This window comes from Brassica napus, chromosome A6 (assembly GCF_020379485.1).
Source record: "Brassica napus cultivar Da-Ae chromosome A6, Da-Ae, whole genome shotgun sequence".
NCBI lineage: Eukaryota > Viridiplantae > Streptophyta > Magnoliopsida > Brassicales > Brassicaceae > Brassica > Brassica napus.
This window is the reverse complement of record NC_063439.1, coordinates 814,355-948,290: the sequence shown is the minus strand read 5'-3', so window position 1 is coordinate 948,290 and position 133,936 is coordinate 814,355. Positions and strand designations below refer to the sequence as shown.

Here is a 133,936-nt window from a genome sequence, read left to right as displayed (position 1 = left end):
AATTTTGTTTTTATTTATTTAACCGCTATAGACTAACCTTAACCATTTTACCTTTTTAGGATAGTTTAAATGGATTTGAACCATTTAAATCGGATTAAAAAAATTGGTTTGGTTATTACCGATTTGCTGTCTAGGCGACCAACTTATATAGAAACATTGATTTTATTATATAGCCATATTTGTTTGAAACAGGTTCCATGAGCTCCTAGAGTTTGATGAAGCTAAAAGAAGTTGCCGGAAGCGCTTAGCTGGACACAACGAGAGGCGGAGGAAGAGCTCCGGTGAAAGTATTATTGGAGAAGGGTCAGGTGGTCGAAGAGGAATAACAGCTCAGATGATCCAGATTAATCAAGAAAGATCAAGGGTAGAGATGACACTTCCTATGTCAAACACATCATTCAAGCGACCACAGATTAGATAGAGAAGCTGTCTGCTCTCTCTCTTCTGTCATTATAAATTTCTCTTAGAATCTGAAATTGTGGTATCCAACAATGTCAAAAAAGAAACAACTGAGTCATGGTATTGACTCCTCCTGGTATAGATAAATAACTAATAAATACCACTCTTCTATCTATGTATTGTTGTGGTGTTACCTATCTCCAAATGCTAAGACTTTGGCTTAACCTTGAGTCGAAATAAGTCTACTGTGTCATGTATGTTTTCGAAGATGTATGATATGTTATGCTAATTGGTAAAAGGTTTTCAATACAGATTCGAGTAAGGAGTGTGACTTATCCAAAAGCACAGGAGAATAATCGAAAGCCACCACCACGGTTACTGAAGTTTCAGAGCCACGAATGAGATATCCATCTTAGGTTTTTCTTGGCTTGACATAAAAGACTACAAGTATATTACAAGATTTGAATAAACCAACGACCATTGTCAGTTAAATCGTTGAGAGTAGATTATGATACAAGCAAACCTTCTGGACTCCTAATTGCTGTTGGACCAAAACGATGTTGGGCTTAACTCATTCATAATAAAATAAATATCATATTAAACCAATTAAAAATTTCTTCATTTCTTTATCTTTTAGCTACGGTTATTACACAACTCTTTGAGCATCTTGGACAGGACAGGCGTTAACCACACAAAGTTAATTTTCTCCCAATTACAGAATCATTAATAAGCCTGGGGGTTCATTAAACGTTAAGCAACGTCGAAGAGTCCAAAAATAAAGACAAGTAAATGATTATTAAGCATGGTTTTGTTAATCATATAAAATGTGGTCCGTAGCTAATCCCCTATAGAATGGGCCAACGATGTGTCCTAAAAGAAGACCCCAAAGAGAGACAAAAGCCACATAATGAGATCTTTGTCTTGAATTTTGCTTGAGTTTATTGCACTTTATTTTTCTTTATACGGAATGTGTATGTTTCCCTGAATAATATCATTTATCTTGTGCAAGCAAATTAGTTATTGGCTGGCACAAAAATTACAGATCTGAATATAAGTAAATGTAGTTAGTGTATTTTTAGTTTATGTGTTGAAATGGGTCAAGATTCTGGGTCGCTATCAACCAAGACTTCCAGGGTGTCTTGTGGTTTGTTCTAGGTTCTTGCCTTTAATCTCTTGAGTCGTTTGTTTGTGTTTCCTCTCGTCTCTGGAAGATGGTGTTTAGTTCTTGCCAGCTATAGTCTCCGGGAGTAATGGTTACTCGCCGGCTTAGGGTAACAAACTTGTTGTTCCTCCATGTTTTCAATCAACGACGCTTTAGGGTTAAAAAATGATTATATGAGTTATTCAATTGATTTCTATATCTTTTTACTAAATCCAAGTTAAAACAAATATAATTATTTTTAACACATAATTATTGTTATTATTTTTATTATTATTACAATACTATCATGTTTGATCAAAAAAAAAATATACAATACTATCATCATCCATAAACACTAATAAGTTTTTGTAGAAAATGTTAATAGATTAATAGATTCAAGAGGTTGAATTGAAATATTCTAAATAAAAATAAACTGATAGATTATTCTAAATATTAAACAACACTAAATTAACAAGTAGACCATGTCTCAGTCTAGAGTCTAAACCACAAAATATAAATTTTAATTAATATATGAACTAAAGATTCCATTTGCATATGATACCAGTTAGATTACGAATAGAGATTTGTTTTCTCTTCTTCTTTTGGTTGTCTTTGTATATTTTTATATAAGCTTTTGCATAAAGCCATTGCTGCTTTCTGCTGATAACTAATATTTTCGCAGACCGTGTGAGAACCTTCAGAGTTGCTTCAGAGTTCAAAGAGAGAATGTGTCTCTGACCTTTACAATTCTAAAAAAAGTCATCAAACACCATTACTTTAAACAAAAAACAAAGTTACTACGAAACAGATTACCAAAAAAGAAAAAAGTTATACTACGAAACAGGGAGAGATAGATAATGCCTCGTGACTAAAAATCTAAAAGAGAGGAACATGTGGGATCGTTTAGGGATCCAAAACACTTTAAAGAGTTTAGACAATATCATGACACGAACACTACATCACTTGGATCACATTCTTTGGTTTGTCCCCACAAGAAGTCAAACACTGAGCTGGCAAGTCTCTGACTGCCGTACCCATGTCGCCACGTGCCCCGCTTCAAACTCCTTATATAAACACAAGTTAAAACTAATTAAACACATTCACTCACACACAAGTACACCGTCTTGCATATGGAGGACGACCGGAGAACTACCCCAAAGTCCGGCGAAAGAAGCCCGGATACATCGCCGGAGATGTCATCATCTGACTTTGAATTTGGATCGTTGACTCCTTCTTCCCCTTCCCATTCTGAACATTCTCCCGCCGATCACCTTTTTCTCAACGGCCGTCTATTACCACACACTTTTCCGATAACCCGTTCGGCGTCACGTACGACCAGCGAAAACACATTCCGGAGCGACAGCACGAGCAGCCGGAGTAGTGTTAGCAGCTGCAGCCCGACATCTTTTACTCCAAGAACAAGCACTTGCAGTGTCTTCAAAGAAGAGACTAACGTGACTTGTTTTGGTTCTCGGTCTGAGAAGACTAGGAGCGTAAGGTCAGGGACTTGCGGCATGAGAAACATGCCATCCTCAATATTGGATTTAAAGAAGCCACCATCCAACAATGGTAAAAGAGTCAATACTACAGCGACGAATAGGCATTCATATATCCCCACGCAATGCAAGAGAAAGAAGGCGACGGAGATAGTGACGGCGCAGCTTTACGGGTCGTATACGAGGAGGTGGCAGCATATAACTCCGGTGTTTAAGAGAGAAGGGTCGGTGAAAAGTAACGGAGGAGGGATTAAGGTTGGTGGAAGGAAGAAAAAGACGGTAAGGGGGAAGAAGAAGAAGAAGGCGGAGGAGAGAAGAGGAAGTAAGTTAATGAAGTGGTGGAAGAGGGTTTTAAAGGCGGTGATGTTGGCTTGCAGGGAGTGTCATGCAATGGAGCCTCAACGAGTTGTTAATTATGATGCTGATGTGAAAGAGAAGATAACTAAATGTTCATGAACAATTGCATTGTGTGTGTTTTGTTTTTACCTATTTGCTTAATTTTTTTTTCCCAATAAGAACAAATTAAGCGTAATTTCAAAAATTATATCTACTGGGTGTGACCCGCACAGTTTCAATGGAATGTGCTGACTAATATATATATATATATATATCCTACCAATTTGGAGATTGCCTCGGAAGATGACGCTCCAATTGACCTCATGTACTGATATATGATAATGGTCAAAAGAGGTTGGAACATTTGTTATTTCCATTTGTCTAAAGAATAACGATTTTATAATGGTTAGTCCACTAATTTATAGAATATATAAAATTTTACTAAACTAAATTATAAAAAATATTGAATGATGCTCATGCACCATGAAGAAGAGTTAAACATACATTAATACAAAGGTAGAATGTGGTTAGAAATTTTATAACAACACTAAATATTATAGGCCTCAGATATAAACCATTAGTTGCATCATACACTAATATATGATGATGTTGAAAGAGGTTTAGAGCTTTTGTTGTCTCCGTTTTTCAAGAAAATAGCGATTTTGTAGTGGTTATTCCACCGATTTAGTGAATATTATGAAGTTTTATAAATTAATTGATAAAAAATTATAACGATTCTCATATACCACGAAAGAGAATTTAACATACATTAATACAAATGTAGAATGTGGTTAGAAATTTTAAAACAACACTAAAGATTATAGGGTTCAGTATATAAAACATTTACCAAAGACTATAGGGAATATATGAAATATTATTAAATTAATTTATTAAAAATTTAACGATGCTCATGTACCATTTGTCTAGAGAATAGCGATTTTATAGTGGCCAGTCCACTAATTTATAGAGTATATGAAGTTTTACTAAATTAACTTATAAAAATATTAAACGATGCTCATGCACCATGAAAGAGAGTTTATCGTACATTAATACAAATGCAGAATGTGGTTAGAAATGTTAAAACAATACTAAAGATTATATGGTTAAATATATAAAGCATTTTGAGAAAATTTCAAAAAATATGAAAATATTAATGCATAGTTGCATTCTACACTAATATGATGATTTTGAAAGAGGTTTATAGTCTTTGTTGTTTCCGTTTTTCAAGAAAATAGCGATTTTGTAGTGGTTATTCCACCGATTTAGGGAGTATTATGAAGTTTTACTAAATTAATTGATAAAAATATATAACGATTTCCATATACCATGAAAGAGAGTTTAACATACATTAATACGAATGTAGAATGTGGTTAAAATTTTTAATACAACACTAAAAAGTTTAGGCTTCAGTATATAGAGCGTTTAACGTAAAACTCAATATTTTCGTAGGGGGTTAACACATAGAATTTGAGAAAACTTAAAACATATAACAATATTGCTTTAATGCATATCTGCCTCCTGTACTAATATATGGTGATGGTCAAGGAGGTTTAGAACCTTTTTGGTCTTCATTTCTTAAGAGAATTGCTATTTGATAATGGTTAGTCCACTAACTTAGGGAGTATAAGAAATTTTACTAAATTATTTTATAAAAATCTTTAACGATGCTCATGTATCATGAAAGAGAGTTTAGAATACATTAATACAAATATAGAATGTGGTTAAAAATTTTAAAACAATACTAAAGATTATATGGTTGAGTATGTAAAGCTTTTACCAAAATTCAATATTTTTGTAGGGGTTAACACATAGATTTCGAGAAAATTTCAAAAAATATGGTAATATTGTTTTAATGCATAGTTGCATCCTGCACTAACATATGTTGATGTTGAAAGAGGTTTGAAACCTTTGTTTTCTCCGATTTCAAGAAAATTGCCATTTTATAGTGGTTATTCCACCGATTTTGGAAGTATTAAGAAGTTTTACTAAATTAATTAATAAAGCATTATAACGATTCTCATATACCATGAAAGTTAGTTTACAATACAGTAATACAAATGTAGAATATGGTTAGAAATTTTAAAACAACACTAAAAAGTTTAGGCTTCAGTATATAGAGCGTTTAACGTAAAACTTAATATTTTCGTAGGGTCACACATAGATTTTAAGAAAAATTCACAAATATAACAATATTGCTTTAATGCATAGTTGAATCATGTACTAATATATGGTGATGGTCAAAGAGGGTTGGAACCTTTGTTGTCTTTATTTCTCTAGAGAATAGCGATATTATAATGGTTAGTCTACTAATTTAGGGAATATATGAAATTTTACTAAATTAATTTATAAAAAAAATAAACGATACTCATGTACGATGAATAGAGTTTAGCATAAATTAATACAAATGTAGAATGTGGTTAGAAATTTTTAAAAAATACTAAAGAGTATATGGTTCAATATACAAAGAATTTACCAAAATTCTATATTTTTGTAGGGGTTACATATTAATTTTGAGAAAATATCAAAAAATATAAAAATATTATTTTAATGCATAGTTGCATCATCTACTAACATATTATGAAGGGTGCCTCTATTATCTCTGTTTTTCAAGAAAATAACGATTTTATAATGGTTATTCTACCGATTTAGGGAATATTATGAAGTTTTACTAAATAAATTGATAAACAAATTATAACGATACCTATGTACTATGAAAGAGAGTTTACATACCTTAATACAAATTTAAAATTTGGTTAGAAATTAAAAACAACATTAAAAATTTTAGGCTTCAGTATATAGAGCGTTTAACGTAAAACTCAACATTTTTGTAGGAGGTTAACACATAAATTTTGAGAAAATTTCAGAAAATATAAAATATTGCGTAATACATAGTTTCTTCCTGTACTAATATATGGTGATGGTCAAAGATGTTTGAAACCGTTGTTGTCTTCATTTCTCTAGAGAATAGAGATTTTATAATGGTTAGTCCATTAATTTAGGGAGTATATGAAATTTTACTAAATTAATTTATAAAAAAATTAAACGATGTTCATGTACCATGAAAGAGAGTTTAGCATATATTAATACAAATGTAGAATGTGGTTATAAATTTTAAAACAACACTAAAGATTATAGGGTTCAGTATATAAAGCATTTACCAAAATTCATTATTTTTATAGGGGTTAACACATAGATTTTGAGAAAATTTCAAAATATATGACAATATTGTTTTAATGCATAGTTGCATCCTGCACTAACATATTATGATGTTGAAAGAGGTTTTGAGCCTCTGTTGTCTCTGTTTTGCAAGAAAATAGTTATTTTATAGTGGTTATTCCACTCATTTTTGGAGTATTATGAAGTTTACTAAATTAATTAATAAAAAAAATGATAATGATTCCCATATACCATGAAAGAAAGATTAAAATAAATTATCACATATGTAGAATATGGTTAGAAATTTTAAAACAACACTAAAAATTTAAGGCTTCAGTATATAGAGCGTTTAACATAAAACTCAATATTTTCGTAAGGGTTACCACATAGATTTTGAGAAAAATTCAAAAAATATAACAATATTGTTTCAATGTATAGTTGCCTTCTGTACTAATATATGATTATATTCAAAGAGGTTTGGAACCTTAATTGTCTCCATTTCCCTAGAAAATAACGATTTTATAATGGTTAGTCTATTGATTTAGGGAGTATATGAAATTTTACTAAATTAATTTATAAAAAAATTAAACGATGCTCATATACCATGAAAAAGAGTTTAGCATACATTAATACAAATGTGGAATGTGACTAGAAATTTTAAAACAATACTAAAGATTATAGGGTTCAGTATATAAAACATTTACCAAAATTCATTATTTTTGTAGGGGTTAACACATAGATTTTGAGAAAAAATAAAAAAATATAACAATATTGGTTTAATGCATAGTTGCCTCCTATACTTAAATAGGATGATGGTCAAAGAGGTTTGAAACCTTTGTTATCTCTATTTCTCTAGAGAATAGTAATTTTATAATGGTTAGTTTACTAATTTAGGAAGTATATGAAGTTTTACTAAATTAACTTATAAAAAATATTGAACGATCGTCATGCACCATTAAAGAGAGTTTAACATACATTAATACAAATATAAAATGTGGTTAGAAATTTTAAAACAGCATTAAAGATTATATGGTTCAGTATATAAAGCATTTACCAAAATTAATTATTTTTGTAGGGGTTGGTTAACACATAGATTTTGAGAAAACTTAAAAAAATATGACAATATTGTTTTAATGCATAGTTGCATCCTGCACTAACATATTATGATGTTGAAAGAGATTTTGATCCTCTGCTGTCTTCGTTTTTCAAGAAAATAGTTATTTTATAGTGGTTATTCTACCGATTTTTTGAGTATTATGAAGTTTTACTAAATTAATTAATAAAAAATTATAAAGATTCTCATATACTATGAAAGAGAGTTTAGAATACGTTAATACAAATGTAGAATATCGTTAGAAATTTTAAAACAACACTAAAATTTTTAGGCTTCAGGATATAGAGCGTTTAACATAAAACTCATTATTTTCGTAGGGGTTACCACATAGATATTGAAAAAAAAATCAAAAAATATAAAATATTTCTTTAATGCATAGTTGCCTTTCTGTACTAATATATGATGATGGTCAAAGAGGTTTGGAACCTTTATTGTCTTCATTTCTTTTGAAAATAGCGATTTTATAATAGTTATTCCAGTAATTTAGGGAGTATAATAAATTTTACTAAATTAATTATAAAAAAAATTAAAAAATGCTCATGTACCATGAAAGAGAGTTTAACATACATTAACACAAATGTAGAATGTGGCTAGAAATTTTAAAACCAACACTAAAGATTATAGAGTTCAATATATAAAGCATTTACTGAAATTTATTATTTTTGTAGGTGTTAACACATAGATTTTGAGAATATTTCAAAAAATATGACAATATTGTTATAATGCACATTTGCCTCATCCACTAACATATGATGATGTTGAAAGAGGTTTAGAGCCTCTGTTGTCGTCGTTTTTCAAGAAAATAAAGATTTTATAGTGGTTATTCTATCGATTATGGAGTATTATGAAGTTTACCTAAATTAATTAATAAAAAATTATAACGATTCCAATATACCATGAAAGTGAATTTAAAATACAGTACTACAAATATAGAATAAGGTTAGAAAATATAAAACAAAGTAAAACGTTTAGGCTTAGTTTATAGAGTGTTTAACGTAAAACTCAATATTTTCGTAGGGGTTACCACATAGATTTTCAGAAAAATTCGAAAAATATAACAATATTGTTTTAATGCATAGTTGTCTTATGTACTAATATATGATGATGTTCAAAGAAGTTTGGAACCTTTATTGTCTTCATTTCTGTAGAAAATAGCAATTTTATAATGCTTAGTCCACTAATTTAGGTAGTACATGAAATTTTTCTAAATTAATTTATAAAAAATTAAACGATGCACATGTAACATGAAAAAGAGTTTAGCATACATAATACAAATGTAGAATGTGGCTAGAAATTTTAATACAACACTAAAGATTATAGGGTTCAATATATAAAGCATTTATCAAAATTCATTATTTTTGTAGGGGTTATAACATATAAATTTTGAGAAAATTTCAAAAATATGACAATATTGTTTTAATGCATAGTTGCATCATGCACTAACATATTATGATCTTGAAAGAGGTTTGGAGCCTCTGTTGTCTCTGTTTTTCAAGAAAACAGCTATTTTATAGTGGTTATTCCAACGATTTTTGGAGTATTATGAAGTTTTACTAAATTAATTAATAAACAAATTATAACGATTCATATATACCATGAAAGAGAGTTTAACATACATTAATACAAATGTAGAATATGGTTAGAAATTTTAAAACAACACTAAAATGTTTAGGCTTCCGTATATAGAGCGTTTAACGTAAAACTCAATATTTTCGTAGGGGTTACCACATAGATTTTGAGAAAAATTCAAAAAATATAACAAGATTGTTTTAATGCATAGTTGCCTCTTGTACTAATATATGATGATGGTCAAAGAAGTTTGAAACCTTTATTGTCTTCATTTCTCTAGAAAATAACGATTTAATAAAGGTTAGTCCACTAATTTAGGGAGCATATGAAATTTTACTAAATTAATTAAAAAAAAAATTAAACGATGCTCATGTACCATAAAAGAGAGTTTAGCATATATTAATACAAATGTGGTATGTGGATAGAAATTTTAAAACAACACTAAATATTATAGGGTTCAGTATATAAAACATTTACCAAAATTTATTATTTTTGTAGGGGTTAACACATAACTTTTGAGAAAAATTCAAAAAATATATCAAAATCGATTTAATGCATAATTTCCTCATGTACTAATATATGATGATGGTCAAATAGGTTTGGAACCATTGTTATCTCCATTTTTTAGAGAATAGCGATTTTATAATAGTTAGTCCACTAATTTAGGAAGTATATGAAATTTTTTTAATAAATTAATTTATAAAAAAAATTAAACGATGCTCATGTACCATGAAAAAAAGTTTAGCATACATAATAAAAATGTAGAATGTGGCTAGAAATTTTAAAACAACACTTAAGAATATAGGGTTCAATATATAAAGTATTTACCAAAATACATTATTTTTGTAGAGGTTAAAACATAGATTTTGAGAAAATTTCAGAAAATATGACAATATTGTTTTAATGCATAGTTGCATCATGCCCTAACATATTATGATGTTAAAAGAGGTTTGGAGCCTCTCTTGTCGCTGTTTTTCAAGAAAACAACTATTTTATAGTGGTTATTCCACCTATTTTTTGAGTATTATTAAGTTTTATTAAATTAATTAATAAAAAAATTATAACGATTCTCATATACCATGAAAAAGAGTTTAACATACATTAATAAAAATGTAGAATATGGTTAGAAAATTTAAAACAATACTAAAATGTTTAGGCTTCAGTATATAGAGCGTTTAACGTAAAACTCAATATTTTCGTAGGGGTTACCACATAGATTTCGAGAAAAATTCAAAAAATATAACAAAAATTTTTTAATGCATAGTTGCCTCCTGTACTAATATATGATGATGGTCAAAGAGGTTTGAAACCTTTATTGTCTTCATTTATCTAGAAAATAGCGATTTTATAAAGGTTAGTCTACTAATTTAGGGAGCATATGAAATTTTACTAAATTAATTAAAAATAAATTAAACGATGCTCATGTACCATGAAAGAGAGTCTAGCATATATTAATACAAATGTGGAATATGGATAGAAATTTAAAAACAACACTAAAAATTATGGAGTTCAGTATATAAAGCATTTACCAAAATTTCTTATTTTTGTAGGGATTAACATATAACTTTTGGGAAAAATTCAAAAAATATATCAATATCGATTTAATGCATACTTTCCTCATGTACTAATATATGATGATTGTCAAAGAGGTTTGGAACTTTGTTATCTCTATTTTTCTAGAGAATTGCGATTTTTTAATGGTTAGTCCACTAATTTATGAAGTATATGAAGTTTTACTAAATTAACTTATAACAAAATATTGAACGATCGTCATGCACCATTAAAGAGAGTTTAGCAAACGTTGTTACAAATGTAAAATGTGGTTAGAAATTTTAATACAACACTAGAGATTATATGGTTCAGTATATAAAGCATTTACCAAAATTCAATATTTTTGTAAGGGTTAACACATAGATTTTGAGAAAATTTCAAAAAATATGACAATATTATTTTAATGCATAGTTGCATCATGCACTAACTTATGATGATGTCGAGAGAGGTTTGGAGCCTCTGTTGTCGCCGTTTTTCAAGAAAATAACGATTTTATAATGGTTATTCCACCGATTTTGGGGTATTAAGAAGTTTTACTAAATTAATTAATAAAAAATTATACCGATTCCCATATACCATGAAAGTGAGTTTAAAATCGGTAATACAAATATAGAATATGGTTAGAAATTTTAAAACAACAGTAAAAAGTTTAGGTTTCCGTATATAGAGAGTTTAACGTAAAACTCAATATTTTCGTAGGGGTCCACATAGGTTTTGAGAAACATTTAAAAAATATAACAATATTTCTTTAATGCATAGTTGCTTTTTATACTAATATATGATGATGATCAAAAAGGTTTGGAACCTTTATTATCTTTATTTCTCTAGAAAATAGCGATTTTATGGTTAGTCCACTAATTTAGAGATCTATGAAGTTTTACTAAATTAATTTATAAAAAACATTTAAACGATGCTCATGTACCATGAAAGATATATTAGCATACTTTAATACAAATGTAGAATGTGGCTAGACATTTTAAAACAACGTTGAAGATTATAGGGTTCAGTATATAAAGCATTTGCCAAAATTCATTATTTTTGTAGGGGTTAACACATAGATTTTGAGAAAATTTCAAAAAATATGACAATATTTTTTTAATGCATAGTTACATCATGCACTAACATATTATGATGTTGAAAGAGGTTTGGAGCCTCTGTTGTCTCCGTTTCCAAAAAAATAGCTACTTTATAGTGGTAATTCCACCCATTTTTGGAGTATTATGAAGTTTTACTAAATTAATTAATAAATAAATTATAACGATTTCCATATACCATGAAAGAGAGTTTAACACACATTAATACAAATGTAGAACTTACAAATTTTAAAATAACACTAAAATGTTTAGGCTTCAGTAAATAGAGCGTTTAACATAAAACTCAATATTTTCGTAGGGGTTACCACATAGATTTAAAAAAAAATTAAAAGAATATAAAAAGATTGCTTTAATGCATAGTTGCCTTCTGTACTAATATATAATAATTGTCAAAGAGGTTTAAAATCTTTATTGTTTTCATTTCTTTAGAAAATAGCAATTTTGTAATGGTTAGTCTACTAGTTTAGGGAGTATATGAAATTTTACTAAATCAATTTATAAAAACATTAAACGATGCTCATGTACCATGAAAAAAGAATTTATCATATATTAATATAAATGTATAATGTGGCTAGAAATTTTAAAACAACACTAAAGATTATATGGTTCAGTATATAAAGCATTTACCAAAATTCATTATTTTTGTAGGGGTTAACACATAGATTTTGAGAAAAATTCAAAAAATATAACAATATTGCTTAAATGCATAGTTGCCTCATGTACTAATATATGATGATGGTCAAAGAGTTTTGGAACCTTTGTTATCTCCATTTCTCTTGAGAACAACAATTTTTTAAAGGTTAGTCCAATAATTTAGGCAGTATATGAAGTTTTACTAAATTAACTTATAAAAAATATTGAACGATGGTCATGCACCATTAAGTAGAATTTAACATACATTAATACAAATAGAGAATGTGGTTAGAATTTTAAAACAATACTAAAGATTTTCAGTATATAAAGCATTTACCAAAATTCAATATTTTTGTAGGGGTTAACACATAGATTTTGAGAAAAATTCAAAAAATATGACAATATTGTTTTAATGCATAGTTTCATCATGCAATAACTTATGATGATGTTGAAATAGATTTGGAGGCTCTGTTGTCGCCGTTTTTCAAGAAAATAACGATTTTATAATGGTTATTCCACCGATTTTGGGGTATTATGAAGTTTTACTAAATTAATTAATAAAAAATTATACCGATTCCCATATATCATGAAAGTGAGTTTAAAATCGGTAATACAAATATAGAATATGGTTAGAAATTTTAAAACAACAGTAAAAAGTTTAGGTTTCCGTATATAGAGCGTTTAACGTAAAACTCAATATTTTCGTAAGGGTTATCACATAGATTTTGAAAAAAATTCAAAAAATATAACAATATTGCTTTAATGTATATTTTCCTCATGTACTAATATATGATGATGGTCAAAGAGGTTTGAAACCTTTGTTGTCTCCATTTCTCTAAAGAATAGTAATTTTATAATGGTTATTCCACTAATTTAGGGAATATATGAAGTTTTACTAAATTAAGTTATAAAAAATATTGAACTATGATCATGCACCATGAAAGAGAGTTTAGCATACATTAACACAAATGTAGAATGTGGCTAGAAATTTTAAAACAACACTAAAGATTATAGGGTTCAGTATATAATGCATTTACCAAAATTCATTATTTTGTAGGGGTTAACACATAGATTTTGAAAAAAATTCAAAAAATACAACAATATTGTTTAATGCATAGTTTCCTCATGTACTAATATATTATGATGGTCAAAGAGGTTTGGGACCATTGTTATCTGCATTTCTCTAGAGAATAACGATTTTTTAATGGTTAGTCCACTAATTTAGGAAGTATATGAAGTTTTACTAAATTAACTTGTAAAAACTATTGAACGATGATCATGCACCATTAAATAGAGTTTAGCATACATCAATACAAATTTAGAATATGGTTAGAATTTTAAAACACCACTAAAGATTATATGGTTCAGTATATAAAACATTTACAAAAATTAATTATTTTTGTAGGGGTTAACACATAGATTTTGAAAAAATTCAAAAAATTTAACAATATTGCTTTAATGCATAGTTACCTTCTGTACTAATATATGATGATGGCCAAAGGGGTTTGAAACTTTTATTGTCTTCATTTCTCTAGAAAATAGCGATTTTATAATGGTTAATCCACTAATTTAGGGAGTCTATGAAATTTTACTAAATTAATATATAAAAAAATTAAATGATACTCACATACCATGAAAGAAAGTTTAGCATACATTACTACAAATTTAGAATGTGGCTAGAAATTTTAAAAGAACACTAAAGATTATAGGTTCAATATATAAAGCATTTAGCAAAATTTATTATTTTTGTAGGGGTTAACACATATATTTTGGAAAAAAATCAAAAAAATATAACATTATTGCTTTAATGCATAGTTGCCTCTGGTACTAATATATGATGATTGTGAAAGAAGTTTGTAACATTTGTTATTTTCATTTCTCTAGAGAATAGCGATTTTATAATGGTTATTCCATTTATTTAGGAAGTATATGAAGTTTTACTAAATTAACTTATAAAAAATATTGAACGCTGGTCACACACCATTAAAGATAGTTTAGCATACATTAATACAAATGGAGAATGTGGTAAGAATTTAAAACAATACTAAAAATTATATGGTTCAGTATATAAAGCATTTACGAAAATTCAATATTTTTGTAAGGGTTAACACATAGATTTTGAGAAAATTTCAAAAAATATGAAATTATTTTTAAATGCATAGTTGCATCCAGCACTAACTTATGATGATGTTTGAAGAGGTTTGGAGCCTCTGTTGTCGCCGTTTTACAAGAAAATAACGATTTTATACTGGTTATTCCACTGATTTTGGAGTATTATGAAGTTTTACTAAATTAATTAATAAAAAAATATAACGATTCACATATACCATGAAAGTGAGTTTAAAATACAGTAATACAAACATAGAATATGGTTTGAAATTATAAAACAACAGTAAAAAGTTTAGGATTCAGTATATAGAGCGTTTAACGCAAAACTCAATATTTTCGTAGGGGTTACCACATAGATTTTGAGAAAAATTCAAAAAATATAAAAATATTGCTGTAATGCATAGTTAGCTTTTGTACTAATATATGATGATGGTCAAAGAAGTTTGGAACCTTTATTGTCTTCATTTCTCTAGAAAATAGCAATTTTATAATGGTTAGTCCATTAATTTAGAGATATATGAAATTTTACTAAATTAATTTATAAAAAAAATAAATGATGCTCATGTACCATGAAAGAAAGTTTAGTATACATTAATACAAATGTAGAATGTGGCTAGAAATTTTAAAACAACGCTAAAGATTATAGGGTTCAATATATAAACATTTACCAAAATTCATTATTCTTATTGGGGTTAACACATTTATTTTGAGAAAATTTCAAAAAATATGACAATATTGTATTAATGCATAGTTGCATCCTTCACTAACATATTATGATGTTGAAAGAGGTTTGGAGCCTCTGTTGTCTCCGTTTTTCAAGAAAATAGCTATTTTATTGTGGTTATTCCACCCATTTTTGGAGTTTTATGAAGTTTTACTAAATTAATTAATTAAACAAATTGTAATGATTCTCATATACCATGAAAGATAGTTTAACATACATTAATACAAATGTAGAAAATGGTTAGAAATTTTAAAACAACACTAAAATGTTTAGGCTTCAATATATAGAGCGTTTAACGTAAAACTCAATATATTCGTAGGGGTTACCACATAGATTTTGAGAAAAACTAAAAAGACATAAAATATTGCTGTAATGCATAGTTAGCTTTTGTACTAATATATGATGATGGTCGAACAGGTTTGGAACCTTTATTGTCTTCATTTCTCTAGAAAATAGCGATTTTATAATGGTTAGTCCACTAATTTAGGGTATATTTGAAATTTTACTAAATTAATTTATAAAAAAAATAAATGATGCTCATGTACCATGAAAGAGAATTTATCATATATTAATACAAATGTAAAATGTGATTAGAAATTTTAAAACAACACTAAAGATTATAGGGTTCAGTATATAAAGCATTTACAAAAAAAAAAATTTTTTAAGGGTTAACACATAGATTTTGAAAAATATTCAAAAAATATGACAATATTGTTTTAATGTATAGTTGCATCCTGTAATAACATATTATGATGTTGAAAGAGGTTTGGAGCCTTTGTTGTCTCTGATTTTCAAGAAAATATCTATTTTATAGTAGTTATTCCAGTGATTTTTGGATTATTATGAAGTTTTAGTAAATTAATTGATAAAAAATTATAATGATTCCCATATACCATGAAAGAGAGTTTAACATACATTAATACAAATGTTGAATGTGGATAGAAATTTTAAAACAACAGTAAAAAGTTTAGGCTTCAGTATATAGAGTGTTTAACGTAGTATACGTTTAAAGTTTAACGAAAAACTCAATAATTTTTGAGAAAAATTAAAAGATATAATAATATTGCTTTAATGCATAGTTGCCTCCTGTACTAATATATGATGATGGTCAAAGAGGTTTGAAACCTTTGTTATCTCCATTTCTCTAAAGAATAGTGATTTTATAATGGTTAATTAGTCCACTTATTTGGGGAATATATGAAGTTTTACTAAATTAAGTTATAAAAAATATTGAACGATGATCATGCACCATGAAAGAGAGTTTAGCATACATTAACACAAATGTAGAATGTGGCTAGAAATTTTAAAGCAACACTAAAGATTATATGGTTCAGTATATAATGCATTTACCAAAATTCATTATTTTTGTAGGGGTCAACACATAGATTTTGAGAAAATTCAAAAAATACAACAATATTTCTTTAATGCATAGTTGTCTCATGTACTAATATATGATGATGGTCAAAGAGGTTTGGAACCTTTGTTATCTCTATTTCTCTAAAGAATAGCGATTTTTTAATGGTTATTCAACTAATTTAAGATGTATATGAAGTTTTACTAAATTAACTTATAAAAAATATTGAACGATGGTAATGCACCATTAAAGAGAGTTTAGCATACATTAATACAAATGGAGAATGTGGTTAAAATTTTAAAACAATACTAAAGATTATATAGTTCAGAATATAAAGCATTTACCAAAATTCAATATTTTTGTAGGGGGGGTTAACACATAGATTTTGAGAAAATTTCAAAAAATATGATAATATTGTTTTAATGCATAGTTGCATCATGCACTAACTTATGATGATGTTAAAAGAGGTTTGCAGCCTCTGTTATCGCCTTTTTCAAGAAAATAACGATTTTATAAAGGTTATTCCACCGATTTTGGGGTATTATGAAGTTTTACTAAATTAATTAATAAAAAATTATACCGATTCCCATATACCATGAAAGTTAGTTTAAAATACAGTAATATAAACATATAATATGGTTAGAAATTTTAAAACAACAGTAAAAAGTTTATGCTTCAGTATATAGAGCGTTTAACGTAAAACTCAATATTTTCGTAGGGGTTACCACATAGATTTTGAGAAAAATTCAAAAAATATAACAATATTGCTTTAATGCATATTTGTCTCCTGTACTAATATAGGATGATGGTCAAAGAGGTTTGGAACCTTTGTTATCTCCATTTCTCTAAAGAATAGTGATTTTATAATGGTTAATCCACTAATTTAGGGAATATATGAAATTTTACTAAATTAACTTATAAAAAATATTGAACGATGATCATGCACCATGAAAGAGAATTTAGCATACATTAATGCAAAAATGTGGCTAGAAAATTTAAAACAACACTAAAGATAATAGGGTTAAGTATATAATGCATTTACCAAAATTCATTATTTTGTAGGGGTTAACACATAAATTTTAATAAAAATTCAAAAATTACAACAATATTGCTTTAATGCATAATTATCTTATGTACTAATATATAATGATGGTCAAATAGGTTTGGAACCGTTGTTAGTATATGAAGTTTTACTAAATCGTAAGTATCTGTGCCTTTGATATGATTTTCTAGCTATCGAATAATGTAGTCTTGACTTACACTTTTGGATATCATTTTGTTTGCTGTCTAATAAAATTGAATATTGGTATGAGCTACTTTTTTGCTATTCTAAAGGCATTAATGAAATAGTCTGTAAAAAAGCTATAGTTTTCAGCCCTATTATCCTTCTCTCAAGTATACGACAATGATCATTGCCCTTATTCTAACTAGACCTTCTACTTCATATCTGACAGAGAAGACGAGATCGAAGATATCTCCTGGATTAACGTAAATGTTTTGGCAGTTATTAGCAATGCAAGACTGTCGTGTTCACTTTATATTTGTTACAATGCCGTTGTATCACCGAATAACTATGGTTCTTACTTCCATCAGACCAAGTTATGGATGGAATGTATGGCTGGTGACTCAGTTGCTGACCTTTCCACACGCCCGGGAAAATAGAGTTTCTTCTTTCCCTCTGGCACTTTCCTCCACAAGTGCAATATAAGACAACATATAAGGTAATAAATCACCAGTTTCAGATGATTGAAAATTTCATGTAATTCTCTTTGTCGGTCTACTTACAATATCTTGCGCAGCAAGCTAGCAACATTTTCACTTGCTTCTCCCAAACCCGCTTAAACTCTTTGTCTCAATGGCATAAAGACTATGCAGCTCCTGATTCCTCCAACATAAAATTTAATACTTGAAGCCTTGAAGGTGATGAGTGATTAGAGAAACGAGGCTGAGGCTGTTGATATCTCTATACTACCCACTACTCTATCCATATGCTACCCATGATCGCCCGCTCAGCACAGAGAATATGACAGTCAGGATCATCAACCTTTATTGGACAAAATAATAAGTAAATTCATTAGCCAGACAAGTGGACATCCGTCCATTGCAAGTCGGTTGCATTCATTAACTCGGTCGTGTTTGGTATCACCAACTTATGGTGTTGAGCATTTGGTTTCCCGAATACATGTTTTAGTAAGATATCTATAATTAATGATTAACACGTCATATGTGGAATTATACAATGTATATACACGAAAATACGTAGATGAGTAAGTGGTCCCTTGATGGTCGGAGAAATTGTCAAAAGTATCAGTAGACGAAAGGACCAAGTCACATAGACTATTTTATTTTATTAAAATCATATAGTCACAGTCAGAGTCACAGTCACAGAGTTAAGAAAAACAGAGTTTTGTATATACGCCGTTATCATCTACGTGGATCAAAACACCGTGACCGCGCCTATACATTAATAGGATCCAGTTATCTAAGCTGACGTGCCTAGACGGACTGTCTGTCACCTTCCACATCTGATCAACACATGTCGTTACACGTGACGATGTCACATTGGGTGTTATTGCATATAAGAAATTTGTTATTTGTGTGTGCACCTTTATTCTCTTAATAACTTACTACTTATATCCCCTGTTCGAAAACGCGCCGCCTAGGTCCGTAAAGTCGCCGGAAAAACGTTATACAGCCATCAAACGTGGCGATTTTGAGTAATTCGGTGAAAAAAATCGGATCTTCGAAAAACCTTAAATTTTTGCTTGTTTCGGCCTAGAAATCGACTAATATACATAAGATTTATTGAATTGGCATAAAAACAGCAATAAAAACGAGTTTACTTGCTCTAAAATTCGTCAAAGTTGCTCAGCCGTCGAGCTTCAAAACGCAGAAACCCTAATAATGCAATGAGGAAGACGACGCGGAAATGACAAAAGTGCCCTTCATTTAAGTTAAAGATAAAAAAAAAGCAAAAACGCCTCTAACAGCCTTCGAACCCGGGTTATTCGATAACAAAGGGAAGCTTTAACCGCTACGCAAAGCTATCTTTCTTGTATCTTTATACAAATATATAGTATATAAGGAAACTAAATCGCCGATTAATCCCCACAAAATCTCCGATTTTTTCGTTCGGCGCTAGGCGTTGGCCGAACGTACGAGGAACGCCTAGCGAGTTTCTGAACAGGGCTTATATCAAGCGAACCGCTCTGTTTCCGATTGTGATACGGGAACCTCCGACAATATTTCAAATGGTTCAGAGTGCAATCTTGAAGAAAAAGATCTATTTTATAGTTCTTATAATTTGTGTAAATTCATACAAAATTTATTTTGGTATATATATATATGCAAGATTAAGTAGTCTTCACCGTCGCCCTAGCACCCGAGTGACATGACATATCATAGTTTATACTATCTTTAATACGGTTCTGAATGGTGAGGTGCATGACAACTGTGGGACAAATATAGTGCGATTGTAATAGTAACAAAAATATATAGATACATAGGTATACTTAGAAATTTTTGTTACTATTTACAGTGGTGCGGTGTAAGGCGGTTCGTCATCATTCGAAGCCTATATTTTTCATCTTTTCTATATTACAGAAATTTTATAATATAAATGAAATTTATTTTAATGTATTAATCTAAAATAGAATATCCATAAATATATGTTTGTCGATATTCCTGTAAATATCATTTTTGTAAATATAAAGTAAAAATAAATGGATATATTTTTTACATGAAAATTGCATTTTCCATTAATAAGAAGAAATAGAAATGAATTGGAATATAATTAACTTTAAATAATATGCTATGTTTAAAAAAAAATGCTATGTTGAATGGAATTTGGTTGAGGGGTATGTCTATGGGGCTAAATGTCGTTACTAATAAGATAAGGGTTAATCCAAACTATTTAATTTTTAGAGACCCCAGCATAAACCTCGTCAACACGGAATTTTTATGTTGCACTTCTCACGTTTCTGATCCTTAGCCGCACAAATCATAACAAAGCTGAATATGGTGTTCATAACTTTTTTATTCACGTAGTTCAAATAATGTTTAGGGTGTCTCCAATAATAACATCGAATGTTTTAACCAGTAATATTATATATAATTCAATTTTTCAGTTTTAATAATTTTTCTTATTTTTAATTGATAAATAATTATTTTATCACGTTAAATAGTATTTTGTCAAATATTTGTAGTTTTATAGTTTATAAAAAATACAATATGACGTAAATGATAATACTTATTTAGTGATTTATTAATTGAAAAATATATAAAATTTTAATTATGTAAAAATAATTAGAAAATACAAATACTACAATATATTTATGTTTGATTGAAAATTTAAACTAGTTAACAATAATAATTGAACTATGTCATAAAATATAATATAATATAATATAATATGTTTTTTGAAATTTTGGTATGATGAAAAGTGTTAACGCTAAATTTACATCAAACTAAATTTGTTAAAATTATGTCAATTTTGGTGTTTTGTTGCAAATGAAATTACACTAAGTTTTGCGTTTTGTTGGAGATAGCCTTAAACCAGAATTTGAACCGACGTAGTACTGTATTGTAGTTTGATAGCTATCTATGCTTTAACAGAGTTCAAGATTCCAGAAAATGTTAACAATTTATTTCAAATGTTTTTCTACCGGTCGTCATGGCTTCTAAAACCTAAAATAAGCAGAATACGTGAAAGAGATAAGTGGACCCAATTCAATCTTCTTAATTCCCAAAAAAAACAGTAGCAGAAAAAAGGAAGCAACTACCACGTCTACCCATGTGGAAAATTATAGTTTAATTCTAGCCGTTGGATATGAGAGATAGTGCTTAACTGCTTATACGTTTTGATAGCAAAGCTGGCGACAAGAATCCTATCAGATCTCACCTTCCTTGTCTCTCATTATGAAGCCACCTTATCCATCTCAACATCCGTAAAACGTCATCGTTTTACCGTTTCAAACTTGTTAACAATAACATGCATGACTAATTCTTCATGTTCATAGATGTTCTGCAAACTCATCAGTAAGTCAAGAGATTGTCCAAACTGTGAAGGTAGTAGGGCCCATGAAGATGACGTAAAGCTGTAAAGAAGTATTCTTCTAACATACGCCGCAGCCAAAGATGGGGTCCTCCCATGACTTGTGCTTGTGTGCATGACACTTGGTCCATTGTTTTCAAGCGACGACAATACTACAACTATTTTATTTATTTATCTCTAACAAAATATACAGCTATAGTTATCATTATTAAAATATAATTTCTAACACGACCCGAAAAGCGCTATAATAATTATCCTTTAATCGTCTACCTTTGAAATAGACGACAACGACATATCTTTTCCAGAATTTGTTTGGCTATTAACTTATCATTTATAGTATATACTAAAACCTTTGAAAATGTAGTAACATCGTTTACATGTACGACTTTGAGAAACCAGTAGCAAATAAAAAAGAAAGATCATAACAAAAGTTCATATCTTATGTTATACGTTGATAAAAATATATACATAACGACTTTTCCATGTCAGTTTATTTAACTACTATCTCGATTTTCTTAGATAGAAAAAGATACTAGGAGGACCTTACGGCCTATTCCGCCGGAGGAGCTAAGGTAAGATCCAGATTCAACGGCTGAGGTTTCTTCTCACCTCCACAGGTACCAGCCGGTGAAAACGCTTTCATGTTATTATAGAAGTAAAGAGGACGCGCAACGGGAACATGATCATAACACGCACCACCGCCACTGCCACCACCTCCTAAGCTGAGCTCGAGCTGCGGAAGTGCTGCTAGTCTTCTCCCTGTAGGAGAGACGGAGTCGACGGTGCTACTCTGACTAGGACTACGAGCGAAACGGCCTTCTTTATTCGCGTTAAGCTCAAGAACCGTCGGAGGAAAGTTCGTCTTGGCCTTTGGGCCGCGAAAGTCTCGCGCTGCAGCGTCGTAGGCACGCGCCGCGTTCTCAGCCGTGTCGAATGTGCCGAGCCAGACCCGAGTTCTCTTAACCGGGTCTCGGATCTCGGCTGCGAATCTTCCCCATGGGCGTTTCCTCACGCCTCGGTAACGAACCTCTTTCTCATTTCTCTCGACCGGGTTCGGGTCGGGTTTCAAACCCGTTTTCATTTTGAGAAGATCGGTGAAAGAGTCTTGTGGTAATGAGAAAACAAGTGTCTTTTTATAGGGAGAGTAAAGCGAACGCTCCTTTTAAGGGAGCTTTCTTGTGAATAGTCACTTACATGGTTTATTACAGTGAACCGGTTTTCTTGGGTTTCCTTTTGTATCCTCCACTTATATATAGCCATGTGTTTACTGCTTTCCTGCAATTCTTTTTACAGTAAGAATTTTATTTTCTTAACTTGAAGTTTATCTTCAAACATAGACTGCACAGATCATAATACAACATGACTAAATCCTCCTTTACATGACTACGAATCCGATGGATTGGCACATCAGTCACTAGCAAAAGCGGTAAAATCCATAGGCTATATTTTTTTTTCATATAGATAAAACACGGACAAATATAGGAAATCTTCAAAAAATCAACTCATCTAACCAAAACTTGTTTTAGTTAAATGGATAGTTGATAAAAAAATATCATAATACGACATGGGACGATTAAAATGAACTAAAGATTACTTACTATCAAGGGTTTATAATGCAATTTGGTAGGAGACGATTTTGAGACTATGTTTCATTCATCCATATTAAATCTATAAAAAGTAAAAACATCACTTACATATATATATATATATATATATATATATATATATATATATATATATATATCATTCCCGGTAGATGATCTGATTTGGATGTCCACATGTTTAGAAACATAAAAGTGAAGAAACATATTTATCATTGCCTGCCTATTTGGTAAAAAGTTAATACTAAAGCTATAATATAGAACATTCAACAAATATCGAAAAAGATTTTTTTGAACATCTGGTTAATTATATTATTTAAGCGATGAGAAATACTAGACGATTTTACTGTTGGTATTTCTACCAGTTTATGAGAATACACGTCTGACTGTGCCACTCTAAACTGTCATACGAGATCTATGTCAATGGTGCACTCTAAACCATTTTGAAGCTCTCTTATAACATTTTTCTCCGTAATCTGTATAATTTGCATTTTCTGGAGTTTGAACACCATACATCTTCGTGTAGAAGCATAATGAACTCTTAATCAAACCATTAGACTAAATGGACTTTCACAATATCAAATAAGATTAATAAATAGAAAGACAAAATATTACATTATACAAAGTTTTAAATAAGATAAAATCCAAAATATTTGTATCAAAAAATTGAAAATTAACACAACCACATTTACCAAACAAAATAAAAACATATATAAATTTTTTTTATTACACTGAAAAATTATCAGCTCTAACAATAATTACTTTTTAATATGTTTAAATAAAACATAAAGACACAATTACAAAGATTATCTATTGTATTAAATAAAATCGTTAAATACATCGATGAATAAAATTTGTTATGTTAAGAAATAGATGATTAAAATAATATAAAATGATATCAAAACTATCAAAAAAGATAAAATCTATTAGCTATAAATTGTATTGAAAGTATTCAAAAAAATATAAAGATAAAATCTATTAGTTATATCGAATAAAATTTTCAGATACTATGACAAAAAATTTGTCAAATACGATGATTAAATAAAAATGATCATAACAAACAACATTATGGCTAATGATGCAAAAGTGTTATATCAAATAAAAATGTCGGATAAAACGACAAAATTAGCCGATAAAATATCAACAATATCAAAGATATTCATCGGATTCATCAACAAAAATAAACTATATCGAATAAAATTGTCGGATACGATGATTAAATAAAATTTATTATAACAACATTGACAACTATAACAGCGCAAGATTACTATATCAGACAAATTGTCGGATACGAAGAAAAAAAGAAGAAAGAGATCGAACATGTTTGTCGGATTCGTCAACGGAAAAATTAGCGTGTCAAATAAATTGTCGGATCAATGATTAAATTAGAATTATTATAACAAATAACATTGACGGATAAGGCAACACAAAATTATTAAATCAAATAAAACTGTCATGTACAAATTGAAAAAGGAAAATAAATCAAACATATTTATCAAAATCATCAACAAGAATAACTATTTTGAACATAATTATTGGATTTTATTGTTTAGTGAATTGTTATAGATGTTTATATATTACTATTTAGATCTGATCTTATTTGTAGTGAAAATATAGTTGGAATACGCATCAAACAAACAACATATATTCGGTGAAATATACTTTATAAAGCATCTTTTCAAGTATCTTTTCAATTTATCCTCGGCAATAATTTATATTTGAAGAGATATATTTACGGTTAAAATAGTGTTTTTAATATAAAAATAAAATGTATTTATAGTATTCAAGATGTATATTCAGTAAGAAAATAAAGGTTAAGAAATAATTTATGCTTAAAACCCTAAAGATTACCAAAATCATAAATTGAATATTTTATCTATGTTTATTTTGTATCCCTACTCGTATATCTTTTTCTCAAGTTTGTTTTTCTAGTTTTCATTGTTTAGATTTTGCCTATAAAACTTAATAACACAATTCCTGGTTAACTAAAACTTAAATATTTTATCTTCTTTCATAATTTTTTAATCATTCTCACACAAATTAAATAATGTATATTTATTTACCCTTTCCGTTTCATAATTTAGATGTCTTACTATTTTAAGATACTTATAATTTTAATGTAAATTGATTGACCAATAATATTTTATTGTACTATTTTCAATTAGTTAAAAAATTTAAAAAAATTATAATGTTTAGAATATTTATTTCAAAATTAAATTTCTTAATGCTATTGAGTATATTTTTTTTACTGACAAACTGAAGAAGATTTTCTGGTAATTTAATAAGTTATGATAATTGGATAGAACTGACATTAATTTTAATAGCATCAACCAATAGTGGTTCTCGGTTTTTTGGTCAATCAACCTTTATAATTTATCAAAAATGTAATTATATTTTGTCATGATCATAAACAGATAACTACATGAGATATGATGGAAAAATATCAGACATATTCATTGAAACTGAATTTGGATATGTAAAATGTTGCCTTGAAAAGTGAATCTGTGGTATTTTTTTTTTGTCATCCTATGGTATTTTAATTAAGATCATAAGAACTAAGACATGTATTATCAAAATGTATATAATATCTCGTTAGTTATCAAAATATCTAATATAACTGGTCACATATTTTAAATAAACTAATATTAGTTTAAAATATGAAAATAGTGTGTATTTCAACTAAACGCATAAGAACAAGAATATTTATTTTTTGAAATATATTTAAAATAACTCAGTTAGTTTTCAAAATATAAAATAAGTGGTTGGATATTTTATAGATTAAATTGAAGTATCACATATTTTATATTTTAAAATATTAAATATCCCTTATATATTAATTGAGGAACATTTGAAAAGATGTAACCTCAATTTTGTATTAATTAAAAGAGGCCCCAATGCATAGGTGGCAATCAATTAGGTAGTCAATTACATTCAATTGAAAAATAAGTAGGTCCACATTCGATTTTTATATGTTGTTAGATACATAAGTTGGTCAAACTATATGATATAATGATATGATATGATATTTTCTTTCCTTAAATAAAACCTACGGAATTACCATAAATGACTAATATATATATGACAATTAATGAGTTTAATAATAAGGATTTGATAACAAAGTATATCTCCTCCATCATTTTTTGTTTAATTTTATATTATTAAAATAAATTAAACAATCAAATTAGCTATAAAAATAAAATTTAGATTTTTTCGTATATGTTATATTTTGAATTTTTAAAAACGACAATAAATGACTAAAACTATTAAAATTATTATGTTAAAAATTAATGATCAATGGTTTAACATTTTTATTATAAGAAGATACACATGATTTTAAAACCATATGAGTAAAAAATATCATTTAATAATAAAATAAATATATATATATATATATTAAACACTATATACCATAAGATTACATAAATATTTTAATATTAAAATTTTCAATGAATTTTCAAGAACATTTATAAATTATAAACTTATTAAAGATTTCAGATTGAAAATTTTGTTATCGATGATTTAAATATTTTGTTATAAAACGATATGAACGATCATAGAACCGTATGATTATAAATTCTTATTTAATAAATAACTATACAAAATATACTATTCCTAGAAAAATATGTTGGTCCATCTTAACTTATATTACACTTTTTATTAAACTAACTATCAAATTGATAAATAACGTACCAAAAAATGTTTTGCACTTTCCTTAAATAAAAGCTACGAAATTACCTAATATGATTAACGTATATGTGAAAATTAACTATAATGAATAATAAATATTTGATAACAATTTTTGTATCTTAGTTCTTTTTTAATTTTATATTATTAAAATATATTTAAAAATCACATTAAATATATAATAAAAACATTTAAAATTTTTCTTATATGTTATATTTTGAATTTTTCAAAACGTCTATATATTATTAGAAATTTGAAGATCCCCACTCTGAAAATTTTGTGATCAATAGATTTTTTTTTTGTCATAATAAGTTACAAATGATCATAAAATTGTATTAATATGAACTTTTATTTAATATTATAAGAAGATACACATTATTTTAAAACCATATGAGTAAAAAATATCATTTAATAATAAAACATATATATTTATATATATATAGATTATACTATATACCATAAGATTACATAAATATTTTAATATTAAAACTTTCAATGAATTTTCAAAAACATTTATAAATTATAAACTTATTAAAGATTTCACATTGAAAATTTTGTTATCGATGATTTAAATATTCAGTTATAAAATGATATGAATGATCATAGAACTGTATGATTATAAATTCTCATTTAATAAATGACTATTTAAAATATACTATTCTTAGAAAAATAGGTTGGTCCATCTTGACTTACATTATATTTTTTATTAAACTAACTATCGAATTGATAAATAATCTACCAAAATTTTTTTGCACTTTCCTTAATTAGAAGCTACGAAATAACCTAATATGATTAACGTATATATGAAAATTAATTATTATGAATAATAAATATTTGATAACAATTTTGGTATCTTAGTTCTTTTTTTTAATTTTATATTATTGAAAGATATTAAAAAATCACATTAGGTCAAAACGTCTATATATTATTAGAAATTTGAATATTCTCACTCTGAAAATTTTGTGATCAATAGATTATTTTTTGTTATAATAAGTTACAAATGATCATAAAATATAACACATATAAATTTTTATTTAATAAATATTCAAACTAAATAATATATATATATAAACACTAATGATTTAAAGCAACAAAATTGGATGATCAATTTAGTCGTCCAGTTGAAATCTTTCAAAAGTATGTGAAAGACTAAAGTCAAAGTAAAGATGGATTTAGAATAGTAGTTATATTTTACTAACCAAATACTGAAAAAAATCGAACCGAACCGAAACCAACCCGATATCCGGATTGAACACCCATAATCCAAATGAAGCCAAACTATTGTTTCATTCTCCAAAATATAATAAAAATAATAACTTAATTCCGCGCAAGGCGCGGATCTTATCCTAGTTTAGTTTGTAACGGATGAAGTATTATAAAAATAAATTGGTACGGCAATTACGACGAATGAGACATTAAAAGCTAATAAAAAGAACAGATTTTGGCATTAGAATCTGGAAATTCGGACAACGAGTTTTAAATTAAACAAATACTACTACAAATTGAGCACCGGCGGATCAAAAGCTGAGGAAAATCAGGAGACGTGGCACAATCACGAGGACGCGCGGCTCAGGAACCGCGTTTTAATGAAGACCCGTGAGGTTCACGTCTAAGGGTCCCACCACCGTCACTCGGAGCCGTTACAAAGGAATCGCTTGAAAGAGCGTTATGAAGCGCTTGACTCATTTTATGACATAAGCCAAAGTAGCCGCCCTTCCCCTAAAACTTAAACATTGGGTCCCACTTCAGATTTCTAAACGTGAGTTATCTTCTTTTCTAGATCTCCTTACGCCACGTGGAATAAAAACACATGGCTCACGATTAAGGTAGGAGGCAGAGAGAGAGAACGATGGTGGGCCCACCGACAGTACATTCACCCTTTTCTATTTTTTTTTAATTTTCGGAAAGACATAATTAAATTTGACGGCAGGAGGAGACCGTGAGGTTCTGAATATTTTAGTTTAGTTAATTAGTTTAATTATCGTGTGTTGTTTTTTCGTTAACGGCTGGGTCAACAGTTGACACTTCACACCTACTTTATGTCTTCACGTACTTGATTAATACAGTAAATGTATTGGGTTATCTCTTGTTTTGCCCACAGATTAAATTATACTCCAAAAAAAGAATCTAAGAATTTAAATAAACATCATCATCATCACTAAACTGTATTTAATTGTTTAGTTACGACCATATAACGTTGAATCCAAAATGCTCTTTTACACCGGATATTAGATTAACCAAAAGAATGAAAAAGTTCCAAAAAGCTTACACTAGGCTGGACTATATATCATATTATAACCGGGTTAATCCCTTAATAATCCAAAGTGTTAAACATTTGGGAGGTTTTAGGATCATGCAGCTTCTCTTGCAGATACAAAATGATTTATATTAAATAAATAATCGAAGCAAACATCAGAATTACGTGTCTTTCTTTCTGAATCTACGCAAAAGATTAAACATGTCAAGTTGTAATGCAACCACAAGTTCGATAAAACCAATATGTCTAATAAGAGAGATTTTGCCTTGTTGAAAATAACGATAATGGACTTTTTCACTTGATCGATAAACATAGCAGAAGTTTTTTTTTTTTTTTTTTTGCTAACCAAGTATTTCCAAAGCGTTTCACATTCTCCATAATCATCTAATCATATATAAAACAGTTTAATTACATGTTAAGATGTTCTAAGCAGCCACAACTACTGCTCGTCAAACTCCTCATCAGTTATCATCCTCACGTATCCTCGTCGGCTCGTTGGTGGAGTACAAGCTGGCGAATGGCGATAATGGATGGAGAGTACTCTCGTCTTTTTACAACACCAACCACTTTGCATGCAAACTTTTAATATTTTCCATTAGTCCTAGCATATCAAATAATGAAACAACGTATAAGTGCACATTGATAAAATGGCAAAATCACAAAAAAAACTTGCATGTCATATAGATAAATTAAGTAGTTAATATTTTCACGTCTCTGGAAACGTGATTGCATATTTGCATGCGTTATATATTGACCGGGGCGGAGTTACGTAGGCGGCAATGGGGTGATCGAGGCAGAGCCATCCCTTCTGTAAAAGCATTTTAAACCCTGTTTTATATTTTTCTCTAAATCTATTTTAAAAATATGCTTTGCTGTAACGTATGCTTTTATACTGGAGTTCTAATTTTTAGGAAAAAAAATATAAACGAACTCTATTGTAGAAACCTACATTGGAGCAAAACCTATTTCTATAATATATTTTTTTCTGTTTTATAAGAAAATTCAAAAATGGGTTGAAAGATGGTAGAAAATAAACACAAAACATATCAAGTTAGAGGTTTCAGCCACATTATTTGCAAACTTTTAGGCCACCTTTCCAAAAGAAATGTGTAGTTGAGTGTCTAGAATATCAACATTTTAAATTCCATCAGAGCAGTTTTTGCATATAGGCCCACAATACTCTTTTGTCAAGCCCACCGTGGATCTTTCCGCGTTTTAACTTTTTGATGCTAGTCAAGTTTCCGCGCTCATAATTTGTCTATCTTCTATGAATCGAATATTTTTAGGATTATGGAATACATTTATGAAGAAAAATAATTACGCGTTGTTGTATGTATTGTGCAATAAACTACGTATTTGGTGAAGCTGTTATTTTGTTTGTTATAGGTTTGGACCTGGTCAAGCTGTTATGTTAATTATTGTTATTAAACAAACTAGATCATTTCTCCGCGCTACGCGCGGATAGTATATTTAAATTTGTTACATTTATCATTTTTATTTATATGTGAATTTATGTATATTAAATTATATATAACTAATTTTTAAATTAGATTTTTTATATTTTTATTTTTAAGTAAGTATTTCTATTATATAACACAATTAACTAATAAAATATGAAGAATCAAGTCTGAGATTTTAGAGTTACGTAAAAAATTATAATTATGTATAGAACATAAATTATCTTAGTTTAAAAGATCGGAATCTCATCTCGAATAAATTTACGAAAGAAAAAATACTCCAGTAACCTACTTGAAATATAAAACCTCATTTTCAAGAAAAAAAACGTACTTAATAATATTTTTTACGTGTAATAGTTGAAAATTGACAATTGAATATCGATCTAGAATATTATTTTAATATATCTAATGGTAAAATAATAATTGTAATAAAAAAATTTTGAATTTTTTAATATTACATGAATTAGAAGTTTTTAAAATCTAAAATCTATTTTATTAACATAATATATTTTTATTCATTTATAATTTTGATGTTACAAAATATCCTATTTGGATGATATTTTATAGTGGAAAACAATAAATCGAAATATCCTACGATGGTATTTGAAACTTTTTTAAAACTAAAAAAAATTTCTTCACATTTTTAAATCAAATTATTTGGAATGAAAAAATATTAAAAAATATTTGAAAAACGATTTTATAAGACTTTAATAAATTTTTTATATATTTCATAAAACGATTAAAATATCCAATTATAGTAATTTAAAAATATATTAATTAATGAATATTTAAATTTTAAAAGATTTTTCCAAAGACTAAAATTTCTTTAAAAAACCTTAAAACTTGTATTAAAGTTTTCTAGGATTTACTCAAATCTCGAATTTTATTGGATTTACTCAAATCTCGAAAAAAATTGATTCAATAAGCCCCACTAAGATTATTTTAATGTATTTCAAAAGACTTATGTATGTTTTGTGTACTTTCTTTTATAAACGCACTGGAAACCAAACTCAAGGGTCCTGATTCACATAAGGTCATTGATAGAAGATAATAACCTAACACCATAGTTTGTTTTGACACATTTTCGACAATTTAGATAGAGGCTCGCAAACAAAAAAAAAGTCTATTTAGTTAAAAGCTCTAAACAAAAAGTCAACAAATTAGTGTACTGAAAAAGTAATTAATACATGGTAATAAGAAACTAACTCTAACTTAGCATTTCTCATTCTCTTTTTGGGGACATTTCTGAGTTCCAAACAAACATTCTCAGCTTTCTCAAACCATGTCCCGTCTTTCCCCACCATTAAGGAATGGTGGACCAGAACCATTGACATGAAATTTCAATATGATTAAATTCTGAGTACACACTATCAGGGAATATGTAGGGAAAAGAAAAGGAAAGCACTGGAAATGATACCATTATTTTAACAAAAGTTGTAGTGGAGTTATATGGAAAACGTGCCTTCTTGGGTGCATGATCCGGTGTTGGGACGATGGGGTCGTTCCCAATGCTGCCGCATACAGTAGCCTAGACAGATGCATGTTAGTTCCACCAGACGTTGTTGATCGCTGACAGCTTTCTCGATTACATGTGGTTCCCCTGCACTGTGTTTGTCTCCATTAAATTTCTTGGAGAAAAGAGAGATTATGATCCACACATATTGTCTCCAGAGCCACCGTTACCTGTTAGCTGGAGGAAAGAGAGATTATGATCATGTTAACACGGAAGTAACTAAGTTGAACTCTCATATAGAAAAACATGAGGTCAATTATGCAAATGATGTGTCAAAAATCTGTCAAAAATGTTGGTTTTAGAAGACGTTGACGTCATTCAGAGATGCAAGAGATCGTGCATCACTGATGCTTTGACTTTAAATTATACCTGATAGCTTGAGCTGAAAAGTGTAGGTTCTACCACCAATGTCTCTGCGGGGAATCAGTATCGGGTTTGTTTTGGACCCTGGACCATGCATCGCAATAGCCTCCTTTTAGATAACAATTACAGCCACTAAGTGGTGCTGTGTGAAACAAACCATGAGATGTCCAGCCTGTATAACAAACGTTGGGAGATAATTTTATCATCGTAAACTTATATATGCTACCAAAATAAAGTGTCTGATACTTCAAAATAAGTGCTCGGCAATTACATGTTACTGTAAATTCCTCAACCACATCATGTATTCATTTTTAGCTGTTTTTAAAGTTGCCAGATTCAGTGTCAAAGGACACATCGGTACCAAGAGCCAAGACACTGGTTCCAATCACACCGGAGAAATTGACAACAGGGTTGGTTGTCAATCCAACGCTGGTGCAAATACCAGCATGTGGGTGCAGATACTGGAGCTCCACCTGAGAACAAAACACGCAAACCATGTTTGTTAAACATATTCCCTACATAACAAAACTATAAATGAAAGTTATTGATTTACTTTAGCAGATTTCTGATCAGGCACCTTGGCGCTAACGATTGCCTTCAATCCAGGGGTAGCCTCGTCATAGGTAAAAATGGTAAGGATCTGAAATAAAAGCAGAAAGTAACATGTCAAAAGAAAAAGGTTATATTGAATATCTAAAGACAAGTTATGTGATGATGGTCTTATGTATTATTGCTTACAGAAGAATCATAAGCAACTTTGATATCAACAGTGAAATTCTTGTTCTTCACTTGGGTAGCTACATCACCCACAAACCAATTTCCCTTGTTTGTTCCACTTGTAGTGATTGCCTACAAAATAAAAACATCAACTTCATCACATGAAAAAAAACCTCGAGTTTAAAGTTTATGACTTCTAATAAGAAAGCTTATAACAAAGACTAATCATCACATAAAGCGCAAAGCTTTATTCCAACATTAACATACAGAGACTTACAACACCGGTTGAAGAGTAAGTGGTGATAGTGAGCTTCTGGTCTCCTTGGTAATCCTTGTACAAAAGATCTACAATCCAAAGGCAACAAATTCAAAAACTCATTCTACCATCAAAAAAATGAACCAATAAGACACCAAAAGTTCACGTAATGCAACAACTCAAAATACTATGTTAATGCCTTCAAACGCGAACTCATATAAAAAAATCACCTTTATCTCCCGTAGTGTCTATAACAGATCATAACAACATTTGTAACTTGTAAGAGGTAAAGAAAGGGAGCTTACGTGTTCAAAATGGTCAGGATTTCCTTGATAGCTTTGACTTTCACCCCTTCGGTGGCTGAAAACATTAAAATCAATCGATATTATTATTCCCACAAAAATCTAAACTTTCGGGATCTTTTTGTTTTTCTATGAAGTTCAAAAACATAAGACATAATCGGAAAGAATATTTCCCAAAGTTTCTAAATTGTCGTCTGAATATATATATATATATATATGAGATAAAATCTAGAGGATGAACACACTGACAGAGTGACAGATGAAGAAACCATGCGATGCCACACCCAAAGGTCTTAAGCAAGCATCGGAGATTTGAATAGGTCTTATCATCAACCTTAATCTGAAGCCTCCTAAAGACTCTTTCATTGTTAAGTTTTGTATCCACCTTCATTTCCGACTTGTCCCTGATCCTCACTGGTTCAGATCAATTTAAAATTAGAACAGATTTCGTTACTAAAAAAACAGAACGGAATAAAAATTCTATAATACCTATATCAAAACCGAAAGCTATGGATTTCTTCGGAGATACAAATGAAGGTGAGAAGCCAAAATAAGAGATTGTAGAGGATTTGGAAGAGGTTAATAAAGATCGTGCGTAGAGTCATAAAGATAGTAACAAAAATGATATGCCGGAAGAGGAAGCGTCCTCAAACGAAGGATCGCGAAGAAGACGACGGCTGACCTACATAAACCAGAAAAAAAGTCAGCCCATGAAGACATAAACCAGAAATCATTAATATGATCGATAGCCCATAGCCCACTCGTTTTAAGAAAAAAATAGTGTGGGTCCCACAACAGCTTTAGGAGAGGCAAAAGTGCCTCATTGAGAGAGCATCGTGTTTATCCGTTTCGGGGGTTTTTTTCTTTCTAATTGTACCGGTGACGAAGCCCATTAAAACCACATTGAAGCCCATTCAAAAACAACAGCTTAGGAAATCCTACGTGTATTATTGAAATGTTTTGATTGGTTGAATAAATTTGTTGATGTGGACACTCTGAAATCACTTTATATCAGGCTTTTAGTATAGGATAGATATTTCACTTATTTGTAAGAAGCAGTTTTTCTACCATTTCGTAGTATTAATTTATGTGTATCACGTTTTAAGTATTTACGCTTCTTTTAAAAGGCGGTTTCACTTTTATTTCTTAACATCTTGCAATATTATTTTGTCTAAAAAGTTAAGTTTTTTATATGTTTTGAACGGGTTCTACCGATTGTTTCATCAAATTTTAAGCATGCATAGCCAATTCCATAACTGTACTCTATATAAAAACATATTATTATTTCTTCTAACAAAAGTTGAATCGAAGTGATGATGTGTCGACGGCGTCAGTACATATACTACATGTCATTGAATAATTGTCCTTACTAATGCAAAATCCAATTCTTATAGTATTTTGTGTTGTTTTTTTTATTTTGACTAAATATTGTGTTGTTTTTTCTTTTAACCAATTCCCAGAAAAGTTTTATTTCTGTACTATAAAACAAAATTTGAATGGTATCTGCATGAAAGATAATATCACCACTTACAGTAATAGCAACGCATTTGAGTTTTATAAGTTCTTGGACAAGATGTGGTTGTATATTAGTTTAGATTATTCACAAATCAACTAGTGTAAGCCATAAATTGTAAATTAATGTTTGGGGCATAATTAGCTGGTTCAACAAAGAAAAGCACATGGAGACACTTCCCAAAAGCTTTGTGTTTAGAGAAACCAAACAATTAAATAACTTGGCTCAAAATCTATCCAACGCAGACAGATAATACTAGTATATATTTCTTACAAACTATAATTAACACGTCACCAGAAAAGCAATTTATTTATTTTGATGGGAGTAAGTAATCATATAATTAAGGATCATTTTATGGGAACAAAATCATGTATATTAATTAAACTTGACTAATAAATGAATTTTAATTCATGCTCGGCATGCTTCAGCAAATAAACTCTAGTGAAGACTTTAAAAAACTGATTGTTAAGATTACAAATGTCTACTAATTAAAAGGTCAGTAATAAATAACTATTAATATGATATTACCAAAAAATATTATCATTTATGCAAGACTATCATCGGCTACTTAATTACATATACGGCGACGTTTAGGTCTTTTAATTAGGGAGCTTCCTAATTTTTTTTAATTAGAATTAAAAAAACAAGCTGCAAAAATGAGAAACCAATAAAAAAGGAAGGAAAAAAAGAGAAACCAATGAAAAAATAGAAGAGAAAAATGGGAAAAAGATAAAATGCGAAATAAAAACCTTTCAATCGTCACAGTGCGGAGAAGAAGTTTAGAATCAAAGAAGAAACCGACCTCCCTCTTCCTCTCTCTCTCTCTCTCTCTCTCTCTCTCTCTCTCTCTCTCTCTCTCTCTCTCTCTCTCTTTCTCACCTCCTCTTTGGATCTCTCTCTCTCTCTGTCTCTCTCTCTCCCTGATTTAACATAATCAGGTAATTATCATCTTTAATCATCACGATGATCGGCTTCTGAAGCTTTTTGTTTTCGTAATTCAAATCATTATTTATCTTGGTGGGTTTTTTTAATTTTATTTTATGTTTTGTTGCTCGATAAATTGCATTGTTCTGGGTTTTGTGATTTTAATCTGTTTTGATGATCATCTAAGAAGATTGTTTGATTATCTCTAACCCTTTGTTACATGTTTTGCAGGGAGTTTTCGGTTTCGGATTATTACAAGTCTTCTTGTCTTGTCTTAGCTCTGTTGCAGCCCCCTTTGATATCTCCGAAGCTTTATCCTTTTTATCTTTCAAGGTCTGGTTTTTTTTTCCCCCTCTCTTTAATATTGCATTAAAATGATTGTTCTGATTTTTTGTTAGGCATGGTGTTGGTGGGTTGTTTCATTTTTTTTTTCTTATTATTTTGTGAAAGCTTCAATTTTTTTTTAATTTTTTTTGGAATTTGAAGAATTTATTCTTAGTTTCTGAACTTGGTTTTTATTTTATGCAGCTAAAAGTGTTGTTTTATTTTCATGAGCATGATCTTGGCTTTACTACCCTGAGTTTGAGAATGCACAATGCAATCTTCCCTGAACATGTGCTTTGCATGTTTTAGTTCCCCTTGACATATACAGCTTACAAAGATGTTATATAGCTTAGTTTTTAAGTATCAGCTTCAAAGAAGGTGTAATAATGTTGCATTAATTGGTTCTATTGATATAAAAAGCTGAATTTCTTTCCTAGAAGTGCAATTGATGTAATATAGCTTAGTTTTAAGTATCAACTCCAGAGAAGGAGTAATATGTTGCATTTATTGATACAATGAGGCTTAGTTTCTTACTCAGTTTATACTTTGTTGTGTCTTCATTATGTGAAAGCTCAGTTTCTTAATTTTTTTTAAAAAAAATTGTGTGAAAGCTTCAATTTTTTGTTATGGCATTTGAAGAAATTGTTCTTAGTTTCTGAACTTGGTTTTATTTCTGCAGCTAAAAGTTTTATTTAATTTTCATGAACATGATCTTGGTTTTTACCCTGAGTTTGAGAATGCACAATGCAATCTTCCCTGAACATGTGCTCTGTATGTTTTAATTCCCATATCGGAAGTTGACATATACAGCTTACTAAGTTTTTAAGCATGACCTTCATAGAAGGTGTAACAATATTGCATTTATTGATGCTTAAAAAAAAGACTCAGTTTCTTACTCAATTTATACTTTGTTGTGCTCATTATGGTTGCTGATGTTTCCTTTTTATGTAACTCAAAAAACCTATCAGAGGGCTTATGCAGCAAGCGAAATGGGACAAAGAAATAGATCAGTCGATTTAGAAATGGAGCAGCAGCAGCACCACCAAACTCAGGCCTCTCTCCAACCAGGACCTTGTCTCCTCTTAGGCAGCTTTCCACCACCTGCCATGGTTGCAAACGTTCCTAATTCTCTTCAAGACAACTCGGCAATGTTCTATGGTCTTCCTCAGTACCATCATCATCATCAGCCTCCTCCCACCAACTACTATGCTCCCTATGTGGCATTTCAGGCTCCCCCAAGTCAGTTACCATCTTCTAGCAGTCATGAGATGAATGCTCACTTTATGGATCACACACCAGGGGCTTATAAAAGAAAGAACGCTGAAGGAATACCTGTAAATCCTCATTTAGCAGCACCATTCAATAATGCACCTGAGACAGTAGCTCCATTTGGAGGCGCAAGGAGCAGACCAGGAGCTCTTACAATGAACCCTGTTCTTCCTCCTCCTCCTCCTCATGCTCCAAACGTCTTCATTCAAGGGAACTATGCTGGCCATCATCCATTCCCACCTCCTGGCTCAATATGGTATGATCAACACCTTGGCAGACCTGATGGTTCACCTTCCTTTTGGCCACACTCACCTTACATGCAAGGTACATACCAACCAACCAACCCATGATCTCTTTTAAAAGTTTTTGAACTTTGTAATCTTATACATCTATCTTTGAATGTTGTTTTTAGGTAGTAACATTGTCGCTGGTTCCTTAGAGTCTAGTAGTAGAAACCCTGCACCATTCATTTTTCCTTCTCCATTAAACCCAAGGGACCATTACTATAGTCATCATCATCTCCCTGCACCTCCTCCTGTTCAAGGAGTGAGAGGTCAGAGCGCCACATTATACCCTCCCATGGCTTCTTCACCCTCGTACAGGGTCCCTTTTGGGAACTTTGCTCCTCAGAACACAAGCAATCTCGGTCCAGAGATGGGTCCAGTTCAACCAACAGGGTTTCGGATATACCAGCATCCTCCACCTTTAGCAGCTCTTAGACAACACCGTGGAGGAGTACCTCGGCTTAGAGTGATGCCTGATGATGTATAAACTTCTTGCCTCATTTGTTCTTTCCCCATCTTATTCACTCTCGTTGTTGCTCAAGATTTTGTGTCTTTTGGTTCTCTCAATGTGTGTAGGAAGCTGCTATATTGGAGTTTGGAGACTTCCTTGGTGGTTCTGGAAATAACCATGTTGATCATCATCGAGATATGCGTTTAGACATCGAGGAAATGTCTTATGAGGTGAGTCAATCGTTAGCAATGTTCAAGAATAGGCAACAATTAGGCGTTTTATAGGGACTATCGATTAGGCAGGTGACTAAACCGATTTTTTAAAAGATTAGGTGCAGCCTAGGCCGATTTTTAGAACAATGATCATTAGTCTTTAGTTTTTACTGGTGTTACTGTCAGAGTTATGCATTTAGCCGCATGTCTTTTTATACTCTCTCTTTGAGAAGTGGCTTTAGCATGACTTTGAGAAGCCACAGTGAAGTTTTCTGTGATCACAGTTATGTTTTTGTTGAATCCTGATTTGATAACCCGTTTGTCTGAACAGGAGCTTCTTGCCTTGAGTGAGAGGATTGGGACTGTGAACACTGGTTTGCCAGAGGAAGATGTTAAGAACCATCTAAAAACAAGAACGTGTTCTGTAATCAACGTTACAGAAGGGTCATCATCCTCGTCTCCACAAACAAAAGATAGAGAAACTGAGCCTTGCACCATATGTCAGGTAACAAATATATAGCTAGCCAAAGATCAAAGAAGCTTTTAAAGACTGCTTGCACGTGCTTTGGGTTTTAACAGTTCTCTTGATTTGTTTTTTGTTTACAGGAAAGCTTCAAGAACGAAGAAAAGATTGCTACTTTGGATTGTGGGCACGAGTATCATGCGGAATGCTTGGAGAAATGGTTGATTGTGAAGAACGTTTGCCCAATCTGTAAATCAGAAGCATTGGTCATGGAGAAGAGAAAAGTATAATAGGAAGAAGAAGAATGACTTCTTTTAATCTAATGGGTTTATTATTATAAATATTTATATAAAAAAGGAAACTACATGAAGAGACTGAGTTTGGTTTTATTTTTCAGCTCCATAAGGATTCTGTAAATTTGTACATTCTTTTGTTTGTGCACATATGACAATATGTGAATGGTCAAAAACTTTCTCCTTATTTGGTTTCTTGGCTAAGTGATAGTGAAAATGTACATGCTAATTTGTTTTTCTAGGTTGTTTCATTCTTTTATGTTTTCTTGTTACAAATGTATAGGGTGTTATATTATGTGTTAACCTAAGACCATTTTTAATAATTTTTCTATAAAATAGAAAAATTCTATAAAACATGTGAAGTCTACTATAATTTATGTATCTTAAGTACTAAAGTAGTATTTTTTAATTTTTAATTTTTAATTTTTTTGTCGCCAAATCATACATTATGAAGCTCAAATGGGCATTACAAAAGTGTTTAATCAACCCTAATTCCTCACACTTTGAATAAGTTAAACCCAACTTAATCTAATGAAGAGATAAGATTGAGTTGCTACACATGAAAGCTATTTATTCACCCGAATATATAAATATAGAAGAAAAATAGCAATTTCTATTTTACATGAAGAAATAGAACTGGTGTTGAATAGAGTTTCCTCTATTATACCATAATACCATTTGAAGTTAAAAATACCAATTGCTTAGGCTTTTTATTATCTGTGTTGACCTAAAGCTAAAGTAACTTGCCTTTTAAGTAAAACATGTTTAATGGTTACATATGGCTTTAGCTTTGGTAATGGTTTGAACAAGTTGTGAATTTGTAATAGAAGAGGATGACGAAGTAACGATGACTCCAGATAATCAAGGAGATAAAAAAGCAACAGTAGATTCAAATGGCTACAAAAATATAATTAAACTTGTGTAAACATGTTTTTCTTGGGTGGTACTACTTCTCACGTATCTTATGAAACCTCAAATTTTTTGCAGATGCCAGTATAATGCTACATCAAAATAAATCTTACAATAATACAAAATTACAGTGAAAAATTATTAAAACAAAAAATGTAACGTGTAAAAACTATTCTAAATTGTATATCCTGTTCCAATTGTGTCTGTGTCTTTGCAAAAAGTTGAATAACTCTAAACTATTGCTATATTTCACTAACCTACTACCTATGTTGTTACTACCATTCTCCACCAGCATACAAATGTTGTTCCTATTATTCTCCAGCAGACCATAAACTTTAGTCACATAACTAAACTCTGGTCCGTAGATACGACAAGCACATGCCGCTTTGTAACTCATCAATCTCATCATCTCCAAATATCCTGTACCGTTTCTCATTTCTGCCTCGAGTATCTCAGGGGAGAAATGGCGGTTTAGCCACCACTTAGCTCGAAGTGTCCATGATGATGTCTCAGTGAACATTCTAGGTGTCGAGTTGTATCTAACAGAGTATGTTTGCTGACTCCCTTCTTCTCCAGATCCGTCTAGGCACACCGACATTCTGTCTTCATCAGCATTCTCAAAGAAGAGAATCAAGATCTCAGCAAACTCTTTCCAGATTATAGGCTCGGGAAAAGAAGCTTCTACATGCAATGCTATCATTTCGATCAAAGACTCTCTACTATATCCAACTGCAAGTAAGTTGGAAGAAAAACAAATGGTATTAGAGTCTACTTAGGAGGGATTAAAATGGATGGATCGTTATTGACATTACAATAAGCTTCTTCAGGGTGGTTACACAACTAGGATCAATCTTCAAGATATCTTCGTAGCATTTTGCTAGCAAGTCGTTGTGATGATGAAACTTCTCCATCATAGCTGCCTTAATCCTATAATTGAGCAAAACCACACTTGAGATACTCTCTAACTTCCCAAGGCAGACGCAGGTACTAAGATAACTTTACCTGAAAGGTTTGATGTCATGTACTTTGTTGCACATCTCCTCAACCACTTTCATGGCTTCATCTACAAGACCTCCAATTAAGAGAAGCTACAAGGAAAAAAATAAACATCTAATCAGTGTGAGACAGTCAAGCTAAAAGGAGACAAATGGTTAGTGTTGTACTTGTACAAGTGGATGTAATGCAGCTAAAGATACATAGCGAGGAGACTGCATAGTAAGCCGCATATATTCTACTGCGTCCTTATAATAAGAGTCATTGACTATCTTTCTATGACAATCATGATCTTCTGGCGGTTTCAACGGAAGCAACCATGGATCCATGTCCCCTTAACAAAACAGAGAAGCCATGAGGTCAGGTCAACAGAACTGGTTGTGAGCCATACTCTAAAGTACTACTAACCAAGAATCTTAGTAAGAGCGGGATCAAATGCAACTCCATCTTTCAAAACACGAACCAGGCAGAACCTCGTATTTGAGCCGATTAATGGTCGGAGAACCATCTCTCACTGTCCCTTGCATCAGAACGCTAAGCACACCGCTCTCTTCTCTCCAGTTTCTCTGGCGAAGCAGCTCGCGGAGGATCTTCGGCAAGCGTTTGAGATAGTTACTTCGGGTACTACTTCGCTCGAGGAGAGTTAGAAGGTAAGATGGTTTCGCCACGCAAAGGAGAGTCTGCAGATTATTATAAACGCATAAGTTAGTTGGGCCATTCCAATGGGGTTTATTATCCAATGCAACCTAAATTAGGCCCGATCTAACTAGAGATATACTCTTAAATTACATTAAAAATATCTTTTGTGACAAGATATAACATAAAATATTTAAAATTAACATTTATTAAAAATTAAGACAATAAATGTGCCCCTATGAATAATTTACGTGTTTAGTTTTTAAAACTATTTTTTTAAATTGTAAATATTGAACTATGAATTTAATGTTAAAAGTTTAAATCTACCTATGAGATTTGTACATTTAATTAAGCTCAGGAAAATCACAAAAGTAACCGAATAGTATGAAATTAACCTAATTTTAACCTGACCAAGCTCAACTTAAGAAAAATATTCACTTTGTTTCGTAATGTAAAATGTTATGTCTAAAGACACAAGATTAAGACATTTAGTTTTCTGTAAAAACATTACTAATACATAAATTAAAAATAATTTGACCAATCATGAAAAGAATTGTAAGATGTAATTGGTTGATCATTTTTTGATAAAACTAAAGTTAATATAAAATGATCAAAATATTTTATATTTTGAAACAATAAACTTTTTTAAACACCATATATTATAAATCAGAAAGAATATAAATCCTTAAACCAAAACTATATTTTGGTTCGTAAACATGAAAATCATATCATTTCTATAGTTCCATCGATAATATATAATATATATTCAAAATATAATAAATAAAATAAAAATATGGTTTTCAATATGTATGATTTTTAAATTAATTCCTCTTTCTAATGAATCAATACTATTAAATTAGGATCATGACCCATTGATATATGTTGTGTCCAACTTAATAATATTACTGCATCTAAAATTTGGGTATAAGTTTATAACCGTATTCCTTTTATTTTTCATAAAAATTCTAATAGTGGTGGGACCCAGGTTCTATCACCTACGTATATTAACCGACTTCTGACGGTTTAGATTTATATGATAAGATGCATCTCTTTTTTGTTTTTAAAAACTTTCGATAACAATCTCATAAATTATTTGAAGCATTTGATAGGTCATTATTATACAGGTTTAGATTCATCTCCAATGCAGATACTTAAATCATTTTAAGAATATTTTAATATATTAGGACTGTTTTAATACTAATAATTTTTAAAAATATTATACACAAACATTTTTTTTAACATATAAAAAATGTTACATATTTACAAAAAATAAAGAAATTATAAAGTAACATTATACGTGCGGGTAAAAATCTAGAATAAATAAATATGATTACAAAAAAAAGGTATACATACATATGATTATAAAGAAAATAGAGTATGCCGGGTCAATTTTTAAGTTACTATTATTTTATATAATATTTTTTGATTAAAATTTATGCACAAATATGATTATAAAGAATAACATAAATATGATGACAAAAAAAATATAAAAATTAAATTTCTTTTAAAAAATGAAAACAAAAAGTATACCCGCCCTTCGAAAGGGCGGGTCAGAATCTAGTACACTATTAAATTACTTCTTTTTTTTAAATATGTAGGATTCTTAAAGAATTTTTGTTATTTCACAATAAAAATTTCTTATATATTCTCTTTGTTTTAAAATGTAAGTAGTTTTAGCTAAAGCCACTATATTAAAAAAAAATTGTTACCTTTATAAAAGTAGCATTTCATATATATGTTCAACAAATTATAAAACATAAATAATTTAACTGATTAAACAATACTCTATAAATAAAAATTGTATTTAGATGTTAAAACTACTTATATTGTGAAATATAAAAAATATTAAAGTAACTTGAATTTTATAAAAAAGTTATCTAATTAATTATATTTTATTATTTCCATTTACAATTAAATAAATTAATTTAGATTATATTATATGTATTGATGTAAAACATTATACAATATAAAACAGAGAAAAATATTAGTTTTGTTTATTATATTTTGAGAAGTTTTATCAGATACAAATATACAATGTATGTACGGGAGGTGCTTTTAGTGAGTTTGAATATTTAGTTCTCATTACTTAAAAAAAAGGAATTATTTAGTTCTCATTGGGAGAGAAGATGATAAAGGAACAATGGTTTCTCGTCTGCCATTTGTAGCTATCAGAAACAATATTTTTTTTAACTTTCGTCTTGCCATCACTCTCAGAAATAGATGATCTGTTATACATAATTTTTTTTTTTTAACAAGTATGATTTTGATTTGATATTTTTTATGGTATATACGATGTCGGCAAGTATTGACTAATTTATGATTATGATCTTGGGATCGGTTTAATATTACACGTGTGGCCGCGTAATCAGATCTGGTAATAATGAGTAACGAACGATTTTAAGTTAAACTAGATTCTGACCCGCCCTTCTGAAGGGCGGGTATACTTTTTTTTTAATTTTTTTAAGAAATTTAATTTTGGTATTTATGTTTTTTGTAAAACCGTTAGAAAAAATATTTATGTTTTTTTGTAATCATAATTTAATTTAATATAATTTTTGATAACTATATTAAATATATCAAGTTCCATAATTATACACTTATGTCATATACATTTTAGAAATTATTTTTTAATTTTATTCCAAAAATTTGCAAAATATTATATTTTCTTAATAGTTACCTATCATAATTAGTTAAGAATATTCGTATAAAAAGAACCGATTCGAAATCATCCCGGAAATTAAAGTCTCATAATCTAATAGCATATATACTCAAACAGTTTTTAAAATATTATATCCGAAAACCAATATCAAACCCAACCTACACCGAAAACGGAAAAATGTTTGAAAATTAATTTTTTATATATTTTGTTACAAAAAAATATATGTATATATATATATATATGTATATCTTGATGCAAAAGTCAATGAACCATTGTGGTATAGTGGTAGAAGACACGGCTATTATCAAAGATTATATGGGTTCGCAGCATGATCTGTTTTTTTAGATTTTTATTTCTTTTTTTCTCGCTAATGGCAAATATGTAAATACTTTATCTTCTCCATTTATCAAGGCTTCTATCTTTCTGCAATTTTTTTCCACCGCCGCAAACATAATCGATCTAATTTTTTGATGTTTCCTTTTCATTTATGCATCAAAATTGAAGATTTGTTAATTATCATCCAGTTTTAAACATCTTAACACACAAAAACTTGAATGATTTTGATAAACTTGATTTCACTGCCTAGCACTCAATGTTTTTGAACGATATATGTAAATAGGTTAATCAATAATCCAACTATTGCAGTTGAAGAGAAGCACAATTTCTTGCCAATAGGAAACTTAGACTCATAGTTTACAAATAACTGCATGAATAATTTCTGAGAACATGACTGTTTTTTTTTGCTGAATTTCTGCAACTCTATTAAATCATGAAAAATTGATTGTTAGACTTTTGCAGGAAGAAGCATAACTGGTTTCGTTATAGAACTTTATATAAAGAGAACGTGGTTAGTTTTTAAGTTAAAGTAAATACAGTTATAGAATATTTTTAAGTTAATGTAAATACAGTTATCAATAGATGTAATATTGATATTAAAAATAATTGTTGGACTAAACTAATATCAACTGGACATGTTCCAGCTTTAATAGTATTGATCTGCAATTCCTAAATTATCCCTAATCCTGAAAATAGAAATAAATGATTGTAGACTTTAAGGAAAACCATTAAATGTAGGTAAATAGTTATCCAAGACTTTTGTTTTGTCGGCAAATTCTTTATTAACTTTTTACATTTTGAGATGGACAATTTATAAAATATGCTTTACTACATCAACAAATATATATGTTTTCCTAAATTATTACATAATTTATCCTTTCTCCTAAATCATGTAAATATAGAAGTAAATCAATAGTATTCTATTTGTTTAAAAAAATATCAGTTTATCATTTTCACACACATTAAAAAATAATTAAAATGTATTCATGTTTTTATTATTCATATACATTTAACTAATAATATTTTCGATAAATAAATTATTTATAAATCAATGTTTTTTATAATTAACATCAAGTTTAAAATAAATTAGATTCTATTGAAAATTTTAAATGATATTTTACGTGACAAAAAAAAAAGTGAAAACAGAGAAAATATTATATAAAAAAGTAGTTAACGATAGGGGCTAAAAAGGTAAAAAGACTGCTCTCTTCATCTTCTTTTTCTTTAGCGTCTTCGTCACCTACCCAAGAAAACTGCCCCACACGACCTACACACATATCAGACACAAAACTTATCTTTCTGCAATAATTTTAAAAGCTCCAACTATATATATATGTAAGTGTATCTGTTACATACTCTCTCGTCCACAAAAGAGTTGAGCTTTTGTTGTCTTTCGAATCAATCATGAGACTCAGATCTCTCATCTCTCTCCTCTTCCTCCTCTTCCTCACTTCATCAGCCTACGCTCGACTCGTCGCCGTACGTCCATCTTCCACTGATCTCATCATCTCCGATGGAATCAACGGTGCTTCCGGATCGGTTATCAAGACGTTGGTCTCGGCTGAAGAGAAAGAGGAAGCTTGTGAACAGACCTACGGGTTCATGCCGTGTACTAAGACAGCTCTTGGGAACGTGTTTCTGATCTTGGTTTATGGGTTTCTCATGTTCACGGCGGCGACGTATCTCTCCGCCGGAAGTGAGCTTTTGCTCGAGATCTTGGGACCTGGCATCGTCGGTGGTTTGTTTCTTCCCATGCTCGGAGCACTCCCTGACGCTATGCTTATTATGGGTAGGTGAAAAGGTTGATTCTTTGTCATAAAAAGTGAATCTTTGTTAGGTTCTGTGAATCATATAGTGAGTGGCGATGATGATACTTTGATTCGATAAGTTCTGTTATCGGCCCTACAGGTAGTTTGGGTAGTTCTGTTCGGTAATTTGGAATTTGGGTAGTTCGGTATTGGGATAGGTATTTAATTATTTTTTATTTTTACTGAAATTACCCAAAATTTACGGAATTATACCAAAAAATTTAACGAAAATATATCTGAAACCAAAAATTTGGCTAGTTTGGTTCCAAATTTTGGTTAGTTATGTTTGAAATTTAACTAAATACTTCCTCCGTTTTTAATAGATGTATTGGTGTTTTCACACATATTAAGAAAACAAATTAATCATGTATCATTTTTAAAAAAATTATCAAATTATAATGCTTTTTAATCAATAGTATTTCAAGAAATCCAATTATTTTTATTGAAATTTGCAAATTTTGTATTGAAAACATAAAAAAATCTATCTTTGTGAAACTAACAGAAAACCAAAGTTTTTTGTAAGTTTGACTTGGTTAGTTATGTTTGAACCGAACTCGTAACTGAATTAAACAAAAAAAAATTAGTTTGGTTCGGGTCAAAACCGCAGGCTTAGTTTGAGACATAAAAAGTAAATCTTTCTTTAGTCAATCTTTGTCTTTTCTTTGTTTCAATATAATTTCTTTTTTCCTGTGAAGTATTGATCTTTTACTCTTTTTGTCTTGATGGGTCTTGAATCTTATTTATGTGTTGGTGTTTTGTTTCAGTGTCTGGACTCTCTGGAGACGCGGCAACTGCACAAACCCAAGTCTCTGTGGGAATGGGTTTGCTCGCTGGCTCCACCGTTATGCTCCTCACTGTAATCTGGGGAACTTGCACTGTTGTCGGCAAGTGTGACCTTCGTGACAACATTGCTGTTAACAACCAAGACACTAAAGGCTTCCATCTCAAAGGTAACAAGAAAATGTCTTACGTCTTATGGATTTGATTGGATCATTGATGCTATTGCTAATATTTGTTTCTTGCTTTATTGTCTGTAGATTCTGGTGTAACTGTTGATGTTTGGACCAGCTACGCTGCAAGAATAATGGCTATTTCGGTTATCCCGTTCATCATTGTCCAGCTTCCTCAGATGCTGGACTCAACTTCTGGTAGACACTTGGCTGTGTTGGTTGCTCTAATCCTCTCTGTTGTAATGTTGATCTCTTACTGTGTGTATCAGGTATAAGTAGCCACTAGACTCTGGTGTGGTCTCTTTGTTTTTTACTTTCTCAATCTCGTTTATGAGATTATTATTCTTCCTTACCTAATAGGTCTTCCAACCATGGATCCAAAGGAGACGGCTCGCTTTCGCCAAGCACAAGCATGTTATATCAGGAATCTTAAAGCACTTGAAGCAACATGCTTTGGGAAGGCTTCTTGATGATGAAGGCCAGCCTGATGAACATGTCATCCGAAAGTAAGTAGAGCAAAATTATCTTAAGGACTCTCTACTTGGTGTCACCATGTGCTTACAGTTTTATCATTTTTATTAGGTTGTTTGAGACGATTGATGCAAACAAGGATGGACACTTGTCAGCAGCTGAGCTTAAGGCTCTTATCATTGGGATCAGCTTTGAGGATATAGATTTTGATAAAGATGATGCTGTGGGGAAAGTTTTACAAGATTTCGACAAGACTCTTGATGAGCAAGTTGATCAAGAAGAGTTTGTCCGCGGGATTAAGCATTGGCTTATTCAGGCAATGGGAGCTGCTGGTCCTTCTGGTCCTGACGCCGGTCCCCGGACAATGAAGTTCCTTGACCATTTCCATGTGCAAACAAAGAGAGAGCATGCTTTGTTGGGAGATAATGAGAATGGTGAGAATGATGAGGAGTCTGGTGAAGTTGCAGACCCGAAATGGATAACCATTAAAGCAGCTTTACTGCTACTGTTGGGAGCAGCCATTGCAGCTGCGTTTGCTGATCCTTTGGTGGACACAGTTAACAACTTCTCTGCAGCTACAGGGATCCCATCTTTCTTCATCTCCTTCATCGCTTTGCCTTTAGCAACCAACTCAAGTGAAGCAGTCTCTGCCATCATCTTCGCCTCCAGGAAAAAGATCAGAACAGCCTCCTTAACTTTCTCTGAGCTATGTGGTGGAGTGACAATGAACAACATTCTGTGTCTCTCGGTGTTCTTAGCGATCGTCTACCTTAGAGGATTGACATGGAACTTCTCATCAGAAGTGTTGGTGATTCTCATTGTTTGTTTGGTGATGGGAGGTTTCGCTAGCTTCCGCACAACGTATCCGCTCTGGACATGTTTCATTGCGTACTTGCTTTACCCATTCTCTTTGGGTCTGGTCTATATTCTCGACTACTGGTTTGGCTGGTCATAGGTCAAAGGGTTTGTTTGTTCACATGAGTGAGCTTGTTCGTGCGTGTTCCTTTTCTTTTCCCTCTTTATGTTATGTATGTAAGAGTGTAGAAACTTGAAGTCAAAAGTTCTGAGATTGTTAGTGATGATGTGTTTGAAACACTCTTGTTAAAGCTAATAAATACCTGTCTTGTTTCTTTGGTATGCTTAGAGGCTTAGATTTACTAATTTTCAAGAAAGAAATCAAAAAGAAAGATAGAGATTAAACAACTGAAGGTTTGGCTATTGATGTATACAAAAAAAATCTTGAATTTATCTTCGTTATCTTCTCCAAAATCCAATTACAAAGTTGGTGTATTGTCACATTTACAAACACTCCAAACATTACGGTTCATTTTGTTTTAAAACATAAACTGAATGTGAAGCTCCCGTAGCTCAGTTGGTTAGAGCGTTGGTCTTATGAGCCGAAGGTCGCGGGTTCGAGCCCCGCCGGGAGCAAAGTGAGACTTTATTTTTTTTACAAAAAAAAATAGTTCATGAGACCAAAGTAACTGTGATAATATTGAGCTTAGGGAATCAGTTGGCCTGAGTATTTTTATTTTGTCTCGTACACTATGGGAGTCCTAAATACTTTTCAAAGCCTCTTGATCTTTGTATCCCCCATTATTGAACTAAGATGCTTTCTGTTAATCCTATTTCAAACACAGTGGAAGATTTTGAAAGTTAGTTATATGACCTGATAGTCCTACATAGTTTCTTAGAGTATCCATGAGTATCTTGCATTCATCTTGCTTAGTTTTTTAGAAGAGAACCGAATCATATGCAAAAAGCAAGCTAAAAATAGGTTGATTTTCTGAAATAACACAATGAAGACAAGGCTTTACAAACGATCTTCTAAGACTTTATAGATGAGCTTATATGCAATATTAGTTAACTGATTGTCCTATAGTTGGATTTTCGATGTTTAGATCATAAAGGTGTATGAGTGTGGTTAATTTTAAGGTCTAACTCATCCTGTTCAAAAACATCAAGGGGAAATTTAAGCACAACTAGGCTAATAGTGTTCATAGAAGAATGTATTTAACCCATATGGTCCTGGAATTTATCTTTTATTCCATCTGCTGCATGGCTTTATATAGCTCTTCTTTAGTTGCTTGAATTAAGGATGCATGTGCTACAAAATGTCGTTGACATTACCACTGAAATGTGATGCAAAACATCATTAGAATAAGTTCACAATTACTCGTTGATCATCTTTGGTTGATGACCAGGCTTTTCCATTATCATCCATCATTCCTTTGGCTATAGCTTATCTTTTGTTTTGCACTTACATGGAATACATGGTATTCTATCTCCAGCATAGGGCCATTGTACTGTGCTCTTTGTCATTTAATATTCCTCTTCTAACATGTATTATAATAGATTTAAGAGCATTAGTATAATTGTAATCAAAACATGAAGGAGTTCATATGCCTTAGCAACATGTATTTATTGATCTACATTTGTTGTCTAGTTGTTGATGTGGTTTCAACCCAAAAACACCTGGCACTTGCTGATTTTGTTTGGCCCATAACGATTTAGCGAGAAAGACCTGTAGTATAAGTCTTCTTTTCTTTTACTATATGATATGAAATCATATTTTTTTTTAAGAAAACTGCAGAATCAGTAGAAGGTGACAAGGATGCAAAAATAAGAAGAATCAAGCAGACTTTTGATGTGATGATTATGACAGAAAAAAACATTGTTATATAAGAAAGAAACCTTACATGTTACAGTTTTTTTTATCTCTGTGCTTTGGGAAAGAACCCAAAAAGCCTCAACACATGAATTTTATTGATGCAACCCAATGAAGGGCGATAATATAACCGGAAAATTGGAAAAATAACCCGACTCAAATCGATTTAACTCATTGGTTTGCAAACTTAACACCCTTCTCGATGGAAGACTTGAGTTCTGGCTTCAGTGCTTCCAACCCTTGTTTCTCAAAGTCTGAGAGTGGCCCCAAATCAAGAACCTCCTCCACACCGTTCTTCCCCAACCTCACCTGAATCAATTAATCACCAAAACCATCACATCCATCATCTCGAGTCATGAGACACTGTGTGTTCGATTGATGCTAAGTTTAGAGGATTACCTTTGAGGCAAAGAAAGGAAGCTCAGTGATGGTGGACTGCACGTATGAACATTCCACAACGTCTGGAACTCCGTTGAGTCCTTTCAAGCATGCATCAGCAAATAGTGCTCCAGCATAGCTGTGACAATGATTAAGTTACTAAATTTAAGAACCGAAGAATAATAACGAAAAGGGTAGCACAGTACTTACGCCATTGACAATGTAGCTGAACCTTTTCCTGCTTTAGCCTCCACGACTTCGGTACCTCCATCTTGGGTACGCTTGGTGAGAGCGGTGAGTACATCATTAGACAAGTTGGCCTGAGGAGTGGCCTATATTGTTTACAAACAGATTAACTAACTTTGAGTAAACAGCGCAAGACATTTCAACTACAGTTTGAGCATGAGAGGTAACCTGAGAGAAGAGTGGGAGAATTGTAACCCCAGCATGACCACCAATCACCGGAACATTAACTTCTGCAGACACAACAAGAATATTTGAGAACTCAGACAACATACTTAAGGAAAACTCATGACTAAAAAAAGTGGAAAACGAACCAGCAACAGGGACATTAGCCTTTCCAGCGTAGAAAGTCTTGGCCCTAACAACGTCAAGAGTGGTGACACCAAACAACTTCTTCTCATCGTACATACCAGCCTTCTTGAATATCTCAGCTGCAATTGGAACAGTGGAGTTCACTGGGTTGCTGATCATGTTAACAAGTGCCTGATTCAACGCAAACAAAAGAGTAAAAAGCCACAAAAAGGAGACATCTTTTACACGTAACAAAGCAAGAATAATGCTATTGGCTTACATGAGGGCAGTACTTGGCGATGGCAGAGCAAAGGTTCTTGACAATACCAGCGTTGATGTTGAAAAGATCATCACGAGTCATGCCAGGCTTCCTGGGGACACCAGCAGGGATGATAACGAGGTCAGCTCCTGCAAGAGCTTTCGCCAATTCATCATCTCCCATGTATCCAACCACCTATATATACAAATCTCACATCAATTATCCAATCTCAGAGATTCCAAATCTAGGAATTGATCGTGGTAGTGTTATGTGTATACCTCAGATCTGGTGTTGATGTGACCGACATCAGCGGCGACTCCAGGGGTGTTTGCGATATCGAAGAGGGAGAGGCTTGAGACGAGGGGGTTGAGCTTCATGAGGAGAGCGAGAGGCTGCCCGATTCCACCGGCGGCCCCGAGGATGGCGACTTTGCGCTCGGGGACGGAGGAGGAGAAGCTGCGGTGGAGAAGCGATTGCTTCGCCGATGAAGAGGAACGGACGAGCACGGATCTGAACATTTTGGAGATGGGATCTAGGGTTTACGCTCGAGAAGGAAGCAAGAGCTAAGAGGAGATGCTCTTTTAGTTTTATGTGGTGAAAGCTCACTCGATGATACTAGTTGATGATATATATGACACATACACACTCTCTCTCTCCTTTAATGCCTCCACGACTTTTTTGTTTTGTTTTGTTGTGTTAATCTTTTGTTTAATTTTTGTAAAAAATATTATTAAATGGTTTAAATTTCATTTCAAAGGATATTTAACTAACAGATCCGTCTCATAATACTGCATCATCTTTAATTTTACCAAGAACTAAAATTTATGTCGAAACCTAAAATGTTCTTTTTCAAAAAAGTTTCAATCCATTAAAAAAACTCTAATTAAATTATACCCAAATTGGTTGATTAAACACACTTTCTTTGGCGTGACTGGCGATATTATTAGAAAGTGAATAATGTTTAGTAACGTACAAGGATTTTACATACACATCTCATTATACATGTTACACGTTATATATAAAAGAAGCGATTTCGCCATCGGTCTTCCCATATTTGCCGCAGCTCCTTGGTCGAACCGTTACATCGCCCAATGAAAAAAAAGGAAGAAACGAAAAAAAGAACGGGGAAACAAAAGACCCAAGTGGTCACAGGTTAGTGTGTGCTGTGGACAAATGAATCCTATAACAATGACACACAAGACTATAGTCTCTTTGTGGACAAGAAGTGAGACATCAGATCACAAGTTTTTGTCTTCACAAGAATATTTTAACAAACTTCTCGTAAAATGTGACCACAAAATAAAAGAAAATAATCGTCGAATATCACAAGATACCAGATTAAAACACTCCAAAAAGAGCCACATATCAACACGAGAAAAGACAAATCTCAGAAATAAAACCTCAAAACGTTCTTTAGGTAAAGTAACATATCACGAGGAATCAAATTAGACTTTCTTTTATCATTTGAAGCAGAGTTTCTCTGTCATATATAAGACTTCTATCATGTCTGGTTTGCAAACAGGAAAGGGCAGAGTACAATTCTCAGAATATCAAGCGGCTAAAGCAACACATGTTCAGAACTTTTGAGTTTAACCTATGAATCAATCAATCAGAAGTGATTCATAAAGAAAACCTTCTAGTGCCACTTTATTGATCACAGACAAGTAGAGCCTTGTTGTCAATGTTACAGAACAGTAAAGAAAGAGCAAACAGCAAACTAGATAGCGAGACAAATAACACCAATATTATTGAAAAGTTGACTAATCTGACAAACAAAACCAAATCTGCCAACTATGTCTATGAAAGAAATAAAATACAGGAAGACATCCTAGTCTAATCAAATTCATAGAAAGTAACTAGGCATACAGAGGCCAAGGCACATTCAATTCAAGTGCAGAGAGAGAGAGAGACAGATGACAAAGCAGCAATACATTCATCAATCCAGAGATTTTTTAAAGATGCTGCAATCACGTAATCACCACTAAGCACAAAAAGCATCTTCGCCCTGTCAACAAACCTGAATCAAACATCCAATTCACAATTTAACTTGGTCATTAGCATTAACAAACAAATTAAACTCCAAGAGGAAAATCAACAAGTCCCAAGCAAAGTGTGGAGCAAATGGACACAGTACTGCACAACTAAACAATTGAACTTAGTTTACCCCAAAAAGTAAATACAAGAATCAATATTAACAATATAGTGATGATACACACCTATTCAACAAGTAGCATATATCACTGAATGCAAGCAAATAGCTACAAGTGGACACAATAAAGAAAAGAAAAATCAGAGATTTTCTAGCAAACAAGGTACATGAGAAAACCCATAGAAGAATACGACGCATGCACACAATAACACTAGCAAGATCAAGCAGTTAGAATAACTCAATTTACGGAAGAACCATCTTACCATTCAGTAATGTGGTGGACCGTTGGGGTACATTCCTCCAGGAGGAACTCTCGGAGCTGCGGAGGAACCAACAGGCTGATGCTGTCCAGGATACGCTGAAGCTGATGAATGCCCATAGTGCCCGCTCTCAGGATAACCACCACTACCACCCATCGAACTCGGTGGCATTCTATACGGACCACTTCCAGCACCAGGGCCTGTACCAAGACCATAACCCCCAGATCCTGGACCACCGTATCCACCATAATGACCAGCATATGCACCTCCATACGCACCTGCATATCCACCTGGTCCACCGCCCATAGATGATGGTGTGTGATTCATCTGATGCGGTGGCGGTCCTCCTGAGTACCCATTGTAACCACCCATCCCACCAGGTCCACCAACAGCTGGCCCATAAGGTCCAGGAGGAGGAGCCACACCCATTCCATTACCATGACCATGACCATTCCCAGGCCCAGCAGCAACATCTTTACCCGGACCACCACCTGGTGGCTTCCCCTTCTTACCATCAATAGCCAACTTACACTGCAAATGCTTCCCATCAATCACCTTAGTAGGATCAGCAAGCGCCGACTGAGCACCTTCAGGACTCTTATACACAAACAAAGCAAACCCTCTAGACTTCCCAGTAACCTTATCAAACCCCAAAGGACCTTCCTCAATCTCCCCATACGCCACAAACAGATTCAACAACCTATCCGCAGGCATATCAACCGGCACATTCGCCACATAAATCTTCCTCATCGACACATCCGAACCATTCGCCGCCGCCGCAGTACCACCCCCACCTTGATTCCCAGCCGCCGCGAGCTGCGTCACCGTCACGCGCCCGTCAATCTTCTTCGACGGATCCTTCAACGCGAGAAGCGCCCCGTCGACGTGCCTAAACGTCACGAACCCGTACCCCTTCGACTTCGCCGTCACCTTGTCGAGAATCACGATCGCCTTCTCGAGGTCTCCGTAGGTGGAGAAAAGCGATCGGAGACCTTCCGTCGTGGTCTCCGCCGCGAGGCCGCGGATAAAGAGCTTCCTCTGAGTGATGTCCGCGTCGGCGGTTGATCTGACGAGCTCGAGGACGTCGGGGTGCCGAGCGACGGCGTTTTGTAGGATGTCGAGGAGCTGATCGGTGGAGAATCGCTCGATGAGCTTCCTCGCGTCGTGCGGCGTCAATCGGGTAATGTGCGCGTCGTTGAGGATACCGTTGCCGTTCTCGTCGAGCCTTCGCTTCTTCAACATGTCCATGATCGATTGAAGATTTTTGTGGAGAAGATGAGTTTCGCCTCAAGTCCTTAACCCTAATCGAAGGCGGAGACGAAAAGAAAATCAATCGAAGAATCAAAAAAGTCGGCGAGTGGATTGAGGTAGAAGGTTAGTTATTTATAACACCTAGCCCAATAAATTTGCTATTTAGGGTATGATCTAGGCCCATTTAAAGGCCCAGTTAAGTGCCATCTACCTAAATTGGGCGACTTAGCTGACTTAATAGTAAGGGATGAATGAAAATGAACAGGCCCATTAGTGGCCCATTATCGCTCCGCTATCTACCTTATCTGTTTCTCCCGCCGTCTCTGTACACTCTTCTTCATCAATGGGGTCTCGCCGGAGAAGTACCTTAGCGTGTGGGACAACGATATAGCTGAGCGGAGTAATTTCTTAGATAATATGTTTTCATTTTCTTCCCCGCTGCATCTCCGTGCCAGAGTGTGAGTGCTTAACTGTTATCTGCTACGTACCTATTCAATATTATATATCGTGTTTTGATTTGCAAGTACTGTTTTTTTTTTGTGCAGAGGGTTATCGATGGAGATGAAATACCCATTTCAATCTAGAACTCGAAGTGTTCGGTGTTTCCCAACTGCAGTTTACTGGAATCTCAAAGAACCCATCATGTTCAGGATTTCAAACTCACTTTCTTCTTTGAATTCTATCAGAGAATTGGAATTTAAATCTTCTGCTACTGTACGCTCAATGTACAATGTAGTTGAGAATCACAGCAGAGAAGACAAGCAACGTATTTTAAAGATGCAGGCTATGGAGAAAGAGACTGAAGCTGCTGATATCAAGATGAAGGAAGAGGAAAGGAGAAGGAAGATTGGGTTAGCAAATAAAGGAAAGGTGCCATGGAACAAAGGAAGGAAACACACTGAAGGTTAGAGATTGTTAATTTTTTTTTTTTTTTTTTTTTTCATTTCTCCTTCGGCTTCGTGAAAGTGAGTTTGATCAACCTTTTAACAGACACTCGAAGACGAATCAAGCAGAGAACAATTGAAGCTTTGAGAAATCCCAAGGTGACGTCAAGTAAGACTCATTCAAATCTGTTTCTACTCGTTTAGATGACAAAACCCACATTGCAAAGTTGAACGAACTCTTTGCCATCTTTTCAGGTTCGGGATAAGATGACTGAGCATCAACAACCACACAGGTAGTTTCTTTGTTGTTTACATGTAAGTAACTGTTTAAGTGTAGATACACACCACAATGAGGCTAGAAAGTTTGTCTCTTCCAGTGATGAAACCAAGGAGAAGATAAGAGCTTCAGTGAAACAAGTTTGGGTTGAAAGATCAAGATCAAAGCGATTAAAGGAGAAGTTCATCTCAGTGTGGTCAGAGAACATTGCAGAAGCTGCAAGGAAAGGAGGAAGTGGTGAAGCGGAGCTCAATTGGGACAGCTACGAAAAATCAAAACGAGTGATGTCATCTGAGCAGCTTCAGTTGTCTGAAGAGAAAGCAAGAACAAGGGAACATACCAAGATGAGAAGAGAAGAAGCCAAGACAGAGAAGATGAGGAGAGTTGTGGAAAGGAAGAAAGAACGCCAAGAGAGAGACCAAAGAGAAGTAAAGACTAGAAAACCAAAGCAGAACAAGGAGAATGCAACCGTTACCTCACGTTCTAAACTGAAGAAGAAACTCACAAAGGTAAAGAAAAAAAAACTATTCCTTGGACGCTTCAGACAGAACAAGAAACTAACTTATGATTCTTTGGTTTTTTGCATGTCTTGTCAGATTCACAAGAAGAAAACAAGTCTTGCTAAAGTCGCTATTGTAAAGGATAGTGTAGTTTCAGTTGCAGCCAAGCTGGAGAATCTGGACTTGGAACTGATAAAGAAAGAGAGAACAAGAGGAGAAATCTCTCTTGCTGATCAGATCCAAGCAGCTAAAAGCCTACGAGGAAATGATATTTTGTCAAGGGTTGGTCTTTTTGCCATGAAATCAATGGACTTCGATTAGTGAATAGTTTATAGAGCTGCTGCCCCCTTTACTTCCTGTTCCACTATATACTGAAGTAAGACTTGAAAGATATAATTAATAAACCAATTATTAACAGACATGTGCTACTTTAACTCATGCAGATTTCATTAAACTAATTCTCAGTCTCTTATACAAACTAGAGTGACAACTGACAGAACACTGAAGCAAAAGAAACTTCTGATAAAAACTGAGTAACCTCCTCTTTTTATTTATAAGACATGATTAAGCATCACACTCAGCGCAAAGCACATTACAATAAAGGTCAACACATCGATAGCTTCATACTAAAACATTTTTTCTTATTAAAGACACTCTTATCTTAGATACTTACTTCACTGAGTTTACACAAGAGTTGCCTTTGCGAGCTGAAGTCCTTTCTCGCGACCATAAAACTTCTCCACGATTGCAAGTGCAAACTCCAACGAGGTTCCAGGTCCCCTGCTCGTTATGAGATTACCGTCCACCAATACTCTATGCTCGATGTGACTCTGGTCCGACAATTTGTTGCACATTGCTGGATAAGCTGTCGCCTTCTTACCCTAAACAAACATTCATAAAAATGTTATGAAGGTGAAAACAGTAGAAAGGTTACCAAACATTTCATATGATCACTCTCTACTATTAGTTACCAATGTGTATTTCTCTCTCGCTTTCTCTGTACCTTGAGTAAACCGTGTGGCTCGAAGACCAGAGCAGGAGATGCACAAATAGCCCCATATGGTTTGTTTGATTCCGCCTGCTTCTTTAACATATTCACTAGCTTATCTGAAGTTGCAAATGCTTCAGCGCCACCGAGACCACCCTGTGAATTAAAGAAATTTATCATGTTGATTTAATTCAACTACTTGACATTATATATTCATCTGTCGTTTGAAGAAGTTAGCACTCACAGGCAACACAATCAGATCGTATGAATTCTTTTCAGCCTCATCGAGAAGCACATCTGCCACTAGCTTGACTTTACGAGATGCTACCACTTCCAAACTGTTACCAAGAGCAGCAACGACAACATTTGCTTTTGCCCGTCTCAGAACATCAATGATCGCAACAGCTTCCATTTCCTCAGAGCCATCTGCAATGGGCACAAGAATCTGAAAAGGAAAACCAAATGACTCTCAGTGAACAGAAAAATGTTAAAACAAAACATATACATAAGCAAAAGTGTGCGCTGTTTTGCCAGTCAACTTTTTCGTTTAGATACTCATCATATAACCACCTGAAGTAGCAGAAGCTACCAAATTATCTCACATTACAACTCAAATTAACCATCAAAATAGAACTCTTGCAAGGCAATAGTAGTAAGTTACCTGTGGGGTATTCTCATACGACCACTTTATTTGGTTAAGCTCAGTAATAGTGTACTCATCACCAGGGTTGGGACGCATCACCTGATGTCAAAAGGGAAGAAGAGAGTGTAAGGGGATACCACGGAACAACGAATATGCTACCAAAGAATCGTTTTTTCCTTGTGGAAATATGAAGTTCATGTATCCTATAGCTTTCAATTATATGTAATCTCTCAAAACCAGCCAACGGGAACAAATGCTGGAAATTTCAGCCTTTTACAGACCTCAGATTCAAGGCAATCCCATTAATAATGAGGTAGAAAAAAGGTTACTCCCTTATATCAAGTTGCAGCCCTAACATTAGTAACATGTCATTACAGAGCATCACATTATAAACAGCTACATAAACTAACAGTACCCTTCTTTGCCAAGGACTACATTTCCCAATATGTGGATTTGATGTGAGGTTTGATAGAAGAAGACATACCAATGGAGCAGAGACTTCAGCAGCTTTCTCTTTCCCAAAAAGTTGCTCCACAAGCTTGACAGAGAACTCCATAGTAGTTCCAGGCCCTCTACTGGTCACTATCCTCCCATCAATTTCCACTCTCGACTCAACAGCTATTGCACAGGTTGCTCCAAGCTTCTCCATAAAAACTGGGTAACATGTTGCCTACAAGTAACAAATATGATTCATACACCCAAAATACAAACTCCAAACAAATAATTTCTTGGATACAAATCACTGCATACATACTTTTTTACCCTCTAGCAGACCCCAAGTACCAAGCGCCAACGCCGGAGCACAACAGATAGCAGCGTTAACCCGTCCATCTGCGTCTTGTTTCTTGACCATATTCTCCAGAGGTTTACAGTTCTTAAGAGTCTCTCCCCCAGGTAGTCCTCCCTTCCACCAAACAATATCACACAAAAAAACAAAATTAGCTACTAAATTCTTAAATGTTTCATAATTAAAATATGAAACTGATACAAGTAAAGCTATGATCTAGCATTAAAAATATGAAACATTATCATTTGCCCCCAAAATTTTAAATGGTTAGCATGTATAGATTACTCAGCCCTAAATTAATTGAAGAAAAAATATATGTATTGATCATTTATCCATAGTCTGTAGCTCCATAAGCTTGCCTTCACAAAGGCATAACAACGATTCTATTCAATCGAATCCTTAATTGCGCAATAACAACGTGTTCACTAGATGGATCCAGAGAATCAGCGACGTACAGGGAGCATGATAAGGTCGAAAACGGAGTCGGTGATATCAGAGAGAAGAGTATCCGCCACCATCTTGATCCCATGGCACGCATCGACGCCAACCTGATTCTCCACGGAGGCCACCGTTACATCCGCGCCGCCTCGCCGCAGCACATCGATCATCACCACCGCTTCGAACGGCTCCGTACCATGCGCAACGGGAATCAAAACCTAGAGCACGAACAAAAAAAACAATCATCAGGAGAAAAGTACAGGATCGATTATAAAGGAAATGAAGAAAGCGATCTTCGTACCTTCTTAGTAGGTGAAGAAGCCATAGTCGCGGAGACGGAGAAGGATCGTCGATTCACGAGAAGAGAAGTTCGTCTCGGAGATGAGAAATGGAGTGACACTAAAGTAGCTGTGACACCACGACGACGACGCCATTGACGAGTAAACACGTGTTTTGGTCGATGGAAGACGGCATGTAGTTTGTTGGTTAAGAGGGAGAACAACGTCCCGGTTCTTAGTTTTATTAATGCACTTGTTGTCGTTTTCCGTGCTTTGGTAAATAATACAACACCTCCCCTAAAGAGAAATTGTTAGTTTGATAAAATCATTTTATATTTTCTAATTTTACCAAAATATAAACCCCAGTTGTGTTTTGCACCTATTTTTATTTTGAAATGAGTTCAAAAAGACTGCTTTTTTTTTTCCGTCAATAGTTTTTTAATTTAAAGAAACGGGCCAAGCCCAGATACAAATTACAACAAAAGCCCACTAAACCTGACGGGCTAAAAATCGTTACACAATTGGGCCCATATCCAGCGGCCCACCTTGAGAAACCCTAGACACCAAGCGGGAGTGAAGCGCGGCCGCCTCGCAAATCCAACAATTCATCGCGTGGACACTTGTCAACATCCTCAACGACGAGGGTCACGTGTCGCGAGATCGTCACGTCTCATCCGCTTCTCTTCCTCACCGGAAATCGAAACTATCGGAACAACCGGCCGCACCGGAACTCCGAAGATTCGAACCTCTTCACCGTCAAGCGCTAATGGGACTCTATTGCCGGAGAGAATCAATCGCCGAGGCGAGATCTCATCCACCCCCGTTCACCGCAACCGCCCAAAGCATGCAACCTGACACAAACCGACGGAGATCTACATCTCCACCGACGCGACCAGAAAAAAAACTCAAAACCGCAACTAGACGCCGAACTAAAAAGAAACAACGGAAAAATCTAAACCCTAAAAGACTAGGGAACGGAAGCCGACGACGTAAAGCTGTGATAGCCTTTACCCCCCGGAAGCTGGATCCGACGACGGCGGAACTAAAGAAGCTTCCCCGCCGCGGAGACAAAGGACCGGCGGCGACGGATCTGTGAGAGCCTCCGTCTCCCGGAGCTAGACCTCGAAACTAAAGACACCCCCCTCCTACCCGCAAGCCACGCCGCGACTTCCGTACCAGAACCACACCGGTTGGTTGCTGATCTGAACTCCGCAAAACGGCAAACGAATAAGAAGAAGAGCGACATGACCGGAAGATTTTACCGAAGGGAAAAGGGCTCCGGCGACGGCACGGACGCTCACGCGCCGGCCGACCGCCGGATCCCCCTTGCAAAGACTTTTCTCTCTCTAACTTTTCTCTCTCGATTGGCTCAGACGTTGTGTTTAGCAAACGTTGTTGTTCAAAAAGACTGCTTTTGCATCATGTGAAAATCATACAAATTTAAATATTTATACATTGTACAATTAATACTGTGTGTACTGTTATACTGTGGTTTGATAAACAGTCGACTGTTTAATTGTGGATTTTGAGATTGCAAATAGTTGAAAGAAAGTCAAATTGATTTTCTTTTCTTTTTTGATAAAGTCGGTTTGATATGGATTTGGATTAGCAAATCTTATATAATACGCTATATATATAGACTAAAGTGAAGACAATAAAAACGGCCAGTCACAATTTTGACATGGAATTTTCGTAGCATAATGAAAAAGCAAATACAGTTTTGCAACAAAACGAGAAACAGGGCAAAATGTGTAAAAAACATGGCAAATTACTACAAAATTGCTACGGTAGCCACGATCTTACCGTGAAAATATCATGGTAAATTTGCAACAAAGGTAAAACGTAGCAGTTCGTGTGAAAGTTTGCTATGTGCTACGTCTTAACCGTAGCAACAAATCTTTGCAATAGAATATTATTGAAGTATTTAAAAATTATCATTTAAATTGACAACATTTTAACTCCCACACAAAACTTTGACAACAACAATATATAGTTAGTTACATTTATTTGACTATATTTTTGACTTAAGAACCCTTTTTGCATCAACAAATAATTTGAACAGCTTTCATCAAGGCAATGGTGTCTAGGCGGCTCCAAGCTGATGGTGATCATTTAGATGAACAACATTTGAATCAAACCACACCCGTCTTATCATTTCCTGGGTGGCTTACTGTCGCTCGCCAATTGCTGTCCGACCAGCGGTTCTACCCCTGCCTCTGCTGCAGACCCTAAAAAAAACATAGGACAATCCCAAAATATATAATATCAATCAAAGAGTTGAGATTAAAAATGTGTTTATATAGATTATTTGCATCAGGATATTAGCGGTACCTGTCGACGTGGCTGGTTCCGTGTTGGATTGGGACTTAGCATTTTGACTCCTCTTACAGAAAATAGCCAAAAACACTGATGAGATAGCTGCAAAGGCAGAGGCCAACGAAGCGCTAAGAATGACTCGTAACTTGGGCTTGGGTTTCCCCTGCTGTGTTGCTGTTGCAGCTTGCTTCGCTGCCTCAAATTTTAAACGAGCGTCTAGCAAAGGAGCAAATGGTTTAGGTTACATTTATAATCATCATATGTTACTTTAATAGAATAAGAAATGAAAATTATTATACTTATATAAATTATTAATACTCAGTTTGTATATCTGATTAATTATAGAAATGAATTAGCTAAAAGTAACTACAGAACAGAAATGGATACAAATTGCAAGTACAAACCTTCGTTTGGTTTTGGTTTCTTTTTTTCGCGACCTGAAATAATAACCATGATTAATAACAAAATAAAAAAGGATAGCTTTCAAATGGTACATTTACATCTAATTATCATCACTCTATACATTCTACAATTATAAGAGTCCGAAGATTTTTTTTTGGTAAAACAATTTTTTTATTTGATAAAACGCCGGAACATATTTTTTTTTAACTGAAAAAAAAAGATGTCATGTTTAAGGTTTTTTGGTTATTTTTTAAAAAACAATATGTGTATAAATAAATCTTTAATTACAAAAACAACCTTTGTTACGATCATCATCAGGGTCGTCACCGCTTTGTCCTCCTCCTCCGTAATCACCACCGACACCCTTACTTATCGAATATAGCTCCATAGCGTTGACGATTGGAGGCAACATCGAGTCGCTGGTAGATCGAAAGATCACCTTAGACTGCCAAGTGGCTACGATGTCTCTTACGACCAACTCTGTAACTTTCCCGAAAACCGGTACGATGGGAGCTGAATTTAGTTGCTTGTCGTCCAGAAAAACATTGAACGACCGTTTCATGGTCCGACCTAGACTTTTGGGCTCAGAGAAGTATAGAGCCAAGTAAATCTGCCTGCCAGCTAAGGGTAAGGTTTTGGTAGTGAATGTTATGGTATCTTGCGACAAAGCCTAACATTTGCGGGGGGTTTATTGGGGACCCCGGTGATGTCAATCGATGGGGCTAAGGTTTTTAACTCGGTGTATCCTGTGTCGTTGGGCTCTAACGGGAACCATAACCTACCGAATGTGTCCCTAAAATAAATTGAAACAAACCAACAAAAGGAACAAAAACAAAAGTTAATTCGGCTGGTGTACAATGAACCTAATAACCTGACAGAATAATCAGCCAAAGAGACTAAGAGCATTTTCAATGGAAAGTTTTTTTATGGAGTTCTCAAAATACATATATGATAGTGATTATTTGCCAAATAGCCAAAAATAAAAATTAGATTTGTAGAGAGATATGAAGAGAAGCTGAGATTTTGGTTAGTTAGTGAATTTATGTTTTTTTATGGTTAATAAAATATAATTTCCCTTCATGTTATGTATTTTGACAACTCTACGGAGAGAACTCTCCATTAGGGATTGTTCTAATAAGCCAACGAAAGTGTGATTTTTTTTATTAAGAACTCATACTGCAAGATGTAAATTCAGACAGTCCACCAAAATACACAAAAGAGAAAGAAAAAGAAATGTTAGTCCATCTGAAAGATTAAAAAAACGACATTTATAAGACCATTTATAATATTCAGGCACTTAAATAGAATTGTCAAATATAAATTGAGTGCTAACTCGTACCTTTTAACGTTTTTGAAACCATACAGATCTAGATTTCTGCGGAGGAGACCTTCGTCAGGTCCAACACCGTCGTACATGTCAGCATCCAAACCGTAAACTTCAATGGAAGATATAAAAGGAACATCTGACTTAGACGTACGGATGAGGCAAACGCTGATATCCTCACTGGCCGGAAAATATATCACCTCCGATATAAAAATCGCCCTATTATTGAGCTGCGACACATTAGTAAATACAACATTGTCACGGTGTTTCCCGTCGTAAACAACGTCGAAAGAGGGCGCCGAGGAACGATCGTCGTAGTTCCCGTAGAAAAACAATGTTCTAACGAGTGTTTTACGGCTTTTTGTCACCGGAATGTTGCTGTAGCAATTTTTATTACCTGAGGGGAAGAACCGGAGGGTGTTGAGCGGATTCTTTAGACTATTTCCGAATGACTTACCGGTGGTGGTGAAGCCTTTGTCTCCGGCCCATAATTTTACTTTGTCGGAGTCCAAGTAGGATTCTGATGCTCCACAGTCGATGTTTATAGCTAATGATAAGTATGAAAAAAAAAGATTAGAGATAAGATTTAATTGAATAGATCAACTTTAAGATAAAATAAGATTAATATGTATGAAATATAAGGAATTTTATTTGTTAATACATTTTGAGAGGGAAAGGATTGGGGAGGAGAGAGACAGGAGAGTGAGAAGAAGAAGCACTGCCATGATCAACATTCAACAAGTTACTTAGTTTACATGCACTCATACGCACGTAATATATATATGGTTTACTTGACTTATAATAATATTATGGGTCTCGCGGTATGTTAGTTGATTATTGACTTTGTCGACTACGAATGATCCTTCTAACTATTATTGAACGTAAGTTTAGACTATTCTTCAGTGTGGTGTAATTTTTTATTTTCTTGACTCATAGAATGTACATTTTATAAGTCAGCGGCTTTTGTATGGTTGCCGTCCATTACATTTATTTCTTTTTTGGTACTAAATTTTAATAAAAATAAAACGAATTGGGCCCACTACTTGGAAAGAAACAGCCATGTTCATCCAAATTTAATTTATACATAAATTCCTGCATATATATGATGGTATAAGTGTGGATAGATCTTGTGTTCAGATATTTAGATTGTTCAAGATAAGAACTGATTGGTTCTGAGTAGATATATTTAAAAATTGAAAGACTTCCACTGTTCTTTTGGTCCATTTCGTGCTGTTCCCAGTTTTGTTTATAAATATCTAAAAAGTTGGTATGATTTAGGGACTCTATGATTTAATATGTATATTTATTACTTGAAATATCTGAATTTTAAAATTATTTAAGCATTTGAAATACATTCGAAATATGAAAAGATTAAAATTATTAGAAATAGCAAAATATACTAAAATATAAAATAAAGTGAATAATACTAAAATATACTTGTAATATCAAATATGATTGTTATTAAGATTTTTACTTGTTGTGATTTGAATCCTCCACAAAAAAAAAATCTAATAAGATTTCTGAGTGTGTATATGTTAAAGTGAGGTTTAGAGAAAAATATACTATATATTATTTTGGACAATACTACTAACAGTGATAGTTGGGAAAATATTGAAAATGATTGGTTCTGGTTTTGTTGTGTGATTACAAGTTTTCTGCATGAGAGATGTTATGTTTATCTCTCTCTATGACTCTGTATATACTCTATACTACGGAGTAGGTCTGAGCATTCGGATCTTCGGATCGGATTCGGATTGGATCATTGCGGATCCGAATTTTTCGGATCTAAGAGTTTAGTATCCGATAGGGTAATTTAAAATTCTCGGTACGGGGTCGGTTCGGATTTTTCGGGTCCGGATCGGATCTTAGATAGTTGGACCCAATAGGGTAATTAGAGTTTGTCGATTCGGATTCGGTTCAGTTACGGATCGGGTTCTGTTCGGGTCTAACCCAAAAAATACCTAAAATACATAGAAAATACTTGAATATATTTAAATACTCGAAAATATGATAAATTTTATCTAAAATCTGATCCAAAGACATAAAAATATCCAAAATTTTATCCGATTATCCTAATTATATTTTTGAAAATCTAGTTTTTTATCCGAAACCCAAAACTATACCCAAAAATAAAAATTTGAAACTTAAAAAAATACCTATAATACCAAAAATAAACTGAAACACCCATATATATATAATATTAGAAGTTTCGGATTTTCGGGTAACCCACTCGGGTTTTGGGTTCGGGTCGGGTCGGGTTCAAGATCCGCGGGTCCTTTATAAAAGACCCAATAGGATAATAAGATCGGGTCGGTTTCGGATCAGATCGAGATTTTTTGGATCGGTTTCGGATCGGTTCCTCGGGTCCGGATAAAATGCCCAAGCCAACTACGGCTTGGACAAGTGAATAGGCTGTAAAATCTTTTAAAGCCCAGTGAAGGCCTGGTCCAGTCCACTCAAATGGTTTCTTTTTTTTTTTTACCTTGATAAATAAGTCATTACACATTAAGTGTAAATACGACCGTTACAAAAAAACTTGTTACCGTTGTGAATAATTTAATTTTTTTTCTTTTACAGCATTAAAAGTTACACTGCCCAATGTAGCGCTCTCATTTAAAATTGGTGCCGTCTACAATTAAGACTGGTTTAAGCACACCAACCCAGTGAAAAATACGGAGGTTTAACCTCTTTTTCTCTCTATCTTCTTCTCTACCTTTGCTCTTCATCTTTCGTAACAGCAAGATGAGTTCAATTATCACCCAGCTGACTCTCTGGTGCGAACTGCCTCACTGCTTCTTCTCCCTCGAAAACCAATCTCGTGTGGAATACTGGGTGAGTAAACGACAATTCTTGATTCCGAACCATCTCAAGAAAATGATCCTTAGGTGTCCCATTATTATTTTTACAAGTAGCTTTGATTTTGTCTGATGAAAGCTTTTTTTTTTAATAAAAACAGACAATGTTGATAACTTCAAAAGGAAATTTTCGGACAGGAGTTCAAATGCCATCGAAAAGAAGATGCAAAAGGGGGCTCCAAGGCCAGAACTGTTCGTTCCTGTATCGTTGCGGTATTGTCACTATGCTTTTAGTTTATTTGACTTTTTAGGTTTCCACTAATTTTCTTTGTCAAAGACTACTTTTCATTTATCAGCAGCTATTGTTTTTTTTTTTGTATTCATCAGGTAAATAAGGAAGAAAAAGCACATTAAACGTTCTGTAATTAAAAGTGTGGTTGGGACAACATCTGTTTGTGAGTTGATTACTTTTTTTTTTCTTTGGTATTTTATATGAAATGTTTACTTACACAGAGCTTTGATTGAGGTTGATGATTGTTGAAATTAGGTTGCTCAGGAACAGTGCAAGTTTAGGAGGAAGCGTCAAGGAACAAAACAAGGTGAAGATTGTGATCCATCCTATGTTCCGTTTTGACTGGTGAGTCTCCCTCAATTTCTTTATACAATAAATTGTTGTTTATTCACTCTCGAGCAAAGCTCTGCGGAATATCTTACAGAGAGAAACCAGTCACTAACACTCTTTCCTTCATCTCAGAGCCTATCGAAAGATGTCGCATCTCTCTTCGAGATATCTCTACTTCCTCGACACAAGTCTTGGCCCAAGAAGATATGGGCTTTGAACAAGGTCTTTTTCTTGAAAACTCATTTTTTTCACAATTTTTTGGATTTTAAAGCTAATTTAAAATATTTTCCAAATAAATGTATTATCATATAAAATATTTTCAGATTTAAGATTAATTTTTAATTATTTCAATAAATAAAAATATTAACAATACAAAATATTTTAAGCTTACACATTGTAGATTATACTAAAATTACTGTTATTGACTAAACAATGTATTTTCATTTTGGAAAAAGTTCGTTAGAGGCGAGTGTTTAACATGTTTTTTTCGTATTGTGAATGAATTTCAATATGTTGAAAACAAACCAAGCTATTGCACCCGGTCTTTTCCGTTGGCGGTGTGGATGTTTAACATGTTTTCTTCGTATTGTGAATGAATTTCAATATGTTAAAAAACAAACCTAACTATTGCATCTAGTCTTTTTTCCAAAATGAAAATGTATTGTTTAGTTAATAATAACACTTTAAGTAAAATTTAAAATTTGTGAAAATATTTAGATTACACTAAAACTATTATTATTAACTAAACTTAAAATATTAAATTTAAAATAGTTTCCCAATAAAATATTTTCAGATTTAAGATTAATTTTTAATTATTTCAATAAATAAAAATATTAACAACACAAAATATTTTAAGCTTACACATTTTAGATTATACTAAAACTATTGTTATTGACTAAACAATATATTTTCATTTTGGAAAAAGTTTGTTAGAAGCGAGTGTTTAACATGTTTTTTCGTATTGTGAATGAATTTCAATATGTTGAAAACAGACCAAGCTATTGCACCCGGTCTTTTCCGTTGGCGGTGTGGATGTTTAACATGTTTTCTTCGTATTGTGAATGAATTTCAATATGTTAAAAAACAAACTTAACTATTGCATCTAGTCTTTTTTCAAAATAAAAATATATAGTTTAGTTAATAATAACACTTTTAGTAAAATTTAAAATTTGTGAAAATATTTAGATTACACTAAAACTATTATTATTAACTAAACTTTAAATATTAAATTTAAAATATTTTCCCAATAAATGTATTACCATATAAAATATTTTCAGATTTAAGATTATTTTTTAATTATTTAAATAAATAAAAAATTTAACAATAGAAAATATTTTAAGCTTACACATTTTAGATTATACTAAAATTATTACTATTGACTAAACAATTTATTTTCATTTTGGAAAAAGTTCGTTAGAGGCGAGTGTTTAACATGTTTTTTTCGTATTGTGAATGAATTTCAGTATGTTGAAAACAAACCAAGCTATTGCATCCGGTCTTTTCCGTTGGCGATGTGGATGTTTAACATGTTTTCTTCGTATTGTGAATGAATTTCAATATGTTAAAAAACAAACCTAACTATTGCATCTAGTCTTTTTCCAAAATGAAAATATATTGTTTAGTTAATAATAACACTTTTAGTAAAATTTAAAATTTGTGAAAATATTTAGATTACACTAAAACTATTATAATTAACTAAACTTAAAATATTAAATTTAAAATAGTTTCCCAATAAAATATTTTCAGATTTAAGATTAATTTTTAATTATTTCAATAAATAAAAATATTAACAATACAAAATATTTTAAGCTTACACATTTTAGATTATACTAAAACTATTGTTATTGACTAAACAATGTATTTTCATTTTGGAAAAAGTTCGTTACAAGCGAGTGTTTAACATGTTTTTTCGTATTGTGAATGAATTTCAATATGTTGAAAACAGACCAAGCTATTGCACCCGGTCTTTTCCGTTGGCGGTGTGGATGTTTAACATGTTTTCTTCGTATTGTGAATGAATTTCAATATGTTAAAAAACAAACCTAACTATTGCATCTAGTCTTTTTTTCAAAATAAAAATATATAGTTTAGTTAATAATAACACTTTTAGTAAAATTTAAAATTTGTGAAAATATTTAGATTACAATAAAACTATTATTATTAACTAAACTTTAAATATTAAATTTAAAATATTTTCCCAATAAATGTATTACCATATAAAATATTTTCAGATTTAAGATTATTTTTTAATTATTTAAATAAATTAAAAATTTAACAATACAAAATATTTTAAGCTTACACATTTTAGATTATACTAAAATTATTGCTATTGACTAAACAATTTATTTTCATTTTGGAAAAAGTTCGTTAGAGGCGAGTGTTTAACATGTTTTTCGTATTGTGAATGAATTTCAGTATGTTGAAAACAAACCAAGCTATTGCATCCGGTCTTTTCCGTTGGCGATGTGGATGTTTAACATGTTTTCTTCGTATTGTGAATGAATTTCAATATGTTAAAAAACAAACCTAACTATTGCATCTAGTCTTTTTCCAAAATGAAAATATATTGTTTAGTTAATAATAACACTTTTAGTAAAGTTTAAAATTTGTGAAAATATTTAGATTACACTAAAACTATTATTATTAACTAAACTTAAAATATTAAATTTAAAATAGTTTCCCAATAAAATATTTTCAGATTTAAGATTAATTTTTAATTATTTCAATAAATAAAAATATTAACAATACAAAATATTTTAAGCTTACACATTTTAGATTATACTAAAACTATTGTTATTGACTAAACAATGTATTTTCATTTTGGAAAAAGTTCGTTAGAAGCGAGTGTTTAACATGTTTTTTCGTATTGTGAATGAATTTCAATATGTTGAAAACAGACCAAGCTATTGCACCCGGTCTTTTCCGTTGGCGGTGTGGATGTTTAACATGTTTTCTTCGTATTGTGAATGAATTTCAATATGTTAAAAAACAAACCTAACTATTGCATCTAGTCTTTTTTCAAAATAAAAATATATAGTTTAGTTAATAATAACACTTTTAGTAAAATTTAAAATTTGTGAAAATATTTAGATTACACTAAAACTATTATTATTAACTAAACTTTAAATATTAAATTTAAAATATTTTCCCAATAAATGTATTACCATATAAAATATTTCCAGATTTAAGATTATTTTTTAATTATTTAAATAAATAAAAAATTTAACAATACAAAATATTTTAAGCTTACACATTTTAGATTATACTAAAATTATTGCTATTGACTAAACAATTTATTTTCATTTTGGAAAAAGTTCGTTAGAGGCGAGTGTTTAACATGTTTTTTTCGTATTGTAAATGAATTTCAGTATGTTGAAAACAAACCAAGCTATTGCATCCGGTCTTTTCCGTTGGCGATGTGGATGTTTAACATGTTTTCTTCGTATTGTGAATGAATTTCAATATGTTAAAAAACAAACCTAACTATTGCATCTAGTCTTTTTCCAAAATAAAAATATATTGTTTAGTTAATAATAACACTTTTAGTAAAATTTAAAATTTGTGAAAATATTTAGATTACACTAAAACTATTATTATTAACTAAACTTAAAATATTAAATTTAAAATAGTTTCCCAATAAAATATTTTCAAATTTAAGATTAATTTTTAATTATTTCAATAAATAAAAATATTAACAATACAAAATATTTTAAGCTTACACATTTTAGATTATACTAAAACTATTGTTATTGACTAAACAATGTATTTTCATTTTGGGAAAAGTTCGTTAGAAGCGAGTGTTTAACATGTTTTTTCGTATTGTGAATGAATTTCAATATGTTGAAAACAGACCAAGCTATTGCACCCGGTCTTTTCCGTTGGCGGTGTGGATGTTTAACATGTTTTCTTCGTATTGTGAATGAATTTCAATATGTTAAAAAACAAACCTAACTATTGCATCTAGTCTTTTTTCAAAATAAAAATATATAGTTTAGTTAATAATAACACTTTTAGTAAAATTTAAAATTTGTGAAAATATTTAGATTACACAACTATTATTATCAACTAAACTTTAAATATTAAATTTAAAATATTTTCCCAATAAATGTATTACCATATAAAATATTTTCAGATTTAAGATTATTTTTTAATTATTTAAATAAATAAAAAAATTAACAATACAAAATATTTTAAGCTTACACATTTTAGATTATACTAAAATTATTGCTATTGACTAAACAATTTATTTTCATTTTGGAAAAAATTCGTTAGAGGCGAGTGTTTAACATGTTTTTTTCGTATTGTGAATGAATTTCAGTATGTTGAAAACAAACCAAGCTATTGCATCTGGTCTTTTCCGTTGGCGATGTGGATGTTTAACATGTTTTCTTCGTATTGTGAATGAATTTCAATATGTTAAAAAACAAACCTAACTATTGCATCTAGTCTTTTTCCAAAATGAAAATATATTGTTTAGTTAATAATAACACTTTTAGTAAAATTTAAAATTTGTGAAAATATTTAGATTACACTAAAACTATTATTATTATCTAAACTTAAAATATTAAATTTAAAATATTTTCCCAGTAAAATATTTTTTAATTTAAGATTAATTTTTAATTATTTCAATAAATAAAAATATTAACAATACAAAATCTTTTAAGCTTACATATTTTAGATTATACTAAAATTATTGTTATTGACTAAACAATGTATTTTTATTTTGGAAAAAGTTCGTTAGAGGTGAGTATTTAACATATTTTTTCGTATTGCGAATGAATTTTATTATGTTGAAAACAAACCAAACTATTGCACCCGATCTTTTCCGTTGGCGGTATGGATGTTTAACATGTTATCTTCGTATTGTGAATAAATTTCAATATGTTAAAAAAAACTTAACTATTGCATCTAGTCTTTTTCCAAAATAAAAATATATTGTTTAGTTAATAATAACACTTTTAGTAAAATTTAAAATTTGTGAAAATATTTAGATTACACTAAAACTATTATTATTAACTAAATTTAAAATATTTTCCCAATAAATGTATTACCATAAGAGCTGATATACATTATTATAAATGTAAAATTTCTCAATTTTTTATAATTATAGTTGCTAAATAAGTAAATATTAAATGCTAGTAAGCAAGCACCCACCAAAGCGTTAAAAGTTAAAGTAAAAGAGGATTTAGAGACAAACCATGAAACCAGTTTGCAAGATTTGCTCAATCGATTTTTCGATTCTTGGCACTGAGGAATCTTTCTCATTAATCTCGAAACTGACTAAAGTTAAAAAGAAACTATATAATAAACGAATATCAAATACCAATACCTATAAAATTGTGGAACATATAATAACAATTATTCTTTCGATGAATTTTGATAGCACCGCCTTTGTGGTATTCCACAAAATATTGACGCGTTTGTTCAATTTATAAGCTTCGTCGATTTATTCTATTAAAAGGGAAACAGTCTTAAAAATTTTACTTATACAACGTTATTTGAACTATTTTCTAAGAGTTAATAATTTATGGTCCTACTTAAATTTCTCCTAACAATATATTTTCATAAATTTCTCTTATTTTCTTTAGATATTATAAGTGTGCTATTCCTATATTTATGGTAACTACTATATTACCTTTTATAAATCTCACCCCTTGATTATAAATTTTTCCATTTAGTTATTGATATCTTATATACGATTTACTAACCAACATTTTTTTTGATGCAATAATATATAAACTCGTGGGTCCATAAACTAATCTATTATGTATGTGACCATATATATATTATATAATATTTATTTTAATTTTTAAATTCATATCTATATAAAACGAATTGTATTGTGCATATCACCATTAAATAATATATGTCATTTGAATTAAAATAGTCTGGTAAGTAATACATGTATTTAAAAAATATGAGTTAATGAAGTATGATAAATAATTATCACAAAATCATGTTTTACTATAGAACCGATCAAACTTAGTAGTATATTATATTATTTCCAGTTCATAAAAAACGATATTAACATATAAGTACTGAACAAATTTGAAAAAATGCATATGAAGTTAGTTAAAAATTATCCTCGGGCCAACTTATTTAATTGAGTTTTTACTATAATTAGGATACAACCACTTAAACTATATTATGGAAAATTAAAAAATACAAATAATTTAGAAAATATTGCTCCATATTCTCTCATTTTTTTATAAAAAAAATAAGTTGACTTGATTTTTACTTATGAATCACAATTACTAAAATCCAAAATAATGATTAGTATTTTTTTTGGGCAACAAATAATGTTTAGTATAAAAGATGCTCAAATACAAGTCCACTTCTGTAATTCAATTTAAATAACAAAATAAATTTACATATATTATTTGAGTTTCAAGCTTGCAGGTTTCCGCGGGTTATTCAATCATATATTATATACTAAACACATTGAGATTGATATAAACTCTTCACTATACCTAAGTTAAACAAAAAAATTCTCTTTTGAAAAAGTATTAATCCCGTGCTTCAAAGTTTGATTCAAAAGTTTGAATTGAGTTTTGAAAAAAATATCATCCAATTTATATAGGATTTTATCAGGTCAACCAATATTAGATAGCGGGTTAATGATAGTTTTTACGTTTTTACCGACTTTTATCAGATTTTTATATATAAGGTTTTAACAAAATTCAGACCAGATTTATATGAATCACCTGATTTACTTTTGGGACTGTAGGTTTGGTTCAGGTATGAAAAAACTGCTAAAACTATTAAAAATTCTACAATATATATAATATTAGATTAGCCCAAAATCTGCCAAGTAAATTTTTTGTCTCATCAACTCAACAAATATAAATCTTATAAAATACACACAAAATGCAACGATAACGTTGTAACATAAGAATACACATATAAAATCTAAAATAAACTATTTGATAAATTATATAATTTTAAACTAAATGTTTTTTTACTTTTTCGATATAATAACACTTTATAACTTAATAATATACTTCAAAACATCAAAACCAAAATAATAATTCATATCAAACAATATTCTTAATCGGAAAAAACTCGCATTTTTGAACCGCGGATCAAAATCTAGTATTTAATTACTGGTCGAAATATCTTATCTAAACCTATTAAAAACGTACGATCAAATGACCCAAAAAAAATCTTTGAACAACGCGTTACGCGTCAATGTTTCCGTCGTGATAAACAAGGATCGTTTCACACACTTAGCTAGTTAATTTCTCTGATAATTTTTTTTTGCTAGAATTTCTATGATAACTAGTCAGCAGAAATACCTTAAATAACTATTTAACCTAAAATTGTACAAAACTCCCAAAGATCTTAGCAGATAAACAAGGATCGTTTCACACACTGTATAGAAAAGTTGGTGGTCGATGCATGTGAGCGTAGAAGACAGGGAGACATAATGCTGGATCGTTCATAGACCAGCAATACATTAAAAAACGATGCTTATGCCAATGTAGTTATTATATTATATAAATAAAAATCTGTATGTAGCAAACAAATCAAATATTAATGCAATTCCATCTTTTGGACAACTAGAATATTTCACTATATCACAAATTCAACATTCCAATATTACGTTGTCATCATTATTAGTAGACTAAACAATGCATATTGTAAACCATAAAATATTAACATATTTTGTTCAAAAAAAAATAAACATATTATATATAAAAAGCTAAACAATACTTATATAAATAATAAAATATTTACATATTATATAGAAAAGTAGATAAATATTCAATGGACAACAGCTAAGAGATACCTCTGTGTTTCTCTGAACTAATATCGACAAAAACTCAAAAGACACAGAAAACATTACAACAACACCACACTACTTCGCTACTTCAACCAAAAGGCCCACAACTTTTCCTATCTTCCAAATTAACCCCATAACTTTCCGAAATTATCAAATCACCCTTGAGGACCACCACCGTCCGAGAGATAGACCTCACATTGTATCGAAGTTTTACCAATCTTAAACCCTGGAACCACCGTGAACGCAACACGTGGCTCTGCCTCCTCCAACCCTTCCTCTGCAACACTTCTCATATACACTTCAGAGAATCTACAACCTTTGGGCACTCGAAAGATCTCAGCTTCACGCTCAAAAGAGAAAGCCAAGCAATGCAGAAGCCAAACCCTTTTCGCCATTTCAAGAAACCCAGAGCACAAGCTCGTCTCAGGGAACTCACCAGCAGAGACCTGGTTCCTCAAATGCAGATGTCCGAAGAGAGCTTCCTCCATCTTGGGATGTATGAGCTGCAAGAACTTGATCCTGCAGAACCTAGCGAATCTTGATTTAGGCCTTGCTTTCAAGTAATCTTTAGCTTTCATCGACTTGAGCTCTGTAAACCTCTCAAAAAACACTTCCCTCTCCTCTGTTCTGCTCTGTTTCTCCTCTGTTTTGCTCTGTTTCTCCATCTTCTTGAAGCTTCTTGCGGTTGAGAAGTATGGTAGATGGAAAGCTTCGAACATTACGTTGGACACAAAGTGTTCGAAAGCGAAACACTTGTGGTCTTGCTTGTAATAAAACACACCGGGCTGGATTGAGTTCACAGCCATTGAGATATCCCATTTAGCGAGCTTCATCTGTTCTATCATAAGCCTGACGAATCCTCTCGTGGATTTGACTGTGTGTTGCAGATAAGCAACGAAGTGCGTTGGATTCAGCGCAGAGAGGTGAAGATTCTCTAAAGGATTGCAAAGTTGTCCGCTTTGGTCAAGTCTCTTCTCTGTCAACTTGTTCTGTTTCGTCAGATCCTCAAGCTTCTCTCTCAGAAACAGAGTTTCAGAGTCTTTGAGCTTGTACTGAGACTCAAGCTTCTTCCCCATTATCTCATACGTCTTCAGTAAACTCCTCAGCTCTTGAATCTCAGCCAGAACTAGAGTCCTTTCTGGATTCGGATCGATTTGTTTCTTTAAGAAACATTGTTTTAGCTCAGACAAAGTCTTCAGCTCGGAGACCACCAAGTTGTCTGCTTTCTGAATCCCAATTGCGTCATATGGAGACTGAGAATGCTGTAGCTGCGCGTAACCAGCTTTGATGGAAGAGACCGTAGCAAAAAGCTTAGCAAGAAGAGCTTCTAATGTCAGAGTTCTCTCATACTCTTCCTCAAGCTTGTAGAAAGACTCAGACAACTTAACATTGTTTGTCTTCTTCATTTCCTCTTCTGGAGCAACACCTGTTAGCTTATGGATGTTGAGAACTTTAGCAAACGTGCGTCTGAATTTACCCTTGGGAGCAACAATCACTGGCCTCACAGTCTCCATCTGTGGATCAATCACAGAGAAAAGCTTAGCAAAGAGACAATAGTGTCAAGAACACAGTAACAACAATCAAGACAAGAAAACACCACAAAAGGGAATTAAAAAGAACTTGTAATGATGAATGTTTTGATGCATAAAAGAAAAAGAGAAACAAGCTTTAATACTTGGATCAAGGACCGTTAATGGAGGGCCACAAGCTTCTTTATGAAATATTCTCCAAATAGGACTTGCTTTATGTGAAGAAACTATATTGAAAAAAACTCAAAGTAAAAGGATGTTTCCCTCATAAAATATCTATTTAACAAAAGAGAGATCTATAACATATACATGCATATAGTAATACAATGGATCCTGCATTAAAATATTCAGCAAGAGTTGTGAAGACTTCATGGTTCATGCTCAGAAAATGGAAAATGCTATATTTTAATCTGTGGGACTTTTTAGTCAAAATGTGCTGCTACAGGGAAAAATATATATATATATATATAATAAAAGATTGCACCCACATAATCTCTGCAAAAAACACATGACTAATGCAGAATAAAAATCCATCTCTCTGAAAAGAAACATTGAAATAACCAAACAAATCTGTATTTACCAGTACAATTATATATTATACACACACTATAGTGAAACCTTAAAAGCAAATGCATGGGTAAAAAATTTGATTTTTAACCATTTTGAAACAACAGGACAACCTTAAAGCCTTAGAAAACCCCACCAAACACATTTAATACAAATCAGAGACAAGACCCACAAAACCTATCTCTTTATTGTGGTTTCAGACTCAAAACGCACTAGCAACAGGCTATGTCCCTAACCAAACAGACCCTTAAGTCATTTCTCATCTACAAACCCTTAAGCAGAGTGTTAATGAGAGCTGAAGATTTGAACACAACCAGTGTGGTTCAGATTTTACAATCAAAGTTTGAAAATTATCCAGAAGCAAAGTTTCATCACACAGACAAACATATAAATAAAGTCAAAGGCTGTACCTTGCCAAAGTTCAAAGCTTCTCTTCTTCTACTTTCTCTTTCTCACTTCAACATAAGAGTAAATCTGAAGAAAAGAAACTTGAGAATCAGACCAAACTCAACCTCTGCTTAAAACCGTGCAGACTAAACTAAATTACAAAGCAAACTCAAGAACAAGGAAAGAACATACAACTCAAATGAGAAAATCAAAACTTTTTTCTTGTTTTTTGCTGAAAAGAAGTAAGTACTTAAACCCTTTTTGAGAATGTATATATATATATGAACAGAAAAACAATAAAAAAAATAGAAATTATTGTTATTAGCTAACAACAATGGTGTGATTAGGCCCACTGCAAGCGGCATGAAGCTTACATTGTAATAATAATAAATTTACAGAAAAGAAAATAAGAACTTAATAATAGAAACGAATCATCCACCAGAAACCCACATGAGAGTTACCAACAACACTTTGATTGGAGAGAAAATAATGATAATAATAATAAAGACACTCACCAAAACTAGATCTGTCTGTTTATTGTACCAACTATACTGTCTCTCTGGGTCAAAGGCTCGAGAGGAGAGAGAGAGAGAGTAAGCGTTCGATGAGGAAGAGACAGTGAGAGAGGCGAGGAAGGAGAGTACAAGTTGTAGAGAGTGTATGATAATGTGAAATGGCGGAAAAGGGTAATGACAGAGAGAAAACAGAGCATTGGGAGTTTCAAACTTGTTTTCCGGAAATACCCTTGAGAGCACATGGTATTTACACCGGCCGTTGTGACGAGATCTCGAGATGCGCGAAGGGTGTTTTTGGTCTTTGTCTACAAAATATTCGTAGCCATATGCTACTAGACTGTTAGATTTGGTTGGGCCTGTTATTGGGCTCGTAAATGAGCTCACTAAGAGATCAGCTAAAACTTAGCGTTTTTAATTGGGCTTAATTGTTTCCAACCTGACTATAAAATTTTCAGTTTTCATATGTAGTTATATCATCATCTATATTTATAAAAAATGTAAATAAATAATAGATTTCTACAATGTAATTTATCCAACAAAAAGAATATTTTGACTTATTTTAAAGATTTTGAAAGTTTTTAAAGGTAAATAATTGTTTAAGGTTGCCAAAATTGCATTTCAACTAAAAGTTTTCAGTCAACAAAATAGGTTTTAATGTTCAAAACAACTTGTGTATCTTTGTTATATTCTGTCATTAAATTTGGTCCCCCAAATTTTTTTAAAATGATGTGACCGGTTGATTGTAACATATATGAGTTTGCAATCTGTCATAAATTTCTCATGGACATATAACCAATTTTTTTTCCTTTCTATTGGTCGTTTAGGATTCCACAAAAATCCATAGTTTATAATTTTTTTGTCCCGAGTCAGTTACAGGTTGTGTCACAAATTTGTAAATTGTAAGTGACAAGGAAATTTCTGTCAAAACCCAAGATTGATTTCAGATAAATTGAGGCACAAATAAAACTGGTCAATACAAGTAGTGTAAGAAACTGTCAAATTACAATTTAAAAGATAACTTTGTTCTCAGGTAACAATTAAAATTGAAACTAAAAGTCCTTTAGAACAGTTTCGTAAACTCAATCTGAAAGCGACAAGACCCATATAAACTACTACCGATAAGAGATGCTAAACACATGTTTGAATTAGTTCCATGTAAACAAATGTAATAATAAAATTGTTGAAAAACGCTTTATTTTAGTGTTTGTTGAAAAAACTGACCACCCAGTTGGTGTAAATTCTATATTTACTAAATTTGAAAAGGTCCATAGTGAACGCTGTATTTATATACAACTGATGAAAGTTTTTTTCTTATAGTTTAGATTAGGACTTGGACCTTCATATGATTGGAAAATTGCGTTAAATATTCTATTTTTTTCCATCTCAGGTTGTTTTACATAAAATTTCTTATATATTTTTTGAACAAAAAAAAAAAAAATCTTAGATATTTAATACTCTATACGTCGAAAACATTGCGTTTTAGAATCTTTTTTTTTAATATATCTTTTATTTTTAATGTATTATTTAATGATAAATTGTATTTTTTTTTTAAAAAAATCTGTGTTTTCAAAATTTTATTGGTTAAATTATGAGAAATAGTTAATTGCAAAACAATATATTAATAATTAAAATTTAATATATATATATATATATATGTGTTTTATAACAATATGTTTTTTATATCTATGAAAATTATGATTTAGGTTTGAAAGGAATATGTATATCTGACAATAAAGATAAAGAAAAAAAAAGCGAAATTATAGGGATTTTCGTAATCACTTATGCAACAGTAAAACAATTTTATACGGGAAGGGTAAGCTAGATAGCTACCAAAGAATTGCCAAACCATAAATGTATTTTCCTATTTGGTTATCATTATACTTACAGAAACTTTGGCTAAAATTTAGAAATAAAATAAATATTTTCCTAAAACGAAACCATTAAAGATTAGTAATCTTTACTTATTTTGTTAACTGTAATTATAACTCACAAATATCCTTTGTCCTAACGAATCATTAAACCCCACTATCTTCCTTCCTTCCTTCTTCTTCTCCTTCTCGTCCAGAGTCAATGATGGCAGATTAACTCACAAATATCTCCATAGCTTTTCTAACATTACTATAAAAGAACCAATCAAATTCATTTTTTGATTCCTCAGCTCTCCCATTTCATGAACTTCATTGCCTTATCAAGTAAGTTTTTTTTTTTAAATTCGTTGATCCTCGTCTCATTCTTTTATCAACTTTGAGCTCTGTCATCTGAAGAACAAAATTAAATAACTTGCAATGAAGAACATAAAAAATAAACTTTTTTTTTTTTTGAGTTTCTGGGTTTTCAAGTTCTTGAATTTAGATTGAGTTAATTATCTAAATTAAACCCAAGATCAAGATTAACAATTTGTTTAAAAAATAATTAAGATGGAGCCGTTTCATACATTGTTCTTCACGTTAAAAGATTTGAAAAAGGCTCTCTCTTTTTGAGAAATGAAGCTACTTTCTTTTTGTTTTGCTAATCTCTCTCATTCTTTGAAGGTTATTGAATTTCAAGATGAGTGTAAACCGGCTGAAACATGGATCTAATCTCAGATTGGTGTTGTTAGTTCTTTGGTTGGTCTGTTATGTCAGTTATGGTCAGTTTGAGGACACAAATGACTTCAACAATCCGGCTGTTCTTCCCCTGGTCACACAGATGGTTTACCGTAGTCTCTCCAATAGCACTGCTGCACTTAATCAAGAACTCGCCACTAGAGCCAAGTTTTGCGTCAAAGACCCGTATGCATTTGCTTGCTTTGTATCATTATTGCTATCAAAATTGTCTAAAGAAGTCAACTTTGTATCTTCTCAAGTATACTTGATGTTTGATATAGTGACATGTTTTTGTTTTAGTTAACTAAGTGTCTTGAGATTATCCTTCAGGGATGCTGATTGGAACAAAGCTTTTAATTTCTCCACCAATTTGGACTTCCTCTCTTCTTGCATTCAGAAAACCAAAGGTAACCAACTTATCACGTTTCTTATGGTTCTTGGAGCTTATCTGCTGACATAAGTTTCACATCTTTGTGACTTTTTGTTTTGTGTTTTTTTGGAAACAGGTGATATTGGTAGGCGTATGTGCACAGCAGCAGAGATGAAGTTCTATCTAAACGCTTTCTTCTCTAAAACGAATAACCCTGGGTACTTGCAACCAAATGGGAACTGCAACTTGACATCATGGGTCTCTGGTTGTGAGCCTGGCTGGGCCTGCAGCGTTGATCCAAACGAACAGGTTGATCTGCAAAACTCTAAAGATTTTCCAGAAAGAACAAGAAACTGTATGTCTTGCTGTGAAGGCTTCTTCTGCCCCAGGGGACTCACTTGCATGATACGTAAGCAAATCCAAAACTCTCTTCTCTAAGCTTCTTTCATATAGCATATGGTCTAAGTTTGTGTTCTGTTTTGAAAATAGCTTGCCCTCTTGGTGCTCATTGCCCCTTAGCTACCCTTAACAAGACCACAAGCTTATGCCAACCGTGAGTTTTGCTTCTTCCTTTTTTCTTTATCAAACATTTGATGATGTGATTGTCGGATAAGATCAGTGTTCTAAAAATCGGTCTAGTTGGCAATTCGGACTTAAATGAAACGATTTTTTGAGAGCGAATTATAAAAAATCGGTTCAAAAAGTCGGTCTACCGCCCGCCTAATCAATAATCTCATATAAAGCGCTTAACTTAGCAATTTTTTTAACATTGGATAAGATGATGAAGTTGAAATCTATGTAGGTATACTTATCAACTACCACCAGGACAACCAAACCACACATGTGGAGGTGCAAATGTATGGGCTGATATCAGAAGCAGCGGCGAGGTATTCTGCTCCGCTGGATCATATTGTCCAACCACCACTCGGAAAGTACCTTGTGATAGTGGGTATTCAACTTTTCCCCCCTTCAAACTCTACTCTATTGTGACTTATAATCATCAAAGTTGTGTTATTGTTACCAATGCTCTATCTTTCAAATCAAAGTAACTATTCTCTTATGTATGATTCAGGCACTACTGTCGTATGGGGTCTACATCTGAGAAACGTAAGTTATGTTTACCAATTGAACAGCCTTTGTCTCTTATTGTTTCTTAACTACTTGTTGTCTTGCAGCTTGCTTTAAGTTAACTTCTTGCAACCCCAACACTGCAAATCAGAACATGCATGCACTTGGGGTTATGGTTATTGTAAGTTTTTTCTTCAGTTATATTATTATTTTGATGCATTATAAAAATTAGATATACAAAAAAAGAGATAGATTTTATGGATTGGCACTAACATTGTTGACTGATAAAACATATTTAGATAGATTTAGACCAATTTTAACCGTTTTAGAACGGTTTAAACTGATTTTAATCACATAAAAAAACCATCTCGGCTTTTTAACCGATTGTTGCCTAGACCAATTTTTAGAACATTGGTTATGTTACTAGTCGATGATGAAAGATTTTGACAAAGAGAGTGGCTCTCAATGTGTTGTGCAGTGTGGTGTGGTTACTATTCTGCTCATTATATACAACTGTTCTGATCAAATCCTCACAACAAGGGAGAGGAGGCAGGCGAAGTCCAGGGAAGCAGCGGTGAAGAAAGCTAAGGCCAACCAGAGATGGAAAGTTGCTAGAACTGCTGCTACGAAGCATGTAACTGAGATCCGTGCACAAATAACTCGAACGTTCTCTGGTAAAAAGCCCAATAACGATGGAGAAACTCACAAGATGTTGGCTCGTGGGTACTCTTCTGAGGTGGAAGACTTGCCCAAATATTCTTCAAGTCCTGCTAGTTCATCTGCTGTTCAACCTACCTTTGAGATTGAGGATGATGCAACTGCAGGAAGTATAGAAAGACCAAGTGCCACTACAACAGGTGGAAAGAGAGGTAAAGGACACAGAATCAAGAAATCACAGAGCCAGATCTTGAGGTACGCTTATAATCAGATCGAGAAGGAGAAAGCCAGGGAGGTAGAGAATAGAAACCTTACCTTTTCAGGAATAGTTAACATGGCTACTTACTCTGAGATGAAGAAGAGGACTCTCATGGAGCTTTCTTTCAAAGACTTAACACTTACTTTGAAGTCCAACGGTAAGCATCTGTTGAGATGTGTGACGGGAAGCATGAAGCCAGGTCGTATCACAGCTGTGATGGGTCCATCAGGAGCAGGAAAGACAAGTCTTCTTTCTGCTTTAGCTGGTAAAGCCGTTGGATGCAAGTTAAGCGGTTTGATTCTTATAAACGGGAAGGAGTTATCAATCCACTCATATAAGAAGATTATTGGCTTTGTGCCACAAGATGACATTGTCCATGGAAACTTGACTGTTGAGGAGAACATTTGGTTCCATGCTAATTGCAGATTACCAGCAGGACAATCAAAAGCTGATAAAGTTCTTGTGGTTGAGAGAGTCATTGACTCTTTGGGGCTACAAGCTGTGAGAAGTTCACTAGTTGGTACGGTAGAGAAGAGGGGAATCTCAGGAGGGCAGAGGAAACGAGTGAATGTTGGTTTGGAAATGGCAATGGAGCCTTCTATTTTGTTCTTGGACGAACCTACTTCTGGCTTGGACAGTGCCTCATCACAGCTTCTTCTTAAAGCACTTAAGCATGAGGCCCTTGAGGGTGTCAATATCTGCATGGTTGTTCACCAGCCAAGGTAATTAATCATACATAGGTCTGCGGGTTCTGGTAGTTTGGTTCGGTTAGTTTGGTTCATCATAAATCTTACCGAATTAACCCGAAAAGTTTGGTTTGGTGTTGGTTTTTAAAAACTGAAGGTTTTGATTTCGGTTATATTTGGTTTAAGTTTGTTAAAATTTCAGATAAGTTCGGTTAAATTCTGTTAGTTCGATTTGAAATTTGGTTAGTTCAGTTCGTTTTTTTGGAAATGTTTAGGTTATAGTTTCTTTTTTTAAAAGCCGAAGTAACCCATTACCGAACCGAACTTTCTTAAGAAACCTACCGAATCGAACTAATCGATTTTTGGTTAGTTCGGTTTGGTTCAACATCCCAGCCCTGATCATACATGTCTAGAGGAAATGTCTTTTTAAGTGTCCTGATTCCTGAAGCTTTCTAAACTCATAATGTTTATGTATTGCAGTTATTCTCTGTTCCAAACGTTCAATGATCTAGTACTTCTAGCAAAAGGTGGCCTTACTGTTTACCACGGACCAGTCAAGGACGTAGAGACATACTTCTCCGGTCTTGGAATCATTGTACCAGAACGCATCAACCCTCCTGACTATTACATAGACGTTCTGGAAGGGATTGTAACCAACCTGAACTCTGATGTCAGCTACAAGGAGCTTCCTCAAAGATGGATGCTTCACAAAGGGTACTCGGTTCCATTAGATATGCGGAACAACAACAGTGCTGCCGCAGGACTTGAAATGAATCCAGACGTTAGAGATAGTACTATTAATACAGAACAGACATTTGTCAGAGAGCTGTGGGGTGATGTGAAGAGTAACTTCAGGTTGCGCCGCGATAAAATAAGACATAACTTCTTGAAGACAAGAGATTTGTCCTACAGAACAACCCCTTCTATGTGGCTGCAATACAAGTACTTCCTTGGAAGGTATATATATATATAAACACTTTCTTGCACTATCTGAAGAGAGAGCTAAAGTGTTATTGATTTTACAGGATAGCTAAGCAGAGAATGAGAGAAGCTAAGTTACAAGCCACAGACTATTTGATCTTATTGCTAGCTGGAGCTTGTTTAGGATCCTTGATCAAAGCAAGTGATGAGAGCTTTGGAGCACCTGGTTATACCTACACTATCATAGCCGTTTGTAAGTTGGTTTCCTTCTAATACAAGTTTTCTTCTTCATTTTTTCTTTTCTTATTGGTCTTTTTCTTTTTCTTGTGTCAGCTCTTCTGTGCAAAATAGCAGCATTGAGATCATTCTCACTAGACAAGTTACATTACTGGAGAGAAAGTGCTTCAGGGATGAGTAGCTTGGCTTGTTTCCTTGCCAAAGACACAATGGACTGTTTCAACACACTTGTCAAGCCATTGGTTTATCTCTCCATGTTCTACTTCTTCACTAACCCGAGATCGACGTTTTTCGATAACTATATCGTCTTGGTGTGTCTTGTATATTGTGTGACTGGTATAGCATATGCGTTGGCTATCTTCCTCCAACCTGGCTCTGCTCAGCTGGTGAGTTTTTTCATTTTGGTTTTAAGAGAAAGAATCTTATTGGTCTAAATTGACAAAAACATGTTGGTGTCGTTTCCAGTTTTCTGTTCTTCTTCCAGTGGTTTTAACTCTTGTTGCAACTCAACCAAAGGATAGTGAAGCTATGAAGATCATAGCTGATTTGTGTTATCCAAAGTGGGCTTTGCAAGCCTTTGTTATTGGAAATGCTCAAAAGTAAGGCCATCCAAAACATTATGGAGTATGGTTTGATTTTGTATATCAGATGTTTTTTTTTGTTTTTGGGGTTTCAGGTACTATGGAGTATGGATGATCACACGATGTGGATCACTAATGAAGAGTGGATACGACATTAATGAATGGAATCTGTGTATAATGATATTGATTCTCATTGGTGGGGTCACTCGTATGATTGCCTTTGTGGGGATGATTATACTTCAAAAGAGGTGAAAGACAAAAGGTTTTGTTTTCATTACGGTTTTAGTTCTCGCAGGGCTATGAAGCTTGGAGGTAGGAGGAGAGAAGAGTTTCATGGTTCTGCGAGTTTTTGGTTATATTCAACCAAGAAGACTATAGTGTTGTGTTCGTCTTAGTTCATTGTCTTGTTAGAAGGGTTTGTTACAGGTCTTTTGTGATATTAATTTGTTGGTGTTTAATTAGCTGATATATAAGCTCTTTTAAATGCTTGACTTGTTTCTTAGCTGGGAACAAGCTTTCTTTCTTCTTCTTTGTATTGGACAAACACGACTTATGGTAAAGTAACAATCCTTGCTCCATTGCTAACAAAAGTTGAGCAGTTTCTTCCATCAGTAATCAGAAGATAAGTAACATCTCCTTTTTAAAGTGATGCTCTTGTGTTTCACAAACTGAGATATGATTTAACTTGACCAATCATTCATTCATGATCAATATCAAAGAATAATAACGATGACGTGGCAAAAAGTGATTGGTGGCTGGAATTGGATTTAGAACCCTTTGAAGGTGTGAAGCCAAAACCCTTTCCCTTTTTATTTATCAAAACAAACAATGTCTCAATCATTAACACCACCGAGATTCATCATCTTCAACTCGGTCTCCTTCTTCTTCTCCTTTGTCTCAAGATTCCAAAAAAATCTCATTTTTGAAAGGAAAGTTTACGACTTTGATTTGGCTTCGGTGAAGGGTTTTGTCGGAATCATTGTTGTCTGTTTCCGAGAGAGACTTTTGTTACTTGAGCGACAGAAAGAAGCAAGAACATACAAATGGGTTGTGCTGGATCCACGCAGTCACAAGCAGAAGGTGAGAGATCACACTAACCATCTCTCGAATCTCTTTTAGTTTATCTCTTTCATTAGCTGGGTTGGGCGGAAAAAGGAATCATTTTTAATGTTTCGTTAGAGAAGATAAAAGATGCAGACTTTCTATTTTTAGATAGGAGAAACCCTTGATTTATATGTTGAAATGTTCAGTCTTTCAACCCTAAGAGGTAGAAATAGAACCATACATAGTGTTCAGATGTAGTCTCTGTGTATATATTTGCTTGCATCACCTGGCAATGCGAGAGATCTTACAACACATATAACATTTTGTTGACTCGGCTTCATCTGGAAGCTTTTAACTTAATAGTAAGTATCATCCCTCATTATGACTGGCATCCCTCTTATGGACTGCTGAATCTAAGGCTAGTTTCTGCGAATTAATTTCCCTTCTGGAATCCTTAATTGAGCACAAGTATGATGAGTGGTGCACATACACTGTCTTTGTTTTGTAAGAGTTTTATATGGCAGCAGATGGAGGTTGTCTTTGTTTTTGATAACTCGTTGTTTTGTTAACAGTGGCAGTGAAGAGAATTAGGAAGCCGGAACCGTGGAAGCATACTCAACCGATCAGTAAAGCTGAGCTTGTGAAAATGAGAGAAGAGTTTTGGGACACTGCTCCTCACTATGGCGGTACCAAAGGTAAAATTTGAATACTTGTTTCTTTGGCTTGCCTGAGTGATGTGTTTTCATTTTATTCAAAATAAACTAAGGATTTGTTGAAAAGGGGTAGGGGGGAGAAAGTTAAAAACAGAGATTTATAAGGGCTCTACAGGGTTCGAACCAGAGACCTATTGATCTGCAGTCAATTGCTCTACCACTGAGCTAAGAACCCTTCTGTTACACAGTGATCAGTGAGATATAAAGATTATGGTATAGGCATTGATTGAATGACTTGTAAAAAGGAATGATATTAGTCTTAGATGTTGTAAAGTAGTGAAAAAGTTAGATTTATAAGGGCTCTACAGGGTTCGAACCAGAGACCTATTGATCTGCAGTCAATTGCTCTACCACTGAGCTAAGGACCCTTGTGGTATTCCTCATCAGTGTTACATGAGCTTGATAAATTTCATTTTTTGAACCATTCTCAACTGAGCTAAGGAACTTCATTAGATTTTTGTCAGTATCATCAGTGAGGAATAAGAGAAACCATAGAAGTCTTGTCTTTCTGTGTTTCTTTTTGGATGTTTACTTCTGGTCTTGATACCCACATGTTTGGATCTTACACTTGGTTAATCGCAGATTTATGGGATGCACTTCGTGCTGCAGCTGAAGCTGACATATCTCTTGCGCAAGCAATCGTGGACAGTGCAGGAGTCATTGTTCAGAACAATGATCTCACTACCTGCTATGATGAGAGAGGTTAAACATTCAAATCTTTTTCACTTCCCTCAGTGATTTTTCTGTGTTCCTATTTGTTACATACTCCTAACTAGTACCTACTCTTACTCCACAGGTGCTAAGTATGAGCTGCCTAAGTATGTTCTAAGCGAGCCTACCAACTTGGTGGAAGAAAGTTGATTATGGATCAATACCATTTCGAAAAGACCAAAACAGTTTCAAATTCTATCCTGTAAGGAAAATTCTATTTAATCTTCTAAACATTTAAATTTATGGGACCAGTTGATTTTAACATATACAACAACTCGCAGTCTGTAGGGGGCTTATTCAATTAGGGGTTTTATAAAATTTAATATTTATTAGTTTTTCCACACTTCGTTTTCTATTGAAATGAGAAAATGATATTGAACATTAATTGTGAAATTGCACAGGAAGCCTCCTAGTATGTCCTTAAGTTCTTTGTCCTAATGAACCATTAAACCCCACTACCTTTCTTCTTATTGGTCTTCTTGTCTAGACGTGAGGAGACTCCAGAGTCAATGTTGGCAGATTAACTCACAAATATCTCAATAGCTTGCTACATTTCTCTATAAAGAACCGTCTCCAAGAAGCAAGCATTTTCATGGATTCCTTAGCTCTCATTTCATGAAACTTCATTGCCTTATTAAGTAAGTTTCTTTCTTATACTCTGTTGATTATGAGTTCTGTAGAACAAAGTTAAAGTACTTGAAATGAAAAGAAGCGGTTTTTGAGTTTCTGGGTCTTCAAGTTCTTGAATTTAGATAAAAAAGATTGTTTAGATTGTTTTAATAAACCCAAGATCAAGATTAGTTAATTTGGTTTAGTTAATAATCTCTCTCTCTCGCATGTGTCTTTCTTTTAAGGTTATTGATTCTCAAGATGAGTGTAAACCGGCGAAACTGGCTCAAACACGGATATAATCTCAGATTGGTGGTGTTAGTTCTTTGGTTGGTTTGTTATGTTGGTTATGGTCAGTTTGAGGACACAAATGACTTCAACAATCCAGCTTTTACACAGATGGTTTACCATAGTCTCTACAATATCACTGCTGCTCTAAATCAAGAGCTCGCTACTAAAGCAAAGTTTTGCGTCAAAGACCTGTAAGCTTTCATTGCTTTGGTTTCTAGTTTTGGATACTTGTATCATTTGTTGCAATCAAATGTCTCGTTTTCTACAAAACTTGAGCTTTTGTGTGTTGTTTGAATACTAAGATATGTACTACATAAAGAGGTCAACTTGATGCTTTGACATAGTGAAATGTATTGTTTCAGTTAACAAATGTCTTGAGATAATCCTTCACTGTTGTCAGGACTGCTGATTGGGACAAAGCTTTTAATTTCTCCGCCAACTTGGATTTCCTGCGTTCTTGCTTTAACAAAACCGAAGGTAACCAACTTCTTCTTGCTTAGTTATTATTGCTTGTTGGTTGATAGAAGATGTAAAGAGCGACGATTTGATGATTAGATTGTATAATCTTGTTTCTTATGGTTTCACATTTGTTTGACTTTGTTTTGGTGTTTGGAAACAGGTGATTTTGTTAGCCGTATCTGCACAGCAGCAGAGATGAAGTTCTATTCAGATGAGTTCCTGTTGAAAACGGATAACCCTGGGTACTTGAAACCGAAACCGAATCGGAATTGCAACTTGACATCATGGGTCCCTGGTTGTGAGCCTGGCTGGGCCTGCAGCCGGGATCATCTAACCGAACAAGATGACCTTCCAGAAAGAACAAGTAACTGTATGCCTTGCTGCGAGGGCTTCTTCTGCCCCAACGGACTCACTTGTATGATACGTAAGCAAATCCAAAACTCTCTTTATTTTTTTCCATTGATATCTCTAACCTTCTTTCAATATCGTCTAAATTTTCTCTTCTGTTTTGAAAATAGCTTGCCCTCGTGGTTCTTATTGCCCCTTAGCTACCCTTAATGAGACAACAGGCTTATGCGACCCGTGAGTTTTTACTTTCTTTTTTTTAAGTAGACATGTTATGCTATTGTGGGATAAGATGTTGAAATATTGCAATTTATATAGGTATGCTTATCAACTACCACCAGGACAACTAAACCACACTTGTGGAGGTGCAAATGTATGGGCCGATCACAGTAGAAGCGACGAATTATTCTGTTCCGCGGGATATTATTGTCCAACGACCACTCTAAAATTACCTTGTGGTAGTGGGTAATTCAACCTTTGTCCCCTTAAAACTCCATTCTATTGTGACAAATAATAATCAAAGTTGTGTTATTATTACCAATGCTCTCTATCTATTAAAGTAACTAACTATACTCTTATTATGTATGTATGATCCAGGCACTACTGTCGTATGGGTTCTACATCTAAGAAACGTAAGTCTTTCAGAATTATCATAGTGAAGTTTTTATTTTAAATCTGTCTTAGTCTCTCTATTCATGTACTTATTGTCTTCCAGCTTGCTTTAAGTTGACTTCTTGCAATTCCAACTCCGCAAATCTGCATGCATTTGGGATTTTGGTTATTGTAAGTCTTTTTTTAATTCAGTTATATTATTAGTCATCCAAAAGATTATTGACAAAAAGAGTGGCTTTCAATGTGTTTGTGCAGTGTGGTGTGGTCACTATTCTACTCATTATATACAACTGTTCTGATCAAATCCTAACAACAAGGGAGAGGAGGCAGGCGAAGTCAAGGGAAGCAGCTGTGAAGAAAGCTAAAGCCAACCAGAGATGGAAAGTTGCTAGAACTGCTGCTAAGAAGCATGTAACTGAGATAAGTGAGCAAATAAGTCAGACGCTCTCGGGTAAAAGAACCAAAAAAGATGGAGAAACTCACAAGATGTTGGATCGTGTGGACTCGTCTTCAAGTCCTGCGAGTTCCTCCTCAGCTGTGCAACCTAGCTTTGAGATAGAGGATGATGCAGCTGGCGGAAGTAACAAAAGACCAAGTGGAAAGAGAGGTAAAGGTCCCAGAATCAAGAATTCACAGAGCCAAATCTTAAAGTATGCGTATAATCAGATCGAGAAGGAGAAAGCCATGGAGCTAGAGAATAGCGATCTTACCTTTTCAGGAATAGTTAACATGGCTACTTACTCTGAGATGAAGAGGAGGACCCTCTTGGAGCTTTCTTTCCAAGATTTAACTCTTACCTTGAAATCCAATGGTAAGCATCTGTTGAGATGTGTGACAGGAACCATGAAACCAGGTCGGATCACAGCTGTGATGGGTCCATCAGGAGCAGGAAAGACAAGTCTTCTTTCTGCTTTGGCTGGGAAAGCTGTTGGGTGCAATCTGAGTGGTTTGTTGCTTATAAACGGGAAGCAATTATCAATCCACTCATTTAAGAAGATTATTGGGTTTGTGCCACAAGATGACATTGTCCATGGAAACTTGACTGTTGAGGAAAACATCTGGTTCCATGCTAGATGCAGATTACCTGCAGGACAATCAAAAGCCGAAAAAGTGCTTGTGGTCGAGAGAGTCATCGACTCTTTGGGGCTACAAGGTGTGAGAAGCTCACTAGTTGGTACGGTAGAGAAACGTGGAATCTCAGGAGGGCAGAGGAAACGAGTGAACGTTGGTTTGGAGATGGCAATGGAGCCTTCTATTTTGTTCTTGGATGAACCTACTTCTGGTTTGGACAGTGCCTCATCACAGCTTCTTCTTAAAGCACTTAAGCATGAGGCCCTTGAGGGAGTCAATATCTGCATGGTTGTTCACCAACCGAGGTAAATCAAATCATAAATGTCTTTTTAATTGTCATGAAGCTTTCTAAGTTCATAATCTTTCTGTATTGCAGTTATACATTGTTCAAAACGTTCAATGATCTAGTACTTCTAGCGAAAGGTGGCCTTACTGTTTACCACGGACCAGTAGAGAACGTCGAGGAATACTTCTCTGGTCTTGGAATCATTGTACCAGAACGTATCAACCCTCCTGACTACTACATAGACGTTCTGGAAGGGATTGTAACCAACCTGAACTCTGATGTTAGCATCAAAGAGCTTCCTCAGAGGTGGATGCTTCACGAAGGTTTCTCGGTTCCATTAGATATGCGGAAAAACGACAACTACAGTGCAGAACCGACATTTGTCAGAGAGCTGTTGGGAGATGTAACGAGTAATTTCAGGTTGCGTGGTGATAAAATAAGACACAACTTCTTAAAGACCAGAGATTTATCCTACAGAAGAACCCCTTCTATGTGGCTGCAATACAAATATTTCCTTGGAAGGTACTTATTTTCTTAATCTCCACGACACTATCTTAAGATAGAGCTAAAGTGTTTCTGATTTTACAGGATAGCTAAGCAGAGAATGAGAGAAGCTAAGTTACAAGCCACAGACTACTTGATCTTATTGCTAGCTGGAGCTTGTTTAGGATCACTGATCAAACAAAGTGATGAGAACTTTGGAACACCTGGTTATACCTACACTATCATCGCCGTTTGTAAGTTGGTTTCCTTCTAATACTTAACTTTCTTCATATTCTTTTCTTATTAGTCTTTTTTTCCCCTTCATATGTCAGCTCTTCTGTGCAAAATAGCAGCTCTAAGATCATTCTCACTAGACAAGGTACATTACTGGAGAGAAAGTGCGGCTGGGATGAGTAGCTTAGCTAGTTTCCTTGCCAAAGATACAATAGACTGTTTCAATACACTTGTCAAGCCATTGGTTTACCTCTCCATGTTCTACTTCTTCACGAACCCGAGATCCACGTTTTTGGATCACTATATAGTCTTGGTATGCCTCGTGTATTGTGTGACTGGTATAGCTTATGCGTTGGCTATCTTCCTTCAGCCTGGCTCTGCTCAGCTGGTGAGTCAAGAGAAAGAACCATCCTCTCTGTCTTAATTGGTCTAAGTTGACAAAAACGTGTTGGTGTCTTTTGCAGTTTTCTGTACTTCTTCCGGTTGTTTTAACACTTGTTGCAACTCAATCGAACGATAGTAAAGCTATGAAGACCATAGCTGATTTATGTTATCCAAAGTGGGCTTTGCAAGCATTTGTTATTAGAAATGCGGAAAAGTAAGGCAATACTCTTCTTTCTGTCTGAAAAATCTCGGTTTGATTCATATAGCATCTGGTTTTATTTTTCTGCTTTGGGGTTGCAGGTACTCTGGAGTATGGATGATCACTCGGTGTGGAGCACTTATGAAGGGTGGCTACGACATTAATGAGTGGAACCTGTGTATAATGATATTGCTTCTCATTGGTGTGGCCACTCGTATGATCGCCTTTGTTGGGATGGTTATACTGCAAAAGAGGTGAAGACAAAAGTGTCTTTCCATCACGGTTTTAGTTCTCGCAGGACTCTGAAGCTTGGAGGTAAGGAGGAGAGAAAGACTTTCATGGTTCTGCGTTTGGTTTATATTCGACCAAGAAGACTATATATAGCTTTCTTTGTGTTGTATCCTTTGTTCATCTTAGTTCATTGTCAAATAGCAAACTCTGTTCAGGTCTTTTGTGATTTTAATGTTGGTTTTAAACTTTTAATACAAAAGTTAAGCGTGCTGGCAGGTTTAAATAGATGATCTATAAGCTCTTTTAAATACTTGCTTGTTTTCATGAATTTTATGCTCAAGAGAGAGAGAGAGAGAGAGAGACTATGTCTCCGAATTTAGAGGTCTCCATCTCCAAAGGTTGGGTATTTTCTTAATGTTGGTGTTTTAATTAGCTGATCTGAGAGCAATCATCATAAGAAAGAAGATCACTTTTGTTTGTTGTCTTGAAGTGTAAAGTAGATCACTTTTCTTCCATCTGAGACTAAATTATCATCATATAAGAAAGAAGATATAACTCCAACCACACTTCTTCCAGGGAATAATAATATGCACAAAATAAGTAACAAGGTGCTTCATTAAATATAGCAGCCACTTTTTAAAGTGATGATTAAGCTAGAAAAATTGTGTTATTTATGAGTTAACGCCCCATGATCGCTATCAAAGAATAATTACGATGACGTGGCTAGAAGTGATTGGTGACTCTTATTAGATTTAGAACCCTTTGAAGGTGTGTGCCTCTTTAATTGACAAGACAGCGAAGCCAAAACAAAACCACCACTTTTTTCCTTTATTATTTATCGAACAAACATCACAAAAACAATGTCTCAATCATTAACACCACCGAGATTCATCATCATCGTCATCTTCAACTCGGTCTTCTTCGTCTCAAGATTCCAAAAAAATCTCATTTTTGAAAGGAAAGTTTACGACTTTGATTTGGCTTTCGACCAAGGGTTTTGTCTGAATCATCGTTGTCTGTCTGTTTCCGACAGACTTTTGTTATTTGACGGTTGAAGCAGCAAGAACATACAAATGGGTTGTGCCGGATCGACACAGTCGCAAGCAGAAGGTGAGATCTTTCTTAGCTTTATAGCTTTCATTAGCTGGATTGGGCGGAAAAGGAATCATCTTTATGTTTTGTTAGAGAAGATAAAGATGCAGACTTTCTATTTTTAGATTGTGTTTTTCTCGCTCCCATCGATAAGAGGAACCCTAGATTTATAAACCCTAGATTCTTCTGTCAAGTTTTGATTCCAATGAAGGATTTTCAGACAAAGCTAGTAGTGTTGAGATGTATGTTTGTGTTCATGTCTATGTGCATAGCCTGATCTTAGAATACATAACATTGTTGACTCGGCTTCATCTGGATGCTTTTAAATTAATAGAATCATCCCTCATTATGTTTGGCTTCCTCTTATGGAAAGAAACTAGTTTATGTGAATTGAATTGATTTACCTTTTGATCCTTAATTAAGCAAAAGTATGATGGGTGGATATGGAGATTGTCTTTGTTTTGTAAGAGTTTTATTATGGTAGCAGAATGGTTAGATAACTGGTTGTTTGTTGACAGGGCCAGTGAAGAAAATTAGGAAGCCAAAACCATGGAAGCATACTCAACCGATCAGTAAAGCTGAGCTTGTGAAAATGAGAGAAGAGTTCTGGGACACTGCTCCTCACTATGGCGGTACCAAAGGTACAATTGATTACTTACTTATCTCTATAGCTTGCCTTTGTTTGTGTTTTTTGAGTGGTGTGGTTTCATTTTATACAAAAGAAAATGGAAGTGTTTGTTAGGATTAGTATTATTAGCCTTTGTTGAAAAAGAAAAAAAAAATTGAAGGGTCTGTAGAAAAGAGGTAGTACTAGTGATTAGAAGGGATGAGAAGTAAAAGAAAAGGAGTTTAATAAAGGCTCTACCGGATTCGAACCGGTGGCCTATTGATCTGCAGTCAATTGCTCTACCACTGAGCTAAGAACCCTTTTGTTTTCTAGTGATGAGTTGCACATAGAGATGATTATGGTAATGATGTAATGCTGGTTTAGTTAAAGGATTTTGTAAAAAGGGATGTGAGGGAGGAGAAAAAGAAAGATTTTGAGGGCCCTACCGGGTTCGAACCGGTGACCTATTGATCTGCAGTCAATTGCTCTACCACTGAGCTAAGGACCCTTTAGTTGATTAGTGATAAGTTATACAAAAACAGGATTATGTATTATGGAATAGGAGTAGAGTTGGAAAAAGATGTTGTTATATGTTGGAAAGGAATGTAAAACTTAGTTTTTAAAGGGCCCTACCGGATTCGAACCGGTGACCTATTGATCTGCAGTCAATTGCTCTACCACTGAGCTAAGGACCCTTGTGTTGTTTCTTCTTTACATAAGGTTGAGAGTTGTCACTTTTTGAACCATTCTCAGCTCAGCTAAGGAACTTCAGTTAGATTGTGTCATTATAATCACTGACAAATCAGAGAAACCATAGATGTTTTGATCTGCTTTGTGTTGTCTCTTTGGCTATTTGCTTCTGATCCTAATATCAACATGTTTGTATCTTAAACTCTCTAATCGCAGAGATATGGGACGCACTACGAGCTGCAGCTGAAGCTGACATATCTCTTGCGCAAACAATCGTGGATAGCGCAGGAGTCATTGTTCAGAACAATGATCTCACTACCTGCTATGACGAGAGAGGTCAAACATTCACTCGCCTCAGTGATTTTTCTTCGTGTTTTTTATTTGTTGCATACTCCTAACTAGTTAGTACCTATTCTTTTATCCTACAGGTGCTAAGTATGACCTACCTAAGTATGTTCTAAGCGAGCCTACCAACTTGGTGGAAGAAAGTTGATGAAGGATCAATACCATTTCGAAAAGACCAAAAGAAAGTGAGAAGCCAAAGCAAAAAAAAAAATGTAAATCTTGTGTGTAAGTAGTTACATTAGGATCCTCTGCTTTTGTCTATGTAACACTTTGAAAAACATTCCCACTTGTCTCTCTCTGACATGTACCTAAGAACTCAGATTGTTACTGAAACTCTAAAGACAGCCTTTTGGGGTTTCATCTTGATATTAATGCTTTGACGAGGTAGTTTGATCAGTCAAGGTCATGGTCATGGTCATGCTAGTCTCGCTCCCTATCATTTCGTAATACTTCTTCATAGTGTTCATGTTCTCAAGCCTCTTCGTCTCTTTGTAAACTGAAGCTTCTTCAAGCCTCTCCAACTCCACCATCTTCTTACCTTCCAGCATCTTCACCACTTCAGACATCAATGGTCTATCACTCGGATCAGGAATTGTACACAGTATCACCACTTGAAGCATGGTCATTGCTTCTTCTCTGTTGTAATCTGATCCTAGCCTCGGATCCACCAGCTCCAACAGATTGTTCTGCTCCCTCAAGATTGTCACCCAGTCAATAACGTAGGGAGTGTTGTAAATGGATGCAGATTGGTTTATCTTGTTGCTTCTTCCATGAACAATCTCTAGAGCTACAATACCAAAGCTGTATACATCAACTTTATCCGTCAAGTGGCCTCTCATCGCGTACTCTGGAGCCATGTAACCACTGCAATAATGATTGTGTTGTGTTATAACATTGGTTATGGATATGTTCTTCTATCATTGGTTTGACTTACAATGTTCCAGCAACTCGAGTGCTAATGTGAGTGTTGTCATCTTCATTAAGCTTGGCAAGACCAAAGTCTGATATCTTCGAGTTCATTTCCTTGTCTAACAACACATTGGTAGCTTTGATGTCTCTGTGCACAATCTTTATCCTCGATTCCTCGTGGAGATACGCTAGTCCTCTCGCTACACCGATGCAGATCTTCCTCCTTGTTGGCCAATCCAATCTCAGCTGAGTTTCTTGAGGACCTTGAAAAACAAAAATATTAATCTATATGGATTTTCTGAACATTGTATTCTTAGGAGCTAGTAGTGTTTTTGGATCTCTCACCAAACAATGCTCGAGCAAGGCAGTTGTTTTCCACATACTCATAGACTAGCAAAAGCTGGTCTCCTTCAACACAACATCCATATAGTTTGACTAGGTTTGGGTGATGCAGAGCTGTGATCATACCAATCTCGTTCAAGAACTCGCGGTTCCCTTGTTTTGATCCCGTAGAAAGCTGTTTCACCGCGATTATTGTTCCATCAGGCAACTTTCCCTATAGTCATAATGCAAACAAAACTCTTTTATAACATCTTTTTGTAGTTGTAAATCTTTCTTTTGGTTTCTTTACCTTGTGTACAGGACCAAAGCCACCTTCTCCAATTCTGTTTGCAGTATCAAAGTTGTTTGTAGCTGCTTTGATTTGCCTCAGCGAGAAAGAGTTAATCATAGGATCTAAACTCTTGAATTCTGAAAGAAAACCATTATTTTGAAACACACAAGTCAATCACTGTTATAGATATAACTATAAGCTTATATAGTTACGTCTTTGTGACTTGTGAGTACCTCCTTCCACGTGAGTCTTGGATCTCAAGCTACGTCTTTTGCAGACAATATAAATTAGAATAAATATGAGAACTATCATAATTATGTAAACCATAACTGCAGCTCCGTGGACAGCAGCATTCTCAATTGTGCAAACCATAACCTGCAGTTCCGTTGTACCTTCTAGGGTGGACAATGTTGCAGATGATGCACAACCAGAGAAGAAGAAACGAAAGAGTCAGGAGAAATCTGCTTCTTTTACATTAGAAGTAGGATTGTTTTGCTTCATGTTATGAATCAGAAATGAAGTGAGGAAATAGACTAAATCAGATATTCATGTATCGAAAGTATCATGCAATAAGTATATCAATATTTAAAGAAGAGTAACGTATTTAAGAAACATAATGATTATTGACCTATATGAGTAACTAATAATTATATCTTAATTAACAAAAAGATTTGCTATTTTTAACTATCTTTGCATTGTATAGTTCTAATATTTTTCTTAAAGATGTGTAACATATTATTAAATGTTAAATAGTTCTTGTTTTGCCGAGATCAATATCTACAAAATATATAAAGGATAAGTAACAAAATCAACATTAATTTTGGAGATTATTTACTGAATAAGCACATTTTAATCATTAAATTGTGATGAAATAGCAGATCTTATATAACAAATTAACAAGTTGGCAAAGAAAGAAATATCACATTAGTTCATCATTTGAAATTATTTTCTTTAATTGTGTGATTTTTTTTTAATCACAAGTTCACAACCAATGGATATAAAATTAGATTTGCAATGTGTCAAAACTTAACGCATATTTTTTTGTAAATCATAATACCCATGTATAAATTATATAAACGTGTAATTTTGAACCAGTTATCAAAGAAGAGAGATATATTTGAATACTTTCTATAAATAAAACACGAGATTCAGAGTAAAACAGAGGTAACAGGGGAAACAAATTGGACTTATAATCTCGGATTACATTGGTTCCATGAGTAAGCTAAAAACAATGCAAAGTCAAAACTCTCTTGCTAAGCTTTTTGGTCAAAGGCTAATACTTTTGATCAAGAACTCACATTAAAGTATGTGTGCAGAGATTAGGGAACACAAAATATCTTAACAAGCTTTGATCAAGTTTTGGTTTAATTTACAACTTCAACATTCACCTACCACTATAGAATTTCTTTTAGTTTTGTTAATTCTCTTTTGGATTACTGAGTTCTAACTTTTACTATATACAACTTTAACATCGTGAAGCCAAAACATTCTTTTAACAAGTTTACTTCAGAACTCAAAAGCATTGTTAAGCTGGACTGAGAAAGAAGGTTGAGCAACACTTGCAAGTGGAGTATCAACTCTAACAACTATTCCGGTCCGACCAATGTTCCCATTCCACTTTGACCGACCAAACTGCAACAAACAAAACCAAAACAAGAGTCAATAAGAACAGATACAAAAACAGTTACAGAACAACAAAAATGTTGGCTTACGGAAACAGATGCAAACGCTGAAGGATGAGCCGTCATTGCGCAGCCACAAATCATGTTGATGTTATCATTCAACGAGTGAATAAGTTCGGTTTTCGTCCCGGGATTGCTTCCACCATACGTAGAGCACACACTGTGTTTCCATAAGTTTTAGTGAGTTGTTAGATAAGAGCATTGTTCAAAAAATCAGTCCGTCTAAATAATAATCTTCTATAAGACACCTAACCACCGCCTAGCGATTTCTTGAACATTGGATAAGAGAGAGACCAGTTTTGTTTTTACCTAAGTTGAATTGCTGGTTTCATCATGAGACCGGACTTACGCCAAGCCAAGGCTTGAGAAACACCTACTCCATACGATTTGTCAGGCCAGTTCACCATTGGTGTGATTCTTGTTCCTTGTTTAGTCTGTTTCATCAGGAAACAAACAGATTATTTCAGGTTCTTGAAGATGTGAACTGTGACTGTACTTGATCAATAGTGTCACTAAACCTAACCTTGCAAGAGAATCTAAACCTCATATCTCCTGGATATTGACCTTGCGCTTGAAGAAGACCACCACACAAAGGAACAAAGACACTTGTTGTTAATCCCTCACCAGAGACATACGTTAGTTGCCCATTTGGGAACTGCAAATCTACAAATGACTGTTTCATGTGCAGAGTTAGTATCACTATTTACGCAGAGGAAGGTTTTGTGAGACTAAAGACACTCACGCAAGCTAAAGGATTGAGGCAGATCATTGACATCATAAGCCATCTTCTATGCTTTGACCACAAAGCTGGACAAAGCGAATGCATACCTTTCTGAAAAGAGGTTACCATATAAGTATTATAATGGAGAAAAGACTTGAGATGTGAAGACTATGAGCTCTAAGCATACCTTTCTATCATATCCATACCAGAGCAAGTGCTGCTTTGATAAATGAACGGGTAAAAGAAGAGTCGAATCGCGAAGAAACAGCAGCGGTCCAAGCTGGAGAAGAAAGAGAGAAGAACTGTCATCTCTTGCAGCTGAACTCGATGAAGAAGCTTCTACTCTCCAAAGATCTCCCCTGGCTGCTAACGAATGTTCCATACCACTTGTTCTACTTTCATAACTTGTCGAAAACTCAACCGTTCCCTACAATTTAATACAACAAAAACTGTAATCTGTTAATAAATTTCACCCAAACCAAGAAACTCCAATAAACTTGATTCACAACATCAATAGTTCAACTAAATCCTATGTTAAAAAATTCTCAATAACCAACCACAGTGTTCTAAAAATCGGTCTAAGCTGCGCCTAAACAAAATGATTGTTCGCCTAGACAATAATCCTCTATAAGACGCCTAACCACCAATCATCTAAGTTCCAAAACTTAGCATATGTTTCATACTCAAATCTCTAACACTATCTCCTAGTAACAAGTAAGTACCTTTGGCCTCCTAAGTAACCCAGCATTACTCAAATCAAACTCTGTCACTCTCTCCTCAGACATAGCAGCAGAGGAGACAGCATCTGTCTTAGAAAGCCTCGACTCATCTTTTGTCTCTACATAAACTCCATGTCTCATAGAAACAGACACGTTATCCTCGTGTCTAAACGGCAAGGGCAGCCTCCTAAAGAACTGATGAACCATCACGTTCAACCCGGAGCCAAAATCAACACCAGCCTGACCAATCTGACCAATCTTGTTCCCGATGTCGAGAATAGCCTCCACGCCGCCATTGATGGGCTGGTTCGAGAACTGCTGAGGAGAGAACTCGAGATCGAAGAGCTTCAGTTTCTGATGACTCGGCCACGGAAACGAAGGAGGGTTGATTTGAATCAAGCCAGTGAAGCCCTGAGCGAGACGGTCGGCTAAGTCTTGCCCGTGTCGCTGAACCTCTTCCCACGCTTCGAAAGATCTCTCCACAGACATTTTGTCTTCTTCAAAAAAATCAAAAGGATGAAACTTTGTAACAGAGGGTGAGATTGAGAGTTGAAATTAGGGTTTGAGAACTGAGACCCACAAAAAAAGGTTGGAGCTTTATTTTAAAATTTTATTGTGGTGTGTGAGGAAAATTGGATTTTGAGGATGCCATGGAAGTAAAGCGACAGGGGACTTTAAAGTGAAGAAGCGAGCACACAAGTCGATGAGGTTTGAGATGATAGGCTTTTGTGTTTTCATGGCTCTGTTCATAAAATATCGAGGAAGCTTCTGACCTGGACAGAGGGTTTTAAATAAACAAAGACAGACTAAAGATTCAAACACAATAAGTGTTTTGAGGTTTTGTTACCCTTATCAGTCGCAGTTGTTGGCATCTTGCAACTAGAGGTGGAAGTTAAGGATTATTCTTCACGAAAAGAATGTCTTTCTTTTTTCTTTCTAATGGTTCAGTATTTTCTTTTTGATTAATCTAGACTCTAGAGTGTCCGAGGGATCAAGATTAGCAGGGCCTATCCACAGGTAAATTTAATTATTTTATGTGGGAGGGATCAAGATTAGAGACTAGTAAGTACCATCTAGCCACATAAAATGAAAAATCTAGTAATTTTGCAATGGAAAGAAATTTATCTTTGACTTGGCAATTTTTGATTTAGTAGAAACCAATAGACTATCGTGGTTTATGGTTCAATATTTTTCAAGAACAATAAAGTTTTTTACAAGCTTGTAATTTGTTAGACGAATAAGGAAATTTTTCACTTTCTCAACTAAATAAAACTATATCGGAAGTCTTTGAATCACATGCATGAAACAGCTTTCCTTTCTATTTGTTATCTTCACATCACATGTATCAAACTATATTTTCTTCTGATCATGCAAATATAATTCAAAAGATAAAATAACATTAATAACAATACCAGCTTGATATTCCTTTCCTGGCCAATAATAATTAAGTGTTATATATTAAATATTTAAAAACTATAAGGTAACGAAAAACAAATTCTTCTGTAGCCAATCTGGATGAACAATGCCGGTTCACGGTAGCTAGTTAGCTACTAGCTAGCTGCAATTTTTGTATTCTAATCATCGTGCCGTTTTCATCAACAACGTGTCATTTTCTGTATCGTTTTCCGGTTAGTATTAAGCAGACCAAACCTAAGCCTACCACGTTTGGCTCATATACTATCTATCAACATCTGCCCTGTTATATTTCACCACGTCACAAAACCCGACTTATTAATACGGGACAACAATTTTCTATCACGTATTCAACTGCTTCGTGTCTGAACAGCTGAACATGGCCTCCATTTTTCTTGCGCATTGTATGTTTTAAAATGGTATATACTGTTGACTTTTATTTCTATACTTATTTTCTTTCACTTTCATTAGCAAGATGAAGACACGAGTCTATGTATTGATAGATAAACTGTTTAAAAATAATTCAGATGCGTAAACTAAAATATTTAATGAATGTATTGTACAATTATTTTTTTAAATACTAATATTTTTCATCATCTACGTTTATTCATTGTCAATAAGCACCAACAAGATCATAACATTTCACATGGTTCCAACATAATCATAAACCTAAATTAAAAGGGATTCAAAACATCGATCGATCCTTTACATGTTGAATGATCATGGCCGTTGATCCGACGAATGATCGGCGTGACGTCATTGTCAAGATCGACGATGAAGAGAAAGATCAGTTAATCAACAAAGGCGAAGGAGGAAAGTTCTCGAGAGAATCAAGCTACAACTTCTTGCACGGCGGTGACGAGAAAGAGAAGACCGGTTATACGTCCGGTGGTGAAGACTTAGACGACGACGGAGAAGGTTTTGACTTCACGCCGCGGAGAAACGAGCCAGTAGATCCACCGTCAAAGCTCATATACCAGTTTCTCAACAAACAAAAAGCTTCAGGAGATGAAATCTCACTCGACATGGAGCCCAACATGCCTGAGCTTCGAACCCACACGATATATCCGTCGCAGGTCACGGCGACGATGGGTAACCGTAACGAAGCTATTGACGCTGTTAGACGGAGACATAACAGAGTCACGTTATCTCCGTCTGTTAAAGATAGTGACGACAGTAGCGAAAGTGAGGAAGAGGACAGAGTTGATGAAACAGAGGTTGTGAAGTGCAGCTCGAATAGAACGACAAAGACTTTGATGAAGACAAAAACAAGATCAAGACTGATGGATCCGATAACCCCGGGTCACCCGGATATGCATTCGGGCCGGACTCCAAAGTCCGGTCATTTAAAATCCGGGAATTTGAAACCCGGGTTTAGCGGGAAAACTGCTAAACCTGGAAATTCAAACCCGGATTTGGAAGAAGAGGAGGATCCGTTCTCCGAGGAGGATTTTCCTGAAGGTTACCAGAAGGATAAGCTTTCTCTTTGGGTTATCATGGAGTGGATCTTTCTGATTCTGATCATAGCCGGTTTGATTTGTAGCCTAGTGATACCTTTCTTGCGGGGCAAGGAACTATGGAACCTAGCTTTGTGGAAATGGGAAGTGATGGTTCTTGTCTTGATATGCGGGAGGCTGGTGTCTAGTTGGATAGTGAGGCTGCTTGTGTACTTCGTCGAGAGCAACTTTCTCTTGAGGAAGAAGGTTTTGTATTTTGTTTACGGGATTCGAAAGGCGGTACAGAACTGTCTCTGGCTAGGGCTTGTGTTGATCGCGTGGCATTTCTTGTTCGACAAGAAAGTACAAAGAGAAACTGGGAGCCACGTGCTTAAGTATGTGAATAAAGTTTTGGTCTGCTTACTCGTTGCGGTTATCATCTGGCTTATAAAGACCTTACTGGTTAAAGTTCTCGCCTCGTCGTTCCATATGAGTACTTACTTTGATCGGATTCATGAGTCTTTGTTTACTCAATACGTTATTGAGACTCTCTCTGGACCTCCTCGTGTGGTTCATGTAGAAGAGGAGATGGCTGGAGCTAAGCTATCTCCTCCAGATCCGGGTCCAAAAGTGACCATTGGAAGTGGAAGGCTGAAGAAGAGTCCAACCATGATTGGTAAGAGTCAAGTACTGTCGAGGAGTGGTTCCAAGAAAGAAAGAGAGGACGAAGGGATAAGGATTGATCATTTGCAGAGGATGAATACTAAAAACGTGTCGGCTTGGAAAATGAAGAGACTGATGAATGTAATAAGAAAGGGAGCGCTTTCGACTTTGGATGAACAGATACAAGACACATCAACTCATAAAGATGACAAAGCTACACAGATACAAAGTGAAAACGAAGCAAAACAGGCAGCAAGGAAGATTTTCCAGAATGTTGCTATGCCTGGTTCCAGGTATAACATATCATCATGACCTTATGAACAACTTTGAGTTAGTTGTTTCTTAAGTTCAAGACTTAAAACGGAGGATTTTTTTTGTCGGGTTTATAGGTACATATATATCGAAGACTTTATGCGTTTTCTGACTGAAGATGAGTCTGAAAGAGCTATGAATCTCTTTGAAGAAGCTTCTGAGAGTCACAGAATCAGCAAATCTTGTCTGAAGAATTGGGTGGTAAGTGTTTGTTTTTTAAAGAAATACCCTTAAATAGCAATTATTCAAATTTTTATTCAAAAAATAGCATACAAAAAAGTATTTAAGGTTTAGTGATTAGTATATAAACAGTGGTATCAGAGTTAAAGTTTAGGATGTAAGGTAGTTTAGTGTTTATAGCTTTTTATTAATTAGTAAATGCTATTTTGGAAAAAAAGTTCTCTTTGATAATAACTAAAAAAAGTTATTTATGAGATTTACTTGTGTTTTTATCTCAAAAAGCTTTCTTTCATACAAAGATACTAAAGTCTTGTAATAATTTGTCTAGGTTGATGCCTTTAGGGAACGAAGAGCACTAGCTTTAACCTTAAACGACACAAAAACAGCAGTGAACAGGCTTCACCGAATCATCAATATTTTGGTCGGCATTGTGATCATAATCATATGGCTTCTCATCCTCGGGATCGCTACAACTAAGTTCTTGCTTGTCATAAGCTCCCAGCTTCTCCTTGTAGTCTTTGTGTTTGGAAACTCATGCAAGAACTTGTTTGAAGCTGTCATCTTCGTCTTTGTCAATCATCCATTTGATGTCGGTGACAGGTGTGAAATAGACGGTGTTCAGGTTTGTTCCTTGACACTCTCTTACTCATTTTCAATAACTTGGTACGCACGTAAAAGCACTAATCCTCTGTTTATGTATGTTGTATAGATGGTTGTGGAAGAGATGAACATTTTGACTACTGTGTTTCTTAGATTTGATAATCAGAAGATTGTATACCCGAACAGTCTTCTAGGCAACAAACCTATTGCCAACTATTACCGCAGTCCTGATATGCAAGAAATCGTTGACTTCTTCGTCCATATAGCAACTCCAACTGAGAAGATAACCGCCTTGAAACAGAGGATACTCAGGTTAGAAGCGGAACCCAAATTAAAGCTCTTTATATATCTTTGAATGTCTAGGAGATTTTAGACCCGAAGGCCCGTTCATTATTACTCTAGAGTGAGAGCCAAACCATGTTAAACTAATTGTCCTTTAGAAAAATATTATTCTCAACGGAAATCGAATCTATAACCTTTTAACTAGTAAGATCAATTACAACTCATCTCTATATTTGTATCTTTAATAGCATTTAGAAGCTAAACTACTTTAACTCATTTCTATTTTTCCTCAAAACTAGAAATTGTTATTTTTCCTCTATTTATAAAGGAGAAATATCATTTATCTATATGTTATTATATATTTAGAGATTGTTATTTAAAAAAAAAAAAGCAAAATACATTGGAAATAGTTTAAGTGATGTATTAGTTTTAACCATTATGCCAACTTTTTGTTGGTCTAAACATCTCATATATTGAAAAAAATTATAGTCTAATTGAATCATATTCTATGGTTTTTATTTTATACAGCTATGTCGATAATAAGAAGGATCTTTGGTATCCATCGCCGAGGATTGCATTTAGAGAAATGTGCGGACTGAACAGTATGAAAATCACGATATGGGCAACTCATAAGATGAACCATCATAACATGGGAGAGAGATTTGTGAGGAGAGGTCAATTACTTGAAGAGATTGGTAAATCTTGCAGAGAAACGGACATCGAATATCGGTTATATCCTCTTAATATCAACGTCAAAAGCCTTCCTCCTGCTGCTGCTCCGATCATTTCGGATCGCATGCCTATGAGCTGGAACAACCAACAACGCAATGCTTAAAGATGCAAGTTTTTGAGTTTTTTTTTATTGTTTGTATTTGTAGAAAGTGGTTGAAAGAGAGATTTTGTTCTTGTTCCTTGATTTTTACTCTCTCTTATATGGTGTTTGAGACTTTGATGATTCTTCATTTTTGTATTGTGAAGCAGGAACCTGTTCTTGTGTATAATCTGTTTTGAGTTGGTTATAGTCATGAAATAAAAGCTTACAATCTCATAAACTTTAGAAAAATCAATGCCAAACAAATGTTCTCCATTTTCTACTTTTGCCTCGTTCTATTTCTTATGCTTTTGTTATAATACTCTCTTTATTGTTGGGACCTTGACGATTATTCATATTTACTAGTATATTTTTGAGTGGTTAAAGTCATCATGAATATAAGGTTACAGCATTTGATTCTAAATAAACTGAGCTGATGACATGACAGCATTTGATTCTCTTTTTTTTTTAATAACCTTGAAAACTGAAGCGACGTCGTTTTATAATAGACCTTATTTTTGCGACGTCGTTTTGTAATCATATAAATAACGGTCCTCTCTCGCGTATTTTCTTTTGTTATTATTTCTGGGAAAATTTTCAAATCATCGTTTCTGGCGCCGACATCGAAATCAACGAGAGGTAACGATCCTTCCTCCGTCTTCTCTCTAATTCGTATCTTCTTCTTCGATTCTCGATTTTGAGATCTTCTTCTGCAGATTCCGTCAGATCGTCTAGCTTAAAACGCTGATTGTTGTTCTTCCTCACTGCCTTCTCTCGAAAATCGCAGGTGAGCTAAGCTTCTTCAGTTTCCTCCATAGATTCTTCGAATTCATTCTGTGATTTCGCTTCTATACCTGAGATCGTTCGATTCCCCCAGGATTGCGTCAGTTTTCGAGTTACGCAGAGTAGTAAAACCAATTTTCGATCGAATCGTCTCGTTTAGGTTGATCGGTGTGATGAATAGACCCTAATTTTCGATCGTAATCTCTATTTCGAGATGCTTGTCAGATCTCTGGAGCCTGTGTGCGGTTTATGCAGATTCTCTATGGTTTCGTTCCTGAAATTCGTTTTTAATCAACGATTATCACAGAAACGTAAGTTTATACATTATCGATTACTATAAACAGCATTCTACTGACGTTGAACAGATTCTATTGCTTAGTTTGTGTTCTCATCAATTCGTGTTCGCATTTCAACAATTTGCAGCAGTTAGAATCAGAATCTGTATTGGTAGTACCTCTTTGACTTGTGATTTCAACGAGTTTAGTTCTTAGTCCATAGTTTTTTTAAACGCTTGAGTTTGGATTCTGGCTCGTGGTGTAGATATATTGAAGAATGGAACTCGAAATCAAGAGGACTATGAAGTAAGAAAAGTTTCATTTACATGTTGCAGGTGCGTAGCAGCTTGAGATTCTTGTATTTGAGAGTGACATGAGGTGCAACGCCTGTTGGAGGGAACTGGAAGGCCGAGCCATTTCCACTACATGTGGCCACTTACTATGTATCCAGTTTTACACTCCTGCTTTTATTTAGCCTTTTCTTGATGAATGATAGTCTTGTGAGCTTGATATTGATGGCTTTAACATTGTGAGAAGGTACTGAAGATGCTAGCAAGATTCTCAGTAATGATGGGGCGTGTCCTGTTTGTGATCAAGTACTCTCCAAGAGGTAGAAAGTTCCCTAATCTACTTGACTAGCTTGAGTTTAGCTGTAGTTGCTTTATTTCCTTACTTGACAGTTTATCTTTTGTTTTCCATTCTAGTCTAATGAAGCCTGTGGATACCAATCCAAATGAAGAATGGGTCAATGTAAGTGGTTGAGCTGTCCTACGCAAGGATGCTATAGCTTTTCTTCCTTTCCAGTTTTGTAACGTTCCCATCTTACATCTTCTCATCGTTTACTTTTTTTATCAGATGGCGATGGCTGGGATTTCTCCACAAATACGTATCCTTTTCGTAAATGTAGTCCTTTTCACTCTTGGCATCAGTTGTAGTTATGTTCTTCAGTTGAACAGTGTTCCTCTGTGTTTGAAATCTAAACTCAAATGCGGTAACTTTGTTCCATCAACTGACTGTGTCTTATGCGTTCAACGAACCTCCTTTTGTTTTCCTTAATTGAATCTAGTGATGAAGAGTGCATACCGAAGTATTATGTTTTACGTTTCGCAAAGGGACTTAGAGATGCAGTGCAAGATGAATAGAGTTGTTGCACAGTGTCGTCAGAAATGCGAGGGTATGCAAGCAATGTTAAGCGAGAAAATGGAGAAGGCGCATGCAGCATACCAGAAGGTGAGCAAGAGGTGTCAGATGATGGAACAAGAGGTAGAAAACCTGACCAAGGATAAACAAGAGCTTCAAGAGAAGTTCTCCGAGAAATCAAGGTCAGCAATTAAACATACGTTTTGTTTCCCTGGTTCTGATCCTTATCTGAAACTCAATTGTATTAACAAGCTATATTAATTGTGTTTAAACATCAGACAGAAGAGGAAGCTTGATGAGATGTATGACCAGCTAAGAAGTGAGTATGAGTCAGTCAAACGTACAGCCATCCAACCAGCAAATAACTTCTATCCACGACACCAGGAACCTGACTTTTTCTCAAACGCACCAGTCAATATGATGGAGAACAGAGAGCCCATTCGCAGAGGTTACTTAACAACACTATTTTAATTCTCCAACGTATCTAGAGCTTAGTGCTTCTTATGATTCTAAGTCTACTGTTGCATAAATATCTCCAAGTCAAGTTAACTTATTTGGTGCAGACCGGTCGTTTTTCTCTCCTGCAACACCAGGACCTAAAGATGAGATGTGGCCAGCAAGACAGAACAGTTCAAACTCGGGTCCATTCGACATCTCCAACAACTCACCCGCAATTCCATCTGATCTTGGAAACAGAAGAGCAGGAGGAGGACATCCTGTATTTGGTGGTGGAGCAGGAGGAGGACATCATGCATTTGGTGGTGGTGGTGGTGGCAATGCTAATCCGCAGTCGACTCTACGAAACCTTATTCTCTCCCCTATTAAACGCTCTCAGCTATCTCGTTCCCGCCCGCAACTGTTCACGTAAGCAAACTCTATCCCTAAATGTTGACAAAGTTCACATCACGTACTTGGGTTTATTTATTTAAAAAGGAAAAAAACTTGTTGCTTCTCTTCTCAGGCTATAGCTTAAGGATCAAGTTCAAGTGTTTGAACCTGCCTTGGTGGAAGTGGAAACCATATGGTCACACCCAGTAAGTGACTTCGTTTTTATAAGCTTACTGTCTTAGCAAGTAACATCTGAGAGGAAAACGTATGATTTGAGAAAAAGAAAAATTCTCGTCTCTATAAATATTAAATAAGAATGATAAAATCATATTTTAGTAGAATCAATATAGTGCAACTACCTACAAGGATGTAAGATGACGAGCAAACATAAAAAGACATTTTAATATTAAAAAAAAACAGTTATAGATAAGCACTTGTGGCGTCTTGTGTGTTGTTTATTGAGGGCTCAGGTTCTCTTGTTTGGTTCAAAGACGTATTTGATCAGTGCCTCTTTAATGGGTAACATCTCTGGGAACTCCTTGCTTAGTTTAGCACCATCCATTTCATTGTTGCTTCGAGGAGCAACAATGACCTTTGCTTGTTCTTCAACTGTGAAGTTGGACCATTTAAAACCTGGCTCGATGTAGCTCTTGTACATCTCGAGTATCTCGTTGTGACTCACCACCCCTGGGTTGGTGAAGTTCCATATCCCTCTTAGGTTTCTCTTGGCCATCTCGATGGAGATTGGGAGAAGCTCGTCCAGTATGGTCATACTGTTGGGGATGTTCACCACTTTGTTGTAGCGCGAAATCTTGGTGATGAAGTTTCGTGGGTTGTTTAGGTCTGACGAGATGGGCATCCGCACTCTCAAGGTACATACATTGTCAAACTCTCTCAAAAGCTCCTCAACCTGGTGACAAGACGAAGAAGAAACAAAACAGAGCAGTTATGAACGAAGACATTTCTTTATTCTGTCTAGAGTTAGATAAAACATTACCATGGCTTTGGTTTTTGAGTAGAAAGAACCGGTGAAGTTAGGCTTGTCTTCTTCCTTGAAACCTATACCCGAACCCTCAGGATGTGCAGCGTCATACTCAAAGATGCAACCGGTGGCGAAGTTCATCATCAAGAGACCATTCTCTCTGCAAACATCTGCAAGAGTCAAAGTACCAGCGACATTGACACGAATAGTCTCTGGCTTGTGAGATTCACACCAGTCCACATTAGGTCTCCCAGTTAAACCAGCAGCGTTAAAGACATGAGTAGGCTTGATGCTACGAATATCCGCCATGAGAGAAGCTCTATCCTCCAACCGTCCTTTCCCATACTCATATGTGATCCCTTGCTTCTCACATAATTTCCCTAGAAGACCACCGATCCAACCAGTCTTGCCATAGATCAGAAACTTCAACGAGGCTTTGTCTTTAGGATCATGAGCCTTGTTGTTTGGTGTTACAACAGTAAATGTCTGGACGGTGTTGCTTGATGTGTCTTTCTTCTCGTCAGAAACTCTACCACCGGGCATCATAAGCATCCTCGGGTGAGGAAGCAAAGCTCCAGAGACATCACCCCACCACTCAGGGTTCTGAGTGTACCATTCCATCGTCTTCTTCAATCCATCTTCCCACCCGGTTCGCTCACACCATCCAAGATTCTTCAGCTTCTGATCATCAAGGAAGTATCGTTGATCATTAAAGGGTCGATTCTCCACAAACTGAATGCTTGCTTCAGGATCTTTCCCTAAGAGTTTGCAGATGTCTCTCGCCACATCAATCACTCTTCTTTCTCTCTTTGTTCCAATATTGTAGACGTGACCCACTTCTCCTTTGTGAAGAACAACCTCAAAGGCTTCAGCAACGTCTTCACAGTATAAGTAACTCCTGACGTTAGATCCATCTCCATGGATGGGAAGCGGCTTCCCACTCATAGCCAACAACATGAACTTAGGAATCATTTTCTCAGGGAACTGGTTAGGACCATAAACATTGTTGCCACGAGTTGTGATAACCGGTAAACCATATGATCTACCATAAGCCATCACCAGCATCTCAGCGCCAGCCTTAGTAGCTGAGTATGGATTCGTCGGTAAAAGCTGAGAAGCTTCATGGTTTCCAACAGCAGCGTCCTCATCTGTTTCTCCATAGACTTCATCGGTACTCACATGGATAAACCTCTTGATCTGTCCAGTTACTTTGCAGGCTTCCAAAAGAACATGAGTACCGTAAATATTGTTCTTGGTAAACTCAAAGCTGTTACCGAAAGAGTTATCGACATGGGTTTGAGCAGCAAAGTGCATGATGGTGTCGATGTTTTCAGTGATGAGAAGGTAGTTAACGAGGTCATCACTAGCGATATCTCCTTTCACGAACCTGAAGTTTGGGGAAGAAAACGAAGGATCGAGGTTCTTCAGATCTGAGCAGTAATCAAGCTTGTCCAAGACGACGATCTTGTAATCCGGGTAGCTACGGATGAGTCTGTTGGCAACATGAGAAGCAATGAATCCAGCAGCTCCCGTAATGAGAATGTTCTTGGGCTTATATTCAGTAGCCATTTTGATATCAAGTACCTGCAAAAGAAAAACGTGACAGCATTAAATGGAATTTAGAACGGATCATATGAAAACAAAGACTGATCTAGATCCAACGGCCAAAGACGAATCAATTCACTAGCCAGATCTTAGAGAACAACAATATGATATGGGATCATATGAACAGACAACATCTACAAACTAGATCAATCATCATATGTTATGTCACTCACGTTACATCATTTCGCAAACATAAAGTAAAAAGGCGTTAAAGAAATATCAGAAGAAGATTTTTTTTCAAAAAAAAATATATATATATCAGAAGAAGAAACAGAAAGAGAGGAACATTTCACGTACCGACAAAATTCAGGTAACCTTAGGACAGAAAAATCTTAAGAGAGATAGAGAGATGAAAAGAAAGAACAGTGCAGAGAAAGAAAGAAGAAGAGGGAATCTACGGTCTACGGAGCGTCTCTGAGCACTCGCCTCTTATATTTTGAGACAGCTGCGGAGAACCGTCGGAGCAAATTGACAGTTTTACCCTAACCTGTCGTACTTATTACGGGTCTCACGTGATCTCAGCGTCCGACATTAAAAACTGATGTCTTTTTTCGTTTGTTTTCCCCCACAGAAATAGGAGATTTTAAAAATGTTGACAAAAGAGGAAAATTCGAATTTAATAAAAAATCCAATGAAATTTGTATACTTTATTCATTACTAAAAAAAGAAGTCAAATAAATTAATTTGCATTATTTCTCTTATTGATAATTAATATGTAAATTGTTTTAATTTAACGAATAAAAGTTCTTTAATTTAAAGGTTAATATTGGGGGATTTAATTAAAATCCTTGATTTGATCATGGTTTAGGTTTAACGTACACAATGTCAGTTAAAATATTTAATGCTAGATTGAAAAAAAACTCCATGTCAACTTAAGATTCAACATCAGTTATTAAAAACCCGAGAATAAGCATATAATGGACCATTCAATACGGATGCTTAATGTCACGTAACTGAATAATTGATTTCATTCCTTATTTAATTAATAAAATTATATACTAAGACGAAAAAAACACACTTCCATCATTCCATGCTTAATTAACAGAAAAAGAGGACTTAATGTCGTTATTAGTGAATGGAAGATCATTGTCCCTTTGTCATTTCTTAGTCTCCCATAAGTCATAAAAATTAGAACCTAAAATCTGAAACGGAACTGATTGGAAACAACCCGGTTCGAATTTAGTATTAGATAATAACTTTTAATTTTAATTGCTCTGTGGTCAGCAATTCAATTAAATGACTAATTATAAGGCTAAGAAGATTGATTTACGGAGAAGAAAGACCTAAGGACCAATGACTTTTCTTGACTCCCACGTTTCTCGGCTTACTGATTCTCTATATCATTCGCTGATAACCAAAAGAGATCTCTCTCATTGTTGAAGAACAAACCTCCAAAAGGGAGTGTAATGGGACCGATCAAAAAGTTCAAGAAGTATATAATCACAACAATCTTCTTCTCTTCAATGAACTACGCTTATAACAAATTCAAAGACTACGGAGCCAACAAGATAACCGAAACGATAACCGGTAACAACCCTGAATCAGACTGATCTAAACCGAACCTTGTTCTTGTTCTTGTGAGTTACTACTTCTGCATGTCTTTTATTACATCACTGCAATTAAATCAGAGCCTGCCTGAAACAATACTTTACATAAAAAGCTAATGCCGGAACCACCTGGTTCTTGTTAAAGATCCTGTCTCAAATGATGTTTGCTTGATGAGTCTACGACGCTGCACTGTAACCAACTGTGCCTACGTTCCGGTGTGCTGCTACTGCAACCGCTGCGGCTGGACCAAACTGTGATTGTGCTTGCAACAAGGTAGCATCAATGGCCATTTGTGTGTTGTTGTTGTTGCTTGATTGATCTGTCTTGGGGAGATGTGACTGGAAATAAGGGTTTGTTTGGTTGGTCCTAGCAGCTGGCGGCGGCACGGCAGGACTGTATTGGTGGACGAACTCTTGAGGTTTTGGCTGAGACAAAGCTTTATCTGAGTTCATCATGGTGTTTGCTTTGAAGTAACAGTGAGGAGATGATACCGCGCTTCTGAAATAAGCTTCTTTGTGGTTCCTCCCATTCTCATAAGATGCAGATGGTTCCACAACACGACTTGATCTACCTGTGCAAACACACACACACAGAGATTAAACTAGTTTCATGGCTTATATACTAAGTTTCTAACTTTAGGAGGTTAAGCGATAGATGTTTTTACCTGATGGTGGTGGTGCTCTTGGTGGAGGTCCTAAAGCTTTAGTTAATGAATGTCCTGAAGGAACTGCTCCATTTCTTGAAGGCTGCTCGAAATGAACACGTCTACTCTCCGTTGCACACAAGTTGGGTTGACTACTGGAATGGACTACACTTGAGTGTACTGTAGACCTGTGGAGAGAGGGTACAAAATGTAGAATAACAGATGAAAACTCTGCTTATGGTGGATCTCTACAAAAGTGTTATGAAGCAACCGAAGAAAACATACCGAGGAAGTGATACGTGCTTCCTCTCAGGAGGTATGACCGGCCCATTCCTACTGCTATTCTCCTCTAAGTAATTGAACTGCTTCCTAAGATGTCCTATTGCGCTGCAACCAAGAAGTCAAGAACATTAGCAAAACAGATTAGATGAAGTGAATGATTAGTCAAAATATACAAACCTAGGATATACAAAACTTGAACCCTCAGATCCGCTCATGTAGTCCTTGAGCAACTGAGGATGGTACTCTAATATCTCCCTGTAAATAAGTTCCCTAATGTCATCCTTTGTCAACCTTCTTCTCTCAAACTCAAACTCCATCTTCGAGATTGGCTGACACGATGGCTCTCTTTCAATCTTAGAGAGACCCTTAAAGTAAGGATCAGCCAATGCCTATCAGGAAAAGAAAAAAAAACAAATAATCAAGAGAGATACACACAATAATCTAATAACAAAGAAGCTTAAAGATGAGAAGACGAGAGACCTCAGCAGCAGTGGGTCTATCCTTTGGATCAAACGCCAACAGCTTCTGCAAAAGTCTGACAGCTAAAGGATCTGCTTTGGAGAATTTTTGAGAGAAGGTGACTGGATCTTTCTTCCTCATTTCACTCAAGTACTTTCTAGCTTTATCATTTCTAACCTGTAATCATATAATATAGATGTTTTAGCTATATATGGTGCAAAAACGAATTGTAAAGCAGAAGAACAAAAAAGGTAATCAATCAAATCATACTCCAGAGATGGTCTCTGACTTTGGTGAGCCAAGAAGATCAGTAATCAACTCCAACTGATGAGCAACGCTTTTCCCAGGAAACAGTGGCTTCCCTGTAAGCACCTCTGCAAAGATGCAGCCAATGCTCCAAATATCTATAGCTGGAGTGTACTGCAAAAAATAGATAGTAACTAATTAATCAGACTAAAATGAGAAAATTAATAAAATAAAATTCAGAAAAAATGTGAAGTGTTTATTTTGCAGGAGAATGCAAAAGAAACCACTCAATGGACATAATAACCTGATACAAAGGTTACCTGATTCACAGGTTTTTCAACTTCCGGGAGAGTTCAAAAGTCATCCCCTGAACAGGAACTATTTCAATACACAGGGACACTCACACAACACTATACAACTACTTCTACACTAATCATATCTACTACACAAGACATGAGCATAGACCAAGTGCATAGAAGAAAAGAGTTTTATAATACCTTAGAAAAGAATGATCCACATAGCTCAGGCGCTCTGTACCATCTCGTTGCAACATAGTCCTGCATTGAAGACAAAAGTCAAAAACACAGAACAGGAGAAAGTAACAAAACACACAAAGTGGCTACAAACCGTCCAAAAGACTGTTGTGGGAGTGTCATTGAACGCCACTCTAGCCAATCCAAAGTCACAAACTTTCAACTTGCAGTTCGCATTCGCCAGTATATTCTTCGGCTTAAGATCTCGATGATACACATTAGCTGCACCCAAAACAAAACTTCATTACAACCATATAGATTAAAAAAACAAAACATGCTTCCAGAAAGAGAACCGTACCTGTGTGCATGAACTTTAACGCACGAAGCATCTGATAAAGAAAAAACTGATGATGCTCCTTAGTCAAATCATCGTTCGCCTTAATAACCTGATGAAGATCAGACTCCATGAGCTCAAAGACAACGTAGATGTCTCTGAACTCCCTCTTGGAAGGCGGGAGCAAGATGCTTTTGATCTCCACTATGTCCGGGTGCCTCAGGAGCCGGAGAAGCTTCACCTCGCGGAGCATACGGAGCGCGTCGGAGATGTGCTCGAAGACGTTGTTGATCTTCTTGATAGCGACTTTCTCTCCCGTGTGCGTGTCCACGGCTGCGCACACGACCCCGTAGCTTCCTTTGCCGATGACTTCGAGGATCCTGTATCGGTTGGCGTCGCCGTACTCTGTGAAAAAGTCCATCTCTTTCGTGTCCTGGTGGAATCAGATTGTATGGTTAGGACAAAGGAGACAACTTTAGAGAGAGAGAAAGAGAAGAGAGAGGAGAGAGAGAGTAACCTTCTTCACTTGGTTTTGTTGCATCTTCTTCAAAGTTATCGACTTTAATCTCGCCCTGATTGATTCTGATCGATACGAACAAACCCAGAAACTCAAAATCTCAGAAAGTGATCTCAGAGTGGAGTGATCGAAGAAAGTTAAGATCTTTGAATCTCTAGAGAGAGAGAGAATTTTCAGAAACCCCAAAACTCTCGGAACCAGACGAGTTCTGCTAAGCCGTGAAAGTGAAGAAGACGAAGTGAGGAGAGAGAAGAAACAAAAACCCTAGATCCAGAGATCGGAGAAGACGATGCGAGACAGAGAGAGAGAAGGATTTATAATGAAATTTAAAAATGAGTGGCAGTTTCGTTATTATTAGGAACTCTGAGGGTGAAATTTTAAATTGTTTTTTTGTTTCGGCGACCTTTTTTGAAATACGACTTCATTGGTTAATAAAGCCAACTGTTTGCTGGATTTGGACCGTTTATTAATTCTCTATCTTAGATTTTTGACCCCTATCCGATATTTTAGTTTAAATTGTATCCATTCTTTTTTGCTAAGTGGTTGATTTAACCTCCACGTGATGTCTCTTGTACCAATTTGGTTGGAAAATAAATTTATCTACTAGATTTTCTTATGATAATAATACAAATATTTTATTTTGGTAGATTATAAAACAATTAATTCCTCCTTCCTTTTGAGGAAACACTTATCCATTTGACATTTTTATATGTAAACAAATATTTGATTTTAAGATATTGGTTTCAGATTTGGAATTAATTATTAACTCGTTTTAGAGATTTTACTACTTCAAAGAGGAGGATATACACAACTTGAATATATTGGGATAAAGATACCAACAAACATTCCATGTATAATTCAAACCAACATCAAGAAAACGACTTTCCATACATAATCTAATGGTTGGATTGATATCTGATTATCTGTCGCTTTGTGTTTTTAGTCAATTTCTTATTTTTGATAATAATAAAATTCAAAAGAAAATCTGATGCTATTGCAAGAACAAAACAATCAAGAGAGTAACAATGTTATAAAACGTGTGAAGCTAAATGAGCTGATATTCACATGTCAATATCACAAATTGGCGTTTGTAACTATTGAAAAGACCAGCTTTTAGTGTCTGGCTAAAATTGAAAGTTTTATTTCAGAAGGGGGCAATTCATGAAAAGGTTAAGGCTATATTAAATATCATCTGATCTAAATTTAATATTATATTAAATATCATCTGATCTAAATTTAATATTAACAAAAATCTACATTATTGTTCTTGTTGTATTTGAGACGTTCAAACATATAAGTGAGTTGCAAAGTTGGTCCATTACTTAAAGCATGAAAAAGACAGTTTCACATATATAAAAACCATATTATTAACTTTTATAAAAAAAATGAATAGAAACTCAATTCATATTAGATAACTACGTACTTATATTTGAAAGCGTTAGAACTTAAGTGGAATGATACTTTTGTGCATATCTTTATTGCCTTTTCATTGTTTTCTAACCATATTTAACTACATTAAGAATGAATTGGTCATGATATAGGACTGACCAAATATAAGAATCAATCAATGATGTCCTATCTCTTTAGACTAGGCTCTGTATCATACGGTATATGATACTAAAATCAGCAAACATTGAATAATAATAAAAAACGAAGATATGGAGAAAGAAACTGCATGAGTCACAATTCAACAGAGGGGGACATAATCACCATCATTCACCACATGAGTCATGCTTTTTGTAACTATTCACAATTACTTTTAAGAGTTTTGACTGAAGTAGCCAAACTATCCCCCACCAGGCCACCACCACCAAGCAGATTTGTTTTTGTTGTTTTCTTATATATGTTAAAATATGATTAAAATTCTACCAACCAAAACATTTCTTACTTGGTGCAATATAATAATAGTGAGAACCAAGGTTCGAAAAGTCGCTAGGCGTAACGCGTGCGGCACATACGGGCCTAGCGAGTTATTAAAAATGCGGGAGAAAATCGGAGAGTACGCGGGGCGTAATTTTTATAAGGTATTTAAATTTTAAATATTTTTACAGAATATAAAGGTTGAATATATGTTTATGTCTTTAGAACAGATGTAGATGGTGTGGTCCAGTGGTTAGTACAGCATTCTTAATGACTAGACTCGGGTTCAAAGGCCAATGAGTGCATCTTTTTACCTTTTTATTAATGAAAGGGCAAAATCGTAATTTCATCTATCTTCTTCTTCCTCCAGATCCCCTTTTTTAGACCTAATGTTGCTGCCGTATTCTCATATTTTTCGGGAAAGTATTCTAATACACCCTAGTTGGAAAAAATCTATTCTAACTACCCCACTCTTTTTCTCACTACCCTACATTTTTTCCCTTTCCCTTCCTACCCTTTCTTTCCTCATATTATATATTGTTTTCTTTTTCTTTTTGTTTTCAAATACAGCGGGACCTGCCGAGATCTTTTTTTTTCCTTTTCTTTTATATTATTTTTGTTTACGTGGTCCCATTTTATTTTTTTGTACTAACCAGATTTCTTTTCCAATTTTTTTTAGCAAATTTCCTTATTTAAGAATATTAATGATCAATATAGCTAAAAAATATAGGAATTTTTTTTTTCAATTCAGTTTTCTTTTTACCTAAAAAATATATTTTTATAAATAATAAAATAAGAAAAATATTATTTTTAATAATATATTTTAATCAACAATTTCAAAAATAAACTTAATAAAATATTTCTGTAAAATATTTTTCTAAACTAAAATTTTAATATATTTTGTATAAACCTTTTCAAATTTAAAATAAGATAGTTCATATTTCAATAAACAATTAATTGCAAAAATATTTATCAAAGTTATTTCAGTAATATTAAAAAAACAAAAAAAACAATAAAATATGTATTTCAATAATATTTTAATAAAAAATTAATATTAAAAATATATAATAAAATATTTACATAATTTTGGATATATAAAAATATTTCAAAAATACAAATTTAATATACCATGCATTTCAATAATGTTTTAATCAACAGTTAATTTTTAAAATAAATTTAATAAAATATTTATATAAATTATTTTCCTTAATTAATCAATATGCTTTGATTCTATAAATAATTTTATTTGTCTTAAAAGCTTTTGCTTAAATAGATGTAGTTGTTAAAAACATGAATGCATTTAAATTATTTTTAATCTACATTTTTCATTAAACAGAAGGATATATAAAATTGAAGACTTAATATTATATTTATGGGTTATTAGTAATTTAAACCTCCAACTATTTTGAAATCGAATGAAAAACCTCCAACTAAAATTTTATGTATTGTGGACTACTAGTAGTACTCAGACTACCTTGAATTACCTTGGATTACCTTGTACTACTATGTTTATGTATATTTCTAAGAACTTTATATTTTTGGCTTATTATATATTTTTGGCAGATATAACTTATATATTTTGAAGTTATATGTCCATATATCTGTTTAAATCAAATTAGTCGTGAAATCTTTAAAATTTCTTAAGTTGTTAGAAAACTTATCATTTCCACAAAAAAACTTCCTTATCTTCCTTACTTAGTGTCTAGATGGTGATGCCATAATAAGGTGAATTATACAAATTGCATATTTTCTGATTTTTTTTCTATGCAAGTGTTATATATGATCTAAAACTGTCTAAATGCATTGGTTTTACTAAAATTTCTTTATTTTTTACGTAGTATTACTAATAAATGTTAAAATTTGCAAAAGTATTACTATGAATAAGATAGTATTACTACTACCTTGGGTACTACTAAGTGTAAATATAATAATAGTGTTTTTAAAATATTTGGCATGCACACATTTAAAATGAGTGAAATTTTAATTATATATTAATAACATGGGTTAAATATGTTATAGACGATCTAAATATGTATGAAGCTTTTTTTATTTATCTTAGTAATACCTAGTAAAACTAGTAGTTCAAATTTTTTCTTGCAGTCAGTATTTTATTTTTAATTTTACTTTATTTAGTTGTACATATAATACCAGTGTATGATATACATATATATATATATATATATATGTTTTAAATGTATAATTTAATATTAAAAAAATTCTAAGCAGATGTTAAATACAAATTCTTGAAAAAGAGATTTGTATATGATCTATACGACCAACAAAAGAAATTTTTATTGCTAGTATTTCATTCGAATCCTAGCAAATGATAAAAATCGATTAGCTTTTGATTTGTTTGAAAATTTGTTAGGAGTTATACGCATATTCGGGTGGGTCTAAAGCTTAGTGAAAAACTGAATTTTTGGGGATTAATCGAAGATCAATTTTGGGGTTTTATTTTACTTTCAAAATAAATGTATATATTTGCAAAAAATAAATAAATGTATATCTACTGTAGTTATGTAAATTAAAGCTGGATATCACGTGGTTTGGTGGTAGTGTTCTTTGATTGTTTGTTTTGCGTATTTTATTTTAAACAGAATACATACAAAATCTAGTGTATGGAAATATACAATGGAGTGACATGTGGTCTGGTGGTACCGTGCTTGTTTCTTAACCAGCCAACCCCGTGTTCGACCACGGGTTTCTTTTTTTTTTTTCTTTTTAATGAGTGGCAGTTTAGTAATTATCTCTTCGTTTTCCTATTAGGGCTTTGGCGATTTTGCAAATTTCTTCTGCGGCCGCCATGGATTTTCTTCAAAGAATCTTAAGTTTTTATGGGTTTTACTTGTTGTTTGTACATCAAAACTATAGATTAATCGATACTCATTGATTTGGAATTTCAAAATCGCGAAAAACAAAACATTTTTTGTTTTAATACACCTAAATATCAGATGGACAGAAATTGCCATGGACATGAGCTGAACTCGCCGGAAAGTTGGGCATCTTCCCCGCGTTTTAGAGAGAGAGAGAGAGAGAGAGAGAGAGAGGTCTTTGTCGACAGAGTAAGGGGGGAAAGGAAAACCTTCGGGATAGGTAAGAGGGTTAGCTTAGGTTGGATTGTAATTTACATAATTCATTAAGGCTATTATAGTATTTAGCCATGTTTCTGTAATTAAAAGAAAATAAAAATAAATAATTTATTAAGATGGGACAAAATAGAAGAAAGCTTGTAGTAACTAGGGCAAATTAGAATAAAGTCCGTCAGCTCTTTGAGAAAGAGTCTTCTACTTTCACGTATCTCCTCGCCGACGTGTCTCATCCCGATAAGCCTGCTCTGGTGAGTGTTTTGCTTTCATAAAGGTTGAATCTTTCGAGATGGGTTTTGAGAATTGTGTGTGTTTTTTGATGAATGTAATCAGATTGTTTATGTGAACTTGTATAATATATAGTTTTGCTTGATTGGTTATAAATTGAACTAGTTTAGAAAAAGATTATAACTTTGGTTTGCCCAATTCATCATTTGATTGTTGTGACTGATGAGCAGTTGATTGATCCGGTGGACAAGACTGTTGAAAGAGACTTGAAGCTGATCAATGAGCTAGGCTTGAAGCTTGTCTATGCTATGAACACTCATGTTCATGCTGATCATGTCACTGGCACTGGACTTCTTAAGGTCTCTTTCTCTTTATTGATGATATTAACTTGTACCATTTTTTTTAATTTAGATTGATGATTCAGTGATGTCTCTTTGTTTTCTATTATATATAGACAAAGGTACCCGGTGTGAAGTCTGTAATTTCGAAAGCAAGTGGTTCCAAAGCAGATATGTTTCTTGAGCCTGGTGACAAAGTATCTATTGGTGATATATACCTTGAAGTATGACAACGAAATTTCAAATCGATGAGAAACAAGAGAGTCAAGAGAAGTAATGATACATTTGATTTTGGATGTTAGGTTCGTGCTACACCAGGACATACTGCAGGATGTGTTACATATGTGACTGGAGAGGACGCGGATCAGCCCCAACCAAGAATGGCTTTTACCGGGGATGCTGTCCTTATCCGCGGTTGTGGGAGAACTGACTTTCAGGTAACACAAAACATAGGAACCATAAACCGTAATGTGGATGTATAAAATCTATATTTTGTAACTAAGACATCTGTTTAACATTACTAATGATTCTTTACTTGGTGGCAGGGTGGAAGCTCGGATCAACTCTATGAATCTGTGCACTCACAGGCAAGTTTCTCACACTTATCTTGTCACTCCACTTGCAAATTGATTCATACTATTCAATGATTTTATCTAAAACGTTCTTGTTTAATCTATAACCAGATATTTACATTGCCAAAGGACACATTGATCTATCCAGCTCATGACTACAAAGGCTACGAGGTAATGCAAAACTAAAAACTCATTCACATTGGTTCTTGTAATGAAAGCATTACATTATCTTTGGGTTAATATATTCAGGTAAGTACAGTTGGAGAAGAGATAGAACACAACCCACGTTTAACCAAAGATAAAGAAACATTCAAATCCATCATGTCTAGTAAGTTTTCTTTCTTACTTAGTAGTATATGTTTTTTAAGTATTGAATCTCATAATAACCATGGTCTTTACCCCTTACAGATCTGAATCTAGCGTATCCGAAGATGATTGATGTTGCAGTTCCAGCAAACATGGTGTGTGGATTACAAGATTTGCCTCCTCAAGCCAACTTATAAAACTCTCTACACCAAATCTCCCTCTCTCTCTCTGTCACTCCTTCATTCTATATTTTACCACAGCTCTTGAGAGTTTATTTGTCCAATAAGGTCTTGTCGTATTAGATAAGATCATTAGAAGATTGTGTAAGTTACACTGAACATGTGGAATTTGTATTGGAGATGAGAACATATATTACGTATTCATCTTTTGTTTGGTTTGCTGATTCATCTGTCGTCTACAATAATTCAACAACAACTACTCGTCGTCCATGTGTTTGCTGACACGTGTAGAAACTGCTAAAACCGTTAAATATAATCAAACAACTGAGATGTATAGAGAGAGAGAACAAATAATTAGTGAAGAAGAGAGAAAATGAGCAAAGAAAAAGACAAGGAGAGAGTAGCTTCTCCTACATCTTACGGCACGTTTCAAGGTGTCCCTACTTATCCACCACCGTTGCATCCTCGTCCTCCGCAGCATCATCCGGTCTCCGGATTCCCTCAGCCGTCTCAGCCTCCCAGAGCAACTCATCATGACCTTTCCGTTCATCAATACATTCAAGAACATCAAACCGTTCCTGGTAAAGTAACTTTCCAAGTTGTAACTTCAAAGTTGAATCTATAGCCTCTTCTTTATTATCCAAATGAGTAAAACCAAGTTACTAGATACACTTCATCTGAAGCATATGCACATACTCAAATTCTTTATTCTACAAAATTACTTAGAATTTCATCTTGTTCAATCAGTAATTGTGAGTTAATGATGTCTCATACACAACAAGAACCTGAAGCTCTCTTTCTCTCTGTATCTACAAATACTTCACAAATCTTTAAATGGCAGGATATGATGTTGCTGAAGGGAGACATGGAAGACGAGAACGTCTTCCTTGTTGTGGTATTGGAATCGGTTGGTTCTTGTAAGTTCTTTTTAGCATTCTCAGATTAGTACTCCTGGAGTTATATTATACATATCATTTGGTTTGAATCCGGAAGAACTTGGTTTTGTGTTCTTGAAGGTTCATAACCGGTTTTCTCCTTGGTTCAATACCATGGTACATAGGAGTATTCATTCTAGTATGTGCTAAGATCAACCCACGAGAGAAACCAGGATACATAGCTTGCGCCATCGCTGTAAGTCTTCCACTGAATATTGTACAGCATCAGATTCAATCTTCTGAATCTTGTGGTATAAGTAAATTTTCTTTGGTTTTCATAGGCTGTTCTTGCTACTATTGCCATAGTGTTTGGTTTCATGGGAGGAAGAGAAGTCTGGTCGTGAAAGTGTATCATCATCAACCGAGAAAACTATACAAATGTTCATCAAGTCGTTATTCTTTTGTAATTAATATGATTTAAGTCCTTGTATTTGAACAATCTCTTTTACTTGCATTGACTTGTAAGAGGAGTTGTGGTTAGGCAGAGGACTGAATAAAGGTCAAAAGTACTTTTCTTTCACTTTGCAAAGTTCCAGAAACAACTGAGCAAGTTCCCAACAAAAACTTCAGCCTTGTTTGAATCATTCATGCTTAATTATCAACGGCCAATTCTCCCGTTTAACATATGTCAAACGTGTTCCCTACGACATTCCAATACTCTTTAGATCTCACCAGAAAAGTCACAATATTTCAAGCATGTTACAGACAAAGTATCTCTTAAACAAGAGTCTTCTCTGGTTTCATTTTATCCAAATTTGATTTCATGGCAAGTATTCAAATAAGAGTTAGGTAGAACAAATTCTGTGTGTTTAGATAAGTGAATGGGTTGTATAAATTCAAACAAACTTGTTTAAACGAAACTTTTTTTTTTTTGACATCAATAATCTAAACCCAGATAGAACCATATCCAAATAGGTCCAAACTTAAATATAATTATGATCAGTCAGCTATTCTAAAAAAAATTAAGATCATTTAGATAATAAATCACAAATATAATTATCTTTAATAAACAATCTATATGTTTTTTAAAATAATGATTGTATTCCACAACACAATTTTCATGTTTTACAAAACAAAATCAAATTTTATCGATGAAAATCATAAAAACTATTTGACATACCTTAGTTTATAATCATTGAAGAACGAAGATCCCAAATTGATTTTAGTTCTTATTATAGTGGATGAAGAATAAAGTTTTAAAGTGTGTTTAAGAAGAGTGAAAACTGAAACAAAATCGATTAGGAAACTACTAAATGAGAAGTGATTTTCTCTCTCATATTGATTTCAAGCTAGATTATTTGACTGTTTCTTGCTTATGCATGAGTATAAACATTTATAAATTATCAAACCATAATAATTATCAATGATTCGATCTCATTTATACATATTTTAAATTGTTTTGTTATGTAAATATAAATAAGCATAACATTTTACTATATATAATTATGTTATTTTGGATTATTATATAATTATGTTTTACTATATACAATTACTATTTTGAACATATTACTATATATAATTATGTTATAAATATAAGTAAGTACTTTAGAAATAATAGTCTAGATCAGTTCAATTATTCATTTTGAATATAGTGAATTTCATCTATTATATCAATTGTTTTTTTTTTTCAAAACAACAGAATCATATTTTTAGTTACTCTTAGTTTTGTTAATCCTTTATATTTGTAGATATATTTTTTAATTTCATATATGTTGTTTTGAAAAAACAATTGGTAACAAAACAATAAAAACAATATTGATGACGATCTGGATGCAATGACAAATTTATCTAAGAAATGATATAAATTTACAGTTAAAGATTGGAGATATTAGTCAATAGACGTTTATGATGTTATTATGAGTTTGGAAATTTGGAGATTGGCCAATCATCTTCTTCAAATGAGGAATTTGTAATTTCAAAGCTTAAAGACTCAGCGAGATGATGGAAAATAATTTCAAGACGATGAATTCTCGTTTGTCTTTGATGGAAAAAGAAAAAAAGAACATAAAGTCATGTGTCATAATTAGAGAAAAAAAAACAAAAATGGTAATTCATATGAAGCTCTTGATAATGAGGTAAGTTTATTTTGAAATTTAAGTTGAATGTATTTTCCTACTTGAGCTCATAATAATTGTATTAAACAACACAATTTACATGTTTACAAAATAAAGTCAAACTTGGCCGATGAAAATCATAAAGACAAAAAAAAATGATTTGACATACATTAATCTATAATCAATGAAGAATGAAAATCTCAAATCGATTTTAACTTTGATTATAGTGGATGAAGAACAAAGTTTAAAGTGTGTTTATGAAGAGTGAAAACTGAAGCAAATTGATTAGAAAAATGACTAAATGAGAAGTGATTTTCTCTCTCAAATAGATTTTAAGCTAGATCTAGTTGCATAAATGAATCAAGCTTATAATCATTTAAAATTTAATTGATTGGTTGGAGGTTAAAAACATAGTAATAGCCAACAACTAATAAATTTACTGCTGACAAAAAAACTAATAAAATTATTTTATCATTTTAGTAATGTACTGTTGTAATCAAATAGTAACCATAATTTTATTTTGTTACGTATTGTTTGAATTTTTTTATTTGGCATTCATATACTTCTAGCATAATATAATTAATTTAATGTACTAATAATATTTAAAAAATTCAGTTAATAATAAAAAAATATTGAAAGATTTTTTAATTTTAAAAATTAAAATAAATATTACTAATTAAAGACTAAAAATAATAATAAATATTAAAAATAATTGTGGAATCATCGATCGTTTTCTTTAAACTTGTTTTTGTTCCTATACAAAACGACATTAACCTATTTGATCTGTTTTGGATATAAATCTATTTATGTTTATCATCCTTAGATAATAGGGCAATTGTCAATAATAGCACCTTTTGAAGTTTATGTCACAAAAATAGCACTAGAAGGAGAAAGTCACAAAAATAACATTCATTAAAGGGTAAAATATCCATAATACCCTTGGTTTAAAATTAAATAAACAAACAAAAATAAATATAAATAAATAAAATAAAAATAAAAAAAATAATTTTTTTTTTTATAGTTTCAGATTATATTTTTCAGATTCAAAATTTTTATAATTTTTTTTTGAATTTTTTTTTTCGAAAATTTTTTTTTATTTTTTTTTTAATTTTCTTTTTATAATTTAAAAATACTTTTTGAAACTGTTTTTAAAATTTTTATTTTTATTTTAATATTTATTTTTTATAAAATTTTAAACCCTAATTCCAAAACCCCACCCCCTTAACTCTAAACCCTAAGGTTTGGATTAATTAATCCAAGGGGTATAAATGTATATTTACCTCTTTAATGAAACCTATTTTTGTGACTTTGAGCCTTGAGTGCTACTTTGGGAACAAAAACTTGGTTTGGTGTTATCTTAGTCTTTTTCTCTAGATAATAAGTTATGGCATTTTTATGTGTCCAATTTTTATAAGATTGTTTTTATATATTTGTATATATAAATCAATTTTTGTAAAATTCATGTTTTCAATTGGTTACTCATGTGCTATCTATTTACTTTTTTAAAAAAGAAACTAATCTGCATCTTTAATTTTATGGAGATTTATTTATACTCAATTTTGTAATATTAAAGTTGATCTTGGCGTTTTTTCTTAAAGTTTTCATGTTATTAACATAAATATTACAAATAAACCGAATAGAAAATGTAAAACAAAGAAAGAAAAAAAGGAAAAGGAAAGATCGAGAAGGAACCTGCGAATCCCGAACCCTTCTCCATAAAACCCTCTCTCTCTTCTCTTTGCTCTCTTCAGATTTTCTCAGCTGCGAATAACCTAAAACAAAACAAAGCTCTCAAGAACCCAATCCCCTCTCGCGATCCGATCCTCAGGTACGCTCCCGATCCTCCTCCTCCTCTTCTCTAACCCTTTAGCTTCAGATTAGATCTGAATCTTGTATTTTTCGGATCTCTCACTTTTTACGGTATATTCGCATCTCGAATCTAGTTTCTCTCTACTCATATTCGAATCGTTGAATTCAATTTTAGCTTCTGAACTGTTCTCAATTGATTTCTGATTGAATTAGGGTTCCTAAAGGTTGAAGCTTTATCTGTTTATTATCAGGGTTTTGAATCAAGACCGAAGCTTGAGAGAATGAGTGTTGTCGGGTTTGATTTTGGTAACGACAACTGTCTCGTGGCTGTCGCGAGACAAAGAGGGATCGACGTTGTCCTCAACGATGAGTCAAACCGCGAGACTCCCGCCATTGTGTGCTTTGGCGAGAAGCAGCGTTTCATTGGAACCGCGGGAGCTGCTTCCACCATGATGAACCCTAAGAACTCTATCTCCCAGATCAAGCGTCTTGTGGGTCGTCAGTTCTCGGATCCTGAGCTGCAGAGAGACATCAAGTCTTTGCCTTTCTCCGTCACTGAGGGACCAGACGGGTACCCTTTGATCCACGCTAGCTATTTGGGGGAGAAGAGGGCGTTTACTCCCACTCAGGTTATGGGGATGATGTTGTCTAACTTGAAAGGGATTGCTGAGAAGAATCTGAATGCAGCTGTGGTGGATTGTTGTATTGGGATTCCTGTTTATTTTACGGATCTGCAGAGAAGAGCTGTTCTTGATGCTGCGACTATTGCTGGGTTGCATCCTTTGCATTTGATTCATGAGACTACAGCGACGGCCTTGGCGTATGGTATCTACAAGACGGATTTGCCGGAGAGTGAGCCGCTTAATGTCGCCTTCATTGACATTGGTCACGCGAGTATGCAAGTCTGCATTGCTGGGTTCAAGAAGGGACAGCTCAAGGTCTTGTCTCATGGTTTTGATCGGTCTTTGGGAGGAAGGGACTTTGATGAAGTTCTGTTCAATCATTTTGCTACCAAGTTCAAGGAGGAGTACAAGATTGATGTCACTCAGAATGCTAAGGCTAGTCTCAGGCTCAGGGCTGCCTGCGAGAAGCTGAAGAAGGTGCTGAGTGCTAACCCTGTGGCGCCGTTGAATATCGAGTGTTTGATGGATGAGAAAGATGTTAGGGGTGTTATCAAGAGGGAGGAGTTTGAAGAGATCAGTGTACCTATCTTGGAGCGTGTCAAGAGGCCTCTAGAGAAGGCTCTCGCTGATGCTGGGCTCTCGGTTGAAGATGTACATATGGTGGAGGTTGTTGGCTCTGGATCTCGTGTCCCTGCCATTATCAAGATTCTTACAGAGTTTTTCGGTAAGGAGCCGAGGCGTACAATGAATGCTAGTGAGTGTGTGTCGAGGGGATGTGCCTTGCAGTGTGCAATTCTCAGTCCCACCTTCAAAGTCCGTGAGTTCCAGGTAATGACTGCTTAAACATGTGTGTTTTATCGTTTAGTATAGTACTCCAGATTATCTAACAATTCATGTTATTAATTCTTATAAGGTTCATGAGAGCTTCCCCTTCTCAATTTCGCTGGCGTGGAAAGGAGCGGCTGCTGATGCTCAAAACGGAGGAGCTGAGAATCAGCAGAGCACCATTGTTTTCCCCAAAGGAAACCCAATCCCTAGTGTCAAGGCCCTAACGTTTTACCGCTCTGGAACATTCTCTGTGGATGTGCAGTACAGTGATGTGACTGACTTGCAAGCACCTGCTAAAATCAGCACATACACGGTTTGATTCTTTGCCCGATGTTGTGTATATACTTAAGACTGTAACGCTCTTGTTTCTCATTATAGTTCTCCTTTTTTGCAGATTGGTCCCTTCCAGTCATCCAAAGGCGAGAGGGCAAAGGTTAAGGTGAAAGTGAGATTGACCCTTCACGGAATTGTCTCTGTTGAATCAGCTACTGTAAGTTTCTGTTGTTATACTAAACTGATCATTCAATGCGAACTTAAGATCGTTTAGTTTATGCTAATTTTTTTGTCTCCCTCATTACAGCTTTTGGAGGAGGAAGAAGTTGAAGTTCCGGTCACAACAGAGCAGATGGACACTGACAAAGCTTCCGGTGAAACTGATGTTAACATGCAAGACGCCAAGGAAACCAGCGATGCAGCTGGTGCTGACAATGGTGTTGCCGAGTCTGCTGATAAGCCAGTGCAAATGGAAACTGATTCAAAGGTTAATTTCTTTCCTGAACTGATGGTCCTTCTTTATATTTTTCACTCGTGAACTTGATTTAATCAAATGGGTATGGTATGTGTAGGCTGAGGCTCCAAAGAAGAAGGTGAAGAAAACAAACGTGCCTCTGTCAGAGTTGGTATACGGCGCCTTGCAATCTGTTGACGTCCAAAAGGCTGTGGAGAAAGAATATGAGATGGCTCTGCAAGACAGAGTTATGGAGGAGACCAAGGACAAGAAGAATGCTGTTGAGTCATATGTTTATGATATGAGAAACAAAGTAAGATACCTTCTCTTTCACTCCTTTTATTGTCTGTATTGGGTTGTATGCATTCATTTAAAAATGGTTGGCGACTAACATCACATGTTTTGTTTTCTCAGCTGAGTGACAAACTCCATGAGTATATCACTGAGTCAGAGAGGGAAGCTTTCCTGGCGAAGCTTCAGGAAGTGGAGGATTGGTTGTATGAAGATGGAGAAGATGAGACTAAAGGTGTCTATGTTGCAAAGCTCGAGGAGCTCAAGAAGGTAAATATACACATGACTGCTGGCTACTTTATTGTGTTTTACTTCAAGAAAATAATGTTTTAACAGAGCTTGGTGATTGGACTTTGATGCAGGTGGGTGACCCTGTTGAAATGAGGTACAAGGAGTCACAGGAGAGAGGGACAGTCATTGGACAGCTTGGTCACTGTGTTAACAGCTACAGAGAGGCAGCTGTGTCTAATGATTCCAAGTTTGATCACATTGAACTAGAAGAGAAGCAAAAGGTATAAATAACAAGAGCTCTGAGATTTTTAATTTTTTCCATAAGAATGTTGAGGATGTGTTTTAACTTGTTGTTGTGTACATGAAGGTGTTGAACGAGTGTGTGGAAGCAGAGGCATGGATGAGGGAGAAGCAGCAGCAGCAGGAGGCGCTTCCCAAGTACGCAACACCAGCTTTCTTGTCAGCTGATGTTACAAGGAAGGCTGAGGCATTGGACAAGTAAGCCTTCTTGGAACTTGTTTCACTTGTAATGGGAATTGTACTTAAATTGTAGAAGTGATTGAACTATCTTTTGGATTTTGTTTTGGCAGGTTCTGCAGGCCTATAATGACCAAACCAAAGCCGGTTGTTAAACCGGAAGCACCACCAGCCAAGGCGGCGGCTGATGAGGAGAAGAGTGAGCCACAGCCAGAAGCGGCCTCTGGCGAAGAACCAATGGAGACTGAGAAGCCTACCGAAGATAGTGCTTAAGAGCTCTTGGTGCTGTGTATCGATTTTGTTTTTACCTTCTCTTCTTAGTTCTTGTTTTCGGTATTACTCTTCCTTTAAGATTCTATATTGAAACTCTTAGTACTTCGCGATTACAATTTTCAGGAAGTATTGTTTTCCCTTTTGTGTTTGCTTTATAAACTATTTATCGTGTGTGAGATGAGGATTTGTACTACTTGTTAGCTGTTACATGTTTCTGAGCTGTTTTTTTAACAGAGCAAATGAAATATGCATTTCTATCGACAGCATTCTTGACTTTGTTAAGATTGCGAAGTTCAGTTTCCTTTGATGTAAGCTTCTGGAAGCATGCTTAATCTCACAAGACGAGTTCTCCTTTCTACATTTGTTTTTTTTGTGCACACTTTAATGTGATACATACATCACCAAAGCTCGAACTGGCCAGGGAAAAGAATTACACAAAAACAACACACAGTTGATTATTTTAGACACGAAACGACACCAAGTTAAAGTCCCTATAACTGCATGTAGTGTAGTTTTGTAAAGTAAAATCGACAGGTTTTCTTAATCAGTTACACAGCTTACAACTGTCAAAAAAACCAAAGCCACAACAACCCACGAGTAGAGTCAATTACTTAAAAACTCTTGTTCTAAAGATCAAACACTTAGGATTCATCGCCGGAGATTCGAACATGGACGGAGTTGTTCTTACATCGGTTCCATCTGTAATCTCTGGTGTCTGTCCGAACAGAGTCAATGCTGCTGGATCCAGACACCATACTCCGAATCAAGGTTCAGTGCTTCGAACTGTGAACTGCGTTTCATCTCTCTCAATTCATCCTTCTCAAAAAGGCAGTTCCTTCCTTCGAAAGCGAAATTGTGTTGCAACTTCTCGCATTGTGGTGAAATCCGCAGCTTCTTCAGGTAAAAAGGTTGAACCTTTATTGTTCTTATTAAGAACAGAGAAACAGAGTTTGATCTCTGGAAACTGTATATTGCATTGTGTCTTTGCTGGAGTGATTTATTCTAATGGAGTTTAGGGTTTATTAAATCATAAGATCTCCAAGAAATGTTAGTTAGAAAGAAGCATTACATTACATTACATTACATTACATTATGAGTTGCCCAAAAAAAAAAAAAAGAAGCATTACAACTTAAACAGACAACATGTTTGTGTTTCTTTTTCTTACAGCTTCAAGAAAGAGTGTCGGAAAAAAAAATGCATTTTAGGGTTTAACCTCTGTTTCATCTTGATCTGTGTGGTTCCTGTAGTTGGAAATGCAGATGAGAACGTAGAAGAACCGGCTACAAGTGTGAAGTTTCAGAGATCAGTGACACTACCTGGTTGTTCTACAACGCTCTCCTTGCTCGGCACTGGTCAGTTTCAACCATATCTTCACTCTTTAGCTTCAATTTTTTTCATTTCTCGCAATTTTAGATGAAATGCTTCTAGACTTCTTGCTCTGAGGCTTCCTTTTACTTTTTCTCAGGGTTTAGGGAGAAGAAGTTTGCTATCATCGGTGTCAAAGTCTATGCTGCTGGTTTATACGTGAATGAATCTATCTTAACCGGGTTAACCGCTTGGAAAGGGAAGTCTGCTGCTGAGATTCATGGAGATTCATCACTCTTTAGTTCTATTTTTCAAGGTAATGATATGCTAAAGATGAATGATATAGCTTTCTTTGTTCCACATCTTTTGAGTCTTGTTGCTCTCTTTGATTCAGATCAAGCGGAGAAGTCATTACAGATTGTTCTTGTGAGAGATGTTGATGGCAAAACCTTCTGGGATGCATTGGACGAAGCCATTTCGCCTAGAATCAAATCTCCTTCTCCTGTTGATAAAACCGCTCTCTCTACATTCCAAGGGATCTTCCAAAACAGACCTCTCAACAAAGGAAGTGTCATTCTCTTGACTTGGACCAGTCCTTCTAAAATGCTTGTAAGCACAATCTTCTCTCATGCTAATTGAATCACCTAAACATGATTTGCTTATGTTTTTTTTTCTTTTG

General features: G+C 33.9%; 27 protein-coding genes, 1 long non-coding RNA gene, 6 other non-coding genes and 1 pseudogene across 45 annotated transcripts in view; 17 read left to right on the top strand and 18 right to left on the bottom strand.

Moving 5' to 3' along the window:
- LOC106351051 (squamosa promoter-binding-like protein 4) overlaps positions 1–1,014 on the top strand; it is a 1,771-nt gene extending 757 nt beyond the window's left edge. Inside the window, exons 2-3 of the mRNA XM_013790868.3 lie at positions 193–364; positions 712–1,014. Of these exons, the coding sequence (XP_013646322.1) occupies positions 193–364; positions 712–801 (262 nt within the window). The 3' untranslated portion in view covers positions 802–1,014. The remainder of the gene's footprint in view (positions 1–192; positions 365–711) is intronic.
- Positions 1,015–1,228: 214 nt separating this feature from the next.
- Positions 1,229–3,616, top strand: LOC106351052. The gene has a single exon (XM_013790871.3). It carries the CDS (start codon positions 2,671–2,673, stop codon positions 3,490–3,492), a length of 822 nt encoding a protein of 273 aa, XP_013646325.2. The 5' UTR covers positions 1,229–2,670; the 3' UTR covers positions 3,493–3,616.
- Positions 3,617–22,146: 18,530 nt separating this feature from the next.
- Positions 22,147–23,037, bottom strand: LOC106351054 (ethylene-responsive transcription factor 4). Its single transcript, XM_013790872.3, has one exon. It carries the CDS (start codon positions 22,808–22,810, stop codon positions 22,280–22,282), a length of 531 nt encoding a protein of 176 aa, XP_013646326.1. The 5' UTR covers positions 22,811–23,037; the 3' UTR covers positions 22,147–22,279.
- An 8,790-nt stretch (positions 23,038–31,827) lies between these two features.
- LOC106349615 (mitochondrial outer membrane protein porin 3-like) lies at positions 31,828–34,270 on the bottom strand. Its single transcript, XM_048734921.1, has 7 exons — positions 34,129–34,270; positions 33,599–33,666; positions 33,343–33,453; positions 33,158–33,244; positions 32,876–33,077; positions 32,611–32,776; positions 31,828–32,418 (listed from the first exon to the last, which is right to left on the bottom strand). Exons 1-5 carry the CDS (start codon positions 34,268–34,270, stop codon positions 32,916–32,918), a joined length of 570 nt encoding a protein of 189 aa, XP_048590878.1. The 3' UTR covers positions 31,828–32,418; positions 32,611–32,776; positions 32,876–32,915.
- A 1,888-nt stretch (positions 34,271–36,158) lies between these two features.
- On the top strand, positions 36,159–39,799 carry LOC106345916 (probable E3 ubiquitin-protein ligase ZFP1). 2 transcript variants are annotated; one of them, XM_013785133.3, is made up of 7 exons: positions 36,159–36,330; positions 36,548–36,649; positions 37,609–38,233; positions 38,322–38,674; positions 38,770–38,874; positions 39,188–39,361; positions 39,463–39,799. In XM_013785133.3, exons 3-7 carry the CDS (start codon positions 37,630–37,632, stop codon positions 39,607–39,609), a joined length of 1,383 nt encoding a protein of 460 aa, XP_013640587.1. In that variant the 5' UTR covers positions 36,159–36,330; positions 36,548–36,649; positions 37,609–37,629; the 3' UTR covers positions 39,610–39,799. The 2 variants fall into 2 exon arrangements, with proteins under 2 accessions (XP_013640587.1, XP_013640588.1); XM_013785134.3 differs by having other exon boundaries at positions 36,273–36,409.
- Positions 39,800–40,017: 218 nt separating this feature from the next.
- On the bottom strand, positions 40,018–43,728 carry LOC106349616. The gene is made up of 4 exons (XM_048781758.1): positions 41,685–43,728; positions 41,524–41,609; positions 41,314–41,448; positions 40,018–41,246 (listed from the first exon to the last, which is right to left on the bottom strand). The coding sequence occupies exons 1-4, from the start codon at positions 41,841–41,843 to the stop codon at positions 40,691–40,693; spliced, it is 936 nt and encodes a 311-aa protein (XP_048637715.1). The 5' UTR covers positions 41,844–43,728; the 3' UTR covers positions 40,018–40,690.
- A 2,683-nt stretch (positions 43,729–46,411) lies between these two features.
- LOC106345917 (sodium/calcium exchanger NCL-like) lies at positions 46,412–49,504 on the top strand. The gene is made up of 5 exons (XM_013785136.3): positions 46,412–46,934; positions 47,718–47,903; positions 47,991–48,172; positions 48,264–48,409; positions 48,486–49,504. Exons 1-5 carry the CDS (start codon positions 46,550–46,552, stop codon positions 49,327–49,329), a joined length of 1,743 nt encoding a protein of 580 aa, XP_013640590.1. The 5' UTR covers positions 46,412–46,549; the 3' UTR covers positions 49,330–49,504.
- A 227-nt stretch (positions 49,505–49,731) lies between these two features.
- On the top strand, positions 49,732–49,805 carry TRNAI-UAU. Its single transcript has one exon. It is a non-coding gene; the product is annotated as a tRNA-Ile (tRNA).
- A 1,228-nt stretch (positions 49,806–51,033) lies between these two features.
- On the bottom strand, positions 51,034–52,840 carry LOC106345918 (malate dehydrogenase 1, mitochondrial-like). The gene is made up of 7 exons (XM_013785137.3): positions 52,492–52,840; positions 52,235–52,408; positions 51,978–52,146; positions 51,835–51,896; positions 51,631–51,752; positions 51,442–51,559; positions 51,034–51,351 (listed from the first exon to the last, which is right to left on the bottom strand). The coding sequence occupies exons 1-7, from the start codon at positions 52,729–52,731 to the stop codon at positions 51,214–51,216; spliced, it is 1,023 nt and encodes a 340-aa protein (XP_013640591.1). The 5' UTR covers positions 52,732–52,840; the 3' UTR covers positions 51,034–51,213.
- A 992-nt stretch (positions 52,841–53,832) lies between these two features.
- LOC106345919 (UBP1-associated protein 2C-like) lies at positions 53,833–55,992 on the bottom strand. Its single transcript, XM_013785138.3, has 2 exons — positions 54,626–55,992; positions 53,833–54,230 (listed from the first exon to the last, which is right to left on the bottom strand). The coding sequence occupies exon 1, from the start codon at positions 55,868–55,870 to the stop codon at positions 54,629–54,631; it is 1,242 nt and encodes a 413-aa protein (XP_013640592.2). The 5' UTR covers positions 55,871–55,992; the 3' UTR covers positions 53,833–54,230; positions 54,626–54,628.
- Positions 55,993–56,159: 167 nt separating this feature from the next.
- LOC106345921 (DNA ligase 1-like) lies at positions 56,160–57,953 on the top strand. Its single transcript, XM_013785140.3, has 6 exons — positions 56,160–56,331; positions 56,419–56,777; positions 56,864–56,916; positions 57,013–57,050; positions 57,135–57,543; positions 57,631–57,953. The coding sequence occupies exons 1-6, from the start codon at positions 56,291–56,293 to the stop codon at positions 57,853–57,855; spliced, it is 1,125 nt and encodes a 374-aa protein (XP_013640594.1). The 5' UTR covers positions 56,160–56,290; the 3' UTR covers positions 57,856–57,953.
- A 98-nt stretch (positions 57,954–58,051) lies between these two features.
- On the bottom strand, positions 58,052–60,839 carry LOC106345920 (annotated as a pseudogene). The gene is made up of 8 exons (XR_007340071.1): positions 60,692–60,839; positions 60,408–60,608; positions 59,920–60,069; positions 59,650–59,835; positions 59,184–59,264; positions 58,767–58,967; positions 58,538–58,678; positions 58,052–58,415 (listed from the first exon to the last, which is right to left on the bottom strand). The product of XR_007340071.1 is annotated as a protein DJ-1 homolog B-like (transcript).
- Positions 60,840–62,564: 1,725 nt separating this feature from the next.
- On the bottom strand, positions 62,565–64,032 carry BNAA06G01010D. The gene is made up of 4 exons (XM_013785141.3): positions 63,684–64,032; positions 63,389–63,421; positions 63,000–63,200; positions 62,565–62,896 (listed from the first exon to the last, which is right to left on the bottom strand). The coding sequence occupies exons 1-4, from the start codon at positions 63,946–63,948 to the stop codon at positions 62,820–62,822; spliced, it is 576 nt and encodes a 191-aa protein (XP_013640595.1). The 5' UTR covers positions 63,949–64,032; the 3' UTR covers positions 62,565–62,819.
- Positions 64,033–64,034: 2 nt separating this feature from the next.
- LOC106349617 (uncharacterized protein At1g24485) lies at positions 64,035–65,435 on the bottom strand. Its single transcript, XM_048734920.1, has 3 exons — positions 65,372–65,435; positions 64,726–65,257; positions 64,035–64,179 (listed from the first exon to the last, which is right to left on the bottom strand). Exons 1-3 carry the CDS (start codon positions 65,433–65,435, stop codon positions 64,035–64,037), a joined length of 741 nt encoding a protein of 246 aa, XP_048590877.1.
- A 1,626-nt stretch (positions 65,436–67,061) lies between these two features.
- LOC106345923 lies at positions 67,062–72,172 on the top strand. Its single transcript, XR_002664833.2, has 5 exons — positions 67,062–67,542; positions 67,667–67,778; positions 67,893–67,960; positions 68,053–68,142; positions 68,260–72,172. It is a non-coding gene; the product is annotated as an uncharacterized LOC106345923 (long non-coding RNA).
- Positions 72,173–75,822: 3,650 nt separating this feature from the next.
- LOC106345925 (protein GRAVITROPIC IN THE LIGHT 1) lies at positions 75,823–79,166 on the bottom strand. Of its 3 annotated transcripts, XM_013785142.3 has the most exons (3): positions 78,909–79,166; positions 78,417–78,480; positions 75,823–77,424 (listed from the first exon to the last, which is right to left on the bottom strand). In XM_013785142.3, the coding sequence occupies exon 3, from the start codon at positions 77,422–77,424 to the stop codon at positions 76,066–76,068; it is 1,359 nt and encodes a 452-aa protein (XP_013640596.1). In that variant the 5' UTR covers positions 78,417–78,480; positions 78,909–79,166; the 3' UTR covers positions 75,823–76,065. The 3 variants fall into 3 exon arrangements, with proteins under 3 accessions (XP_013640596.1, XP_022576214.1, XP_048637711.1); XM_022720493.2 differs by lacking the exon at positions 78,417–78,480 and having other exon boundaries at positions 78,909–79,091; XM_048781754.1 differs by lacking the exons at positions 78,417–78,480; positions 78,909–79,166 and adding an exon at positions 77,586–78,341.
- A 1,720-nt stretch (positions 79,167–80,886) lies between these two features.
- On the top strand, positions 80,887–86,850 carry LOC106345926 (ABC transporter G family member 24). Its single transcript, XM_013785143.3, has 14 exons — positions 80,887–81,100; positions 81,440–81,679; positions 81,824–81,900; positions 82,000–82,272; positions 82,353–82,416; positions 82,666–82,812; positions 82,936–82,970; positions 83,039–83,112; positions 83,410–84,569; positions 85,014–85,490; positions 85,559–85,707; positions 85,788–86,077; positions 86,157–86,290; positions 86,368–86,850. The coding sequence occupies exons 2-14, from the start codon at positions 81,456–81,458 to the stop codon at positions 86,522–86,524; spliced, it is 3,261 nt and encodes a 1,086-aa protein (XP_013640597.2). The 5' UTR covers positions 80,887–81,100; positions 81,440–81,455; the 3' UTR covers positions 86,525–86,850.
- Positions 86,851–87,087: 237 nt separating this feature from the next.
- LOC106345928 (ubiquitin domain-containing protein 2) lies at positions 87,088–89,803 on the top strand. 2 transcript variants are annotated; one of them, XM_048781755.1, is made up of 6 exons: positions 87,088–87,352; positions 87,889–88,011; positions 88,612–88,731; positions 88,826–88,942; positions 89,228–89,378; positions 89,595–89,803. In XM_048781755.1, the coding sequence occupies exons 1-4, from the start codon at positions 87,316–87,318 to the stop codon at positions 88,888–88,890; spliced, it is 345 nt and encodes a 114-aa protein (XP_048637712.1). In that variant the 5' UTR covers positions 87,088–87,315; the 3' UTR covers positions 88,891–88,942; positions 89,228–89,378; positions 89,595–89,803. The 2 variants fall into 2 exon arrangements, with proteins under 2 accessions (XP_048637712.1, XP_022576213.1); XM_022720492.2 differs by lacking the exon at positions 89,595–89,803 and having other exon boundaries at positions 89,142–89,378.
- On the bottom strand, positions 88,133–88,204 carry TRNAC-GCA. The gene has a single exon. It is a non-coding gene; the product is annotated as a tRNA-Cys (tRNA).
- Positions 88,326–88,397, bottom strand: TRNAC-GCA. Its single transcript has one exon. It is a non-coding gene; the product is annotated as a tRNA-Cys (tRNA).
- On the top strand, positions 89,228–94,229 carry LOC106345927 (ABC transporter G family member 24). Its single transcript, XM_013785144.3, has 14 exons — positions 89,228–89,378; positions 89,595–89,831; positions 90,041–90,117; positions 90,260–90,523; positions 90,618–90,681; positions 90,763–90,909; positions 91,042–91,076; positions 91,160–91,227; positions 91,312–92,432; positions 92,504–92,935; positions 93,002–93,150; positions 93,229–93,518; positions 93,595–93,728; positions 93,815–94,229. Exons 1-14 carry the CDS (start codon positions 89,356–89,358, stop codon positions 93,969–93,971), a joined length of 3,198 nt encoding a protein of 1,065 aa, XP_013640598.1. The 5' UTR covers positions 89,228–89,355; the 3' UTR covers positions 93,972–94,229.
- A 551-nt stretch (positions 94,230–94,780) lies between these two features.
- LOC106345929 (ubiquitin domain-containing protein 1-like) lies at positions 94,781–97,044 on the top strand. The gene is made up of 4 exons (XM_013785150.3): positions 94,781–95,054; positions 95,555–95,677; positions 96,550–96,669; positions 96,762–97,044. Exons 1-4 carry the CDS (start codon positions 95,018–95,020, stop codon positions 96,824–96,826), a joined length of 345 nt encoding a protein of 114 aa, XP_013640604.1. The 5' UTR covers positions 94,781–95,017; the 3' UTR covers positions 96,827–97,044.
- Positions 95,892–95,963, bottom strand: TRNAC-GCA. The gene has a single exon. It is a non-coding gene; the product is annotated as a tRNA-Cys (tRNA).
- Positions 96,080–96,151, bottom strand: TRNAC-GCA. The gene has a single exon. It is a non-coding gene; the product is annotated as a tRNA-Cys (tRNA).
- On the bottom strand, positions 96,267–96,338 carry TRNAC-GCA. Its single transcript has one exon. It is a non-coding gene; the product is annotated as a tRNA-Cys (tRNA).
- A 2-nt stretch (positions 97,045–97,046) lies between the features above and the next one.
- LOC106349618 (probable LRR receptor-like serine/threonine-protein kinase At1g53420) lies at positions 97,047–98,572 on the bottom strand. Its single transcript, XM_013789605.3, has 5 exons — positions 98,434–98,572; positions 98,219–98,337; positions 97,933–98,143; positions 97,613–97,850; positions 97,047–97,542 (listed from the first exon to the last, which is right to left on the bottom strand). Exons 1-5 carry the CDS (start codon positions 98,570–98,572, stop codon positions 97,047–97,049), a joined length of 1,203 nt encoding a protein of 400 aa, XP_013645059.1.
- Positions 98,573–99,534: 962 nt separating this feature from the next.
- On the bottom strand, positions 99,535–102,060 carry LOC106345930. Its single transcript, XM_013785151.3, has 7 exons — positions 101,326–102,060; positions 100,791–101,030; positions 100,625–100,714; positions 100,406–100,555; positions 100,192–100,316; positions 99,913–100,042; positions 99,535–99,832 (listed from the first exon to the last, which is right to left on the bottom strand). Exons 1-7 carry the CDS (start codon positions 101,809–101,811, stop codon positions 99,707–99,709), a joined length of 1,347 nt encoding a protein of 448 aa, XP_013640605.2. The 5' UTR covers positions 101,812–102,060; the 3' UTR covers positions 99,535–99,706.
- Positions 102,061–103,004: 944 nt separating this feature from the next.
- On the top strand, positions 103,005–107,250 carry LOC106351055 (mechanosensitive ion channel protein 4-like). The gene is made up of 5 exons (XM_013790873.3): positions 103,005–105,127; positions 105,224–105,347; positions 105,655–105,948; positions 106,036–106,238; positions 106,737–107,250. The coding sequence occupies exons 1-5, from the start codon at positions 103,452–103,454 to the stop codon at positions 107,041–107,043; spliced, it is 2,604 nt and encodes an 867-aa protein (XP_013646327.1). The 5' UTR covers positions 103,005–103,451; the 3' UTR covers positions 107,044–107,250.
- A 176-nt stretch (positions 107,251–107,426) lies between these two features.
- LOC106345934 (E3 ubiquitin-protein ligase CCNB1IP1 homolog) lies at positions 107,427–110,487 on the top strand. Of its 5 annotated transcripts, none has more exons than XM_013785160.3 (10): positions 107,457–107,658; positions 107,736–107,806; positions 108,413–108,520; positions 108,615–108,687; positions 108,782–108,827; positions 108,933–108,963; positions 109,144–109,399; positions 109,496–109,665; positions 109,811–110,081; positions 110,179–110,396. In XM_013785160.3, the coding sequence occupies exons 3-10, from the start codon at positions 108,451–108,453 to the stop codon at positions 110,183–110,185; spliced, it is 924 nt and encodes a 307-aa protein (XP_013640614.1). In that variant the 5' UTR covers positions 107,457–107,658; positions 107,736–107,806; positions 108,413–108,450; the 3' UTR covers positions 110,186–110,396. The 5 variants fall into 5 exon arrangements, with proteins under 5 accessions (XP_022576211.1, XP_013640611.1, XP_013640614.1 ...); XM_013785155.3 differs by having other exon boundaries at positions 109,781–110,081; XM_022720490.2 differs by lacking the exon at positions 110,179–110,396 and having other exon boundaries at positions 107,427–107,658; positions 109,811–110,085.
- Positions 110,317–113,305, bottom strand: LOC106345931 (trifunctional UDP-glucose 4,6-dehydratase/UDP-4-keto-6-deoxy-D-glucose 3,5-epimerase/UDP-4-keto-L-rhamnose-reductase RHM2). 2 transcript variants are annotated; one of them, XM_013785152.3, is made up of 3 exons: positions 112,930–113,305; positions 111,043–112,611; positions 110,317–110,955 (listed from the first exon to the last, which is right to left on the bottom strand). In XM_013785152.3, the coding sequence occupies exons 2-3, from the start codon at positions 112,594–112,596 to the stop codon at positions 110,512–110,514; spliced, it is 1,998 nt and encodes a 665-aa protein (XP_013640606.1). In that variant the 5' UTR covers positions 112,597–112,611; positions 112,930–113,305; the 3' UTR covers positions 110,317–110,511. The 2 variants fall into 2 exon arrangements, with proteins under 2 accessions (XP_013640606.1, XP_013640607.1); XM_013785153.3 differs by lacking the exon at positions 112,930–113,305 and adding an exon at positions 112,806–112,897.
- Positions 113,306–114,069: 764 nt separating this feature from the next.
- LOC106345933 (mitogen-activated protein kinase 18) lies at positions 114,070–117,559 on the bottom strand. Its single transcript, XM_013785154.3, has 10 exons — positions 117,135–117,559; positions 116,642–117,050; positions 116,438–116,565; positions 116,308–116,367; positions 115,835–115,984; positions 115,586–115,741; positions 115,283–115,494; positions 115,109–115,210; positions 114,845–115,011; positions 114,070–114,751 (listed from the first exon to the last, which is right to left on the bottom strand). Exons 1-10 carry the CDS (start codon positions 117,156–117,158, stop codon positions 114,357–114,359), a joined length of 1,803 nt encoding a protein of 600 aa, XP_013640608.2. The 5' UTR covers positions 117,159–117,559; the 3' UTR covers positions 114,070–114,356.
- A 4,642-nt stretch (positions 117,560–122,201) lies between these two features.
- Positions 122,202–123,929, top strand: LOC106349619 (persulfide dioxygenase ETHE1 homolog, mitochondrial). The gene is made up of 8 exons (XM_022720491.2): positions 122,202–122,331; positions 122,539–122,667; positions 122,763–122,870; positions 122,949–123,083; positions 123,192–123,233; positions 123,330–123,389; positions 123,468–123,546; positions 123,627–123,929. Exons 2-8 carry the CDS (start codon positions 122,617–122,619, stop codon positions 123,719–123,721), a joined length of 570 nt encoding a protein of 189 aa, XP_022576212.1. The 5' UTR covers positions 122,202–122,331; positions 122,539–122,616; the 3' UTR covers positions 123,722–123,929.
- A 29-nt stretch (positions 123,930–123,958) lies between these two features.
- Positions 123,959–125,158, top strand: LOC106345935 (60S ribosomal protein L18a-like protein). Its single transcript, XM_013785161.1, has 4 exons — positions 123,959–124,284; positions 124,545–124,620; positions 124,720–124,834; positions 124,920–125,158. The coding sequence occupies exons 1-4, from the start codon at positions 124,077–124,079 to the stop codon at positions 124,980–124,982; spliced, it is 462 nt and encodes a 153-aa protein (XP_013640615.1). The 5' UTR covers positions 123,959–124,076; the 3' UTR covers positions 124,983–125,158.
- Positions 125,159–128,260: 3,102 nt separating this feature from the next.
- LOC106345936 (heat shock 70 kDa protein 14-like) lies at positions 128,261–132,210 on the top strand. 2 transcript variants are annotated; one of them, XM_013785162.3, is made up of 10 exons: positions 128,261–128,520; positions 128,753–129,952; positions 130,038–130,265; positions 130,347–130,442; positions 130,533–130,712; positions 130,798–130,992; positions 131,094–131,240; positions 131,333–131,482; positions 131,569–131,699; positions 131,792–132,210. In XM_013785162.3, the coding sequence occupies exons 2-10, from the start codon at positions 128,783–128,785 to the stop codon at positions 131,949–131,951; spliced, it is 2,457 nt and encodes an 818-aa protein (XP_013640616.2). In that variant the 5' UTR covers positions 128,261–128,520; positions 128,753–128,782; the 3' UTR covers positions 131,952–132,210. The 2 variants fall into 2 exon arrangements, with proteins under 2 accessions (XP_013640616.2, XP_022576210.2); XM_022720489.2 differs by having other exon boundaries at positions 128,345–128,520; positions 128,715–129,952.
- Positions 132,211–132,506: 296 nt separating this feature from the next.
- Positions 132,507–133,936, top strand: part of LOC106345937 (fatty-acid-binding protein 3, chloroplastic) — a 1,728-nt gene continuing 298 nt past the window's right edge. The window contains exons 1-4 of the mRNA XM_013785163.3: positions 132,507–132,851; positions 133,200–133,304; positions 133,418–133,573; positions 133,652–133,866. Coding sequence (XP_013640617.1) covers positions 132,620–132,851; positions 133,200–133,304; positions 133,418–133,573; positions 133,652–133,866 — 708 coding nt within the window. The 5' untranslated portion in view covers positions 132,507–132,619. The remainder of the gene's footprint in view (positions 132,852–133,199; positions 133,305–133,417; positions 133,574–133,651; positions 133,867–133,936) is intronic.

Bases quoted from the DNA above. Each gene is read 5' to 3' on its own strand.
- LOC106349619 (XM_022720491.2), top strand. From the start codon at position 122,617: ATGAACACTCATGTTCATGCTGATCATGTCACTGGCACTGGACTTCTT. The intron at 122,668-122,762 runs GTCTCTTTCTCT...TATTATATATAG, and splicing joins CTGGCACTGGACTTCTTAAG to ACAAAGGTACCCGGTGTGAA. The intron at 123,390-123,467 runs GTAATGCAAAAC...TAATATATTCAG, and splicing joins ATGACTACAAAGGCTACGAG to GTAAGTACAGTTGGAGAAGA.
- LOC106345926 (XM_013785143.3), top strand. From the start codon at position 81,456: ATGAGTGTAAACCGGCTGAAACATGGATCTAATCTCAGATTGGTGTTG. The intron at 81,680-81,823 runs GTATGCATTTGC...ATTATCCTTCAG, and splicing joins AAGTTTTGCGTCAAAGACCC to GGATGCTGATTGGAACAAAG. The intron at 81,901-81,999 runs GTAACCAACTTA...TTTTGGAAACAG, and splicing joins TTGCATTCAGAAAACCAAAG to GTGATATTGGTAGGCGTATG.
- LOC106345935 (XM_013785161.1), top strand. From the start codon at position 124,077: ATGAGCAAAGAAAAAGACAAGGAGAGAGTAGCTTCTCCTACATCTTAC. The intron at 124,621-124,719 runs GTAAGTTCTTTT...GTGTTCTTGAAG, and splicing joins ATTGGAATCGGTTGGTTCTT to GTTCATAACCGGTTTTCTCC. The intron at 124,835-124,919 runs GTAAGTCTTCCA...TGGTTTTCATAG, and splicing joins ACATAGCTTGCGCCATCGCT to GCTGTTCTTGCTACTATTGC.
- LOC106349616 (XM_048781758.1), bottom strand. From the start codon at position 41,843: ATGGATCCATGGTTGCTTCCGTTGAAACCGCCAGAAGATCATGATTGT. The intron at 41,610-41,684 runs GTACAACACTAA...TTTTCCTTGTAG, and splicing joins CATTACATCCACTTGTACAA to CTTCTCTTAATTGGAGGTCT. The intron at 41,449-41,523 runs GTAAAGTTATCT...GCTCAATTATAG, and splicing joins CATGACATCAAACCTTTCAG to GATTAAGGCAGCTATGATGG.
- LOC106345917 (XM_013785136.3), top strand. From the start codon at position 46,550: ATGAGACTCAGATCTCTCATCTCTCTCCTCTTCCTCCTCTTCCTCACT. The intron at 47,904-47,990 runs GTAACAAGAAAA...TATTGTCTGTAG, and splicing joins TAAAGGCTTCCATCTCAAAG to ATTCTGGTGTAACTGTTGAT. The intron at 48,410-48,485 runs GTAAGTAGAGCA...CATTTTTATTAG, and splicing joins GATGAACATGTCATCCGAAA to GTTGTTTGAGACGATTGATG.
- LOC106345918 (XM_013785137.3), bottom strand. From the start codon at position 52,731: ATGTTCAGATCCGTGCTCGTCCGTTCCTCTTCATCGGCGAAGCAATCG. The intron at 51,897-51,977 runs GTTCGTTTTCCA...TTGTGTCTGCAG, and splicing joins GGCTAATGTCCCTGTTGCTG to AAGTTAATGTTCCGGTGATT. The intron at 51,560-51,630 runs GTAAGTACTGTG...TCATTGTCACAG, and splicing joins TCAGCTACATTGTCAATGGC to CTATGCTGGAGCACTATTTG.
- LOC106345936 (XM_013785162.3), top strand. From the start codon at position 128,783: ATGAGTGTTGTCGGGTTTGATTTTGGTAACGACAACTGTCTCGTGGCT. The intron at 130,993-131,093 runs GTAAGATACCTT...TTGTTTTCTCAG, and splicing joins TTTATGATATGAGAAACAAA to CTGAGTGACAAACTCCATGA. The intron at 131,483-131,568 runs GTATAAATAACA...GTGTACATGAAG, and splicing joins AACTAGAAGAGAAGCAAAAG to GTGTTGAACGAGTGTGTGGA.
- LOC106345925 (XM_013785142.3), bottom strand. From the start codon at position 77,424: ATGGAGACTGTGAGGCCAGTGATTGTTGCTCCCAAGGGTAAATTCAGA.
- LOC106345931 (XM_013785152.3), bottom strand. From the start codon at position 112,596: ATGGCTACTGAATATAAGCCCAAGAACATTCTCATTACGGGAGCTGCT. The intron at 110,956-111,042 runs GTAATGTTTTAT...TCTTGTCACCAG, and splicing joins ACTCAAAAACCAAAGCCATG to GTTGAGGAGCTTTTGAGAGA.
- LOC106351052 (XM_013790871.3), top strand. From the start codon at position 2,671: ATGGAGGACGACCGGAGAACTACCCCAAAGTCCGGCGAAAGAAGCCCG.
- LOC106345934 (XM_013785156.3), top strand. From the start codon at position 108,451: ATGAGGTGCAACGCCTGTTGGAGGGAACTGGAAGGCCGAGCCATTTCC. The intron at 108,688-108,781 runs GTAGAAAGTTCC...TTTCCATTCTAG, and splicing joins GATCAAGTACTCTCCAAGAG to TCTAATGAAGCCTGTGGATA. The intron at 108,964-109,143 runs GTATCCTTTTCG...AATTGAATCTAG, and splicing joins TGGGATTTCTCCACAAATAC to TGATGAAGAGTGCATACCGA.
- LOC106345933 (XM_013785154.3), bottom strand. From the start codon at position 117,158: ATGCAACAAAACCAAGTGAAGAAG. The intron at 116,368-116,437 runs GTTTGTAGCCAC...TCTTCAATGCAG, and splicing joins CCACAACAGTCTTTTGGACG to GACTATGTTGCAACGAGATG. The intron at 115,495-115,585 runs GTCTCTCGTCTT...TTTTCCTGATAG, and splicing joins ATAGACCCACTGCTGCTGAG to GCATTGGCTGATCCTTACTT.
- LOC106351055 (XM_013790873.3), top strand. From the start codon at position 103,452: ATGATCATGGCCGTTGATCCGACGAATGATCGGCGTGACGTCATTGTC. The intron at 105,348-105,654 runs GTAAGTGTTTGT...TAATTTGTCTAG, and splicing joins CTTGTCTGAAGAATTGGGTG to GTTGATGCCTTTAGGGAACG. The intron at 106,239-106,736 runs GTTAGAAGCGGA...TATTTTATACAG, and splicing joins TTGAAACAGAGGATACTCAG to CTATGTCGATAATAAGAAGG.
- LOC106349617 (XM_048734920.1), bottom strand. From the start codon at position 65,435: ATGGCAGTGCTTCTTCTTCTCACTCTCCTGTCTCTCTCCTCCCCAATC. The intron at 65,258-65,371 runs GTATTAACAAAT...ACTTATCATTAG, and splicing joins AATCCTTTCCCTCTCAAAAT to CTATAAACATCGACTGTGGA. The intron at 64,180-64,725 runs GTACGAGTTAGC...AATTTATTTTAG, and splicing joins GGTTTCAAAAACGTTAAAAG to GGACACATTCGGTAGGTTAT.
- BNAA06G01010D (XM_013785141.3), bottom strand. From the start codon at position 63,948: ATGAAACGGTCGTTCAATGTTTTTCTGGACGACAAGCAACTAAATTCA. The intron at 63,201-63,388 runs GTTTGTACTTGC...CTCCTTTGCTAG, and splicing joins GAAACCAAAACCAAACGAAG to ACGCTCGTTTAAAATTTGAG. The intron at 62,897-62,999 runs GTACCGCTAATA...TGTTTTTTTTAG, and splicing joins GGAACCAGCCACGTCGACAG to GGTCTGCAGCAGAGGCAGGG.
- LOC106345916 (XM_013785133.3), top strand. From the start codon at position 37,630: ATGGGACAAAGAAATAGATCAGTCGATTTAGAAATGGAGCAGCAGCAG. The intron at 38,675-38,769 runs GTATAAACTTCT...CAATGTGTGTAG, and splicing joins TTAGAGTGATGCCTGATGAT to GAAGCTGCTATATTGGAGTT. The intron at 38,875-39,187 runs GTGAGTCAATCG...TTGTCTGAACAG, and splicing joins TCGAGGAAATGTCTTATGAG to GAGCTTCTTGCCTTGAGTGA.
- LOC106345919 (XM_013785138.3), bottom strand. From the start codon at position 55,870: ATGGACATGTTGAAGAAGCGAAGGCTCGACGAGAACGGCAACGGTATC.
- LOC106349618 (XM_013789605.3), bottom strand. From the start codon at position 98,572: ATGGTTTGCACAATTGAGAATGCTGCTGTCCACGGAGCTGCAGTTATG. The intron at 98,338-98,433 runs GTACTCACAAGT...GTTTTCTTTCAG, and splicing joins CAAGACTCACGTGGAAGGAG to AATTCAAGAGTTTAGATCCT. The intron at 97,543-97,612 runs GTAAGTCAAACC...TCATTATTGCAG, and splicing joins ACTCGAGTTGCTGGAACATT to TGGTTACATGGCTCCAGAGT.
- LOC106345927 (XM_013785144.3), top strand. From the start codon at position 89,356: ATGAAACTTCATTGCCTTATTAA. The intron at 90,910-91,041 runs GTAATTCAACCT...TGTATGATCCAG, and splicing joins AAATTACCTTGTGGTAGTGG to GCACTACTGTCGTATGGGTT. The intron at 92,936-93,001 runs GTACTTATTTTC...CTGATTTTACAG, and splicing joins TACAAATATTTCCTTGGAAG to GATAGCTAAGCAGAGAATGA.
- LOC106349615 (XM_048734921.1), bottom strand. From the start codon at position 34,270: ATGAAGGTGGATACAAAACTTAACAATGAAAGAGTCTTTAGGAGGCTT. The intron at 33,454-33,598 runs GTAAGTCTCTGT...TTTATTTTGTAG, and splicing joins CTTACTCTTCAACCGGTGTT to GCAATCACTACAAGTGGAAC. The intron at 33,078-33,157 runs GTAAATCAATAA...TTTTGTTCTCAG, and splicing joins CTGATCAGAAATCTGCTAAA to GTGGAGCTCCAGTATCTGCA.
- LOC106345928 (XM_048781755.1), top strand. From the start codon at position 87,316: ATGGGTTGTGCTGGATCCACGCAGTCACAAGCAGAAG. The intron at 87,353-87,888 runs GTGAGAGATCAC...TTTTGTTAACAG, and splicing joins CACGCAGTCACAAGCAGAAG to TGGCAGTGAAGAGAATTAGG. The intron at 88,732-88,825 runs GTTAAACATTCA...CTTACTCCACAG, and splicing joins TACCTGCTATGATGAGAGAG to GTGCTAAGTATGAGCTGCCT.
- LOC106351054 (XM_013790872.3), bottom strand. From the start codon at position 22,810: ATGAAAACGGGTTTGAAACCCGACCCGAACCCGGTCGAGAGAAATGAG.
- LOC106345921 (XM_013785140.3), top strand. From the start codon at position 56,291: ATGTTTTCATTTTCTTCCCCGCTGCATCTCCGTGCCAGAGT. The intron at 56,332-56,418 runs GTGAGTGCTTAA...TTTTTTGTGCAG, and splicing joins CTGCATCTCCGTGCCAGAGT to AGGGTTATCGATGGAGATGA. The intron at 57,544-57,630 runs GTAAAGAAAAAA...ATGTCTTGTCAG, and splicing joins TGAAGAAGAAACTCACAAAG to ATTCACAAGAAGAAAACAAG.
- LOC106345930 (XM_013785151.3), bottom strand. From the start codon at position 101,811: ATGTCTGTGGAGAGATCTTTCGAAGCGTGGGAAGAGGTTCAGCGACAC. The intron at 100,317-100,405 runs GTTAGGTTTAGT...CTGATGAAACAG, and splicing joins GGTTTAGATTCTCTTGCAAG to ACTAAACAAGGAACAAGAAT. The intron at 100,043-100,191 runs GTAAAAACAAAA...ATGGAAACACAG, and splicing joins AAACCAGCAATTCAACTTAG to TGTGTGCTCTACGTATGGTG.
- LOC106345929 (XM_013785150.3), top strand. From the start codon at position 95,018: ATGGGTTGTGCCGGATCGACACAGTCGCAAGCAGAAG. The intron at 95,055-95,554 runs GTGAGATCTTTC...GTTTGTTGACAG, and splicing joins GACACAGTCGCAAGCAGAAG to GGCCAGTGAAGAAAATTAGG. The intron at 95,678-96,549 runs GTACAATTGATT...CTCTAATCGCAG, and splicing joins TCACTATGGCGGTACCAAAG to AGATATGGGACGCACTACGA.